Here is a 144,179-nt window from a genome sequence, read left to right on the forward strand (position 1 = left end):
GTTGGTTCTTGTAATGAAGTTTTCATTTTAATGTTCATAGTTTTGATCTTCCTTCTTCTAAACCAGACCCTTTAACATCTCATATAATAGTGATTTGGATCTAATGAATTCTTTCAGTTTCATTTTGTCCTAGAAGCACTTTCTCTGCCCTTCTATTCTGAATGACAGTTTCACTGGATAGAGTATTCATGGCTGTAGGTTTTTGATTTTCATTACTTTGAATATTTCTTACCAGTCCCTTCTTGCCTGAAGGATCTCCCTTGAGAAGTCAGCTGATAGTCTAATTGGGACCCCTTTGTTCATGATTCTTTTCTTCTCTCTTGCTGCTTTTAAGATTATCTCTTTATCTTTAATTTTTGGCAATTTGATTATAATGTGTCTTGGAGTGGTTCTCCTTGTGTCCAGTTGCTTTGGAACTCTCTGCACTTCCTGGACCTGTAAGTCTATTTCTTTCCTCAAGTTCGGGAAGTTCTGTTTCATTATTTTTTTCACATAATTTTTCAATTTCTAGTTCTGGCAATCCTATAATCCGAATGTTCGATCTCTTATAGCTGTCCCAGAGGTTTCTGATCCTCTCCTCATTTCCTTACTTTTTGTTTCCTCTCTCTGCACTGGTTGACTGTTTGTTCCTTCTCTATGTTCTGGTTTGTTGATTTGATCTCTGGATTTGATCTCCTCACCACTTGTCTTATATGTGTTTTCATTCGTTTCAGTATGAGTGGCTTTCTTTCCTTCCCTATTCTTTTCTAATTCTTTTGTTAATTCTGTAAGCCACCTTATAACTATAGCTCTGAACTGAGCCTCTAAAAGGTTTCCTATTTGTTCCTCTGTCAGGTTCTTCATCTGCTGCCTGGTGAGCTGCGTCTCTGGATTTCAATGGTTGTCTCCTTCATTTTGACAGATTTGTGTTTTGCTTTGCTTCCTGAGCAGGCTGTGGGGGGCAGAGCCCCGTGTACTCATCACTACCCAGTGACCCACAGCGATCTCGACCTTTTTCGTCACGCTGTGGCGCTTTGTGTGGGGGCGGGGGTCCAAGATGGATTCCTGACATTATTCTCTGTTGGGAGACCGGGATCTGTCCTCCCGCCCTCTGGGCCTCACGGTCCGATGCACTGGGGGGGCTGCCTTTCCCCGTGTTGGGGTCGTGAGCTGCCAGGACTCGACTGCAGCCGGGATTGCTCCCCCTGCCGCTGTCTCCGCTGCTACCGCAAACAGCACCGCCGGACCTTTCCATTCTGGTTCCAATTTCCCCTCTCCTACCCGTCCAGGTGAGCACCGCTGGTTTATAACTTCATATGTTGGGCTTTCATGTAGTTTTATTTTCTGGAATTTCTGGTTATCTTTTGTCCTATAAGTTAATATGTTAATTGAAATCCCCAGGGAAGCCACTAAAGAAAATAACTGAAAATATAGTAAAATAAGAAACAATATGGTAATTAAAAAAGTAAGCTAGAAAATTATTGACTTAAAAATAAGTCAGTAATGGAGGAATTGATGAACAAAAAAGGCATTAAATCCTATAATTTTGGTGATTATATTAAATTCAAATAGATTAAGCACTACAAAGCTAGAGATTGGAAGAGTGGATTAAAAGGCACCATCCAATTATATGCTTAGACTAAAGACATGCTTTGGATTCAAAGATACAGTTAAGTTGAAAGTAAAAAGATGTACAGTTGACCCTTGAACGACGTTGGGGGTAGGTGAGCCAACATGTCACACAGTTGAAACACCACATTTAACTTTTTATTCCCCAAAAACTTAACTACTAAGAGCCTACTGTTGGCCAGAAGCCTTACCAATAACATAAACAGTCAATTAACATATATTTTTTATGTTATATATATTATATACAATATGCATACAATAAATTAAGCTAAAGAAAAGAAAGTGTTATTAAGAAAACCATAAGAAGCCACAGCAATAAGACAAGAAAAAGAAATAAAAGACATCCAAATTGGAAAAGAGGAAATAACATTGTCATTATTAGCAGATGACATGATAGTGTACATAGAAAACCCTATAGACTCCACAAAAAAATTACTCAACCTAATAAGTAAATTTGGCAAAATAACAGGGTACAAAGTTAATATTCAGCAATTAAAGGCATTTCTGTACACCAAAAATAAAATATTAGAGATAGAAACTAGAAAAAATAAATTCCCTTTACTGTAACAACAAGAAAAATAAAGTACCTAGGAACAAACTTAACCTAGGAGGTAAAAGATCTGTACTTGGAAAACTATAGAACACTGAAGAAAGATATTAAGGAAGATACAAATAAATGGAAGCATATACCATGTTCATGGATGGGAAGAATCAATATCATTTAGATGTCCATACTACCCAAAGCAATTTATAGATTCAGTGCAATCCCTATTAAAATACCAGTGGCATATTTCACAGATCTAGAACAAATACTTCAAAATTTTAGCACTGGCTGGTGTGGCTTAGTGGATTGAGTGCCAGCCTGTGAACCAGAGGGTCTCTGTTGGATTCCTAGGCAGGGCACATGCCTGGATTGTGGGCCAGGTCCCCAGTTGGGGCACGTGAGAGGCAACCACACATTGATGTTTCTCTCCCTCTCTCTCCATCCTACTGTTCCCCTCTCTTGAAAAATAAATAAATAAATAAACAAATAAATAAATAAATAAAATTTATATGGAACCCCAAAAGACCTCGAATAGCCACAGCAATCTTGAGGAAGAAGAACACAGTAGGAGGAATCACAGTACCTGACCTCAAACTATACTACAAAGCCACTGTAATTGAAACAGTCTGGTACTGGCACAAGAACAGACATATAGATCAGTGAAACAGAATAGAGAGCCCAGAAATAAACCAAGGTCTACATGGTCAACTAATATTTGGCAAAAGGGGAAGGAACATAAAATGGAGTGAGAAGAGCCTCTTTAACAAATGGTGCTGGGAGAACTGGACATGGGATGTGCAAAGAAATGAAACCAGGCAACCAACTTACACCACACACCAGAATAAACTCAAGATAGATCAAACACTTAAATGTAAGCCATGACACCATAAAAGTCCTAGAGGAAAACATAGTCAGGAAAATCTCAGATATTCCATATGGCAATATTTTCACCAAAATATCTCCTAAGGCAAGGAAAATAAAGGAAAGAATAAACAAATGGTACTACATCAAATTAAAAGTTTCTGCTCAGCAAAAGAAAACATCAGCAAGATGAAAAGGGAACCAACCATATGGGAAAACATATTTGCCAATGATACCTCAGGCAAGGTGTTGATTTCCAAAATATATAAGGAACTTATATGACTCAACACCAAGAAGACAGGCAGTCCAATTAAAAAACAGACAAAGGACTTGACCAAACACTTATCCGAGCAGGAAATACGGAGAGCCCATAGGCATATGAAAGAATGTTCAACACCACTATCAGAGAGATGAAAATATAAACCACAATGAGATACCACTTCACACCAGTCAGAATGGCCATCATCCACAAATCAACAAACACCAAGTGCTGACGAGGATGTGGAGAAAAGGAAACCCTAGTGCACTGCTGGTGAGAATGCAGACTGGTGCAGCCACTGTGGAAAACAGTATGGAATTTCCTCAAAACACTAAAAATGGAACTGCCTTTTGACCCAGCAATTCCATTACTAGGATAATACCTGAAGAATCCTGAAACATCAATTCAAAAGAACCCATGTACCTTTATGTTCATAGCAGTGCTATTTACAATAGTTAAGTGCTGGAACAGCCTAAGTGCCAATCTGTAGCTGAGTGGGTCAAAAAACTGGTACATTTACACAATGGAATGCTATGCAGCAAAAAGAAAGAAGGATCTACCATTTGCAACAACATGGATGGAACTAGAGAGAATTATGCTTAGCGAAATAAGCCAGTCAACGAATGACAAATACCGTATGATATCACCTAATACCGGAAACTAATGAACAACACAAACGAGCAAAATTGAACCAGAGGCATGTAAACAAGGATCAGACTAACAGTGACGAGGGGGTGGGGAGGGATATGGGCGGGAGAGAAGGGGGGTAAGTAGCAGAAGGGTCTAGTCAAGGAACTAATATAAATAACCCATGGACATGTACAACAAGGTAGGGATTAACTGTGGGAGAAGGAGTGGGTTGGGTGGGGGAGGAGCAATGGGGGAAAAAGTGGGACAACTGTAATAGAAAAACAATAAATAAACAAAAAAAAACATAAAAAAGAGAAACTACATTTACAGTATTTATTGAAAAAAATCTGTGTATAAGTGGACCCATACAGTTCAAACCTGTGTTGTTCAAGGGTTAACTGTATCATAAAAACAGTAACCAAAATAGTTAGAGCGGATATATTAATATCAGAAAAAAACAAACTGTAAGACAAAAATTGTTACTAGAGATGAAGGAGGACATTTTCTAATGATAATAGGGTCAATAAGTCAGAAGAGATGTAAGCATTATAAATATATACACAACAGAAAACACATACCCCTTCCTCAGATATATAAAGCAAAAACTGACAGAATTGCAGGGAGAAATAGATAATTCAACAAGAATAGTTGGGGTCATTACAACTGACCTTACAAAAGAAAACTTTTTAAGGAATGCTATGAATATGTCAACAAATTAGATAACCTAGACACATTTCTAGAAAGACACAAGTTACCAAAACAGACTCAACGGGATATAGAAAATCCGAACAGACTTATACAAGTGATTAAGCCAGTAATTAATCAGATATTCCCACACACACAAAAAAAAGATACCCCAAGACCAGAGAGTTTCACTGGTGAATTCTACCAAATACTTAAAGAATTAACAGCAGTATTTGCCTCTGAGCCAGAAACGTACAGAAATCTTTCTTGATTTCATCATCCTTTTCCCATGTATCCCAAGTGCTTAGCACAGTGCTTGGTACATAGTGGGCATATACTCATTTAGTCAATAAGTACTAAGCTCTTATATTTCATGTATTGTTCTAAAACATTAGACCTACAATAATGAACAAAAACAGGTTCCCTGACCTTACAGAACTTATATCCTAGAGAATGAATGAATGAGTGAATGAATGAAAAAAATCTTTTAATAGTTAAATTCCCCTATTCCTCCTGCCTGGGCTAGTTAGGAACCCCATCTCAGTCCTCTGTCAGTATTTAGTTTTCTGTGCTGAATTTATCTATGTTATAAATCTCTCCCCCAAATAACTGAATCTTACTTATTTCTAGGACCTGTCATGTAGCAAGTGCTCAATAATAGTTCTATACTATTCAAGGTGTTTTCTAATTTTGAATACTATCTCTAACCTCTTTGATTCAATTCTACCTCTAGATCCTCCCCCGCACACACACAAATTAACATGACAAGGAACACTGGTTAATTTTTTGTTTTTTCTGTATTGCACATTTATTTCATACATAGGGCCGTTGGGGTGGTGCCTCAGGCAAAACCTAGGAGTCTTGAAGTACTTTCAACTGCCCACAGAGAAGAGACTGCTCAGCTATTTGAGTTTAGAGAGAATTGTTGCAGCTGTATCCATTTTGTTCCTTTTTGTCCTCAAAGGCTACCCTTTCCACTGGGACCTAAATAATTCTAAGCACTGCCCTCATCCTGGGTCATGTCCTTATGGTGATCCTGGGGTACAGTCTGGCAGGCTTAGGTGAAGTTTTCCATACTCAGGAAACAAAAATCAGCAAGAAAATCTGACTAGCTTATTCAACCTGTATCTCCACTACTAGGCAATATCTGAAAACACAGATCACGGTGAGGAAGGCCCACCATAGCTTGAATTTAAAGCACACCATATCATTTGAGTGATGATACATGGCAGTCACTTAGGTCCCTGTTGTATGTTCTACTTGTTAAGGAGTATAATGCAAATACAGAATTTCTGCAGTATAATAACCCCTGTGCTTCTGGTGGAAACATAGGCCAAAAAGGGTTCATTAGGCCAGGGGACGCCAGTCATTTTGTGAGGAGAGGCCATTTTTTATTTCCCTTAGGCCTTGAGGATACCTGTGGGGAAGAGAGGAATGTATGGAGAAAGTTGTCAGTGAAGGCCTTGAAGCTGGGGGTGGGCACTAGGAGTGATAGATCTGAGGGGACTCAGGGAATAGATAATAATAACAGGAGGGGGTCAAAGGAGCAGACAAGGAAGACCCTGAGGGTGGGAGAGAGGCTAACAGTAAAGGTCCTTTGAGTGAGGAGGAATTGACAATCTGACAGTGACCATACACAGAGCCATACAGGGGCTGCTGTTGTTTGCTGCATTTCCTTACTAGTTGTTCCAGTGTCCTAGTTGGGGCCCCCTGGGCTGCACTAATAATGTACGTGCCCCACTACAATGCCAACACATCAAACAAGCCACCATTAGAACAGGATCGTTTTCCTCCAGGCAGCTGCTTGCTGCAATCATTCTGCTGATTAAATTTCATTCTGGAAGGTACTGCACAGACATTAATCAGGTGTCACAGCCACTCCATCCTATAGAGCCAAAACCTCTCTGAACTTTAAAAATACACCAAACAGTTGCTAGAACACATCTCCTTAGGGAGAACAGGTCCTTGAGCCAGCTCACAGAAATCTATACTGTCCTTGCCCCACTCCAGCCAAACTTTTTCTTCCCTAGAGATAGAAAGAGTAACAGAGACCTTTCTGACATTTTTGCCTGGGGACTCTGGCCAGCCTTCTGTCTTGGTGGTGCCAACAACCCCATACATATGTGGATTTGAAGGTCTAGAAGGATTTCCCCATCTCAGAATAGCTTTCCCACTAGCTTGCTCCACTGCCTGACATTTTCTCTGTAATAATCGCTCCTCCCGGTTGAAACATTGTAGTCTCCAGAAATCTTGTTTAAACAAAATGAAACAGGTTTATGTGGAAAAGAGAATCCATAAATAATAATGAAACTTTACAACCACAGAGCAGTTTTCCTTGCTTTATTTTTTTCATTGCTTTGCTGCTTTGCTTTTAGAAAGAGAGGAAAGGAGGAGAGAGAGAGAGAGAGAGAGAGACATTGATCAACCCATACATCCCCCAACCAGAGATCAAAGACACAAGACACAACCTGGGTATGTACCCTGACCTGGAATCAAATCTGTGACCTTTCAGTCTATGGGACAATGCTCCAACCAAAAGAGCCACATCAGCCAGAGTTCCTTGCTTTCATTGTACTTTCCCATATGCTATTTTACTTCATTTTTACATCAACCCTGTGAAGAAGGTATTGTTATTATCTCCATTTCACAGATGGCAAAATGGAGGGTCAGAGACATTAGTTGATTTGGTCAAAGGCCTAGGGCTAGAAATTGGCCTTGAGTCTTCTGTCACACTAATACAAATGAATACTGGAAATTAAGAATTCTAAAAACAGGTTTGTTTTGATGGGAGTGCAGGCAATGGCTGAGGTCACCTCCAAGCATGGTGTCAGAGAAAGGGCCTGAAAATAGCCAGGAGGCTTGTGGAGACAATGAGCACCTCGATAAAGGGAGGAACCTGGGAAGGTGAGAGGGGCAGAAAACAGTCTGGTCTCCTTCAATTCAGATATTCATATTAGTGCTTCCCTATTATTTTCCCCAAGCCAGTAGGTGGCAAATAAAGTGCCTTATCTCTAGTTGAGCCTTCGTGCCAGAAGTGGTAGAGAGGTGCTGGATGTAAGTGGAGGCAGGAAGGTCACATATTTGTGTTCCCCTGGGTTTGGCTGCCCTTGTTATGTACCATAAGCCTCTGGTGGTCCACTCTCCTCAGGCAGTGCCCATTCAAGTCCAGGGCATTAGAATGAAGATAAGAGTGTTATAACGCTGTATCAGTAATATAAGACAGTGCCCCATCCTTAAAGCATAATGTCATTTAAAATGCAGTGTGTAGTAGACTGCAACTTAATTGGAAAGGATGCCTTGGACCATTCAGGACACTACAGAACATTTGGTATAGCCATTAAAAACTGTTCTCAAGAGCCCAGGAAACTAATTGCAAATGGTTAGGTAATGCACAGCTGATGGAAATATTTCCCCTTAAATTGATTCCATGGTATATGTACAAGGATGCTTATTGCAGTATTGCTTGTAACTCTGAAAAATGAACTACATTACATGTTCAGCCATGGGGGCATGGTTAAATAAGTCTGAAACATTTACTTGATGGAATGTTATGCAGCTGCTAAAAAAAAATGAGGTAAATTTATATATATCAACACGGAAATATGCCCATGAAATAGTAATGGGTTTTTTAAAAGGTAAGTTACAGAATAATATTTATAGTTTGGTTCCATATTTCTTTAATACCTATGTGTGTAACTCTGTGTGTATGAACATATTTGTTGTATGTGCATAAGAAAAGTAGAAAAGTTTGGGAAGATATATACCGGAATTTTAATAGAGGTTACCTCTGAGGAATGAGATTGAGGAGGAAAAGACTTTCACATTTTGATTTATATACGTCTATATTGTCTGAAATTTAAGTGCATATTTTACTTTTGTAATTGTTGGCTATTTGTTAAAGGAAAGCTGCCTTTATTGAACCCAGGATTCTGGGTTCCTGGGCAGAGCTGAGGGGCAGGCATGGAGTTAGATGCATTTCACCTTCCATAGAACTTCTTACAGGTCCGGTTGAACTGCAATGTAGGTATTTCTTTTTAAACAGCAAGACACTAAAATACAACCTTACCAAAGGAATCATCTGTAATAAACCAAGTTGCTCATTTTATTCCTTTCTATATTCTGTCTTTCCCTCAAATTTCCCCCATCCCACCCCAGGCAGGGTTCCTTTATCTTTCCAAACACTGCAGTTTCCCAGAAAGCTGAATCCACAGAGTAGAGAGCCCCCTACCGGTGTAATTCCAGGGGCATGGAAAGAGCTTGGATCAGAAAAAGTACTTGCCCATCTACCAGCGCCAACAAACTTTAATTACACAATGAAAGAGAAACTCAAATTCTCTTGAGAGAGGTGAAATATTGCCTGAAACTTACATTTAGGCAAGAAAGACAGAAAGCAGAACTGTGTGTGTGTGTGTGTGTGTGTGTGTGTGTGTGTGTGTTTGAGAGAGAGAGAGAGACAGACAAAGACAGACAAAGGAGAGAGAGAGGGAGAGATGACTCCTGAGCAATTAATGAAACACTCACTTGTTTATTTATGAAGTGGAATTGGGGGGGGGTTGCTAATTTTAATAATAATATATGCTCATCAAATATATTCGAAAGATACAGAAAAATGTAAAGAAGAATGTAGTCACCTATAATTTCACCTCCCATGATAACCATGGTAAATAATTTTATGACTTTCCTTGTAGTCATTTTTCTCTGCATATATATTCAATTTTAAACAAAACTGGGATCAAGCTATACATGCAATTTTTACCCTGATTTTTCACTCATTACTATGGATATGTCTATGTCCTTACCGCTTGAAAACACAACTGTAATAACTGCATATAATATATAGATCTTATGGCTGTGGTGTCATCTAGTTAATCATTCCCCTAATTTGGGGCATTTCGGGGGGGGGTTTCCAATTTTTATCCTTATTATAAATAACGTTGCTATGGACATCCTTGCACAGAAATCTTAGTCTAGATTTCTCTTTCCCAAGCACAGATTCCCAGAAGAGGAATTACTGGGTCACAGAGTGTAAACATTTTTACAGGCTCTGTGGAGCAGTTTGAACTGGGAGCAAATCTATTGATTCCCAGAAACTACTGAACACAGAAATCCTCTCTAGTCCAAACATGGACCAAGCAGTTGGACACACACACACACACACATTCTCTCTCTCTCTCTCTCTCTCTCTCTCTCTCTCCCTGTCTGCAACAATGCCACATCTAATTAGGTGCTTAATGAATGTTTTTTTGATGGGGATAAAGAAAAAGAATGTACGGAGGTCCAATTAATTAGAGGAAGGAAACAGGACAGTTACAGCTTAACTGATTCCTGTCGTCACCAACTGCCATTTCTGGCAGGTAAACCAGGCCATCTAAACTGTGAGACCCTCTTAGTGATCTCCCAATCCATTCCTGTGGGCTTAAGATCACTCCTCCTCATCTCTTGCCCTTTTATCTTTATTAAAAAGTAATATATATGGTGACATTTTCTGTATAGATTTTTGCTTCAATAAAGTTTACTGTATAAAATATGTTAATTATGTTTATGCATTGACTGACCTTGCTCTAACCTTAACATTTGTGATTATTTTTTAGAAGTTGTTATTTATTTATTTTTAGAGACACGGGAAGGAAGAAGTTGATGTGACAGAGAAACATTGAACTTCTGGTCAAGATGGTGGCCTAGGCAGACATGGCTCGCCTCTTCACACAACCACATCAAAATTACAACTAAAATATAGAACAACCATCACTAAGAACTGCCAGAAATCAAGTTGAATGAAAGCCTAACAACTACGAAATTAAAGAAACCATATCCATCCAGACTAGTAGGAGGGTCGTACATGCAGACTGGGCTGGTCCCACACCCCTGTGTGGTGGATAAAAATTTGGGAGGGATATCTCGAAAATGAGGAGTCCCAGCTCCAGACCAGGCCCCCCAGACCAGGACTCCAAGGCCAGGAAGGTAAGTCCCCACAACTTCTGCCTGCAAAAAACCGTGGGGATTGAGTAAGTAGAAGAAACTACTGGAGCCCCAGGAAGTTCCTCTTAAAGAACCCACACATGGACTCACCTACTCAGACTCACTCCCTCTGAGCTCCACCACCTGAGTAGCAGCTAGGAAGGCACCACTGACATGCAGGGAGAAACTGAAATGTCTGGCATTAGGTGAGCAGAGGCCATTGTTCCTTTTCTAAACCCTCCCCCAATAGAGCTGGCAAGTTAGTGCCATATCTGAGACTTCATCAAACTGGTTAACACTGTCTGACCTGCCTTGGAGATCCCCAGAGACTCAACCCCACCCAACTTACCAGCCCACCAAGCTGCTTTTCCATATGAATGACTGGTCTTGGCTCATGCTTCACAACTTCCTCAATTCTATCAAACAAGCAACAGCTGGCCTCAGTGATACCAGGCCTGGCACTAGTAGCAGCCAGCTTAGTTTCACAGTTTAGCTTCACCTGGGAATCTCCAAGCCCAGCACAAGTAGCAGCCATCTCAGATTTCTTTATAGCTCAGGAAGGGTGGCTGGGCAAAACACAGGTGAGGGCTGACCTTGGCCTGCACCATCTGGGAAACCCCAGGGCCATTGCACCCACTGGACAACTCTAGACAATGTCAGAGCACCACCACCCTGTCCCCGCACAGCTGATCCTTCACGGAGGATGGAGGTTGGTGGTAAGTGGTCACAGTCACTTCTTGCAGCTGACTGGTCAGGTAAATCCCTCCATTGACCTGCCAACAGCAACCAAGGCTCAACTACAAGAGAAGGATATACTCAGCGCACAAGAAGGGCACACTTTGAGTACCCAGCTTGGGTGATAGGGGAGGCTGTGTCACTGGACTCTATGGGACACCTATTACATTAGACCATGCTACCAGGATAAGGAGACATAGCAACTCAACCTAATACACAAAAACAAACACAGGGAGGCTTCCAGATTGAGAAGAAAAGGAAACATGGCCCAACTGAGAGCACTAATCAAAGCTCCATAAAAAGGACTAAACAAAAATGGAGATAAGCAATCTATCGGATACAGAGTTCAAAACACTAGCTATAAGGATGCTCAAGGAACTTAGTGAGGACCTCAACAGCATAAAAAAGATCCAACCAGAAACAAAGGATTCACTAATTGAAATAAAGAACAATTTACAGGGAAACAACAGTAGCGTGGATGAAACTGAGAATCAAATTAATTATTTGGAACATAAGTAAGCAAAAACAACCAATCAGCACAACAAGAACAAAAAAGAATAAAAAGAAAATGAAAATAGTATAAGCAGCCTCTGGGACAACTTCAAGAGGTCCAATATTTGCATCATAGGAGTGACAGAAGGAGAAGAGAAAGAACAAGAAATTGGAAATCTATTTGAAAAAATAGTGAAAGAAAACTTCCCTAATTTGGTGAAGGAAATGGACATGCAAGTACAGGAAGCAAAGAGTCCCAAACAAGATGGATGCAAAGAGGCCCACTCCAAGACACATCATAATTAAAATGCCAAAGTTTAAAGATAAAGAGAAAAATTTAAAAGCAGCAAGAGAAAAGAAGTTAGTTACCGACAGGGGAGTTCCCATAAGACTGTTAGCTGATTTCTCAAAAGAAACTTTGCTGGCTAGAAGGAGTTGGCAAGAAAAATTCAAAGTCATGAAATGCAGAGACCTACAGCCAAGATTGCTCTACCCGGCAAAAATATCATTTAGAATCAAAGGACAGATAAACAGCTTCCGAGACAAGAAAACACTAAAGGAGTTCAGTATCACCAAACCGTTATTATATAAAATATTAAAGGGACTTATTTAAGAAAAAGAAGAACAAAACTATGAACAATAAAATGGCAAAAATACTTATCTATCAACAATGGAATCTAAAAAACAAACTAAGCAAACAAGAAGAATAGAGATAGAACCATGAATGGTTGCCAGGTGGGCGTGTGTGGGGGGGAATGGGTGGAGAGATGAGGGGATTAAGAAGTACAAGTAGGTAGTTATAGAATAACCATGAGGATGTAAAAGGCAGTATAGGAAATAAAGTAGCTGAAGAACTTATATGCATGATTCATGGACATGAACAATAGTGGGGGGTGTTGCCTGAGGGAGTAGGGAATGCTGGGTGGAAGGGGGGCTAGGGAGAAATATCAGGACAACTGTAATAATATAATTAATAAAATATAATTGAAAACAAGAAACATTTATTGATTGCCTCTCGTATGCATCCCCCCCAACATGGACCGAACCTGAAATCCAGACATGTGCCCTGACTGGGAATTGAAGCTGTGACCTTTTGTCTTGCTGGACAATGCCCAATCAACTGAGTTACACTAGCCAAGGCAACACCTGTGATTATTAACCTGTGTTGCAGTTATTCTAAAATTCAGAAAGGAATTATCTAGCCTTTTGAATATCAAGATTTCCCTAGTGTATGCACTGCTGCATGCATTACTGTTCTCAGTTGCTGTTTTATGCCTTCAGATTAGGAAAATGTGAAATTCTGTGGAAAAAAAAAGACTTTGATCTTTAAAAGAAACTACCTTTTTCCCGTAGTAAGAAATAGATTGTTCTTCTGAACTTGCCTATCAAGAATTTACTAGAAGTAGGTTTACCTGTATCATTTTGATGTTTTTGTTAATGTTTCCAAAGAGTGCATTTTGAAATCAGAATGATTTAATTATATTTATTTTTTGTATAATTCTTCTGATTCTCTTCATCATGCATTAGCGATCATAAATGAATACAGTTTTCATCCCCTGCCCGTAATAGCTATTATGATGTAATTTGAAGAGAATTTTATTATGCAAGAATGAACTACTGTTGAGTTTCATTGATTTAAAGTGGAGTTTGATATGGTGTATTTGAAAGCTATTAAATGCAACTTAGAATGCTTAAGAAAAATATATTTTATTATTTAAAAAGTTTGCCTTTTAAAAAGGTGTATTTAACTCTCAAAACAAACAAAAGTATGGAGAAAAATTGTTATCTCTGGAGAGGAGAATTGTGGGAGAGAGGGTAACTTGCTGCATTGTATACCTCTGAAGTTTGGGGAATTTTTACAGTGTCATGTTTTATTTTGGTAAGCACAAAAAAGCAATAGATCAAAGTGTCATATACTCACCAAGTATTTTAAGTGCCTACTATGTTGTGATTATTAGAGAAATTTTGACAGCTACATAAAAAGAAAACTTTGGGTTTGATTTCTGGTTGGGGCATATATGAGAGGCAACCACTCGATGTTTCTCTCTCTCTCTCAACTCTTCTCTCTCTAAAAGTAATGAAAAAATATCCTCGGGTGAGGATTTAAAAATCATCCATGTGTACACTTAAAACACTTTGCTATACACATGTTGAAAAATGTTTTAATTAGAAAAATATATTTGGAATGTTTAAACCAATAATTCCACCATAACATTGTATCCAGTGGTAATAAAGATGCAAAGATCTAGCTCACTGTGCTATTTATAATGTTGAAAATTTTAAAAACTTAAAAAATATTCAATAATAGGGAATGGTAAAGAAATGATGCTCCATCCATTTAACATCATGTTATCAGCACTTCCAGCCAAAATAGAGGTGTAGGTAGACATGCTGCATCTCCCTCCTCAACTAAGAAGGAGTACAACTACCTCAAAACTGGAGACAACCAGAAATTTCAGAAAACTGAGCTGCATGGAAGTCCAACAAACAAAGATATAAAGAAGAAATACTCATTCAGATAGGTAGGAGGGGTGGAGCCGGGGTGGAGAGGATGTGGTGTGGAGGTGGCGGAGGTGGTGGAGGTGGCAGAGGCGGCGGTAGTGGCGGCGGGCTGGCAGAAAGTGCAGTCACACATTTAAAAAAGTAGAGAGGGAAACCTGGGAAATGATCCCAGCTCCAGATCAGACTGCAGAGCCCATGGTTCCAGTACCAGGGAAAATAATGCCACATTTCTTCTGACTGTGAAAACTAGTGGAGGTTGGGGCAGAGGAAGAAACTGCCAGTCTCTCAGCAGAGTCCATTTGTTTAGAGGGCCCTCACAATCTTTGAACATCAGCAGACCCATCCACTCTGGAAATCATGGTCAGGGAAATAGCTAGAGAGGTGCCAGTCCTATATGGAAATAGGAGAAGTGCCTAGAATAGGGGTGAGTGCTGAGCAAGCGATATTTCCCCTCTCAGTCCCCTCTCCCACATACAGTGCCACAACATGATGAAACGAGTCGCCCGGTACTGATGAATACCTAAGGCTCCGCCCCTTACAACATAACAGATGTGACAGCTCTACCTAAGACAAGAGGCAAAAACAGGAGCCCGTCAAGTTGAGGAGACAGAAAAGTATGGCCCAAAAGAGAGAACAGATCAAGGTTCCAGTGGAAGAGCTAAGTGATGAGGAAATAGCCAACCTAACAGATGCAGAGTTCAAGACACTGGTGATAAAGATGCTTACGGACTTGACAGATATGCTTGAGTATGGCAAATGCAGATGGGAAGAAGGGAAGGCTATGCTAAGTGAAGCGAAGGAAAATCTACACAAAACCAATAGTGAAAGGAATGAAACTGGGGTTCAGATCAATGATTTGGAACATAAAGCAGAAATAAACAGTCAACCAGTACAGAATGAAGAAACAAGAATTGGAAAAAAAGAAGGAGAAACTTTGGAAACTCTGGGACAACTTTAAACATGCCAACATCTGAATCACAGGAGTGCCAGATGGAGAAGAGAAATTGAAAACTTATGTGAAAAAATAATAAAGGAAAAATTCCCTAATATGATGAAGGATATAGACATACAAATCCAGGAAGCACAGAGAGTCACAAACAAGCTAGACCAAAAGAGGACCACACCAAGACACATCATAATTAAGATGCCAAAGGTTAAAGAAAAAGAGAGAATCTTAAAAGCAGCAAGAGAAAAGCAGAGTGAACTGCAAACGGGTGCCTATAAGACTATCAGCTGATTTCTCAAAAGAAACTTTGCAGGCAAGAAGGGACTGGCAAGAAATATTTAAAGTGATGGAAAGGAAGGACCTACAACCAAGACTACAGTAGTCCCTCTCTGTATCGCGGTTCACTTATCGCGGCCTCACTGTATCACGGGATTTTAAAAAATATTATATTTAATTATTTATCGTGGATTTTTCACTATATCACGGGATTTTGCGGTACTGTATATGTATGTTGTTAAAGTTATGTAGGTTTAAGAGTCTAGAATATGTTTAAGAACATAAGTAGTGTTTATAAAAGTGTGGAAAAGGTTAATAAGGGACTGGGAAAGGTTAACAAGGGACGGGGAATGGTTTATAAGTGTGTGGGAAGTGTTTATAAAGCCTTAAAATATATATATAAATACTAAAATAAGTGTAAGTTTCCTACTTCATGAATTTTCACCTATCGCAGGGGGGTCTAGAACATAATACCCATGATAAGTGAGGGAATACTGTACTGTATCCAGCAAAGCTATAATTTAGAATGGACGGGCAGATAAAATGCTTCCCAGACAAGGTAAAGTTAAAGGAGTTCATCATCACCAAGCCCTTATTATATGAAATGTTATAGGGACTTATTTAAGAAAAGAGGATCAATACTATGAATATTAAAGTGACAAAAAACACAATTATCAACAACAGACCCTAAAATAAATTAAAATGAAAACAGACTAAGCTAACAACCAGAATAGGAACAAAATCATAGCTATGGGGATTATTTGGAGGGTTATAAGCTGGAAGGGGTGGGGGAGAAATGGGGAAAGTGTACAGGGATTAAGAAGCATAATTGGTAGTTACAAAATAGACAGGGGAATGTTAAAAATAATATAGGAAAGGGTGAAGCGAAAGCACTTATATGCACGACCCATGGACATGAACTAAGGGGAGTGGGATTGCTGGAGAGAATGGGGGTACTGGTCAGAGGGGAGCAAAGGAAAAAGAAATTGGGACAACTGTAACAGCATAATCAATAAAATACACTTTAAAAAACAAAACAAAAATTAAAATGTAATCAAAACTTTCGTATTGGTATGGGAAAACACTTATAATACAGTGTTTGGTAACTGAAGCAGGTTGCAGAACAGGGAGAACACAAGAAAGCAAAGACAAGTACCAGTTTTGTTTCCTGATGCTGTGGTGATTTTCCTGGCACCCAAAGAAAATGACCAACTGACAATGAGAACCAGTCAATCTTTCTGGCTGAAATCACACCATCAACCATGGTTCTGCTCAGTGAATATTCAGCTGTTTGTGATGTGGGCACTAGATACCAGGCATTAACCTAAGGTAGTCAAATGAGCACAATCCCAACCTCAATTAGGGTGTTTTTAGACTCTTTGAGATACTCCTTTATTCTGAAGCTTCCTTTATATCCTTGGTCAATTCAAATCTGGGAGCTGCAAGGTGGGTATTGATAATTAGGGTGGAGAGAGAATGACTGGCATGTGCGTGGGCATGTGTGTGTATACTTGTGTGGCCACCATTTCAAATATGTATGTACATGTATGTATCCATGTAGACATGATCCCTCTGACCCACAGTCCAGAATTGCAAATCAGGAAGGTACTATGGTAATTTAAGTAGTCAATTGATCATCAAAATAAGGAAGTTATCGAGTGCTATGGCTATTCCCAGGGTTAATGTCTTAGCAACAGAGCACCATCTGGCATTTTTCTAGTGATTTGAAGTCTTCTGGGGAACACTCTCAGCATTGATTTGAAGAAGACAAAGAGAAGCTGGCTGCATCCTCATTGGCAAATGTTTCCTCATGCTATAAAACAGTTTGCAACCTAGAACAACATTGTAAGCTTGATTAAGCTTGCAGTGAAAGGATTTATTTTAAGCCATTTTAATCGTTTCTTTTTTATCACAAACTAACCAAGTAGTTTTATAATAGCCTTTACTGGCACATGAAAGACCTGTTCTTTCATCTAGGTGGCTTGCCTATTGTCCAATTTTGCTATGAGTCTATTAATGTATCAAATCCACATGCGTTTTCAATAAAATCTGAATGGCGCTCATGAACAATTGCTCTGCTTTTTAATTGTCCAACTCATTCTGAGTTAAAATTAACTTCTTTTGGAGGAAAGAGGGTTTTTGTGTCTGGCTTCGTTGAAATGTGAGTGTATTTCCCCGAGTTCCCATTCTAGTCCCTCCCCTTCTCTCAGCTCCTCTGACTAAACAAGCACACAATCTCTGGGTAGAAGACTGCTACTACTCTTTGAGCTGCTGCAGCTGTTGCTATTGTCACCGCTACTGGTCTCAAAGTCATTTTTAACTTGACTGAGAGCCATCTGTGTTCTAAGTACCATAAGGTACCTCAAGAGACAGTCCAAATGAAATATACAGTGTGAAGTTCTTTTGAAAACCCACCTCCTCTAGCAATTTCTAAAATAACATTTAATCTTCACGCAGGATTCAGGAATAGAGATACTGCATAAAGCAAGGCTCACCCATATTAAGGGCACCTCACTAGTTTATGGCCTTGATTATAAAGGTCAAATTACATGTGCCCTCTGTGTCAATTGATGGGTAATATGCTTCTTTCTACAATGAAAAGGCCCCATTCTCTCCGTTGAAACCAACATGGTAACAAGTTTCTATTTGGCTTCTTTAGGGATCTCTAGCTGTATGGTTGCTATAGGGAAGCCAAAACCTCTAAAGAAGGTGTAAAACAGTCTTTCCCAGCCTGTATAAAACCTTCTTTCCTCTGAGGCTACTTTCACAGGAATAAAATCAGTTACAGTAGTCCCTCTCTATATCACGGTTCACTTATCACGGCCTCATTGTATTGCGAGATTTAAAAAATATATATTTATTTATCGCCAATTTTTCACTATATCGCGGGATTTTGCAGTACTGTATATGTATATTGTTAAAGTTACGTAGGTTTAAGAGTATAGAATAAATGTAAGGTTCCTACTTCGTGGAGGGGTCTAGAACGTAATACCCGTGATAAGTGAGGGAATACTGTAATTACAAAGTACTCCTGAGAAATTAGTGCTGATTGCCAGAGATTTTTACGTTAAATATATGAGATATTTAGAGTTGGGGGAAGAAGTGATAAGTAAACAGACCTGAAAGAAAACATGGCAAGAGTGTGAATACGGGATTTCTCTCTGCCTTTGTGGAGCGCATGGAGACTGACACAGGAGCCAAGCATTGCTTAAGACACACACTTTTACAACAGTGGCATCTTGTCTTTATCTATGACATGTACCACAGATTTCTAAACCACACCTATTGTGTAGGGCTGCTAATAATACCTGACACAGCATTCAGCCTGGTCCCTTGGGTGTGCCCAAGTTCTTCACAAAGGGATTCCTTTTTAACCTTCAGGGAGCATCTTTTCTTTCCTTGGAAGATGGGAACAGGAAAGGGATCTTGGTTTCATTTCTTGCAAAAGGAAACAAAACCTCACAGTAGACTAACAAACCAGAGCTAGGAAAAACCAAGTATTCTTTTTCATCAACTCTCAGAAAAGTTTTATATTTGGTTCTGAGGTGGATTTTTCTTTTTCTCTTTACAGGGTGGGGGTGGTGGTCATGGAGAAAGGTCTGCGGCAATCATCAGGGGAAGGTGATTGGAAGGACTCTGGCAATTGGAACCTGGGAGCTGTCACTAGGACAGAAGGAGGGGATGCCCTCAAACAGGTCAATTCCCTGGGGTGCACAGGGTTGAGTGTTCAGAAGGAGCTGGTGCCCACTGTTATCCCCTTGCTCACCTTCTACCTCCCTTGGCCACCAGGCAGACACTTGGGCACTCCAACGAGGCCTCATCCTGTTCTGTGGCTCTTTTGGATATATCAGAACCATCTTTCTGGGCCAACAACATAGTGCTTCCAGGCCAATATCCTAATGGGGTCTGGAAGGATGGTCTGGGGAAGAACTTGACTGTCCTCCAAGATCAAGGACGTTCCCAACTCATCCCAGTTTCCCTTAGCAATCCACAGTGGATCTCTCAGCCATGACTTTTTCACTCTTTCCAAAGCTACTTTGTTTTCATTCTCTTGCAGCTTTTGGGACTAATGAATTCCTTAGGTTTTTAGTATGGCATACAGAATATTTCTTTTCAGCTGCCCTAGTGGGAAGAGCACTGATCTGAGAGTCCAACAGATCTGGGTTCAAATCCCACCTCTGCTACTTACTAGCCAAGTGACTACAAGACATTTTCATCCCTTCTCTGAGACTCAGATTTCTACATCTGTAAAATGGGGTTCTTGATACCTCCTCTCTCTGCCTTGCATGGCTGCTAAGATGTGAAAATGAGATCTTTGACACAAAAGCTCCTTCAATAAAAGCACAAAGTGGGGTGCTGATGCAGAGTCTGATTTGTTTTAGCTGAATCTCCTTCTAGCTCTTAGGGTGCTGTTGGTTCTAGAATTCTCAGATCTGGTGAATAAGGCTGTGTTCCCTCTCTCCACCTCTGCATAATTTTATACTCTAGTCACATCCCTTCCCAGCCTTCATCTTTCTAGACTAAAGAGTCTGCGTTTGTTTAATCTATCTTCGTATGGCAGTCCCCTCCACCTTCCCCCATCCCCTTGATTACAGAGTGGCCCTTGTCTGGATAAACTCCAGCTTCATTATGTCATTCTGGAAGCACTAAGACCAAACCTGTACAAATGTGTGTGGGGTGTGTGTGTGTGTGTGTGTGTGTGTGTGTGTGACTCAGCTCTGAACCTCTGACTCTGCCCACTCCCCAAGTATAAATCCTAGAAGAGGATGCTTGCCTAAGACCCTCTGTCCAAACTGCACAGGACAGTTGCCCCCAGGTTGTAGCCTCCCCCTCTTCCTCTTCGCATCCCTGGCCTCAAGGGGCTAAAACGGCTCCCTGTCTGGATTGGGAGGCTGGGAAGTGGATAACTAGGGTGGGGGGGCGGGGGAGGGAGGGGGGTCTTGCGCAAGCGCATGTCGCTGCTCGACCGCCAGTGCTGCTGCCTCTCAAAGCAGAGGGAGGCAGAAGAGGAGGGAGGGGGAAGAGGGGAAGGGAGGAGGAGGAAGCACTTGGACTGTAGCTTGCAAACAGAGGCAGTCTCTCTCAGCCCTGGGAGAGACGCGAGCTGCTGCTGAGGAGTAAGATGCTCTGCAGGGCGCCCTGAGCCGTGGGGCGCTTGAAGCAGCTTCGTTGGCCGGGGCAACAGGGCAGCATTCACCATGCATCAGTCCCTGACTCAGCAGCGGTCCAGCGACATGTCCCTGCCCGATTCTATGGGTAAGTCTCGTCGCCCTTACTAGGGGCGGCGACAGCAATGGGTGAGTGCGCCTTGACCACCCAGAGAGCGGGAAGCGGAGCTAAGGTAGGGGTCAGAGAGTCCCAGCTTCTCGGTCCTGGACCAGAGCTCCAAGGAAGCAGCCCAGCGGGGGGCGGGGGCAATGCGCTGAGATTGGAACGCCCAGCTTGCATTCCCTGCAGAGTGCGGGACTGAGCGTGTTTGTGTGCATGTGTCCACAGTCTTGCAGCCAGTGGTAAATCCCAGCTGTCTGGGAATCAAAACACTTCCCTGCAACCTGCGCCTTCGCTTTCCATTCGGACTCTTTGCAAAGTCCCCGTCACTTCTAAGACCTTAAGACTAACGATAACTAGAAGAAGCAGGATCCTCGCCCCCTCCCAACTCTGTCGAAACTTCCCTGAAATTCAGAGCTGAGGTGTGTGTGTGGGGGGGGTTGACTTGCACCTCGTTGATTTGGGGGTTTGCGCAACACTGGGGGATGGGCAGGTGGGGAAAGAAAGAGGACTGGTGGAAGAGGAATTCCTGAAGAATCACTCAAGACAACCCAGTCCTGTCATCCGAAGTGGAAGATCGACATTCCTTGAATATGATTCTTATTCTGTTTCAAATACAAGAAATGTGATGTGCGTGAGTGTGGAAAGGTTGGGGGCGGGGGGAGGACAAGTGAGAGCGAGAGCCCGCGCATCTTCTCAAGTAGCGCTTTCCCTCTTTGAGTGGAACAGAGGGGGAGGGGAACACACTAGCCTGATTTGGTTCAACACCTTTCCTCATCAAAACTGGAGGACAGCTACTTCCAGGCACCAACTTGGCTGCCCCTCGAAGCTATTTTGGTAGTTACAAAATACAAACCCAGTCCTCCTCAACTGTTAGGCACCTTCCCAAGCTCTGATTTCACTGGGCGGAGAAATTAATTTGCACCCCAGGAGAGCGGGAGGGGATTGTCAAACCATGATCCCACCTAATATTAAAATTCGCCTCGGATACACTTTAACGAAATCGAATTCTCACTTTTCAACATACTTTGCATTCTTCAAAATCCCTCTGTCCTCACTCCCTGCCATCCAGTCTACTCGGGTCTTCTCCGAAGAATTTGCGGGAACATCTCGAGGGGAGGGGCGAGGAGAGGGTTGCATCCGCTCTGTGAGCTCCCTATTGCTGGCAAAGACTTGGTTTCAACAGAATTCATTCACCGGAGGGGCCCCATAAAGTATAGTCTCTTAGATGGTAGAGAGGAGAAATCCGTATTTATATTGGTTTTGCATATTCAGTATAAGGATTTGCTCTTTTTTTTTTTAAAGGCATAGTTATTTGCAACAATGTACAAATGAGGCCAAGGACTCGAGTCCAAATCAGAACCCAGCAGTACCAGACTCCTCCCAGGTCTCTCTCCCTAACACGCACACGCACATACACGCACATACACGCACACACAATGCACTCCTTGCCTCGGCCAGCTGTGGCGCTAACGCAGCCCTGGCGCCCAGACGCCAGGCAGCCGCGCGGGAGGGCTGAGGGGGGATGAGTGAGAGGGTTCTGCAGCACGGTACCTGCAGCCACCCAACCGCCTGCAAAGCAGGACCTCCGCGCCGGGCCATTGTCTTCGGGGGAGTGGGCAGGTTAGTAGTCCAGAGCGCAAAACGTTGCTACTTGTTACATTGCTCTGTGGGTTGGGGAAAAAAATGAAGAGATTCTTTCCTGGGCTCCCAGGGGCCCTCAGCCAATCTTGCTTTTCCTGAAAGGTCTTCGCAACAAGAAACCGAGTGGGCTTCGTCCAGACACTGAGGGGAAAGAATCATGAATCTCTTAAGGACTCAGGAGTCAGCTCTTTGGAAAGTCCGCAGACCCAGGGCGAGAGCAAATTCCTGAGTGGAGTGGTAACCCTGGGTTTCCATATTTTGGACAAGGGAGTCTCCCAGGAGTTCCCTGGCGCTGGTCCCATGCAGCCCAGGTCTGAATCAGCCTCTAGGCTACTTAGGAGCTACTCCCACTTAACTCAGCTCTGGCAACACCACCTCCCTTTGCATGGGGGAATAGAAGGGGGCGTGGGTGGGTTAGTGTTTTAGCTTCCAAGGCAGCATTTCTGAGGGGATTTCCCCTACAAGCGAGACACAACCACAGCCAAAATAATAGAAGTTAAAACACACAGATGCACTGAACCAAGGTGCCTGTGCTCTATGGTTATTGGCTGCCTGGGGATGAATGGTTAGTCCAAAGCTTGGATCAGAGCAGGCGCCTGGTAATAGAAAGATGCTAATTTGACTCTAGCATCCCTTCCATCTTCTGCTGGTACCCCCTTCTCCCTTTTAGCAACACCGCCCCCAGGCGCTAAGGTACCTCTACTACAGCAGAGCACTCCTTTCCTTCCAAGTAACACATTTGTAATTTACTGGTGGTCAAAGATTTGCCAAACTGAGGGGAATTTCAGTGCCTTTAAGGAAATGTTTGGGAGATTGGCAGAGCCTTGAGGCTCTTCTGTGGTCAGCTATTTGTTTCCATTGATGCTCAAGGCTGGGACTTCCTGGGACCCTCCCTGTGTGGCAAAGCTGACTAAGGTAAGCAAATCTTAATCAGTTCAAAAGATCAGCCTCAAGAATTAGTTGGTCATCAACAACAGAGGGCACAAGTCAGGATGCTGGGAGCCCATCTTCGCTGTACTCAGATTACACACCCTATATTCAAAAGAGTAATCAAGAACATGTACAAAATAAAACACAAGTGAGCAGAGACAATCATCCTACCTGCTAATAACCCACATCTTGGTTCCCATCAGATACATAATCCTAAAGCTGGTGGACATCAGATAGATTGTGGGTCAGATCTACAATTACAATTATGATTGTAGCAGTTATAATTAATATACTTATTGACTAAAGTACCTAGGAACATAGAGGCATGAAATAATGAGTGATTCCAGTATAATGAGCTTGGTCAAGAAAAATTTGGAAGAGGAAGTGAGTTTTGAGCAGGTTTCAAAGGAAGGGAAGGACCAAGATTCAGAGAGAGTAGTGCAGGAGTGTGGGGTGGGGGACTGGACTATGACAGGCTTGGGGTGGAGAAACCCAGAGGAAGGAGAAGCTGGCTGTCTTTGGAAGGGTGGAGACAGCACTTCTAAAGCTGAGCATCCTGGTCTTCATGAAACTCGGGTGAAGGAGGGGCACTGGAGAGAGGAAGGGCTGCAGTAGTTCTGCAAGGAGGCTGCTGGGGGCAGGCAATGCCAGTGACAGGATTTCGGACTCTCCCACTGCTGTTGGTTGCAGGGGTAGTTGTTGAAACAGAAATATGCTGGGCACTTAGTAGACAGGCTAGTGAGAGACAATGGGGTTGTGACACTAGTTGGTGAGAAAACTCAGTTCTGGGGAGCCCTCAGGTGTACTCTATTATAAAAAATCAATTCCATGAACGTAGTTCATATTTATTCGCACAATACCCCCTCATGGCCTTTTTTTTCTTTTTATTAGAAAGGAAGCAGTTATGAGATGTTGTCTCTTGTTTGTTCGACAAGTGTTGACTGCTCACTAGGTATCAAACATTGTAATAGGCACTGTTTTCAAGTAATTGCTGCTGTGTTTAAATGTCTGAGGTTTTTGGTATGTTCACTTACTAAACAAAATTGGAATCAGATACTTCTGTGTTTACGGGAACATCTAAGGCAGATCCCAAATTGTACCCTAATAAGAACAGGACTCTACTTCTTTCCAAAATAAAATAACCACCAGGAAAACGTCCTAAGCAGACACAGAGTTGCCTTTTAGGAGCCTGGGCCACACCTTTAGAGAATAAATGTGTCTTGCTCTAAGTAGATGTGACTTTTATGTCAAATTGACATTAAAGATATATGAAGGGTGATTGTTCACTTTTCAAAAGGATTCCCCTGCAGCATTCCTTAAAATGATCTACTTCCCAAGTGCAACTAGAAATAATTTTATTTTACACAAGTATGGTCTTTATAGTGTAAAATAAGGGGTGACATAAGGGAGAAGGAGGGGACAGAAAATAGATATTCAACCTAGTGATAGAAGAGTTTTCTTGGGAACTTTACCCAAAGCAAATCTATCTAGAGGCAAGGCCCTGGTGGAGCTTTAGGATCTTTGCCTGGATTTCTCAGCTGACTGGATTTTCAATTCAGGTTCTAAAGCAGGGGGGAAAATAGATTTTCAAATGACACCATGTGGTTTGCTGAGTCACTTTTCTGACCTGGCTCCTGTGCTTTTAAGAATTAGGGTGATATTTGCAAAGGAGACCCAAGAGCTGTGAATAGGATCAAAAGCCAGTTGGTGGGAAAGGAACAGGCTAATGATACCAAAAAATCAGAAAGACTATGCTCACATACACTCCCCCAATTAAGTCTCTAAAGTTACATGTGAGGTATTGAGACACTTTCACATGTCACAAAGATACCCTTGGTGTATCCAGATGTTCCCTTACTCTATTTTGCCAATTTAGGGCAGAGATGGTATGAGTGACAATGGAGAAAGGCAGACAGGAATGGGAGGTGATGTTGGTAAGTTTCGGTTAAAACCCCACTGTGGAACCAACTCACAGGTTCACTGAGACATATCTATTATAAAATAGACTTGGGGACCGTGATTTAAAGATTAATTTAGGGCCCCTCTAAATCAAGACGAAGGATAACAAACCGTTAAGGTGAACAGATGAAATAAATCATGCTTTCCTCATCCCCACCACTTGCAGTCCCACTTCTCCCAGGCTGGCAGGCTCACTCATCCTGTTTACCACCTGTCGGCTTGTCATCTGCATCCCAAATAGCCCTGTCACACGAAGAGCCTTGATGTCACAGATGTCTCTAGTGGTCCTTCCTGTTTTCCTGTGTAGGTCCCACTGGAGGGGAGCCTCATTTCACAACTCCCTTTACCTCCTCCCCAGGTGTGATAGGGCGCTTTAGCATGTGGGTGCCTATAACACTCATGTCACTTCTACATTTCAATGTAAAATATCCTATTAGAAATGACCCTGATGAGTCACGTCCCTCACTTTCCAGGCTGATGTCAGGGGAGACTGCCAGCTCCTCCCATCTCCCTTGGAGGGACTGCTCTGGAGAAGACAAGATAGATAATGGGGCTAACCAGATCAGCACAGTTGATGATTTTCTCTCCTATGGGAGGGTATGTCTGCTGAGGGCTTCGGGTTCAGCAACCACCCCTCCCTCTCACCACCACCAGGCATCCAGAGTCCTGCTGATTTTTCCCCTCCCTCCTTCCCTCTTCCACTTTTTTCAGCCCCTCCCTCCCTCCCAGTGGTGCAGTCTGGGCAGCTTCAATCGGCAGCTGCTTCCTGAGGCTGCAGTGAGGCCTCCATAAATGACCGGGTCCAATGAACAGACCCAAGTGGCCTTCTTAGGCCCATAAATGATAGTCAAGCCACTAGGTGGGTGACCTCACCAGAAGGCTTCCCACTGCTTCATCCTCCTCACTAAAGAACTAGACTTTCATAGGGTAACTCATCCCTGGTAGTTCCTGTTAAGAGCCCCCTCCCCACTCCAGAGAAATGCATGCAGATTAGGGAGCACTGTTTGATTCCTTTAAAAAAATTAAACTGAAAAGCGAGTCTAGATATCATTTTTCTATCTCACTTAAGCCTGTTATCAAAAAAATATTGGTTTGCGCTATCATGTCTGATAAGCACTGAGTGGGAGAATGGGTTCCTCATCATTTATATTTATGTCACCCTCACATAAGCTTATATGTGTATCAGTTATAATCGTCCCCATCTACCTCCCCCGATACATATCTCTGTGGACTAATGGCCTCCAAACACTTACTTTATTACACACATTTGTTATATAACAAATCTTGTCAACACACCATTTTAAAGTTTATACATGAGGTGGCAAATGTCAGAAATAAATGAAAAAAAAAATCCCAGTTCCTAGCTAGGTTCTGATATTTACACTGAAAATGAAATTTTATATCTCCAGCTTCTGAAAAAACTTTCCTTAGTTACACATTGGCTTTAAAATATTTTCATTTAATACTTCCACATGTACATTTCCCATTTATCATATGTCTTATAATTTAGCCTAAAAAACACTCTACTAAGTGGGTGTGACACATCTTTTACAGAATGTTGAAAGCCCAAAAAATTGTTGTTTTGTTTTTATGTAACTGGTAAGATTCCTTCTGTTGTTCATTTTCAAACTGGAAGTATATAATTTTATAGTGAATGTAGCTCTTGACTACTGCCAAAAAAATCAAAGTGCCATTTCTTCCCCATAATTCCACTCCCCAGAGATAAACCCAGTTACCAGTCAAATAGAAAAAGAAAACCTTCCTAGTGATTTGTTTTTTCTTTTAGTCCATCCCTTCCCCAGCTGAAATGAGCAATTTCAGTTTCTCTGTATACTTTCAGGAGCCTTCAATCGGAGGAAACGAAACTCCATCTATGTCACCGTGACTTTGCTTATTGTGTCCGTGTTAATTCTCACAGTGGGCCTTGCTGCAACCACCAGGACCCAGAATGTGACCGTTGGAGGTTATTACCCGGGAGTTATTGTAAGTATAAAAGGCATAGGTGGGTCTCAGTAGGTTGCTGACTACAGACATTTGGATTCTATTCTGATGGTTTTCTATTCGATTTGGGTTTCTACTGTTTGCTTAGTTTTCCTTCTTTATATATCTTTATATTTATATACAAGGACAATTCTGGGCCCATTAAGAAGAGCACTGAACTAAGAATCTCCATTCCTTACTAATAGTGTGATCCTGAGCAAGTCATCTCCCTCTTTAGCACCTAGGTTTGGAGATGTTATTAAGTAGCACTGTTAACCTTAGGATAATGTCCTTTCCTCCCTGGCCTTCTGCTTTCCAATATATAGTAGAAGTCTCCTGACATTGCCTTAAATCTGAGGACCCTGGCATCTTGACACTCTGTGACCAATAGCACTGATCTCCAAAGTGATCCTTCACTCCTATCAGGAAACATGTGGAATATTTACTCCTAAAATATCTATATTTATTCATTTATAAATTATGTACATGTTTATAAAACATACAAGTTGGAAATTTAAAAATTAGATAAAAGTGAAATCAACAATTATTTTAATTCTTCATATTAACACTATCTAAATTTCAAAGAATGATATGCACATCACATGAAGTCTGTCATTAAAGATAGTGACTATAAATCCTTATTTCAAAAAGCCCATTAAGTAATTTTGAATATTTTTGGCTAACTTCTTATCAGATCTAATTAGATTGCCATTAGTATCTTTGTTTTTTAATGTCAATCTTACCATGTGGCTGTCAAAAAGCTTACCCTGAGAGTTAGAAATATCATCTTGACCATTTTCTTGTTGCTGGTTTGTGCTTAATCATTAGGATCATCTTCAATTTGTGGTTTCTCAGCAGGAGTCTTTCCAAATTACTTGTCCATTTTGTTGGGACTAACTTAGTTAAAATTAGATAAGACAATCTGGGCACACATACAATGCCCCACCATCGACCCTTTGCTGCTTGGAACTTGCTCTCCTCCAACAGGATAGCTCACCTTGTGGTCTGACATTCACACCGAGGGAGGGTGCCAGTGACAGTCAGTTTATCGAATATTTGTAATGCTTAATTCCTTTCTTATTATTTTAGATAAACATAAATAGGAAATGAGAGTTCAAATAGTTTCTTCCCTTACTTCAGTGGATTGTCTTACTCAACCCCAGAGTGCATGCAATCCACTTTGAAAACCTCATTTTATATCAAATCATTACATTGGACAATTCAAGTATACACCATTTTATTTATCAGTTATACCTCAGTAAAGCCAGGGGGAAAGAAGACAATAGAAAAGAAAAGGAATGGAAAGGAAAGAAAAGAAAAACAAACAAAAACCTCATTTGGATCTACACACACTGCTGTTAAACCCCAAAACCTAACTCTAGAAGTTGGATCATATTTTTAATATCAAATGACTTCCTAATTGTAATTGCTAGTGAACAGGAAGGAATTTTAGGATGATTCATTAAAAAATATATTTTAGGATAGCAAAAAGGTTGAGCATCTTTTTGTTATTGTTTTGTTTTCTTTCTTTCTTTTTTTCTCTTCTTTTTTTCTTTTGAGAGGTGGGGATGAGAGAGAGAAGAACCAGAGGAAAAGGGATTAAAGACGGATGCCTTTGGCAAGCCAGCAGTGGCCAAACCTGACGCCTGTTGCCTAGGTCACCAATTCCATAGTCAGTCCCCTCAAGAGCCCTGGCAAAGCTGGGGTCTGACATGGGCTGGACTCCCGTGAGCTGAAGGCTGCCTGGGGATGTGCCTTTGCAGCTCTCAAGACTGCAGGGCTCCCCTTAGCCAAGGTCAGATGTCCCACAGACACAGTTTGGTGTCTTCTGTTAAACATGTGATGTGAAAACTCACCCAGTCCACTTCCTGTGGTGAGGCAAGAAAACCAGGCATCAGCAAAATTGGACTTTATTTTTAGACACAGGCAAGGGGGATGGGGAGCAGAAGTGGGGGTAAGGTTGAATTTTGGTGGCTGGGAAAAGCAATATATAGGGTCTGTGTGACCTCGTGTGCTTCAGGTAAGCTGCATTTAGTGAAATATTTCTGACTCATGAGCTAATAATGCTCAAGCCAAGAGTCAGACTCTCCATGGATGAGGGGAAGATACATTCCCTGTCATTTGAGAGTATGAACTCATTTACAAAGGGTGGCTATGAACCTTATTTGTAGAATATCTGATTGTGTGTGGCTAGGTGGGAATACATTAACAAGCAAAGGAGGGTACATAATTGTTGTTATTTGAGTATCTGATGTTCAGCTAGAGCTGCAAGTTGAAACAGTGGGGGGGGTCTGTGTGTGTGCTTTTCACTAAAAGCTAATCTGGAAATGTTAATAGGAGAGCCATCCTTAACAGACAGTGTGCCCCATGGTTTAACTTTTAAAAACTTGTTCTTATAGTTCTTGTTATCTTAGGTGGGATTTAACTAAAGGAAGCGTAAGGGGAAGATTACAGATTGAAAAGCAGAAGAATCCATTTGAGCTTATAGGTCAAATCATGTTATAACAAATATAATTACAACTCATACCTCTGAAACAGTAAATGCCTGAGAATCAAGATTTGTCCAGGAATGGGACACTTTCACTAATTTAATAGTTTGTGTATTAGAGAGGTACTATATAAACTACAAACCAGTAGTTTCCCCACCTTGGCATGCATAAGAATGACCCGGTAAACATGTAGAAAATACAGAGCTCTGTTCCTTACCCCCAAAGATCCTGATTTAGTAAGTCTGGGTGGGACCCAAAAAGCTAAGTGTTCTTTTTTTGAGATAACTTTTGATTGAAAAAGTAAGCCATGCTGAATCTGCATTTCAATGAACACCCCAGGGGAGTCTAATTCAGGTGGACCAGCAACTACCTAGAGAACTAAAACACAATAAATAAAGTATACTTAGCAATAAAACCAGAATGAGAATAATGTGGCATTTTAAGATTCCACACTGTCAAACTGGTCACTTTGAATGTAAAATACTATTGTACAGAACTGTGAAATAGTTTCAGATTATTTGGAACCCTGTTGTTTTGGACTGTGGTTAAGTGTGTTAACAATATATGAGATATTAAATTTCAAAATAGATTAGAGAGCAGTTATTAGGTTAAAAGAAGACTTACTGTACAATTCATGTAAACATTGAGATCTCAGACATTTAAAAATATAATTGCATTCACATAACCCTAAGTTATGTGAAACTTCTGGAGCATATTTATTTTGCCAGAAGAGATGCCCTTGTATAGTGAGATGCATTATAATAGTGTCAGCTACTCTACCTGAGCTGGAACATGCTTTCATCATCCTAAGACACACATGTACACATGCATCTTTAAAAACACACTCATCTATACAGGATGAATTGTAAAATTTAAAAAAAAAGTTAAGTTACTCAGAAAATAAACCAAAGACCTTGTAAAAAAATTAAAACCCACAAAGAAGACACCAACTTAGGATTTTTACTGTCCTAAAATATTCAAGACATATTCATTCCAAAAGAGTTACAGTGAGCTTTCTATTCTGGAGGCCTAAGAAAACAAGAGCCTCGGTTGTATAAAGCCGAAAAAGGCAGGGGAGAGAAACTCCTCCATCGCTATAATCCTCCAACTTCAGATCCAGAAGAAAGAGGCCTCTTAATGTGCTTCCCAAGCAATCCACAAGATAGAGTTGGCCACCTGATCAGTACGGAAAGCCTTTCATTCTCAAACCCTCTCCCCAGCTGTTATACTGATAGGGCTCACAGCAGTTTGGGCTGTCTTTCAGGAAATAAGCTAGTAGTGTTTGTCCCATTTCCCAGGGTATGTGGGGTCAGTTAACTGAAAATTATATCAGAGTTACTAGAGTTACTTTATATCAGGTAATAATTATATCAGTTATACCGGAGTTACCTGAAAATTATATCAGGAGTCAGGGACAACAAGGATAATTCAAAACAATCAATAACCCAGAAATCTTCTTTAGTCTAGTGTGACTTGAGCTTCACAGGTAAAGATTCTTGATAAGTCCAACCAAGTTTTGACTAACTCGAATGCTCAGGAAATACGAGGAGCTCAGGATAGTGGTGGTTTATTATGAATTCAGCAGAAATTTTGTCCACTTCTTGAAAACATTTTAAAAATATTAAATCATTCTAAAACAAAGTTCCTATTTTAGTAAGTACATTTCAAAGATGAGACTTGCATCTTGATTTGCTAGATGAGACTTATAATGCCAGAGGGTTCTAACTTTCATTGGATCCCTGTTGCCTCTTTAGTGCTGTCGTTCAAAGCTCTCCAAAAATGCCCTCAGCCTGGTCTCCCATTACCTCTCTTCTGCCCAGATTGTCAATTCACATGCCCCTGAACATGGCTTGGGCTTCTCTACCTTGCTGTCACTCTCATCGTTTCCTCTGGCCTGGACCATCCACCCTGTTTTCTCTTTCTGTTTATCTAAATGCTCTGTCCTATCCCAACTTAAAAGCACAGCAGGGACATTTCTCAACTTCTAGGGTTCACAGTGGTGTCTACTATCTTTGAACTTCCTACCATAGATTCCTCCTACTCATGATTCCTAGAAAATTCTCACATCCTGCTTTGTGGGATGTTGGGCTATATTCTCATTTAGCTTTGTTTATACAGGTCTGGAATCCCTTATCTGAACCCTTGGTTTGGGCCAAATGTGTTTGAGAATTTAGACCTCTTTTATTTTAGGAAATAATATAATGCATATATCATATGCTATCTTACATCCCATTGGGTCTTCAGAAACACATCATAATTGAGTACCTTATATTTCTACAATAAACTGAATTTTTACACTAAGTGAATAAAGATGATATGTTGAAAAACCTCACATCAGTTTAAGGTCTGGTTTTGCCACCAAGTTAGTTATAAAAAACCCTTTTGGTTTTAAGAGCTTTTTGGATTTCAGGATTATAGAAAGAATTGTGGATCTGTTTACCTAATTATAGCTCTTGAGTCAGAGTCTTATTAGTCTTGGCAATCATACATATCTCACACACCTTCTGGTCTCCAAATCACAGATTCAACACAGTGCCTGCCACAGAGTAGATGTCCAATTGATATGTACTGAATGACTATTATTCTGAGCCTCAGCACTGGGTGTCTGGGACAGCGGATGGACATAGGCATAGGTTATAGGGCCCAGCCCCTAAAAAGAGCCCTTGACTCTGACTTTGATTTCTAAAGATTTGTCTTTTTTCTTCTACAAGTGGAGGGCAGCTAAAATAAAACAAACTGGTTATTTGTCCAGGTAATAGGGAATCAAGATGGAGGTCCAAAGGTCTGAATGTTCCATGAATCCATGCAGTTCTCGAGGATGTCCACAGAGATTATCCTTTTTAAGGCCTTAGGAGAGCAACCAGTTGATTAGAAGCAGCTGCCTATTTTCAGGAAATTCTGTTGGTTTTTTCTTCTTTATTTTTGGCCCCTCAGCTCTTCCTCAAGCAGGACTTCTCACTCCATCCCTACAGAGAATTTCTTCCTTGAAGCGCAGCTATGAAGGTCACTATTCTTACAAACACTGGCCACAAAAATGCAGCAAAGCATGGTTAAAAGCACCCCTGCTGTTAGTCGCGAGACCTGAGGGCTAGTCCTGGCCCTGCCAGTAACTTGCTGTAGGAGGGGACGTGTCCATACAATTCTCTAGGCCTCCATTTTCCTTCCTGTCAAATGGAAATGATAGGAGCTCCACCAAACTCCATAACATTACTGTGACCAAAATGGAGGGCCAGTGCTTCTCTCAATTAAAATACTTTTCAAATGTAAGGTAGTTTATTTTTTAAAAAAAATAATTGATTATTTGTTTGTTTATTTATTTATTTTTTGAGAGAGGGGAAAGGAGAAAGAGAGGGAGAGAAATATCACTGTGCGGTTGCCTCTCACTCGCACCCCTAACTGGGGACCTGACATGCAACCTAGTCATGTGCCCTGACTGGGAATCGAACCAGCGACACTTGGTTCGCAGGCCGACACTCAATCCACTGAGCCACACCAGCCAGGGTGTAAGGTAGTTTAACGATACTGGTGAGTTCATTAGCCTGTCATACAGGTGAGTGAATTCTTCCAGCCAGGACTCAATAGATATTAGTTCCCTGCCTAGTGAACTCTACGTATCCTTTGAGCTCATGTTAAAATGTCTCCTCCTCTGTGAAATCTTAGATCTACCATATATTTATCAGCTTCCCTTATGCAAGTCACACTACATACCGGCATACCTCATTTTATGGCACTTTGCTTTATTGTGCTTCACAGATGTTGCACTTTTTACCAAATGAAGACAACACCCTCCACCAGCAAATATATTACCATTCATTTTACAGCAATACTTGTTTCTTGTGGTGGTCTGGAACCGAATCCCCAATATCTCTGAGGTATGCCTGTACCTTACTTAATCCTCATAGCAGCCATGTGTGAGTCCCATTTTTTAGATGAGAAACCAAAGTGCAGAGTAGTTAATGGACTAGCCCAAGGTCACACAGTTTATAAGTAACAGAGTCAAGGATATCATTAAAAATGTATTACTCTCTGTTCCTATGGCACTTTGTTTATACCTGTAGTCCTTAACTCACAGTCTGTCTCTTCACTAGATTATGAGTTCCTGGACGGCAGGGGCCAGATCTTATTATCTGACAAAAGTACTCAGTGAGTGTTAGAAAATTCAATTAGTTGAATAGAATGGAATGGAAGGAAAGGGGAGGGAACTGAATGGAGTAACTGGCTGGCCTGGGATTTCCAGTTCCAGAGCGCCTTGTCTTTCCAGTCATTTCCATAAGGCTTCAGTCCACCTCTTCTGGTCATTGCCATTAAATAGCCATTTGAGAGTATAGAAATAGCTAGTGACTTTGCTTTTGTCTTAAGGTAGATTGCTGTTGGAGTTTAGGAGACATTCAATGAATATCTGTGGGAACTTATGAACTCTTTAATAAAAGAATTTAGTTTCTATGTAAAAAGCTGCCTCCAACTTTCTCTCAATCTCCACGAGTGGCCCAGAGTGCCATATCACAGACTATATTCACAGAGTTCTTCCTAAAAAATAAAAGCTGATAGAACACAAAAGTCTATTTTGAAACAGAGCAAATAATGATAGGATTTTCTGGCTCAAATCAGATTAGAGCTGCTCAAAAGTTAAGTGTCTTTTAAAGTGGTAATAATAATCACCAGAAGAGTAATTAATATTTACTGAGTACTTACCTTGTGCTGGGCACTGTGCAAAGGTCTTTCAATGTATCATCCTGGCTAATCCTTATTAAAGCCCTATAACATGGCCACTACTATAGTTTCTGTTTTCCAGATATGGAAACAGGTTTAGAGAGGTCAATCAGCTTGTTCAAGATCTCACAAATATAAGTGGAACATGAGCTGGGGTTAGAAGTCAAGCTAGTACGATAACCAGGTTTTTTGTTTTGTTTTGTTTAATCTTTATTTGATAACCAGGTTTTAATCAGTATTCTTTATGATAACACAGTTTTTACATTTAAAATAAGACCAGGTGTGAGACAAGTATAGTTTAACTGTCGAGCGTGGATGTTCTCGATAGAGTCTTGGGTGGCATGGGATGTGTATACCCTTACGCACTTCAGTTTTTATTTCCCAAGAGGGTTTGTTGGCTAAATGGCCCTGCAGAATGAGTCTTTGTAAATTTATATTCATTCCTTCCCTTCACTCTCTTTCATTCTTGGATTTCTGAGACAACCATCCAGTCCCCCTACACTGCGCCAACCAAACTTCTGCCCAGCCACAGGTCCATTTGATTTCCAAGTCTAGGTGTAAAGTTCGGCACCTCAGACTGAAATAGGTGCCCCTGTGAGCCAAGCTGAGGTTGCAGGTGGAAACCTGGACCATTAGTGAGTCTAAAGAAATATGTAACTACATTGCTGAACTTTGTTAAGATTTATTGGTCCATTCTCACCACTTTTTACTTCTTTCATTTTCATCCCCATCAACAGCCATCAGTTAGTGATCATTTTCAGCTGACACTGGCAGAACTGAGAGGAAAGTGGAATCTGCTACACTGAGCCATCATCCCAGCCACTTAGGGAAATTGTTTTCCAGGGTTTTGTGCTGCCATTTCTATTTGCCCTTTAATGAATGCTTTCTGTCCATAAATGAATCAGAGATGGAAGAGGTGAATAAGTACTAACATAAATTGCAGTGGGTCAACCACAAATACAGCTTTCAAAAAATAGTTCTTTTTTTAAGTTTAGGTTAAGGTGCTTGCTGATTTCTAAAGTACTTCCTGGGTTTTACTAGTGTGTCAGATGCATCAAAAAAATTACTATTTCAAACCTTTATTTTGTAATCCATATATCAGACTGGAAGGTCACTTTTTTTAAAAAAAAAGGATAAAGATCAGAATATAATGTACACTTTTTACCATTATATGTCTTTTACTGATTCACCAGTCACATGCTAGGTAATGAATATTGAAATTGATATAAGCAGGCTCTGAAAAGCTATGGTTGACTTTGACTTTTAGTTTTTGTGCACATGCATTTCTTTTTTGGTGTGATTCATATCTACAAGGGAAGACTGGCAAATGGTGGGAGAAATACTTTTCTTGCACATACTTTATTTGTGTTAAGTAATGACTGCATGTGGCTTTAGCATCTATACCCCAGTTACTTTCCATTATCCTGAATTATATCCAGGAGCTGAATGATTGTGTGGTCAGGATGACCATCTCCCCACATGCTATGTGTGCCATGTTGCTTTGCAGCTCGGCTTTGGATCATTCCTTGGAATCATCGGATCCAACCTTATTGAGAACAAACGGCAGATGGTAAGTTTTCATTGCGATAGAATCAAATTCTTCATTTGAAAACAACACATTTCTTAAGGTTGCCCAAATTAGGCCACAAAAGAAACTGGTACTTTGTCTTTTCTCTTTAGCCTCCAGGACACTTTGTTTTTCAGTGACCCTGCAGTACGGGACTTTTTCTCATCTTGTCTGATGCTCCCTCAGTGGCCTAGCTAGTCTTGCCCTTAGCTTTCCTCTTCACTCCCAAAGAAGTGCCCCAGCCTATCCAGTCAGGTGTCTGTCCTTGCCTAGAATGCCTTTGCTTCTGTGATTTTCATTGCTGTAGCCCTGGATTATTGGTAATTCTCACAACTTTCCTCTGATGCATAATCTTTTGAGGAAGTTTCTGCAGAGCATTCCCACTTTTGAGGAGATTATAATCTAGGGTACTTTGATCAAGAGAACAAATATACTTGAGGCACATAGAACACAGAATAAAATTATGAAGCCCTAAAGTAGTTCCATTACCCGTAGATGAAAGCTAAATATGTTCTAAGTTTGAAGGGGAGGATGAGCATATATAACAGGAGGTAAAATTTAGAAACTATGTCCTAATGGGGGCGCACAAGGGCAAGCTATTGTATTTTCCTGGTTCAATCTGAGAAAACTTCCTAGAGGGCAGGATAAAGAAGGTATAGACTGAATTACAAGCATACTACAGTTTATAGGGCTTGTAAATCAAGGTGCCTGGTAGGTGGTCAGAGGTAGATTGACTAGGCTCCTCCAGTATAAGTCTCTGTGGCATCTTGACTTTGATAATGGGGTCTATTTAACAACAAGTTTAATCAGATAATATAATAGCTCCAGGGACAGAGAACTCTAACCATATGTTCTCCCCCAGCAATATGGGAATTGCCCTCAGGGGAGTTCTAATAGTTCTCTTCTTCCATTTCACCTGGACTCTCCATCCACCACCCCACTGCGCTCCTCCCCACCCCCTGCCAGTAGTGTTTGCACTTTGGACCTAAATTATTCAAAATAATAGGGGAGTTTTAGTTGTAGAGCTTATCATAGCATAGCTAATAATGCCAATTTCATGACATTGTTCATCCATTATTTACCAATTCTCTAGTGCTGTGAAATGAGATTTATGGAAAGAGGTTTCTGAACAACTCCCGAAGGAGATAATAAGCATTTCCTCATAGCCTGTTGAGGTGAGAAAAACTTAGGGCAGCCTTGACTTTCATTTCTTCTTCTCCCTGGAAAGCTGCTTAGTGCCATGCTATTTCCTTTCTTATCCCCCTAACACCTCAGGGAAGAAAAACACTGAATCCATCTAGTTCTGAAGGACTACAGGGTCAGATGGTGGCCTCAGGCAGCACCTGTCCATGCCCCAAGAAATACCTTCAACACCGACACCCACATTGGGTTATAATATCACCCTTGTAATGGGAGACAAATTATTAGGAACACTTCTGTTATGTAACATGGTTAGAGAATAGGGCAGTCTGGTTCAAGCAAACCTTTTCACTTACTTGAAAATTTTCACATGCACTGCACAGAGTTGATCAATTTCAGAGACTTCGACCCTTGTAAAATGTCTTTGACATTTAAGTGTTAAGTTGCAGAAGTCTGTGTAAGTTTTTGTGGGGCCTCAGAATCATCCTTATATTCATCAGAGCCCACTATGAGGGGCTGGGAAAACGTTGGACTAGGAGTTGGTGGGCATCAGATTCTTCCTGGGATTAGATGGTGGTCCTGGGCATACACATCACTTCCTTTTTCTGAGCCTTCAGTTTCACAATAAATAAAATAGAAGGTTGAACTACATAATGTCAGGTGGGCATCAGATTCTTCCTGGGATTAGATGGTGGTCCTGGGCATACACATCACTTCCTTTTTCTGAGCCTTCAGTTTCACAATAAATAAAATAGAAGGTTGAACTACATAATGTCAGGTCCAACATTTTTCTGAGTCTGAGAATGGAAAAGTCATACAGTCAAATTCTGCCATGGACAGAATGCTGGATACCAGCAAACCTCTTCATTTGGTGCTCACAGACTCAGAGTGAATGCCTTAGTTTGCCCTGAAAATGTAAAAACTGCTTCATTGTTCCTTTCTCTGCCTCCCCTCTTCCTCAGCTCCTACTCATCCTGCATGATTGCAAAGGACATCCTCATGGGGTGGCAAGCCAGAGTTCTTCTTTGGCTGGCAGTCTCTTGGGGATTGCCTAGTCTCCAGAAGCAGTAAGAGTAGAAAGCTAACAGACACTTCTGTTTTGTTCCCTCCACAGCTGGTGGCTTCTATCGTCTTTATCAGCTTTGGTGTGATTGCAGCCTTTTGTTGTGCCATAGTTGATGGGGTCTTTGCTGCCAGACACATTGTGAGTATTTTTAGTCCTGGGTTAAAGTAAGTGCACTACAGCAAGGCTTCATCGAGTCTGTGCTGGATGTGTGCTGAGTGTTGTGAGGGAATCAGAAGAGGGAGAAGACAGGATATCTGCCTCAAGGAGCTGACAGTCAAGATGAGGATACCCACAGATACACAAGCCTCTAGAGAACTGGGTCTAAGCTGAGGGTATAGACTCTAAGTGCCAGAGTGGTTTATCTTGAACTCCAGAGGTAAGAGCAGACTTCCCAGTGGTGGTGGGGCTGGAGCTAAGCCTTTGGCATGTGGGTGAGATTTGGAAAGGCAAAGACAAAGGCAGTGGGACCAGGGGAATGGCTTGGAAATGATGTTGGTAGTGAGAAGGAAGGGAGAGAAGAGCAGGAAGCTACATGACTTCCTGAGAGACTTAGTTTTCAATAAATGACCTCTCTCCTTCAACAGCAACAAGAGCATACCATAAGGACACAGCAATCTTTTATCAGATGCCTGAACTTTGCTGTCCCTACAGCAGTGGTTGGAGAGTAGAGATGTGGTTGAGGTCTGAAGAAAGCTCCCGAACTAGAAGCCTCCACTCAGATCCCAGTCCTGGTGTTAAGGTGCCAAATGCTTCCTACTCTAGAGAATCTGTGCCTCGAGAAAGGCCATTTCACTCTTGATACCAATCCTGTGCTTGTTCTCTGGGGAAGCCTAGGATTTAGGGCATTTCCATGTGGCTCTGTACAGGAGCTGTCGCCCCTTTTTCAGCACTTTTCATTTCATACTATTCTAGACATCTGGCCCACAGCTGACTTCTCCACAATAGGCACAATGCCTATGACCCACAGTACTTTCAGGGTCCCATAAAAATATTATAATTTCTTTTGGAGTCAGAATAAAATAATGCACTTTTAGGTCAAAAGAAAGTTTCCACATATAATATAAATATATATGCCAATGCATATAATTAGAAATAAATACAATATCATTTTCAATATTTCTTTATTTTTTGCTTTGTTTGATTTTGTGTTGTTTTTCTTCTCTTTAAAAATTTTATTGTTGTTCAATTACAGTTGTCCCAATTTTCCCCCATTGCTCTCCCCTGCCCCACCTACCCTTCCACTCTCACAGTCAATCCCTACCCTGTTGTCCATGTCCATGGTTTCTTTATACTTGTTCCTTGACTAGCCCTGTCCCTTTCTTTTCCCCGTTATGCCCCTCCCCCCTCCCTTCTGGTCACTGTCAGTTTGTTCCTTATTTCCATGTCTCTGGTTCTGTTTTGCTCATTTGTTTGTTTTGTTCATTAGGTTCCTGTTACTGGTGAGATCGTATGGTATTTATCTTTTGCTACCTGGCTTATTTCACTTAGCATAGTATTCTCCAGTTCCATCCATGCTGTTGCAAATGGTAGGAGTTCCTTCTTTCTTTCTGCTGTATAGTATTCCATTGTGTAAATGTATCACAGTTTTTTGATCCACTCATCTACAGATGGACACTTAGGTTGTTTCTAGCATTTGGCTATTATAAATAAAGCTACTATGAACATAGGGGTGCATAGGTTTTTTGGAATTGGTGTTTGAGGATTCTTTGGGTATAATATTAGCAATGGAATTGCTGGATCAAAAGGCATTTCCATTTTTAGTTTTTTGAGGAAATTCCATACTATTTTCCATAGTGGCTGCACCAGTCTGCATTCCCACTAACAGTGCATTAAGTTTCCCTTTTCTGTACATCCTCACCAGCACTTGTTGTTTGTTAATTTGTTGATGATGGGCATTCCGACTGGTGTGAGGTGATATCTCATTGTGGTTTTAATCTGCATCTCTCTGATGGCTAGTGATGTTGAGCATTCTTTTATATGCCTATGGGCCCTCTGTATGTCCTCCTTGGAGAAGTGTTTGTTCAGATCCTTTGCCCATTTTTAAATTGGATTGTTTGTCTTCATGATGTTGACTTGTATGAATTCTTTATATATTTTGGAGATCAAATCCTTGTTCAAGGTATCATTGGCAAATATGTTTTCCCATATGGTTGGTTCCCTTTTCATTTTGCTGATGTTTTCTTTAGCCATGCAGAAGCTTTTTAATTCGATGTAGTCCCATTTGTTTATTTTTTCCTTTATATTCCTTTCCCTAGCAGATGTATTTATGAAAATATTGCTGCATGGATTATCTGAAGTTTTTGTGCCTATATTTTCCTCTAGGACTTTTATGGTGTCGTGATTTATATTTAAGTCTTTTATCCATCTTGAGTTTTTACTTGTGTATAGTGTAAGTTGGTGGTCTAGTTTCAGTTTTTTGCATGGAGGAGGAGCCCACAAAGGCAAAAATGTCTTAAGTCCCAAGGAAGTCATAACAAAAATCAAGCCACAGTAAATTACTGAGCCTCCACAACAAACTCAAATACTCATTTGATTCCAACTGAACCAACATTGAAAATGAAAACATCTTACAAACTAGTTGGAAATTTTCTTCTAAAACAAATGAATTGGAGCAAAATTGTGTTATCAGAATCTTCTGTGGATCAATTATATTTTATTCCATTTCAGTCATTGCCTAATAGTGCAGGTCATCCTAAAAGATAAAAGAGTGTCATAGGTATGGTTGGATCAGGGAAAGGATGATTTGCAACATTAATATTTTAATTTTTACTTGTTTTTGGACCCTTCACCTAGACATGAATCAGGCCCTTTTTGCCAAGATTAAAGGAACTCATATGATCAGTGCTGTCACCCAAGCAGTCTCTGAAAGGGCATCACAAATGTTAACTTCTGGGAAGGGGTAAAAGAAAAAGGCAGGAGGGAGGGGCCTTTTTCCCAATTTTCTTTTAGGGCCAGGAATATAAACGTAGGCCCTTATATTAGACACATCACTTCTGATTTTAGCTGAGAGCAGCTATCTTGCTCATCTTTTTCTTCTTAAAATGGCACTTATAACATCTATAACCCTACCACTGTAATATATGAATTCTTATCATTTTTGCATATCACCTTCACAGCACATACCTATTTTTGTAACATGGCTGCAGTCAATCATAGCATGCATGCTATTTTGTATTCAACAGGAGCCATCTTGATAACAGTAATCCCTTGTTTTTGTGTAGTGCATTTAACTTTTCATTGTGCCTTCCCATCTATTATCTCATTTGAGACCCACAGCAATCCTGTGAGGTATGTAGGGCAGGTATTATTATCCACATTTGACAAGCAATATTCACTCTGAGGTAGTGTCCATGGCAACATATGTCTTGTGGCCAAGAAGCCTGCAGTAGATTTTGATGGCATCATGAGCTAAAATGACTTCCTCCATTTTTTCCTCCTCTCCTAATTTTTAAAACATCTTTATTGAGATGTGATTCACATCCCATATAATTCACTCATTTAAAGTATACAATTCAGTGGCATTTATATCTTCACAGTTATGTGCAAACTGTCACCACATCAATTTAAGAAGGTTTTCACCATCCCCAAAATAAATTTTATAACCTTTAGGTATTGCCTCCCCATCTCACTATTTCTCTCAGTTCTATGCATCAGTGCTTCATTTCTTCTTATGGCTTAATAATATTCCATTGTATGGATATACCACATTTATTTGTGCACCTGATGGACATTTAGGTTGTTCCTATCTTTTGGTTATTCTGAATAATGCTGCTATAAACATTCATATATAATTTCTGTATGTACATGTTTACCTTGGCTATATATACCTAAGAATGGATTTGTTGAGTCATGTGGTAACTATGTTTAATCTTTTGAGGAACTACCAGACAGTTTTCCAAAGTGGCTGTATCATTTTACATTCCCACTGGAGGTGTATGAGTGTTTCAGTTTTTCCACATCCTTGTCAACTCTTATTATCTGACTTTTTAATTCCAGCCGTCCTAGTGGGTTAGTGGGTATGAAGTGGTATCTGAATGTGAGTTTAATTTGCATTTTCCTGAAACTCTTAATGTTTTTGATTACTGGCCTCAGTCAAAGGCAATGGGGGAAAATCCAAATTATATTTACTAGAAGTTTCCTCTAAATACCCCTCCCTACCTGCCTCTGACTTCAGGCCCTGTGTACCTCCTGAAGTGAGTGGCCTGAAGTAGCGCATCTGACTCAGGGGTTTGGGGTAAGGCTAGATGAATCTTCAAGAGAAATTTTGTGCTTCCACTGTACCTGTCCTAAGACATGTGCCAGTCCTCACTGACACCCAGAAAGTTTTGAGGAAGGGGGCTTTATTAAACTATGGTGATATCTATTGGCCAGTTTAAATTAAAGGCACATTTTGACTTTAGCACCACTTGTGTGGGTTAGAGACAGCTTTTTCTGTTTTCAAGGCCTTTTAATATCATCTTGCCCTGTCTTAGCTTGGGAGCATATATGAACTTCTCAAAACCCACCTTCCTACACACCCCTCTAAGTGTCTTTTTTTTTCTCTTCCTCGTCTCTTATTTCCCTCCTTGTCCCTCCTCATAATATAGTCATTAACTAGGTGAGAAAGCCACTTTACCTTTTTGTGCCACAGTTTCTCCTCCTTCAAATGGATATAACAGTAAACTGTCTCTCAGGTTAAGTATGAGGACAATATAAAGTCATGAGTATGAACATGTCCTAAGATTGTTTGGCACAGAGTAGACACTATAAAGCAATTTCTGTTTACATCCCTTGACTTCAGAGTTGTTGGCCCTTCAGATTTAAAAAGTTGCTGAGCCCTGGCTAAGTGACTTTTTCTTACCTCTTAATTGCATGAAATTGTTCCTCCTCTTGGGTCTCAATGCAGAATAACAACCAGAAGCACCACATGAGCAACCATCACACATGTCTATTTTCATTTAAGGCAGTTGATGACTGAATGCTTTTTGCAGAACCAGGAGATCAGGAGGGCTGTGACCAGCACATCAAGTCTCCCCTTCTGTAGGACAATAATGACTTCTGCCATTACCCAAACATGGAAAATAAACCCTGCCAGGTGTCAACATGAAAACCCTCATTCCTTTCCAGCCTGAACCCAGGCTAAGGCAACAGGACAATGTACTTTTAGAACAGTAAACAGCCAGGAGGTTCATGTAGAAACATCTGATGGACAGTCTTAGGTCCTTGATGGGACGACAAGCAGGAGGCCGGAGGCACTTGGGTGCCAGGAACAGGAGATGCTAAATCACATGTGTGGGAAATGGTGAGAGCAATGGGGGAAGGGCAGGGAGCAATTGGTAAACTCCCTCTGCCACTGTACTACAGCTTACCCTTAAGGTCAGTTTGCACAAACTAATTGTCCAGTCCCAAACTACTTTTGGCCTAAGCCACCTATCACTCAGGAGACGTTTAGCATCACCCTGAAAGTGAACAACATCCTTGGCCTGCAAGCTTCCAGGCAGCATTGGATTGTGTCTGTTGGCTTTTTTTTTTTTTAATTTACTTCTTTTTAGAGAGAGAGAAAGAGAGGGAGAGAAAGAGTAATTGGTTGCATCTCTCATGCCCCCAACTGGGGACCTGGCCTGCAACCTAGGTATGTGCCCTGACTGGGAATCAAACCAGCAAATGTTTGGTCCACAAGCCAGTGCTCAATCCACTGAGCTACACCAGCCAAGGCAGATTGTGTCTGTCTTTTCTATGCCAACCCCCACCCCTCAGCATCCCATGCCTGGGAGCTCCTTTACCAGGAAGCAGGACAAACCAGTGGAGTAAATGAACTGTCCTTGAGTCCCTTGTTAGTTTTCTGGGATTTAGCAGTATTTTTGGAGTTCACTGTCTATCTAGTTTCATGTAGTTGAGTGAAAATGGCTCATAGTTCAGTTGAGTTAAAATCTCAGTAGCTGCCCATTCCCCTGGGGGCTTACGTCCTGAGCTCTTCCTTCTGGAAAAGCTGTGGCCATGACAGCAGAGAGTACATGTCATCCAACCCTAGTCCTACCCTCAGGTGATAATGAGACTTCATTGTTAGAGCTGCCCCTACCCCCTTTTGGGAGTGTGATGTTGCAATAATCTGGGAAGGTTTTTTTTTAAGTGTATTTTATTTTATTTTTAAAAGATTTTACTTATTTACTTTTAGAGAGAGGTGAAAAGAGGGAGAAAGAGAGGGAGAGAAATATGATGTGCTAGAGATCAGTAATCAGTTGCCTCTCTCACGCCCCCAACTGGGGACCTGACCCATAACCCAGCATGTGCCCTGACTGAATCAAACAGGCAAACTTTCAGCGTAGGCTGCCACTCAATCCACTGAGCCACACTAGCCAGGGCTAAGTTTATTTTATTGATTATGCAGTTAGAGTTGTCCCAGTTTTTCTCCCTTTGACCCCCTCTGCCTAGTACTCCCTTCCCTCCAGCAATCCCCCCCTTAGTTCATGTCCATGATTCATGCATGCATGGCTTCACCCTTTCTCATACTATTCTTAACACCCCACTGTCTATTTTGTATCTACAAATTATACTTCTTAATCCCTGCACCTGCTCTCCATTTCTCCTCCTTCCCCCTCACAGTTGATAACCCTCCAAATGATCCCCATACATATCATTGTGTTCCTGTTTTGGTTGTTTGCTTAGTTTTTGTTTTTTAGATTCAATTGTTGATAATGGTGAGTTTGTTGTAATTTTAATGATCATATTTTTGATCTCCTTTTTCTTAAATAAGTCCCTTTAACATTTCATGTAATAATGGCTTGGTGATGATGAATTCCTTTAGCTTTACTTTGTCTGGGAAGTGTTTCTCTTCCCTTCCATTCTAAATGATAGCTTTGCTGGATAGAGTAATCTTGGTTGTAGGTCCTTGCTTTTCATCACCTTAAATACTTCTTGCCAGTCCCTTCTTCCTGCAAAATTCCTTTTGAGAGATCTTATGGGAACTCCTTTGTAGGTAACTCTCTGCTTTTCTCTTGCTGCTTTTAAGATTCTCTCTTTGTCTTTATCCTTTGGCATTTTATTTTTTTATTTATTTTTTTAAAGTATATTTTATTGGTTATGTTATTACAGTAGTATCATTTTTTTCCCTTTGCTCCCCTCTGCCCAGTACCTTACTTCCCTCCAGCAATCCCACCCCCCTTAGTTCATGTCCATGGGTCATGCATATAACTTCTTTAGCTTCACCCTTTCCTATATTATTCTTAACGTCCCCCTGTCTATTTTGTACCAACCAATTATACTTCTTTTTTTTTAATGTGTTTTATTGATTATAATGTTACATTTGTCCCAATTTCCCTTCCCTCTTCTCCCCTCCACCCGGTGGCCCCCTCCCTCCAGTTTTCCTCCCCTTTTAGACCATGTCCATTGGTTGTGCATATAGTTCTTCTCAACCTCTCTCTGTCTATTCCATTCCCTCCTACCATGCTCCTTAATTCCTATATCATCTCCCTCCCTCTCCCCTTCCCCCTCCCTGCTGACCTCCCCCCAGTATGTTCCCCATACCTATAGTTCTTTTTCCACTCTCGTTGCCTGTTTAGTTTGCCTTTGTTTCAATTCCCTAGCTTCTGTTGTTGGTTTTTGTGATGCAGTTTTCATTTTAGTGTTCATAGTTTTGATCCTCCTTTTTCTAAACCAATCCCTTTAACATCTCATATAACAGTGGTTTGGATCTAATGAACTCTTTCAGTTTTATTTTGTCCTGGAAACACTTTCTCTGCCCTTCTATTCTGAATGACAATTTCGCTGGATAGAGTATTCGTGGTTGTGGGTTTTGGATTTTCATTACTTCGAATATTTCTTGCCAGTCCCTTCTTGCCTGCAGGGTCTCCCTTGAGAAGTCAGCTGATAGTCTAATTGGGACCCCTTTGTACATGATTCTTTTCTTCTCTCTTGCTGCTTTTAAGATTCTCTCTTTATCTTTAACTTTTGACATTTTGATTATAATGTGTCTTGGAGTGGTTCTCCCTGGGTCCAGTTTTTTTGGAATTCTCTGTGCTTCCTGGACCTGTAAGTCTATTTCCTTCCCCAAGTTTGGGAAGTTCTGCTTTATTATAGTTTCACTTAATTTTTCAATTTCTAGTTCATCTTCTTCGCCCTCTGGCAAACCAATGATTCTTATGTTGGGCCTTTTATAGCTGTCCCAGAGGTTTCTGATCCTCTCATCATTTTCCTTGCTTCCCGTTTTTTCTCTCTACACTGGTTGACTGTTTGTTCCTTCTTTGTGTTCTGGTTTGTTGATTTGAACTCTGGATTTTATTTCCTCACCATCTGTCTCGTATGTGGTTTTGTTCCTTTCAGTATGAGTGTTTTTCGATTCTTTCTCATCTTTTTCCAGATCTTTTGTTAATTCTGTAAGCCACCTGATAACAATGGCCCTGAACTAAGCCTCTGACAGGTTTCTTATTTGTTCATCTGTCAGATTCTTCATCTGTTGCCTGGTGAGCTGCGCCACCAGGATTTCTATAGTTGTCTGCCTCATTTTGACAGATGCGTTTTGTTTTCTTGGGCCAGCTATAGGGGGCGGTGCCTGTGTACTCGTCACAACCCAGCGACCGGCGCTGATCCGCAACCTATTTTGCAGCGCTGTGGCGGTTTGTGTGGGGGCGGGGGTCCAAGATGGATTCACACAGTTATTCCGCTAGGAGACCGGGATCCGTCCTCCCGCCCCCCGGGCCTCACTGTTCGAGGTGATGTGGTGGCTGCTTCTCCCAGCGTTGGGGTCGCGAGCCGCCAGGGTTTGACTGTAGCCGGGATTGTCCTCCCTGCCGCTGGGATTGTTCTCCCTGCCGCTGTCCTTGGTGTGACCGCAAACAGCACCGCCCACTTTCGCTCTTACCTGCCCAAAGAGCGCCGCTGGTTTATAACTTCATACGTTGGGCTTCCGTGTAGTTTTATTTTCTGGAATTTCTAGTTATCTTTTGTTTTGAAGTAGTTGTATTCCTCTCTAGTTGTAGAGGGAGACCGAGCGTGTCCGTCTAAGCCTCCATCTTGGCCGGAAGCCTCCCGATTATCACCTTTGGCATTTTAATTGTGATATGTCTTGGTGTGGCCCTCTTTAGGTCCAACTCGTTTGGGACTCTCTGCTTCCTGGACTTGTATGTCTATTTCCTTTGCCAAATTAGGGAAGTTTTCTTTCGTTATTTTTTCACATAATTTTTCAATTTCTTGCTCTTCCTCTTCTCCTTCTGGCACCCTTATGATTCAAATGTTGGTATATTTAAAGTTGTCCCAGAAGTTCCTAAACCTCTTGTTTTTTATTTTCCTTCATTCTGTTTTGGTTGACTGTTTATTTCTTCCTTTTGTTCTAAATCACTGATGTGAATCTTGGCTTCCTTCCGTTCACTGTTGGTTTCCTGTATATTTTTCTTTATTTCATTTTGTGTAACTTTCATTTCTTCCTTTATTTTTTTGCCATACTCTGTGAGTTCTCTGAGCATCCTTATCACCAGTGTTTTGAACTCTGCATCTGTTATTGGCTATCTCTGTTTCATTTAGTTCCTTTTCTGGGGGTTTGTTCTGTTCTTTCATTTGGGCCATATTTCTTTGCCTCCTCAATTTGGAAGTCTCCCTGTGCTTGTTCCTGTATATTAGGTAGAGCTGCTTTTACTCCCTTAGTAGCATGGCTTATGTAGCAAAGGTACCTGTAAATTATGTGGAGCAGAGCCTTACATAATTTCCAGGGTGGAACAGCCTGCTTCACCACTTTGTGACTCTGTTTGTAGTGAGGGGCTTGGCAGGGGGACAATGCCCCTGCCTAGCTCCTGGCAATTTGCCTTCCATTTCCAGTCACTTCACCTACTACCTGTATACAATTGGCACCCTTCCAGTTGCTGCTCTGGGATTTGCATACATTCTAAGACCATGCAGACCATTTAAGTGGCAAAAACCCAGCCCTTTCTTCTGTTTCCCCAACCCCCACTGGTTTTTACAACCAGAGGTAATGAGGACTTATCTTCCTGGTGCTGGAACCTTGGGCTGTGTGGTCTGGCCTGGGGCTGGAATCGCTCGCTCCCAGAATATCCCTCCCAATTTTTATCCACCACACGTGAATGTGAGACTGTTGGTTCCACCGCCGCCACCACCACACTTGTCCAAGTCACACTGCCTCTCTGCCCCATCTCCATGACTCCTCCCCTCCTACCCATCTGGATGAATGTGACTTCTTTAAATCCTTGGTCATTGGATTTCCATGACCCTGGCTGGTTTGGCTCAGTGGATTGAGCGTCGGCCTGTGAGCTAAGTGTCGCTGGTTCGATCTTCCAGTCAGGGCACATCAGAGAAGGAAAACTCTGACTCCAAAAAACCTCCGCTGCCTTGCGGCATACCTCTTCAGGGGAAAGGCTAAGGGAGTAAACCCTGACAGAAAATCCGGAGCCGGAGTCCCTAAGGCGGTTTGACGTTGTAGTCAACACCGGCAACTCCTGCGGCGCACCTGAAGCCAAGCTGTATTGACTCCGTCTTTCCCTTGGGTCCCTCAGCTGCGAAGAGAGGGGGGGTCTGCTGCATGGGCAACAGCAGACCCTCCATATCACCCTGCCCAGGCTCTGTAGCTTCAGCTTCACTGGAGAGGACACTCCAGCGTCATCGCAAGACGTCGATTCAACACAGGAGGAGACAGATACCGTGTCACTCCCGAGTTGGACTGCACAGCCATTCTCGGCGGTGCAGATAGACTCTTAAGAAGCTACACCATCGTCTCTCGAGGCTCTGTAGCTTCAGCTTCACTGGAGAGGACACTCCAGCGTCATCGTAAGATGTCGATTCAACACGGGAGGAGACAGATACCGTGTCACTCCCGAGTCGGACTGCACAGCCATTCTCAGCGGTGCACATAGACACTTAAGAAGCTACACCATTGTCTCTCGAGACGGACGGCTGCCGACGGATTTCCATATAGCTTGATTTTCTGATGGTTCTGTTTGTTATTTGGTTTTGAGATCTGGTTGTAATTATTTCTATGGTTGCATGAAGAGGTGAAGCGTATCTATCTACGCTTCCATCTTGACCAGAAGTCAATAATCTGGAGTTTTGAATCTCATTCCCTGGGGACTCTTTTCAAGAAGACAAAGACTAGAAATAAAATAATACCAGAGAGGAAACTTTTAGAAACTCATTTCTCAATCAATCTCCTAATTTGCCATTAATCAGGTTTTCCAATGGAATGCAGTTATTAGAACATTTTTATCTGATCCTCACATTTCCAGGCTTCCTAGATGGTTTCAGAAATTAACCCAACCCACTGCCTACTCTGGTGAGTGTGTGTGTGGTGTGTGTGTGTGTGTGTGTACAAATTTTTTTATTAGTAATCAGTACACTTACTCCTTTATTTTCCAAAGCCAAAACACCTTTGGTTTGCTGTTTTTCTTTTCAGGATCTGAAACCACTCTACGCTAACCGGTGCCACTATGTTCCTAAGACATCCCAGAAGGAAGCTGAGGAGGTGAGCCAGAATGAGGCTACATGTCTTGCCTTTCGGGAAAGTCCCCTGTTTTGCCTAAAACCTCTGTCTTCTACTCCTTTCCAGGGGCCTAAGGCTGGCTGCCAGGTATCTGTAGTTGATTTGTTCAGTTTATCAGAGGACAGTGCTAATGAGGTCATGGTCATAGGTTGGAGCCTCTTGAGGCCTAATCAGATTTACTTTATTCTCTGGCCATAGACTGTCCCTCTGACCCCACAGGCAGCCTCTTAGTGTGTGGCTTTGATCCCAAGAGGGACAGATGAGAGTAGAGAGGCCACAGGGCAGGGTCCTCCCCAATCTCTGTGGATAATGGTTCAATTGCCTGTGGTGCAAGTGCCCAAGCTGGAAGATAAGCAGTAACCCCACCAAGGCACTAGGCCTAGACAGGGGGACAGTGTCTTGAGTCCCATACACATGAGGGATCAGGAAACCAAATGAGGTTGGTTGAGGGCCCTGATTCCCTTGGAGGCTCTGGGAGGGCTGGACTGTTAGCCTGCCACCTCTCATGACACTCCAAAAATCCAGTCAGATAATGCTTGAGTGGATACATGAGAGTATCTCTCTCTTGCTCAATACAGCTCTCCTTGTGTTCCATGTCCCTTCATGCAGAACTGGAGGTATTGGGCAGTGAGGTGAAGCATGACTCTAGGTGATTTTCATAGAGCTTTCATTTCAGTGCACAATAGTACCAATAGTATCCCCCAACCCAGAGATCACTTTCATAGGAAATTCTACTATGTGCTTCTAGGATCCTTGATGAGTTGGTTCTCTGTTAACCTCAACTTGAAAGTCAGCGTCCCAAAAATAGTTAGAAAATTTTTAAATTTGTGATTGCGAAAAAGAGGGGCAAATGGATATAAAATGACCACTGCTTTGCACAACGTCAAGGGAAGCCATTCCACATAAAATATAACATGAATGATGCAATAGCCTGGTTCCCAAGGTATCAGGGAAAATAGTTTTTTAATAGCCCCACCATCCACTTGCCACCTTTTCTTTCCCCAAACATAAAATTATCATTTTGCTAAATATTCTCAGGTTATAAAGGAGTAGTAGAAATGTATATGCTTATCAGAAAGGCAGTGAGCATTTAGATGAAAGACCCAATATAGAAAAGAATGCTCACTCACAACCAATATTCTCTATAACACAACAAAATAAACTTACAAGCACTTCATTACATCCATACGGGGGAAAGGGCCTGGAAAATTTCTTACCAATAAGATATAAGTCGAAATTAAGCTTTAAAACTTTTTGCCAGCTCAAGATGTGTAAAATGTCATTGCTCTTCTCTTGATTTCTTTGTAATCACTTCCTTGTGTTAACTTAGTGACTGTAAAAATATTAATAATGACTTCCATAGGTTCACTGGTAACCCTGGTCCCCCTAACCCTATTTTTCCTATATAAGGTCATAAGTTCCTCAACCAAAAATTCTCCTTCTGCGAGGGTTATGAGGAACCTTACCCAGGCAGCTAGAGAGGTACCATTGTACTACAGAGTGCATGTGACAGCCCCTGCCTTCCTTCCCATCTGGTCCCCTTTCCTTCTCTATCTTGATTTGCCTTCCCTACCCTGATTTGCCTTCCCTTTGTATCCTCATTTTCTACCGTTCATTTGTTCTTCTGTCTGTCCTTCCATCCATCCATCCTTCCTCCTCCCCATCTCCACCCTTCAGGGATGGGGCACTGAGTGCTGTGGCTGAGGCTGGATGCTAGCCCAGCTATACAGTGACTTGCTTCATGCACAATTCAGCCAGCTCCTTGTCCAGCCCCATCCCTCCCATGAGTTGGTGTGTTCATCTCACAACCATCTTTACCATCTCCATCTGTCACTAACTCACATTTCCAATCCCAGAGGGTCTTGTCTCCCATGCAATGCCAGCTCATCTCCTCACTGTTGTGTGCCCTCAGGTGAACTGCCCTCAACTCAGCCGTGGATTCTGCACGCCTCGCATCCGGGGCAACACCTGCTTCTGCTGTGACCTCTACAACTGTGGCAAGTAAGAGTGCAGCCCCCAGGCACAGCAGTAATAATGATTTGATCACAATGGATGATAGAAGGGCTAGAATGGGGAAGGGCACATTATAGGGAATCAGAGAAGTAAAAAGACACTGGTCAACAGATTTTGTTACAGAACCCCTGGGCTGCTCCAATTGAAAACAAACCCACGGGCTCTTTAGTTAGGGGCCCGATTGCCCGCCCCCAAAATTATAACTCTCAATACCAGAGTTTAGTGAAAAGAAAAACAATTGTTTATTTAACAGTTATATAGATTTAGTTATTTGCGGATTTCTGTTGTTAAGTCTTATGTTCTCTAACACACCCATAAACACATATCCTTGCCTTACCTACCAAACCAGGCTAGTTTTAGAAAAGTTAGAGAAACCGTTTCCCTACTTTCCAAACACAGTTCAGCTTTACCAGTAGCTGCCAATCATTCAATCCTGATTGGGGAGACCTCATCTGTGTTATGGGGTCCACCAGCTTTTAATCCAGAACCTCATGGATTCTCAGCCTCCTTATAAACTGCATAGTTAGTCCTTTTGTAATCCACATGGTCAGTCTGTTCCTTTTCAAAGCAGCAAGGTATGTCCCTTCCTTAAAACTGCATCGTCGGTCCCAGTTAAATTCACACAGTCAGCCTGGCTAAAATGTCTGCCGCTTATTTTTCAATCCCTGACTACGTCCTCTGATGCAGTGGGTGCGGTAACCAGTTCTGACCATTCACAGAACCTCACACAGGCTCTGTGTGCTTTCTCCATAGCATCCCCTGGTCCAAGTCCCCTCCCATCTACCTGAGGCTTTGGATGCATTAAAGCCATTTTGCATAAAAAAGACAGTAGCCACCAGCCTCAGGCATGTGGAGGCATTCTAAATGCTGCTTCCTTCTCCCCATCCCCCAGCCACAAACTCTGGGGTTTTTTGGACTCCTCTGTTTCTGTAACAATTTCAGCTCACACACGTTACCTGCCTTCTCTGTGCCTGGCAGCACTCCATGTGCTTTTAAATATTTGATCTTATTTAATTCTTGTCTATGTTATCTGTAGAATTATTATTCCCGTTTTACAGATAATGAGAGTGAGGCTCAGAGGAAACAGATAATGAGCTCAAGGTCACACAGAACTTGAAAATGGTAGAGATAGGGTTCAAATACTGTTCTGTGTAAGTCCAAGTTCAATAGTACTGAACAAGTCACTATTAGGCACTTTCTCTGTGCCTGGCTCTATTCTGACACTGGCGATTCAACAGCAAATAAAACAAAAATCTTTGCCTTCTTGGAGATTATATTTTATTAGGGAAGACAGTCAATAAACATATGAATATACAGGGTTGGGCAAAAGTAAGTTTACAGTTGTTTGAATGGAAAATAATACAATAATTAATGAATAACAATAGAAGAATAAACTATGTGCTTCATGTCCTCACAACTGTAAATGTACTTTTGCCTCACCCTGTATAACCTGCCAAGTGTCGATCGTCGTCGTCGGCAGCCGTCCGTCTCGAGAGACGATGGTGTAGCTTCTTAAGAGTCCATCTGCACCGCCGAGAATGGCTGTGCAGTCCGACTCGGGAGTGACATGGTATCTGTCTCCTCCCGTGTTGAATCGACATCTTGCGATGACGCTGAAGCTACAGAGCCTGGGCAGGGTGATATGGAGGGTCTGCTGTTGCCCATGCAGCAGACCCCCCCTCTCTTCGCAGCTGAAGGGTCCAAGGGAAAGACGGAGTCCATACAGCTTGGCTTCAGGTGCGCCGCAGGAGTTGCCGGTGTTGACTACAACGTCAAACCGCCTTAGGGACTCCGGCTCCGGATTTTCTGTCGGGGTTTACTCCCTTAGCCTTTCCCCTGAAGAGGTATGCCGCAAGGCAGCGGAGGTTTTTTGGAGTCAGAGTTTTCCTTCTCTGATGTACCCTGACTGGAAGATCGAACCAGCGACACTTAGCTCGCAGGCCGACGCTCAATCCACTGAGCTAAACCAGCCAGGGCTCAAGTGTCGATCAAAGCTCTGAAAAAAAGAAGAGAAGCAAATAGATTAGTGACAGGAGGGGAATGTATGTGCTGGGTCAGATGGAGTACCCAGGGAAGGCCTCTTTGAGTAGGTGGCATTTGTACAGAGACCTGAATAATGTGAGAGGGCAACCCAAGTAGATACCTGAGGGGAAAGAGTGTTTCAAGCAGAGGGAACAGCAATTGCAAATGCCCTGAGGCAAGAGCAGGCTTGGTGCTAGTTTTACTACAGGCATTCTGGCTCTCTGCCCTCTAGTTGTGAAAACATCGTTTATTATTTCCTTCAAAACATATTTAGGAGCTAAGAATACAGAGACTACTGCTGAGGAGCTCACAGAATAGAGGGGAGACAGGTATGTGAACAATTGATTGCAATATAGTGTGATAAGTGTGGTGGGGAATCAGTGGATATACTGGAGACACTGGCAATCCAAATAACTGAAAGTCAGAGTTGCTGGGGTGTGGTCAGTATCAAAGAGGAGTTGATATGAGAGCTGAGACTTAAAGGCTAATTAGAGAGTTAGGAAACAAACCAAAAGGGGGTGGAAGTGGTGAGGTTATTCCCAGGAGTTGTGAGGGTGGGGTAGTTATACAAGGGGGTAGGAGGTAAGAGCAGAGTTGTGGTCACAGGTCAAATTATAGAGGGCTCCTTGGCCATAGAAATGCCTTTGGACTTGACCCTGTAAGCAAATGGGAACCATTGAAGGGTATAGCATGGAAGATGGATTTGAATGCTTAAAGAGGAGGCAGCTAGGGGGTCACTGCAAAAGTTTAGGCCAAATAGAATGGAGCCTGGATTACGTTGGTTTGGAGAAAATAGAAAGCAAGGAATACTTTCAAGAACACTTTAGAAAGCAGAATCGACAGGAATGCATGAGCAAAAGACATAGAGCATAAGTGAATAGCCCTGCCTGTGGGTGTGTCAGCCATTGCCTGCCCATGCACATTTCTCTAGACTCTCAGTGCAGGAGTTCTGAGGGCTAGGAGAGGGAGAGAAAAAGGGAGGAATTGGCAGAAGGGCCCTGAATGGAGCTAGATCCAGAGCGGCAGATGGATGCACTCCCCTTCTCACTCACATTCCCTACTCTCTGTATTGGTGGGGGCAGTTTCTCTGGGTTGAGAATTAATACTGGAGAGATGGATGGACTGGAGGCAGGGAGGAGAAAGGGGAAACTCACACTAGCCCTTTACCTTCTTCACTAGCACCAGTCTCATTTTGTTAAAAGGTTTGGCAGAGGAAAGGAAACTTAAAGACTCAAATGAGGTTTGGGGGTTATCTGGGAGGTTCAATTATTCATGTTATAATAATAACTAACATTTGTAAAGGACTTCCTTCCTAGCAGCGGCGATAGAAAGCTGGCTATAATTGTACTTCCTGGGCCCATCTTTCCAAAAAATGATCAAAGAAATTTAAAATAGGTCCCAGGGGAATTTGGGTTCTTTTGCTTTCTTTCCTCTTGCCTCTCCTTATTCCTCCCTCCCCTGCTCTGTCCTTCCCTCTCTGTTTCCCCTGCCTCCCTCCTCTTGACAACCTCTTCCCTTCTCCTTCTTGCTCTCCTCTCCTTTCTGGATCCATAGCCTCCTGAGGTGGGGGCTGGGTGATGGCCAGAATGGGGCCTGAGATCTGAGAAGGAGACAGAAGGCCCACTGAGGAGGCTGAGAAGTAATTCCTTGTAGACACACCTTTCTCTTTGCAATTAGGTGTGTTTCTGATGAAGGTTTGAATAAACTAAATCCCACTTTAAATTCCATTTAGCTGAGCTCTTGGGAAAATTTTTTTGAAAGTGGATACTCAAGCCCAGTTTATCTTTCTGTCAACCTGAACTTCATAATAACCAACTTTCTAACTTTCTTAAAGCAAGTTATGCCAGGATTATCTTCCAGAATTTAAAGGAATTTTATGAGGAGCTGAGCTAAACTCTGGGCTCCCTAAAGGCAGTGAACATGACTTCATTTTATCTGTATTCCTAGGTCCCAGCACAGGACCAGGAATGAGTAAAGATGTGATGAAAAGAGAGTGACACTTTTTCAAAAGGAACAAAAAGAGGAACATCCTTTTCACCAGGAAAATAAATTATAGGACTAGGTGACAAGAGGGGTCATGGGGGCATTGCTCTTAAAGATCTTCAAACCTGGAAATGGTTTTCACCTACCCGATGCCTGGTGACCAGGCCTGGGCCGTAGTCAAGGTCGTTTCCAAAGTCTGTTGTGCTAAGATTTCAAGGGCAAGGCTACCAGAAAAGCACTTACTAAGCTTTTCATCAGGAAACCATCTGACTAGGTCATAAACCAAGGCCACGAGACTTAAGAGGTGATGATTTTACAATAGAGGAAAAAGTTTTATCTTGACCTGAGGATTTTTCCAGCCAGCAGTGAAGAGACCTAAACTCCAGGCCTAAATATAGCTAGCCACAAGCACTCTGAGGCTCAGAGACTTTAGTTTTGCCGAATGTGTATTTGTTTTCCTCACATAAAGCCTATTTTTAATCAATTGGCAGCTCCTCCAGTCCATTTCCTGGAAAGGAGGCCAAGAAAAAAAAAAGTGGGAACAAACACATCAGGCAGTCATTTGTACAGTGCTGTGAAAACACAGTTTCTACTGTCCCCTCAAACCCACAGACTTTCTCTGATGTCAGGGGCAGTGAGGTTTTAATACCAAACATAGATTTTTTCATTTAGCCTGTGCAGGAAGGTGGCTTTCTCTAGGACACAGCTCCTCAGCAGCAGCCTTTCAGAGTACTTTACTCAGAGTCGGAGAGGTCAAGTCAATATCACTGGTTTTCAGTATATAACCTAAAGGAAATGAAAGGAAATGGAGGTGCTTTGTGAACTGCTTAAGCTGGTAATAAAATATGATAGGTTATTTTCATTTATTTTTTCCTTTGACAAACTTTTATTGCACTCCTACTATGTATGTGTCTGGGACTCTCTAAAGGAATGCCTATCAGTAAAACACAATTTTGTCCTTAAGGAACTCAGTTTACCAAGAAGATTATGGGAAGGGAGGTGGTTAGACAGAAATGCACAGAGCACTGTCTGTCCATTGAGAGTTGGCAAATGGTTCCAGCACACCCTTCTGCCTTATCCAGGATCGGTTGCCTCCTACTTTGTTAAATGGGGTCTGAAACACAGAAAGGTTATCCATTTCGCTAGGCACAACCAGCAAGTTGAGAGCAAGGGGATGGGAGCCCATATTAGGTAATCAATCTCATGATCAATGCAATGATCAGTCTTTGAACTTGGTTATTCATTCACCAAGTATCTATTGATGACCTATAACATTTCTACCGCTGTAGGCAGTAAGGGAGACACAAATGTAGGTAAGAGATGACCCATGCCCTCCAGGTTACAATTTAGACAGATACATCATATCCACCTTGGCCTTGGTTGCAGCTTCAATACCCAGCACAGTACTCAGTACTGAGTAGGTTCTCAATAAACATTGGATTAAATTAATATCTGAATTACTGACATATGCAAAGTGCCTAACTAAGAAAAACAGACTCTCTGGGGTTATGGGAGTCCAGGGAAAAAGCTAATGAGTAGTCACTGGAGTACTTGAAAAAGGCACTACTGAGGTGAGTATTGAAGCTTTCAGCAGTGGGAGAGATTAGGATAGGAAGAGAACAGAAGGAAGTACCTTACATGCAGGGGGAGATATCTGAGCACAGGCTTGAAATAAACATCCAGTATGGCCAGTTTGGGGATTCTGAGGACTCAAGCCTGGCTAAAGTGTGAACTCCATTTTGGAGTCAAATTATAGCAGGCTGAAGAATTTGGACCCATTTTCCTGAAGGTCATGGGGAGGTGTGGAAGGGTTTTGATTAAATGAATGACTTAGTTTTTAAAAATGTTTAGAAAGCTTAATCAGGCAGTTGGTAGAGTCTGGCAGGAGAGCCCTGCAGTCATGGAACTTGAGGGTAGGAGTGCTGAGAATGCAAAAGATGGAATTTCAGAGGAATCTCTGCCCAGAGACTAAACCAAATGGAATCATGAATCTCAGACAGAAACAAACCACATTAATTTGCTGAATCCTGAACCAGATATAAGTATTAACATTCTTTTGCTTTGTAGTTCAGTAAAAAAAAAAAAATATTTCAGTAGCTACTGAACCCACTCAAACTGAAACCAAACATATATTCTCTACAATTATTAAATATTTTTAAACAAACTACTGATCTATCCTCATGTTGTGGCCTGTGCCTTTAAAGTGTTAATGCCTTTTAAGAACAAGATTCAAAGGCTTGAACCATGTTGCCAGAGGCTGGGTCTTAGAAAGGAAAAAGTATAGCTGCATGTTTTGGTGGGGACTCTTATTATGTGCTGGAGTACTTCTTTCATGCATTTTCTAATTAAATCCCCGAGACCCAGAAGGGTTAAGAAACTTGCTCAGGGTCAGACTGCAAATAAGTGACAAAGCCAGGGTTCAAATGCAGTCCTACTCCAGAGCCTGCTATGCCATACTGCCTATCTCTATGTATTGCCAGACTGCCCTCAGTGTCTTAGGAGATAGGCAGAGATAATTTGGGGGCAGTCAAAAGTTGACTCTCAAGCTTCTCATGGTTCCCTATAAGCCCACCCTTTTCCTCACACATAGGCCCAGGATAGTCATTGTCCAACTGTGCCTTTTTGAGCGTAAGTAATCTGTGTGTCCTCCCTGCCTCATTCCCCAGGACTGAGTACAGTGCAAACTAACAGTAGACACTCATTGTATGATTATGAGTGGTCTCTTCAGCTATGTTCTGGAAAATAGTGACATACAATTAAAATTCTGATTAATTGAAACACCTTTAAAATTCCACTATGGAAGCTTACTATGTAAGACAGTGGTTCCCTAATATCAGTGAGCCTCAACCCCAAAATTCTGCCAGATTCAGTAGGACTGGGGCTGGGCCTAAGAATCCGAGTGTTAAGCAGCTTTTTCTCAAAGACACATACATATACAGTAGTCCTTCTCTATATCATGTTCACTTATCGTGGCCTCACTGTATCGTGGGATTTTTAAAAAATATTTAATTATTTATTGCAGATTTTTTGCTATAAAGTTAATAAGGGACTGGGAATGGTTTATAAGTCTGTGGGAAGGGTTTATAAAGCCTTAAAATATATATAAATACTAAAATAAATGTAAAGTTCCTACTTCGCAGATTTTTACCTATCACGCGGAGTCTAGAATGTAATACCCGTGATAAGTGAGGGAATATTGTACACTCAGACACCTTTTGGCACATACAGATAAACACACTGACACACAGAGAGGCACACATAACACAGAAACAGATGATTCTGAACACAGGCTATCCTGTAACCACATTGATTTCAATTTCTTAGAGAAGCACTGAATTTAAAGAATCCTAATATAAATTCGTCTGTCAAGTTTATTTTATTTTATTATTTTTTAATTAATTTGTTTGTTTATTTATTTATTTTTAGAGAGAGGGGAAAGGAGAAAGAGGGGGAGAGAAACATCACTGTGTGGTTGCCTCTCACTCGCGCCCCCAACTGGGGACCTGACATGCAACCGAGTCATGTGCCCTGACTGGGAATCGAACCAGCGACACTTGGCTCACTGAGCCACAGCAGCCAGGGCTTTCATCTGTCAAGTTTAAAAGTCTTTATTTTTATTTTTTTAGAATTGTGATTTATTTATTGTTTTTCTATTACAGTTGTCTCACTTTTCTCCCAATAGCTCCCCCCACAAGCCCACCCCTTTACCCACAGTCAATCCCCACCTCGTTGTCCATGTCCATGGGTTATTTATACTAGTTCCTTTAGTAAACCCTTCCCCTATTTACCCCCCTACTCTCCTGCCACCTCCCCCTTGGTCACTGTTAGTCTGTTTCTTGTTTACATGCCTCTGGTTCAATTTTGCTTGTTTGTTTGTGTTGTTCATTAGTTTCCTGTATTAGGTGATATCATATGGTATTTTTCTTTCGTTGCCTGGGTTATTTCGCTGAGCATAATTCTCTCTAGGTCCATCCATGTTATCGCAAATGGCAGGAGTTCCTCTTTTCTTTCTGCTGCATAGTATTCCATTGTGTAAATGTACCAGTTTTTGGTCCACTCATCTACTGATGGGCACTTAGGCTGTTTCCAGCACTTAGCTATTGTAAACAGTGCTGCTATGAACATAGGGGTGCAAAAGTTATTTTGAATTGGGGTTTCAGGATTCTTTGTGTATAATCCTAGCAATGGAATAGTTGGTTTCATTTTTAGTGTTTTGAGGAAATTCCATACTGTTTTCCACAGTGGCTGCACCAGTCTGCATTCCCACCAACAGTGCAGCAGGGTTCCTGTTTCTCCACATCCTCGCCAGCACTTGTTGTTTGTTGATTTGTTGATGATGGCCATTCTGACTGGTGTAAAGTGGTGTCTCATTGTGGAAAAGCCTTTTCTTATATGACTAATGCCTCCCTGATTCATTCTGGAGCTTAACTTTTAATTTTTTCCTTTTTCATTTTCAGTGTTCTTATTCATGTGTAATAACCATCTTGATGTCAAGGCATTTGGTTGTGACTTTCATTTTAAGAATCACAGTTTTAAATTCAGTGTTGTTTCTAGTGGTCAAGTTGTAAATTAGTTCACAACATCCAGGATGACAGGAACTTTCATTTAATTCACTCACCAGGCATTTATGTAGCACCAACTACATCTCAGGCACAGCAGTGAACAAAATGAACCAAGTCTCTGTCCTTATGGAGCTCACATTTTAGTTGGGGAGACAGACATAAGAAGCAGACACATTAGTAAGGAATGAGTGCTACAGATGAATTAGAGAAGGGAAAGGTCTTAGCTTGGGCTGCCATAACAAAATACCATAGACTGTGTGGCTTCAGCAACAGATATTTACTTTCTCACAATTCTGGAGACTGAAAGTCTGAGATCAGGGCTCCAGCATGCTCGTGTTCCAGTAAATGCTTTCTTCCTGGCTTGAAGATGGCAGCCTTTTCACTGTCTTTCACATGGCCTTTCCTCAGTGACTGACTATGGAGAGAGATTTCTCTCTCCCCCTCTCTCTTACACTTTTTATAAAGTCAACCACCAATCCTGGTGGATTAGGACCCCACTCTTATGACCTCATTTAACTTTAATTACCTCCTACAAGCTCTTCTTCAAATAGTCACATTGAGAGTTAAGGCTTCAATATATGAATTTTGGAGGGCTCACAACTCAGTCCATAGCAAGTAATGTGATAGAGAATGCCTGGGCTGGAGGGCAGGGTATCTTTAAACAGAGTGGTCAGGGAAGCCCCCCCCAAGGAGATGATAGGTTTTTTCTCAGCAACGTAGCTTTAGTTCTTTATTGGGACATTGTTTTTTGTTTGTTGGTGTTTTATTTTGTTTTGTTTTGTCTTGAGAAAAGAAACACTGAAATCTATGAAGCCTGAATTCAGATCCTAGCCCTATCTTTTTATAACTTGAGCAAGTTCCTAACCTCTCTGTGCTTCAGTTTCTTCTTTGGTAAAAAGAGAATGGTGGTAGTACCTTCCTTGCAGAATACTGTAAGGATTTACAGTGCTGTCTAATAGAACTTTATGCAGCGATGGAAATGTTCTGTAATCTGCTCCATCCAGTACAGTAACCAACCACCAGTGTGTCCCTTACAAGTGTGGCTATTGAACATGCAACATATGGCTGATGAGACTGAAGAACTGAATTGTTAAAATTTTAATTAATGTTAATTAATTTAAATTTATTTGGCCGCATGTGACTAGTAACTGCCATATTGACATGGGTTTAATGAAGTCACATATATAAAATCCTTAGCGCTGTGCCTGGCCCATTGCAAATGTCAATAAATGTCATTTAGGGTTAGTGTTAGTGATGGTAGTGACAAGTGTTTCTCTGGCAGGTAGTAGGGTTTTTTTTTTTTTTTTTTAATATATAAACAGCCATTAATCACACTTGCATTTATTATAGTGTCTTGCTCCCCATGTGCATTCATGGCTATGATGTCCCTTATGATATCTGTGTGGTAGCCAAATCCCTAAGGACTAGCTTGTGCCTGGGGACTGACCAAAGTGTGCTTTTCCCTGTCCAGCCGGGTGGAGATCACTGGCGGGTACTATGAATACATTGATGTCAGCAGTTGCCAGGACATCATCCACCTCTACCACCTGCTCTGGTCTGCCACCATCCTCAACATTGTCGGCTTGTTCCTGGGTATCATCACTGCTGCTGTCCTTGGAGGCTTTAAGGACATGGTAAGGAAGGGTCTTCCCATTCCACAGAGGTCCCTCTTGGGGACTAGGGCCAGGCTGGGCAGTTAGTAGCGATGGGACCCACGATTTGAAGGGAGGAATTTGATGCAATTGCTTCAAGAATGTAACTGCCTTCAAACATTTCAAGTTGAAGGAGCCAGGTAACGTTATCCAGTCTGCAAATATTTCTTGTTAACATCAGTTTCCTGTGTTCTTGAGGCACATTCTGGGAGCAGGTGGGGGAGGGGAGGTGTTCTCAGCTCTCTGGTTCATGCTGGTTATGTAAACATAGCCTTTTCAAACTCTGCCTCTGAGGCAGTCTGCCTTCAATGCCCTGGCTCGGTGGAAACGCCCTGTCCAGCAGAGGTTTCAGAATCACGGATGAGAGGACAAATTTTCCCAGGACACTGTCTTTTGTCTTGAAGGAGGAGAGGTGGTAAATCTCTCTAGCGGAGAAGAGCCCAAATCATGCTTTCCAAGTTCCTTTTATTGAGGAGCGAATTCAAGAGCTAGAGAGTCAGGATACACAAATCATCAATCGATTTCAAATGCTTGGATTACTGTTAACAATCACTGATTACTGATAACAATGCAAGAAACATAGAGAACATTCTGGGTCACCGTCCGTTAGACAATCTGGCACTATGTGGACATCAGGTGCAAAGCTTTATACACCTTCTGAGTATCTGATGTTATACAGGGTCTATAGCTAACTTAAGAGATGAGAAAAACAGAGCAAGCTTTAAAGCAGAATATGCATTCTTTAAATCCAATTTCCACGGGAACCCCCTGAATGGGCTTTTGGGTCATGTCCATCTCCAGCCTTCCCGGTCTTCTGGTCAAGACTTATAGGCCTCCCAGGAGGGCCTAGCTTGTGGCCGGGCTACAATTCCCAACACCATGCAGGGCGGTTCCCTACATGCCCCCCCCCGCTTTTAGCAGAAACCTTTTTGGATAGTTTTCCCCTAACTGACTTGGGGAGAGATGGAAGGAAAGAGGTTTTTAGCTACAGGTAAGAGTAATGCTAGTTTCTTCCTCATAGGAATTTCATCCTGGAGTTTCTCCAGAAAGAGCATCTGGACTCTTTTTTTTCTCCCCTGCATTTCGAGAGCCAACCCTAGCCTAAGCTGCTTTCCAGGTCTTGTCCTCAACCTCAACCTCAACCTCAACCTCAATCTCAGCCTCTCCACATTCCCTATCCTCCCTTTCAACTCTTTTCTATCTTTGTGTGTGTGTCTGCAAAAGTACACCAGGACTCAGTATCCAGTAGGTATTTCATAATAGTGGGCTCCTTTCTTCTTTTGTTTTTAAAGCATTTCTAAGCATTTATTTGCTTATTTAACAAACCTTGATCTCTGCCCTGGCCAGGAGGCTCAGTTGGTTACAGTGTCATCACAATACACCAAGGCTGTGGGTTTGATCCCCTGTCAGAACACATATAAGAATTAACCAATGAGTGTGTAAATAAGTGGAACAATACATCTCTCTCTCTCTGTCTCTCTAATCAATAAAATAATTGAAGAATAAACAATAAACCTTGATCTTAAGTTATAAAGATAATAGCTTTAGAGCTACGGTTATCCTCCTGGCTTCCTATGAGAATATAATCACTTGGGCCTGTCCTCCAGATATTCTGATTTAAGTGGTCTAAATTGAAGGTCAGGAGATTCTGATCTGCAACCAGGGTTGCAGACCACTGCTTTAAAGGAATATCCCTCATGTGTTTAGGGAATTATTTTGTCCCTAAAAGGGGATTTCCTTTGACCCCAGACATGAAGCAGATAGCCCCTAGGCTCTTGGTTATTTCTGTCTCATTTTGGGGTCCCTGAAGAACAGGAACCTGAAAGGCACTTGGTAATTTGACTCTGGACTGTCAAAAGGATGGGTAAAGGAAAATGAAAGGTGCACTAAAGAAAAATTGTAGTTTTGGGCAGCAAGTCTCTGGTAGAACCAGGATGACTGAAAGTATTGAGTGTTCCTGCTGGCGATCGTAAGTCAAGGGAAATCCTTCCCTGCTCATGCCCAGCCTGTCTGTCTATCTGTCTGTCTCTCTTTGTCTCTTTTCCCTCCTGCTTTTTATATGCGCACTTCTTATTCCCACACCCTTCCTGCCCCTGGGGGAAGCCCAGGCACAGAGAAGTAGGCCAAGCATCAACAAGGTGGGGCCCTCATGGAGAAGGAGGAGGAAGGCGGATTTCCTGTTTGGGCTTGAGGGAGCTTTTGGTGAGAGTGGAAAAGCTGTTTCTGGGCTGGGGCTTTTTTGGAGAAAAGAATGCCCTTTGTTCCTGGAGACTTCCCCCAGGGTGCAAGTCAAAGCTGAATTTGAGACAGGCCGGCTGGCAAGCTCCTGGGTTGGGCGTTCAGGAGATGGGACATCAGGACAGGTATGAAGAGTTCACTGAATCATTCCTAGAGCTTTCAGACTTGGGTAGAAGAGCTATCCTGAGGCACAAATGGAATGGGTGATAGCTACTTGGTAGGTTTAGTGGGGTTCTGGCAAGGACCCTTGTCAAGAGTCAGTGGATCATTCATGTCTAGGCTTATTTCTGGACTCATAATTTCACTGTGACCTTTGCTCTCTATGGGAAATACGGGGTTTGTTGACAGTCTGTCCTCATAAGTGGCAGTAATGGCCCTTGACTCTACAAAGTGCTTTTGCACAATTACTTTCTCTGCTCCTCGCCACTGCTACTAGCTTGTAAGGTAAATAATTATTACTGCCCCCATTTCACAGATAAGGAAACAAGCCAATAGAGGTCAAGTGACTTGCCCAGAGCTAAACAGCAGAGATGAGACTGAAGCCCAGGTTTCTCAGATGCCAGAGCCTTTGCTCTTTCTACTCCATCCTAGCTTCACCTAACTAGCATTTGGACAGCCCTTTCTGGTTCTACAAGTGTTTTCATAGATATTACCTCCTTTGTTTAGCTGCTTTAATTAAAAAAAAATTAAAGCGAGTTGTTTCCAACTGTTAGGAGCTTAACAGTAAAGGAGGAGAGCAAGGAAAGTTCTGATCATCATCAAATGCCAACCAAGCCTGGGAACTCGAGCAAGGACCAGTGGAGAAAATAAAAGATGAAAGCAAAGGTCAGGGGGGCAAGATACCTGATTCATGAGGTGAGAGAATACTAATGGGAATATACAATGGGGGCACATGGAGAAACAACTTAGCATACTTTATTAAAATGAGACATGGTATAGAAAATCCTAGAATATCACCCAAATGAACCTAAACAAAATTCTCAGCCTAGGTTCAAATGTGGTTGGTGACTTGTGGTGTACCTCCCTCCAAGTAGAATGCCCTGGGGTCTGCAGAGAGACTCAGGGGTGCTGGCTGATGAAAGCAGTTCCCTAGGGAGTGAGGACAGGAGCCAAGGGCTGTGAGCTGGCAGCCCTCAATAGGATCAGCTAGGAGCCCCCATTTCCAGAGTTGTGGGACCCTGAAAGGAAAAAGGATGTCTTCATTCCCTGACCAGAGGTGTTAGAAACAAGGTCATAGTGACTCCCAAACCAGTAGCAAAGTCATTGGTAACAAAGGGCAAATGTAATTAAAGGGTCTTAAGGGCAAATGTAATTAAAGGATCTCTGAGAAGGGAGTGGACAGCATTAGCATATTCACAAATCACAATAGGGGCATTTAGATGAACTCGTTAGATTGTACCTCCAGAGTATCCGGTCATGGAGAAACAGGGAAGAAGGAGAGGGGAGGGGAAACTAGTTACATTAGGGCGGGGAAGCTAATCGCTCTCACTTTAGAATGGCAATTTTAGGGTGGAGAAAATCACTTTAGGGTGGCAATTTCAGGGTGGGGAAGCTAAGACTATAAAACCAGGTTCCTTTGTCTATTTGGGGCGCACATTCTCCTGGCTATGAGGGTGCGCCCGGCTCTGCAGACTCGTGAATAAAGGCCTCGCTTTACTGCTCAAGTCCTGTGTCCCAGTTTTTATTGTGTTTCTCACAGAGGCGCTTGGTAAAAAGCATCTTAAAGAAATGTTTGATGAAGTATTTGTTGACCAAAGCTATAAGGATTAGAGATAAATCTTTCAAAAGTGATTATATCTTGTCATTTTCTCCTAATTGGTTTCTCTGTTTTGGAGTAAAGTGGAGGGAAATAAAAGTGGCATTTTTTCCAAAGTCCACAATCTTTGTCTCAGAACAGACTCAGTTTTGTCCAGACAAGATTGCTTTCACTGTATCCTGTGCTACCTAGTAACCTTTGTTTCACTGGAGCTCAGAATGCTACTGATAAGTAATGGGGGGGGTGTCTCATAATTTAAACCCGAGAATGTTAACAGAAATACACACACACTCCTGTATGTACACACAAATAGGCACAGTCGCCAAATTTATTGTAAAATCAGAATTACTGATTTAAAACATAACCAGACCATTATTTGAGGCCATCTCTTTTGCTCCTTCCCTGCCCAACTTTTCACTTCACCTCCCTTTGATCCTTTATCTTGTTGTCTATTTTCACTATATCCTCTACTCTTGACTCTCTTCTCTCTGTGGCTTTTTGGGGCTTATTCAATCTTCCTCTAATGTTTCTTCTCTGTTTCTTTCTCTATAATAGTCAACTTCCTTTCAAAGATTATCCTGGCCCCCTGGCCTTGCTGAACACACACACACACACACACACACACACACACAAACTTTTATAGATAGAGTTTACATTGCGTGATTGTTTCTCTATAGTTAGGTTTAATTTATTTGCATAGAAGAACTGGTTTCATTTTGCAAGAGCTTGAAGGTGTGTATTTATTTATTTATTTAGTTAGTTATTTTACATTCTTAAAAAATATTTTATTATTTTTTGACTTTATAATTTCTTTTTTTATTGTTGTTCTAGTACAGTTATCCCATTTTTATGTTGTTCTTCCCTGTCCCGCCCACTTCACCCCAGCCTGTCTCCCACAGTCAATCCCCACCCTGTTGTCCATGTATGTGGGTCATTTATACTAGTTCCTTGGCTAAACCCTTCTTCTTATTTTTTGATAGATATTATTGAGATTTTATTGGTGAACTTTCACTTTTAGGAAAATAAATCTATGAAAACAAAGTAATGAGAATGATAAAGCACTGAACCTAGAAATACCTTAATTGGCTAACAAGTTATAGAAATACCATTTATCTCCTTACGTCTTTAACTCCATACAAATAATTCATGCATTATTTGTTTAGTTAATTACTTACTATACCAGGATTCAAAATTGGCCATATGTTAGCTAGTCAACTGGGAAAGAGATTTGGAAGTAATTTGTTCTTGTTCTGAGAAAGTACAGAATGAACCACTGATCAATTATGATGTATTAGATAACCATGCTATTGCACCCAAAGTATTAACAATCAAATTTAAGAATGTATTCTCATAAACAGAATGGTCTTTTTATTATGGAAGGTGTGTTTTTAATTGACAGAAGGCCTAGACAACATGATTTCTGGAACTTCCTCAGGGATGAAATTTCTTCTTAGAATTCTGGTGGAGAGGTAAGGGCGTTTCTGAGCACTCTTCCTCTGTAACGTGAGCCAACCCTTGGAATGGCCAATATCTCCACTCTCTCCCACACAAGAGAGAGGCTGACAAACATTTCTCTTGTTGTCTATGAGGTTCATCATAATAACTGAGATTCGTAGTCCTTCACACCTCCTAGAAATGTAAACAGTAACCCAATCCAAGGAGGAGAGCAACAGAGCTGTGTTGAAACTTGCTGTAAGGGAGTTTCCCCTGCCAACACCCTGACATGGTTGCCTGTGCCACTGCCAAAGCCTGCCCACACATTTTTATCACTTGAAAGGAAGCTTCTGCTCTCTGTTAATGTAGAGTAGATGTGTACCAGAAATAAGACACACTGATTTTCTAAACAGCTTTTAATTATCCACATGAGTGGAGGAGGTGTCAGTGACATGGAAAATGGAAAAAATATTTGCCCACACCTTGACCCATATGGCACTCAAAAGATACAAATCACAATCTTCTTTGGAAACTAATGAGCAGTGGTGAATTTCTTTAATAATGCTTTGGCCCTGTTGGGAGCAGGACTCCCGTCCTGGACAAGATTAGCTTTAACCCTTGAAGGGCTACACATACCACTATGTTATAAAAATGGTATTCAATCCTTTCTGCATTGTTTGTTTGCAAAAAAGAATCAGTATATTCTGCTTGGTCTTTCATGACTTTCGTTCAGTGCTAGGGTTTTGCTGCCAGCCTGCAGGGCTGATAAGAAATAAATACACTTCGAGTCTACATGAGAGCTCCTTCACAAGGTTGGAATCTGCCAGAATCTTCACAACTTTTCCAAGTCTTTGTGATTCATCACATTTTTGTCACAGCAAAAGCAGTAGCCTGTTCAGCCTTGTCTATTTGACATTGTGTATTCTGGGTCTTCTTTTTTTTGTTTTGTTTTAAAAGAGCACATAAATAATTTTAACTTTTCTATAGGTTTGAAGTTTTAAAAAATAGGTTGGGGGAAATGACACAAGTAATACATATTAGTTGTAAAAATTTTGGCTGTATAATAGAAAGTAAAGAGTCTCAATTTACCTCCTAATACTACTCCCCTCCACAGACATAACCACAGTTAACAGTTTGTTATGAATCTTTCCAGGTTAATTTCTTTACATTTAAAAATGTACATACATATATAATTGTTTAGGTCTTTATTTTTACATAAATTAAGATCATGCTCTGTTAATATAACACGGTAGCTTCCTTTTTATTTTTTAATATTTTTGATTTTGGAAAGAATTTATTCTGAGTCAATCCATTGTGTATCACCCAGATTTTTTCATGTAGTGATTTGTTAGATGTGGTGACTTCCTTTTTGAACATTTATATTTTAGAGTACTTTTAGGTTCACGATAAAAATTGAGAGGGAGATACAGAGATTTCCCACACATGCATTGCGTCCCCCATTATCAACATCCTATACCACAGTGGTACATTTGTTACCAAGGATGAACCTACATTGACCCATAATAATCACTCAAAGTTCATGGTTTACCATATGGTTTACTCTTGGTGTTGTACATTCTAGGATTTGGACAAATGTGCAATGACATATCCATCATTATAACATCATACTGAGTATTTTTACTCTCCTAAAAATCCTCTATGCTCCACCTACTAAGCCCTTCCTCCAACCTCAATCCTGAGCAACCAATGATCTTTGTCTCCATAGTTTTGCTGGTGGCTTGTTTTTGTTTGCTATTTAACAAAATATCCTGGACAACTTTTTCTGTCACTAAATTGTTTATCAATAGCTGCAAGATATTCTGTAGTATGGATGTACCTCAGTTTATTTAACCATTTTCCTAATGAGGAACATTAATGCTGTTTTTAATGTTTGGTTTTCTACAGAATCCAACTCTCCCAGTGCTAAACTGTTCTGTTGAGAATGCCCATCCAACTGTTTCATACTATGCTCGTCCTCAAGTGGCATCCTACAATACCTACTACCATAGCCCTCCTCACCTGCCACCATATTCTGCTTATGACTTTCAGGTATGTTTTGAGAAAAAGAACTCTCCATTACTCTTGCTCTCACTCATGCTCTCTTGTTCTCTCTTTAATCATGGAACTTCCCTAATATGTATAAGGTAGCCAGGCTCTCTATCCCTGATGACTTTTAGCAGCCTGTGGGTACCAGTGACTGGTATAAGGACTATGTAGGCATGCAAAGATAGGATAGATGGGAAGGGTGAGAATGACTTAAGAGAAGAAACAGAGAGATGGAAGAATAGGGGAGAGAAAAACTAGAATCAAGGTGTCTCAAATTGCCTGGACCTACACCAAGGAGAAAATGGTATCGTTAGTACCTCACCATGGACACCTGTCCAACAGTGGCTTTTTCCATTTCTTTGCCACAGGGTGAGGCCTAGTCCTGCTCATTTGCACAAGGACATTCTGAGCCACACAGGGTTTTTAATCAAATCTGTAACTATGCTTTCTTTTTCTCCAGACTTCCTAACTAGGACTACACAGAGAAAATATTTTTTATAACACCCCCTTCCTCCTTGTTGTCCTATTACCAAATAGGTCAGGAATAGTGTTACCAAATTTTCACTTTCCCCAGACTAAGCATAGAAAAACAGAACCAAAAAAGGCACTTAATTAAAATGGATTCATTGTGTGCAGAGCACTTAACTAGACACTTCGGGAAAACAAATGAAATGGTTCTTTAGGCATTTTCAGTGATGGTAAGCCCTTGACCACAGAAAACTGGAATTACACTAAAATCTGGTTAATTCAAAATTTGGGAACCAAGGGCAATGCCTTTGAAGGAAGGGAGGCTCATAATGAATTCACTTCTATTGACTAAGAGCCCATAAAAGCTCCAAGGGGACATAAAACCATGAGTGTTTGGAGGTACTTTGAGTTAAACAGCCAGTTCAGAAATTCAAAGCCCTTGGGCTACCTAATTTCAGCTTCAGATTAACAAAATAATTGAAACTGGAAAACCCCGTTTAGTTGAACAAAGCATATTTTTGTTTGGTTTAGGTACTGTTTGGGGAGGTCCAGGACTCTGCAATAGTAATACAGTTGACCCTTGAACAACAGAGGTTTGAACTGTGCAGGTCCACTTATATGTGGATTTTTTTCAATACACAGTTGGCCCTCTGTATCCCAGGATTTTGCATCTGCAGATTCAACCAACTGCAGCTGGAGAACAGTATTTTCCAACTGCCATTGGGAATCTGTGGATGTGAAGGGACAACTGTCTGCATTGTCTTATGCCATTTTATATAAGCGTTTGAGCATCCAAGGATTTTGGTATTTGTGAGGGGTCCTGGAACCAATCCCCCATGGATATCAAGGGTCACCTGTACATACAGTGTAAACATGGACTTGCTTACTATTATAGAATATAATACTAGAACAAGAAGGTGTCCATTAAAGTTTGGAACATATAATGTTAATACTTGTTTTAAAGCCTACTTATTCATAGGTAAACAATTTAGGGAACTTGTTACCCAAATAGATGATATAAACTGGAAAACAGAAATATGTTCAAAAAGTACATAGATAGTTTCAGTGGTAACAGAGGTAAAAGAAGGACCCTTTGATAGAATGCAAGGATGTTGAAGCTAACACAAGGAGGGTCACCATCCCCTTGGGGCCCCTATAAAGGTAAGTCATCCTGAGACAGAGGGGCAACACACAGGTTCAGCCGAAGAGGCTGCCTCCATTTGTTTTATATCAAAGTATACTATATTGATTGCATTGATTTTAAGAATGTCCACTTTATAATGAGCCCCTTAAGTAGGAAAAATAATCTCCTTAGTAATGGTTGCTGCAAACTCTTAAGATAGGAAGCCCCACCTTAGCATATGGAGCTCTCTCTCTCTCTCTCTCCATTATTCCTCATCCAAACACTACCCCAGGGATGAAAGCAAGATTGACAATGCCAGTGGTTACTCAGGCTGTTGGTTTCAGTTCAGTTAATGTTTCTTCTGTGTTGCTGTGTGCCAGGAGCTGTGGATAAAGAAATTGAATGAAGCCCTGGCTGCTGTGGCTCAGTGGATTGAGCGTCGGCCTGCGAGCCAAGTGTCGCTGGTTCCATTCCCAGTCAGGGCACATGACTAGGTTGCACGTCAGGTCCCCAGCTGGGGGCACAAATGAGAGGCAACCACATAGTGATGTTTCTTTCTCTATCTTTCTCCTTTTGCCTCTCTCTAAAAATAAATAAATAAACAAACAAATAAATTATTTAAAAAAAAAGAAATTGAATGAGGCATAGACCCTGTGTTATGAATGAGACATAGTCCCTAAGCTTGAGGGGGTGGTGGGGGACAAAAAGTAAATAGACTGTCACCAAGAGTGTTATGGAAACCCAGAAGCAAGGTACCTAACCCAGCAAAGGGATCCAAATATAACCATCTTACCAAAACCTACACTATGGGCTCATAGCAGGGCCTCCAAGGATTTGAGGAGGCCTCTACTTTTTTTAAAAAAAAAGATTTTATTTATTCATTTTTTAGAGAGAGGGGAAGGGAGGGAGAGAGGGAAAGAAACCAATGTGTGGTTGCCTCTCACGTGCCCCCAATTGGGGACCTGGTCCGCAACCCAGGCACGTGCCAGCAACCCTTTGGTTCGCAGGCCAGCACTCAATCCACTGAGCCACACCAGCGAGGGACTTCTACTTTTTAATAATGTCTGTCATACATTGAGCACTTACTATGTACCAAGTATTGTGATAAGAAGTGCTTTACATATATCATCTCACTTAGTCCTTTGAGGGAAAAATCCCATGTCATTAGTGTTTTTAAGATGAGATGACTAAGTCATAGAGAAAGTAAGTGACTACCCCCACAGAGATGGTAAGTGGAAGATCAAGGATCTGAATCCAGGTGTGACTCCAGAGGTTGGCTTGAGAGTTCTTTAGAAAAACTGTAAATTTGAGCACTGCGCAGATCTTTCCCCTAGTTAATTTTAAGATATTTATACTTTCTACTGGTTTAAATTATGGGCTTCCTAATCATGAGTCAGAAAGGGTCTCTTATTGCATTATTAAATTGCTCAACACTGCAGGAGCTGCTGGGACACATATGTCTCCAGGTTCTTTCCTTCGGTTCAAGCTGTCTTTTGTATTTATCTTTCCAGAGATTTTTGTAGTTGTATGGTTGGGATTTGAGGGGTATAATAAGTGACTTGTTTCCTTATAGAACTTAAATGGTGTTTTGTTCCAGTGTTTGAGTTGAGCTTTTTTTGTTCACTAAATTCCATTCCCTTATAGTTTCATAGGAGGAAATACCAGTCTTTACCCAAGAAAGCCAAGAGGATAGGGGAACATCTGCTTATGTTCTCAGATAAGTAGAAAACATTCTGCAAAATGTACACCAACTCTGACAATAAAACCACCAGAATCACCCTTGCCAAAAAAAAAAAAAAAAAAAAAAATCCAGAGCTCTCTTTGCTCTTCTTCGATTGTGAAAGTGCCCAAAGTATAGCAGGAAAACTGACCTTTCTAGATTCTCTTCTAGATGGGTTCCCCATTCTGGTTTTTTCCAAATAGGACTATTTATGTGACTTAAAGTTTGAAGACTTCTGCTTCATTTTTACCCCAAGGCTGATAGAAGGAAGAGAAGAAAGTGTTTTGTTTGAACCCCTCAGAGTCAATTAGGAAGCTTGGGAAACATTTCTTTGTGTCAGACATGAGCAAGCATTTGGGTCTGGTCAACTGGCCATGAGCATGCTGTGAGTGCTGTGCTTGGAGAAACAAGACTCTTTCAAACTTTGAGCTCCAAGGTGTCCTTGCTTCTAATGAACTCTCCATCTCCCAAGGCAGGAAGGAGATAAACTGAGATTACCTTTGCCTCCCTGCTCAATTCCCCGACACTCACTTCTCTTGCCCCTCACATTCATTTCCCCATTACCTGTCCTTTAGCTTCAGCCAAGTAGTCCAAAGTCTTTCAGGTCAAAAGCATCAGTTTCTACCTCTGCTGGGAAAGTCAACCCAGTGTAGCTTTATGTAAACCCCTTTAGGATTCCAGCCATACTTCCCAGTCTGGCCTGCTGGGCCAGTCACCCTACTTTAGTCTAATCATGCACTGATTCCTTTCCTGTCCATTTGGTTAATTGCCAAGTTTAGCTTAAAACCAAAGTCTAACCCTATGAAAAATGCAAGCACTTCTGTTTATGCTCTTTATTCAATCACATGAGGGTATACACTAGATTTCATCTTAGCTGTGAAAAATGACGCATTATAAATTGGACCCATTTAATGAAAGGCTTTCTTTGGTCCTGGGGGAGGTGGTATCTAGTACAGGTTGCTGAGAGCCTTAGAAGATGTTGCTGCTGCCACTCATCATTTTCCCTTTATTTCCCCTCTCCTGCCAAGATTTTCCTTTATTCTCCTTCTTTCTCTGGTTTCTGACCCCCATTTTCCTTCCTTTTCCTTTTAGCCACTCTTGTACCCATATCCCTTGGCTTTGCTTTCTGGGTCAGAAACCAAGGGGGAATGGAAAGACCAGGAGATCCTGGATTTTCCCCTGGGGACACAGCATCTCTTGCTGGTAACTTGTATCACCTGGTCAGTGCTAGGGCTATTTTCTGAGTCACTGCCTTCCAATGCTCCTGAAGAGGGAAGCCCACTGTGACAGAAATGCAGATTGGTGTTTTAGAGTATGGGTCAGCCATCCTGCAGAGAGGAGACAGGCTAAGATGGAAGAGGAGAACTGTGTGTCCTGAAAAGATGCTGCTGCTTTTCTAGTGCCACCAGCCTGTAGGCAGCTCAGGAAGTTCAAGCTGACTAGACTAGCAGTAGGCTCTTTAGATGTTTTTTATGCTTTGTGGTGTGCAAGGAGTCAAAGCTCTGTTCTTCTGAGCTGCCTGTCCCATTAGTAAAGTCAACTTTTAGGCAGGAACCAAAATGCACCAGGCCAGCTTCCCAGCTGTGACAAAGCCAAATCTTTCCCAAGGTGCCTGCCTGTTGCTAGGAAACTATGCACTGGTACTGTGTGCCTTCTCCCTACCCCACCCCTAACAACTCAAACCCCAAGTCTGTGGACTGCAGCCAATGAACTCAGTAGCTCTGCCAGGAGCCCTTCAATTTTATCCTTAAGACTCCCAGCATCCTCAAAGGAAATGATAATCTTCCCATCCCTTCCCCCCTAATACTTTCTAACATGAAACGGAGAAGTGAAAACCAAAGGCCATTATATCATCCCCTTTTATTATCAAAGTGTACAACTGCCACCCACAGTAGTTGCTGCCACAAAAGCCTTTAAATGCCTCTTATGACAGAACTGCCTTTAGCTCCACTGTAGGAAACTTGCCCCTCCCTTCTGTGGCTGGGAACACATAAAAAATGGCCCCCAACTCTCATCATCCCGGAGCAGGATTTAGAAAAGCAGAGGACCACACACCCAGCCTACAGATCTGGTCCTCTTTGGTTAAGTGGGCAGTGTTCCTAGTTGAAGAAACAGCAGCCCTGGCTGGTGTGGCTGGATTGAGTGCCAACTTTTGAAACAAAAAGGTCACCAGTTTGATTCCCAGTCAGGGCACATGCCTGGGTTGTGGGCCAGGCCCCAAGTTGGGGGCACACGAGAGGCAACCCATCGGTCAGTGTACCTCTTGCACGTGGATGTTTCTCTCCCTCTCTTTCTCTCTCCCTCCCCCCTCTCTCTAAAAGTAAATAAATAAAATATTTTAAAAAAGAAAGCAGCTAAAGAGGGAGAGAAGGAGAAAGAGTTCTGGAGTGTGGAGTAGAAAACTAGGAAATCGGGATACTGATGTCTTAAGAACACACTTTCTTGGAGGGAGGAGAAAAATTAAGATTTTAGAAAAGGATCTGACTTGAGTCCACTGCCTAAAGTTGTTTTGCCTTGAACGGCTCTGCAGGTTGTATAACCCTATCATTCCTTCATTCAAGATGAAACAATGGGTGGGGTAGGGCAGGAGGGGGGACAATTGTAGCTACAGTCTCTTTTCAGAAAGGCTTAGAAACCTGGGCAGTGGTCAGAACTGCGGATGACGAGGATCAGCCAACTGATCTCAGGCTCCAGAAACCTCATGTCAAGGCTGACTCTGGATTGCTCCAGACCTGGGAAAAGGATATGATCTACTCAGACTCTGGCCAGCAGAATAAAGTAAAGATGTGGCCTCCCCAAACAGTGCTCAACTCTTGAGAAATTTTGGTGTTTGTCTTTTTTTTAAATATACGAGTTCCTCCTAGAGTTGAGACACAAGAGAAAATTATCATTCTCCAACCTTGTTTGTTGGCTTCTGTTTGCTCTTACAGGCAGCCTAAAACTGGTCTCTTGCCTCTTGCCACCCCTATGAGCCCCTTCCAGCTTTCAGGCCTCAGCCACACTCCAACATTGCAGCAAGGCAACAGTCTCCATGAGGTGTGATCATATTCTTTGAAAATAGACATCAGTTTTAAAAAATATGCCAAGTTCATCTTATATACTCCTGAACTTATGTCACTCATTCAGCATTTATTGAACACCTCCTACTTGCCAAGCTCTGTTCTGAGCTCTGGGGAATACAGCAATGAACAAAACAGGCCAACTCTCCTTGAGCAGGAAAATCATTTGTTGCAGACTCTGGCCAGCAGTGTCTGCGGCATTGTGGATGAAGGCAAACAAATTCACACGAACTCTATGAATCCTGTGGAGAAAAGGGGCAGAGTGGCCACTCTCTAGGTGAGAGAGCACCTCGACCCTTGCCTAGACAGGCTTTTATTGCTTTTTGGGTGGGTTACATTAAACAAAGCCATAAATCATTATGCTACAGTTGCTTTAGATGAGTATTCTTTACAGATAACAAAGAAAAGAATGTTGTGCATGCAAGGGAATGATAAGGATGGGTGAGCTGGCCACATCCTGTCCTTGAAACAGCCCAGAATAGACCTTAAGAAGTTACTTCAAGGTTATACACTAAACATCTGTTGTTTTTAACTCAGGGTGAGGGAGTTTTAGCAAAAGCAAGCTTCAAAGCAGCCTAGATACAATGCAGGCCTGATTCCCATGGGAAAGCCAATCTTCGGGCCTGGCTCCTGTGTGCCGCCTTGCGCCTGTCGGTTTTCCAAACCGAGGCTGAGCTACCAAGGTCACCATTGCCACGAGAACCAGTTTCCTATAATCATTACGGTCCAGGGTATATGGGAGCCAGGCAAAGAGAAGTGGCAAATGACTCCTAACAGGCCAATTCCCTGGATATTTTTTTTTTTAAAGATTTTATTTATTTATTTTTAGAGAGGGGAAGGGAGGGAGAGAAACATCAATGTGTGGTTGCCTCCTACATGCCCCCCAACTGTGGATCCAGCCTGTAACCCAGGCATGTTCCCTGACTGGGAATTGAACTGACGACCCTTTGATTCACAGGCCAGCGCTCAATCCACTAAGCCACACAAATCAGGGCTCTTTTTTTTTTTTAAGTATATTTTATTGATTATGCTGTTACAGTTGTCCCATTTTTTTCCCCCTCCTCCCTCCAGCAATTCCCCTGCCTTCGTTCATGTCCATGGGTTGTGCATATAAGTTCTTTGGCTTCTCCATTTCCTTTACAATTCTTAACATACTCCTGTCTATTTTGTACCCACCAATTAAGCTTCTTAATCCTTGTACCTTTTTCCCCATTCTCCCCCTCCCCCCTCCCACTTATAACCCTCTATATGGTCTCCTTATCTATGATTCTGTTCCTGTTCTAGTTGTTTGCTTAGTTTGTTTTTGTTTTTTAGATTCAGTTGTGGATAGTTGTGAGTCTGTTGTCATTTTAATGTTCATAGTTTTGATCTTTTCTTAAAAAAGTAAGTCCCTTTAACAATTAATATAATAATGGCTTGGTGATGATGAACTCCCTCAGCTTCACCTTGTCTGGGAAGCACTTTATCTGTGCTGCCATTCTAAATGATAGCTTTGCTGGATAGAGTAATCTTGGTCGTAGGTCCTTGCTTTTCATCACTCCGAATACTTCCTGCCAGTCCCTTCTTGCCTGAAAAGTTTCTTTTGAGAAATCAGCTCTTAGTCTTATGGTAACTTCTTTGTAGGTAACTCTTTTCTCTTGCTGCTTTTAAAAGTCTCTCTTTATCTTTAACCCTTGGCATTTTAACTATGATGTGTCTTGGTGTGGCCCTCTTTGGGTCCAACTTATTTGGGACTCTCTGTGCTTCCTGGACTTGTATGTCTATTTCCTTTGCCAAATTAGGGAAGTTGTCCTTCATTATTTTTTCAAATATTTTTTTCAATTTCTTGCTCTTCCTACTCTCCTTCTGGCATCCTTGTGATTCGATGTCCCAGAGTCTTCTCATTCTCTCCTCATTTTTGAAAAAGATTTTATTTATTTTGAGAGAGAGGGGAAGGAAGGAATAAAGAGAAGGAGAGAAACATCAATGTGTGGTTGTTTCTCACATACCCCCAGCTGGGGGTCTAGCCTGCAACCCAGGCATGTGGCCTGACTAGGAATCAAACTGGTGACCCTTTGGTTCACAGGCTGACACTCAATCCAATGAGCCATACCAGCCAGGGCTCTCCTCATTTTGTTTTGTTTTTTAAATTCTTGTTTCTTCATTCTGCACTGGTTGACTGTTTATTCCTTCCTTACATTCCAATTCATTGATTTGAACCCTGGCTTCCTTCCCTTCACTATTGGTTCGCTATGGATTTTTCTTTATTTCACTTAGTGTCTTCATTTCTTCCCTGTGTTTGCCATACTCACCGAGTTCTCTGAGCATCCTTATCACCAGTGTTTTGAATTCTTCATCTGATAGGTTGGTTATCTCCATTTTGCATAGTTCTTTTTCTGGAGTTTTGATCTATTCTTTTATTTGGACCATATTTCTTTGTCTCCTCAATTTGGCAGCCTCCCTATGTTTGTATCTGTGTATTAGACAGAGCTGCTTTGACTCCCTATCTGGGCGCACCTGTTACATTGTTAAGGGATGGAGCCTTAGGCATCCATCAGTGCAGGGCAACCCATTTCAGTGCTTTGTGGCATTGTCTGGTTGAATATTTCTTCTTTAAACCCTTTGTTGTCAGACTTCTATAGTTCGATTTTTTGGCAGTTCTGGTTGTTTTTTGCTTTGAGATTACTTGTGGCCCTTCTTATGGTTGTTCGAGGAGGCGAAGGTGTTTACCTATGCCTCCTCTTGGTCGCAAGTCCTCCCTGGGTATTTCTTACATCTAAATCCCCTCCCTTCTCAAAGACCACCAAAGGTAGACAACACAAAGTAAAAGTAAAATGGAATCCTCAGTGTCTCCGCAACCTGAAAGATTGCTCCTCCCTCTTATCCATGCCTGTGTTCTTCTTTGGTCTCCAACCTACCCTGCCCTTGCTAAGAAGAAGTCAAAATTGTTGGACTTAGGTTAAGACTCCAGATCTAAGAAAGCCACTTAACCTGACCCTAGTTTTTGTTTTGTTTTATTTATGAGATGTGCTCTGTACTATAGTCTTATAGCAAAGACTTTTCCAGGTATTAATGACTTAACCTCAAATGTTAAGGCCCAAACTACCTTTTGAAGACTAGTTAGGATGCTATTTCCATAGCTCAGGGAGAGGTATTGATACTTGGGTTATAAACGTGGAAAAGGGATTCATATGTAGGGGTAGGAAGAGTCCAAGATATCTCTGCATGGGCTTTACAGCCTGAATGACTGAAAGTGGAGCCAGCCAAGTTTCATGCCCTGTTTCATGCCCCTCATTAACTCTGTGAGGTCTCAGAAGCTTTTTTCCTGTTCCAAACAGAAATAAACTTGATCTATATTCACTTTTAAATAACTTACTTTGGGGAATGCAACCTCACTGCCCAAACTGATGTTGTTTTATTTTCATTACACAGCATTCTGGTGTCTTTCCATCCTCCCCTCCTTCTGGACTTTCCGATGAGCCCCAGTCTGCCTCTCCTTCACCCAGCTTCATGTGGTCCTCCAGCGCACCACCCCGTTACTCTCCACCCTACTACCCACCTTTTGAAAAGCCACCACCTTACAGTCCCTAAAGAGGAATGCCTGCTGGCTACTGGAATTATTGTGGCTTTTGTATTTCTGCTTTAGTGGAAGTATTTAGGATACACAATTTAAAGTGTGATTTTTATGCATAGTTTCAAGTTTTACAATGGTCTGCCAGGCTAGGGAAAGATAGGAATGAAGCTTATTTATTATCAGTGCCAAGCAGGGGTGGCTAAGCTGAACCCAGGACTTCCAAGAGGAACAGTGCACATGCTCTAAGTAAGGCTGGGAAGCCAGCCCAGCAACAAGCTTATCATGTTTGGACCTGCATTGCCTTATGGTTCTGCCTCTGTATTCAGCAGAAGTGTGGTTGCCATCTGTTTCATTCAACGTAAATGGAGTTTTGTCCTCAGGCCCTTGGCAGATTGCTACCCTGGTACCTTGGTTGAAGTACCTGGCTTATAAACCCTATCTTTCCCTACCACTAAAGTCAGTCAGTTCCTAAGGAAAGTTTACCAGATGATGGGGCTGCATAGTAGTTCCAATGCGGAAAGCTCTGACTAGGATTTTCTTTGCTTGTGTCTGCATATTGAAAACAGCTGTCCACAACTCTCACTCCTTTATTTTCTATGAGTATTGTAAAAGTGGCTGCCGTGGTCATTCAGCTCAGCTTTTGTTATTGGTACCTCCCAAAGGGAAAAGTGCAATATTCCCTTGAGTAGTGGAAAACAGGGTTGATTGTTCTGAAAGCATTGGAATACACAGAGAGCAACATATGAGATGTTTTAAGTAGATCTGTTATACATCTGATAACTTATGAGACAGTGGTTCTACTACATGTTGCAGTATTACAAAATACATTTGCTACAGACATAAATCTTACAGTTAAAATTCAGAGTTTAAAATGCTAGATTAGGTTCTTGGGTCGTGACATGAATTGTTACTAATCTTTGTGACTAATTAATCTTCAAATATTGTGCTTCAACCCCAGCAAACCGCACGTATCCTGCACCCTACCCCAAAATAATCATGTGTTTTAATGCCACTGTTCTTATTGGTCCCTTTTTCTGTTGAGACCAATCATGACAGTGTTCAAGATTATGAAAGTGTTACAATGCTGCTTTAAATCTGCAAAACCTCAAATGCAACAGCTTGACAGATTCTTAAGTGTTATTGTAGATTTAAAATCCATCTGGCACATTGTGGTACATATTTGTACAGTTCTTTTAATTAGAGATGGCTTTAAACCATCATCCTGATGGATTTAACATTTTGGCACTCATGCCTTCATTTCAAAATGAACACTTTCATTGCAATCTTTTGTTACCCCAAGGATTGACTTAAAGGAAAATTGATAACCCTATACTCGTATCATATAAAAATACAGGGGCTACACGAGGGTACCTAATTAGACAGTTCTGCTAACAGAACACATACTGGAAAATTTTCCAGCCCATTTTGCTACCTCCCGACGTGAATTAGAGGTAGCAGGCAAATGCTGGTGCTCCCATCTACCTTGTAGACACCCAACCATCAAGAATTATCAAGGCACAAGTACACTCACTGTTCACAGTAAATGTTTGCAATACATTCAGTTTAACTTTCAGCATCATGAATGATGTCTCATCCAGATTTCAAATCTGAAAAACTATAATCCTTTGTTATGTAAAATTACTATTATTTTCTACAGTTCTGAGCATATTAAAATTCTATTGGATTTCAAAAAAGGTCTAATAACCAATTGACTTATAATTCAAATATCAACTTGTAATATTCAATGAAATGTTTTGCTGTTTACACTTTACTTTTTGCTTTAGTGACTGTATGGCTATTTAATTTTTTAAAAGGCACCATTACACAGTATATCCTACATTTATCACATTTCTTAAAGTATTAAGATTCTATGACTCATTTCTATGTATTTTTCTTACTTTACAAAATAACTTGAAACAGTACAGATTTTGTAACTTAATTTGAGCAGCTTCTTTTATTACATTGAATTATATGAAGTGTATGTTACCTTAGAAAAGATATTTGCTGCTTTACTCTTTTGCAAAACATTTGCTGTAATGAAGGAATTTGTATTTCCAATATGTACCTTGACTGCATTTTGTAATATTTACTGCTTTATTCTTAATTCTGCTTTTAAGTACTGAACTGGGCATGAAACATTAAAATATTAATCCAGAACCTATATAAACTGGATGTTGCTTAGAATCTTTATCACTGCCAAGTTGGAAACCCAGACTGCTTTTGTGATGTTTCAGATTAATAAAACTATCCTCCTCCTTATCTACTTACATATCTCTTCATGGAATCTACAAAAGTGTTACAAACACTCTAAAGCAGCTATTTCCAACTGGTGTTCTGCAAGAATTTTTAAAATACACTCTTTTCCCTTAGATTGTCAAATTAAAAATGACAACAGCCAATACAAGAGCCGTCCGGTGTGAATGAATCAAAATTATTCCTTTTTTTGGTCAGATTAGCAAAAAGATTTTTTTTTTGGTGTGCTATAGAATTTTAGTAATTAGTTTATATGTGCCCTGAGATGAAAAAGGTTGAAACCATTGCTCTAAAGTAACTGACAGCAGCTGACTTACTTTTTGACTATTAGGGTTCAAGATGCATTGGGCATGGATATAACCAACATATAAAACTTAATGGAAAATTTTGTCATGCTGTCATCATAAATATAGCTCCATTCTCCTACTATGCACACTGAAAAACAACAGAATATAAAGGTCTATATAATCTCTGAAAGATAATCTTGTAAAAAGTGCACTCAAAAATCAGTATTGAAACATTTTATTTTTGCTGTATGAAGCTCTACGAACTAATATCAGGTAACAGTTAATGAAAAGTGGAAATTAAAGTCATGATAGGGAAGACTGTACAAATGTGAATATTACAGTGTTAGGTGGATATGAACATGGTTCCATGATTGACAGGTGGAGGAAGCCAGTGCTGTTGAATTAGCAATTAATTCTTAGAATATGCATGCCTTGACCATACAAAATACATTGGGTTATTTTTACCATTAAAAAAAATCTTTTTGGTACAATATGAAAAAATGCAGCATCAATTCCTTATAGTAGTGGGGATTCATTACCACCAATATTCAAAGAATATTTTAAAGTGAATCTTGCAATATTGCTGGGGCATTTAGAAATCCTTGCTTAGTTTGAGCAATTTAACTTTGTCATCTCTTTTAACAAATTGCCATTTCAAACAGTTCTTATTAGAATACTTACAGGTAATTTATCATATGAGCAAATTTGAAGCCAACTTGAAAGAAAAAGTGAGGTTCAATAACCAGGAAACTAAATATAAGATAGGAAAACCCCACGATAAACTATAAGCACTGTCTTGCTGCAGATTTTCAACCTGATAAATACTGGGAGGAAAGGGTGTTAGCCCCAAAGGAATATTCCACATGAATTCCAAACTTTGAATATAGAAACTTCTAGAAAAACTTAGAACCCTGACACACATGCAATTAAGAGTCTTCTGGTAAAAATACAATTTAATTTTCCAGTTTTCCTTCTCCCCCCAAACTCCAGAAGATACCTTTAGTAGGCACAGTTTAAATTTCATACTCAGGATTTGCATAAAGCACAGCAGCAGCAAAAAATTATATCCATGTTACTGAGACTGGATAGTTTTCCATTATAGAATTCCTGGTTTGTCATACTAGCCTTGTAGAAACTATCAAGATTTCTGATGACAAACTAACTTACCTAGAAGATAAGTCTGAAAGGTCTGGAAGGTCTTCTGGCACCAGTATCATTCACACTTGTGGAATTATGTTTAACTGGTGAAGTAGCATTAATGAAACTCAAATTCCCACTGAAAATATTTCAGAATGCACCTTATAGCCAAAGTGTAATGGTATCAATATCTACACAGAAAGGAAACACATTGTGAGTCCAGAGATCACTGAGTCTTAAGTTATAAGGTAATTAAAAAATTTCCAAGGATTAGTTTATAAAATGGTTTATGAAGGTCTAGACTCACAGAACAGAAAACAGATGTACATCATTCTAGTCCTTGATAAGCAAAGGATTATTTTTTTATTTCTTCTTGTATTACTGAAATACTGATGCATGATACCCTCAGCTACCAACTTAAGAAACACTGAAGCCATTATGTTCAAACCTAGCTTAACCATCAGAAGAATGATGTATACATGAGAAATTACAATTAAAGCTTTATTTAAGTTCAAAGTCAAGAAATAGACTATTTTTTAAAATACATGGTTAAGGAGAAAGAAAATACCTATGTTGAATTAAGAAATACTTAAGCAAAGTTACACATGACTAATAACTATGCACGACAATTTTTTCAGTATCTATTAAAATTTTTCCTTTGCAAAGTCATTTACAGAAGGAGTTCAACAAGTTAATCCTGTTATAAATGCTAGGCTATATTTTCCAACCTGTTTCCTTTTAGTTCTAGCACATCAATAAGTTTTTACTTTATTTTCTAAGTGTTTAAATATGTGTCATTTTAAAAGGAAGAAAGGTGGTTATTTACTGTTCTCAAGATAAATGGGAATCAACAAGCCTATATTACATTCCATATATAGTCTCTGATTGCTATAATATTGCAACAATTTGCAGATGGAACTTATTTTAGAAGGTCCTACTGAAAGGAAAATACTAGATCACTGATTCAACTATTTCAAATGAAAACTTCCTGTTATAGATTCTAAGTAATATGAATATTGAAAAATATATGCCAGTAGCCTCCCACTCAAAATATGTAGGAGTCTCATTTCTGAAATCTATCATGTATAAAGAGTTATATAGAATTAAAGATTTATTTTGGTGGCTTACAGATTCAAACTTTGAAAATTTTCACAGGACTATTTTTAACCATAATGAGCAAAAAGGCAATCTCCATTCATTTACACTCTCTGTCTCTATCTACATAAGAGCAAAAATTCAAAAAAACTGCAACAAATTTTCATCTCCTCTTGTCTGCATTACAGAGATTAGTATTTTTGCCCACAGACCACATAGCAAAGGTATATATACACTAGTCCCAGCCACATTCTTTTCCATACTATGACAATAAAAGCAAGATTGAATTCTAATTAGCTAAAACTAATTTCTTTAGATGAGACTTGTCTGCATGGCCATTTTCATGGGGGGAGGCAGGAGGTTGCTATCCATTTGGACTAGCAGAATACACAACCACAGAGACTTATTTTGACATTTTCCAGAACAACTTTAGAAGTTCTGGTTTACATTTTATGCCATATACAAGACATGACACATTTATAGTCTCAATATTAAGAAAATTGAGAATTCAGCAGTAAAGTGCTAACACAGAAGGGGAAACTTTAAGATATACTAGGGTATGCTAATAACTCCAGTTATTTTCAAAGAACATTCAGACTGCTTCAAATCCTATTCAGGAAACTATCTTTCCAAGCCTTTTTTTGCCTCTTTTAAATGAGCTGAAAGCTAACTATATAGACAGATACCTGGGGGTGGGACTTTTCAATCTCTACTTATAAACTTTCAGAATAATTTGCCTCTAAAAATTATTAACAAATAATCCAGCTAAACTACCTTCAGATGATGTGACAGATCAAATTCCTTAATTTGCTTTATAGGTCTTCTGAAAGCCCTGCCCCTTAATCCAAACCAAAACTTTGATATTTCAAGAGTTCAATAAGATTCTGGTATTACAAATTCAAATTCAGTACTGCCATCTGTTACATTCTGTTTAAAAATTGAATCATTTTCCTGCTGAATAAAAATATCTTCCCAGGTCATTGGTTTGTTCTGAGGAGTGGATGTGGTCCCTACTGGAGGTTCTTTCCCAGCATCAACCTTATACCCAATACCATCATCCTTCATTACAGGCACAGTGCCTGACCTATCAGAGAGGTATGCATATTGTCTGATCTGTAAAGACCTGCATGGATGTAAACGATAAAGCTTTGAGTCTCCAGAAGGATCTTGACTATGAACTGACTTTATATGTGAAGACATAAACTGATAGTTGATGAAAGTTTTGCCACAGGCCAAACATTGATACCTTCGCTCGCCTGTGTGATGAATTTCATGCTTTGTGCGGTATTCTGCAAGAGGAAATACCTTCTCACAGTAACGGCAAGGATACTTCTTTTCCCAGGAATGAATGTTAAAATGTCTCCGCAAGCTTGTCAGACAGACATACGACCTTTTGCATACAATACAGATATAATAGACCCTTCCGTCTACTATTAACTCATAGTGATCATCATGTTTTACTTTCATACGTTTGTTTGCTGTCCCACTGCTAGATGTTTTTGGTATCTCATTCTCAAGTCTGGCCTCCCTTTCATCAGGGTCATCTTTGACAGGGATCACTATGTCATAAGTATCTTCACCGATATTTGCATAAACCTTGCAACCAGTCGACAAGCCTTCAATTTCAGTAGCTGTATCTAAAGTAATGATCTTCTGACCTTCCATTAGATGTTTTGATTGTATACCTGGATCATTAGTGTTTCTAGTAATTATATCTGAAATTTTTAAAGAATTGGAAAGTGGCTCTTGCAGAAGTGTAGGGATCTGCATCTTCTGTATCAGTGATCCATCAAAAGTGGTATTTTGGGGGATATCAGCTTGTGGGACCAAAGATGTATTACTGACAGCAGAATCTGGACTGGAGCTAATAGTGTCATCATCATCATCTATAATTTCCTCTTCTTCCTCTTCATTGGCCTTGCTTCCTGTTAAAACAGCACTGTTTGGTGTCTGCTGATTCTGCACAAGTAAATTGATTGAAGGAGACATATGATTTGGAAGTGAAGAACTGACATTTGGTGGTGTAGTAAGTGGTGTCTGATTTAACAAAATAATGTTAGGAGTCAGATGTGTCGGGGCTGAAGATACCAGCAATTTTTCACTTCCTTGTGTTTGGCTCAGAGTTGCCTGGTTCACAGGAGTAGGAAGTTTCTGAGTAGGTGTGATATTTGTTAAAGGGGGAGAGTTATTGCTAGCACAAGGTGCGACATCTGAAATAGCAACAGAGCCTGGGTTAGGCTGGACCTGTGCCACTGCACTGGTACTTGGTAAAGTCTCCTTTGCAGGCAGAATCTCAGAGCAGAAAATGACGTCGTCATCATCATCATCTGAATCAGTAACAATTATCTTTTTTGTCTCATAATCTTCAGCAGATAAGGAAAAAGACTCTGTTATAATAGGCATTGTAGTGGCCCCATTATCTTGGGCTTCGTCTTTTGATTTTTGTATTTCAAGGTTCTTGTCACTGGAACCAGTAGGTAAGGTTTCTGCATTACCATCCTGAGCTGTACCTGAGATGCTTTTAACCTGTGACAATGGGACACCAAGCTCTGCTATAAATTTAACTCCTAACAACTGCCCTGATTTAATTAATTCATCAAGTAAATCTGATCTAACACGAACAATTTTCGAACTATAAATATAATTGAGAATTTCTGCAAAGATCTCTGCTCTAATAAAGCTCAGTTCAACAACTTGCCCAGCAACTGAGAAGAGCTGATGGAAGTAAGTACTAGAAGCAGAAAGAATATTCCTGTGGGCCCGGAATTTTCGGTCTTCCACAATAACGGTAACATCACAGAAGAGTCCATGGCCACGTTGTTCATTCAAGGAGTTCAGTAGACTGCCAGAGTACTGAATGTCTGTAGCAGAAATCAGTTTTCTACTCTCCATGCCTTTAAGAGAAAGGGAGGAGGGGATGAAAGATTAGGAAAGAAAAACAAAAGTACTTCATCATTCACAGTTTTAGCTACAGCATCATTAAATAGTTTGTTCAAGTTTTTTAAAGGGTTATTTTTAAAGAGAAAGAAAAGGAGGGAGAAAGAGAGGGAGAGAAACACTGATGCCCTGGAGAAACATCAATTGGTTGCCTCTTGCATGTCCTCAGCCAGGGACCTTGCCTGCAACCCAGGCATGTGCCCTGAATGGGAATCAAACCAGGGACCTTTTGGTTTGTGGGATGATACTCAACCCACTGAGCTACATCAGTCAGGTCAGTTTGTTCAAGTTTTAACTGAAGTTTGGCATAACTTTTTGGCTTTTATATAAATTGTCCATATGGATTGGGTTTTGGACTATGTGTCAAGTTTCATGACTTCCCCCTGAGAAGAAACAAGCAAGTTTTAAATTGATCTACAGAAGTGAACAGTAATCTCTTCCCTTCAATCTCAAACATATGCGTCACCACTAAGTACTTTGAAGATTAGAATTAATTTCCTTAGTTCCAATTTTGTTTTTTCCTCAAGAAGAGTTAATTTTTAGCTGTCTTAAAACTTTTTAAAGAAAAATCATCATGAACACTTAAGTTATTTCACCTATAAATTAATGATTTCAATGTCAGAAAAGCTTAGTGCTTGAAATATATACTCTTCCTAAAATTTAACTTATCTTCAAGAACATATTCAGAAGCTACTGGCTGCAGTCAGTGACTGAATCAGCACTTATAAGCACTGAAAAGTATTACCTCTAAACTTCCCATTATGCTTCTGTTCTTATTTAAATTGCAGTGCCTCATCACCATTAAACACCTTTCTTACCCTCCCCTTTCTTCTTCCCCCCTTTTTTTCCCCTCACCTCTCTACTCTTACAATCTCCAGAGGTGGAATGTTAAAGAGTGCCAAGTGAAGTCAACAGATGCTACTTAAAAAAATACAACAAAGGAAAAGGAAAAATTAACCTTAATGCTTATTTTCATGAATAAATTTTGCTGGTAAAGAATTATGTGCATTGGTATAAGAACTTTTTTCACATCAAATGGGTTAGTGAAAATGAAAACAAACTTATTGGAACAGAGCAGACAGTACTCTAGAAAAATGGGGGGACGTCAGTAAATAGCATTGCTGTGTACCTCCCCAAAAACGTTTTTTGCACTTCTCAACAGATATTCCCAGTTGATACTAATGATACTCATTTGTTTACACACACACACACACACACACACACACGCTGATAAGTACTTTTGGTAAGAAAACACTGCTAATATTCTTTCCTTTTAGAGTTACCAAAATAGTGTCACTGTTACAGAGCTTAAGTTATATACACATGGAAGGCAGGGCATCTCAAATATCTTCTCAATATTTCAAAATTACAGCTTAAAAACAAAAAGTAGGTGAAAAGTCTAGAAATCAAGGATTCAAATAATCATTAGTAATAAGGCATTGCCCATTAACAGCACGAAGGAATTCCAGGTTACTATAACGGCATTCATCAGAAAGGGTGACCTTTGGACAGCGAACCAGTAACCAGGTCTTCAGAAATATGGGAATTTTGAAAGAAGTCACTTTTCAGTGGATAGATGGGTTTTCTGAATACGATCCCACAATTTTGTCATTTGCGAATGAGTTTTTCCGATGGAGAAATGAGTTAAATGGATGTGTCCCGGTGACACTGGGACTTGGTTTCATTTTGTTTAGGTTTCCTCCTCCTCCCGGTTAGGGTGGGCCCAGGAACAGCACAAATCGGTCTGAACCCACCCTAAGATTTGCGACCTGACTGGAAAAGCCATTCTGCAACATTGGCAGAGAACTCCTTGACTAGGGGCAGGCGATGGTGGAAAAGCGAAAACGGCATCCGGGAGGGGGTGAAACAAACCGACACGCGGCTCCCTGCGGCAGCTGAACCCCATCTTCCTTCCTCCACTCCCTCTTCCCCATTTGCACCCAGCCGGCTGCAACCTTGGTTTTTAACCCCAATTCACGCAAAAAGGCAGCTTCTTGCAAACACAAACGGAGGCAGGAGCAGCACAGTGAGGGAGGGAGTAATAAGGCGAGCTGGTGAAAGTAGAAGGTGGCGAAGAGGAGGGTGGGGGTGCTGGGAGGGGATGAGGCCGAGCAAGCGGCATTGTTATGCCCCGGGAAGGGGACGGAAGGGGAGGATGGGCCCGGCAGAAAGGCTCTAAATCAAAGTAGGGGCGAGGAGAAGAAAAAAGCAGCACAAAAAGGCAGGCAGAGGGGCAAGGAAAAAGCCAAGTGGGTCTCTGTGGTGGGGTCCCCACGCTCCGGGCCTACCCAGGGCACCGGCACCCCCAGGGCCCCTGACGGCAAAAGGGACCGCGCCGCGGCCTTCCCGGTTCGCCCCCTCCTTCACTCCCGGGCCCACACAAAGAAAGGGCTGGAGAAGCGAAGCCTCCGACTTGGCCGCTTCCTGGTTCAAGCGAGGAAAATGCAGACGCAGGCACGGCCCAGGGACGGAGGAAGCAGCGCGCCCCTGGCCCCTCCTGGGTCGGGGCCGGGTCCTCACCTGCTTCCCCGTACCGCCGCTTCTCCTCGTCAGGCCGAGCCGCTGGGTGGGAGTCCTGCAACACCAAGAGGCCGGACTCCGCGGCGATTCGGCTCCTTCTTTAAACGTCGCTCCAGTGTTGGGCGACGTCGACGCGGCTGCCGTCTCCTGCTGCCACCGCTGCAACCGCTGCCCCACGCCGCCGACAGAGGGCACAGCGCGGGGGCGAAGCGCTGAAGTCGAAGGCGCCCTACACTTCCGAGCACACTTCGGGTCTTTCCGGAAGGGCCGCAGCTCCAGGCGCGCCGGCTTCAGCGCCTCACTAGGTATTTGGCTCCTTCCATAAGGGGGCGGAGGAAAACTGGGAGCCCGTGCAACGTTCGGCCCTTTCCTGAGGGCAAAAAGGTGGAAAAAAGGAAAGGGAAAGGTAAGAATAATGCAGTCACAGCGAAGGGGAGACAAAGGGACGCTGGGCACTTTCATCTAAATTCAGTGTAAGCGTCTAGGGCGTAAAAACTTTGAGACTGTTTAGGTTTCATTTCTTCTGCAAGTTTGAAACTGCTGTATTAGCCTGTTTCTTATATGATAAACCACCTTGAAATATAATCTGAGTAAGTAAAAAAATAGATTTTATCAACTTACGATAATTCAAGTTCTGCGATAACAAGATAACAAATACATTACAGTAACTATTTTTAGGAAATAAATCTAGAGTCTGGACAAGTACTATCTTCTTGACTACTAAATGATGCAGTACTATGTTAATTCCTTAATTTCAGCTGTCATTTACTGACCGCTTTGTTTGATCTGTACCAAATTTTATGCTAAGTCCTGTAGAATACAAAAATGAATAAGCCAAAATCTCTACCTTTTCTAAGAGCTCAGTAGATAGACACCCAAACATGGACAAAAGTGTTTGTACAAGGTATAGAACATAGAGTAGGGAATAGCAAACTCTTAACGTTTGAGCTGTATCTTGAATGATGATTGATGTTAACACTTTCATTGTTGATTTATTGTTATTCTAAAATTTTATTTATTTATTTTTAGAGAGAGAGGAAAGGAGGGAGAAAGAGAGGGAGAGAAGCATCGATTGGTTGCCTTTCTCTGGTGCCCCACCTGGGGACCAGGCCCATAACCCATGTACCCTAGCGGAGAATTGAATCATCGACCTTTTGATTTCCCAGACAAGGCTTAACCAACTGAGCCTTGCTGGTCAGGGTATTAATTTATTATCTTTATTTACATAGTATTTCCTCCTCAGAGGGCTTTAGTGTCAGACACGTAGTAGGTATTCAATAATTGTTTAAAGAATGAATAAATGAGTTGTGGTGATTTTTAAAAAATCCTCTGGTAATACACTTCCGAGTACCAAGATGAATGAAGCAAGGGTTTTGGTGTTTGGAGATAAAAATATTTCCCTTTAGGTTTGTTAATGATCATATTCGACTAAGAAACCAAAATAGTAGCTTTTTTCTTTGACAATGAAAGGACTCATTGGTATCATTTTCTTTTTAAGAAATATGTATGGGATAATATTGCATCAGTTTCCAAAAACTTAAATTTGCATCTGTTTACCTTTCAGTCAGAATTCCTGTGCTTCTTTCCTACAAAAACCTTACTGAAAATGTCCATCAGGATAAAAACAGATCTAACTATATCCTACTTTCATTAGCATAAAATCAGACAAGGATATCATCATCTAGCTATCCCCAGTCTATTCTACATTCTTCTCAATAAAGTAAAGCCAGATAGTACAACATCAAAGTAGTGTAATACAGTTTTATTTTCACACAGAAATAAGAAATTCACATGATAGTCTTTAATTTCTTCTCCAAAATTTTATATTTTGGGAAAACAAGTTATGTGGGAATTATTGTATCATTGGTTTTTTATTAGGACTTAAAATTATGAAAGTTTTCATTGTTTAATATAAACACATTTCATGGGAAATAGGGGTGTATTGGTATTAAGGAAACTAAAGCAGATGTAGTATTTTCCTGACAACCTGAGTACTTAATAAAACTGCTTAGCAGATTAATGACCATTCTTTAGTCATCTTCCCCCAAAATTTCATAGCAAAATAAAAAAAGGAAATAGGACAAAGTACATCTTTTTAATAGAACCTTAAAATTATATTTTTCAATCACAGTTTACTTTCAATATTATTTTGTATTAGTTTCAGATGTGCAGCATAGTGGTTAGACAATTATATACTTTACAAAGTGTTCCCTTTGATATTTCCAGTACCCACCTGGCTCCATACATAGTTATTAAAGTATTATTGACTATATTCCCTGTGCTGTTCTTTTCATCCATGTGGCTATTTTGTAACTTCGAGTTTGCACTTCTTAATCCCTTAACCTCTTTCACCCAGTTCTCCAGCCCCCTCTACTCTGCAACCATCAGTCTGCTCTCTGTGTCTATGAGTGTTTCAATTTTGTTTGTTTGGTTATTTTCTTTAAATACCACATATAAGTGAAATCATATGGTATTAGGACCAAGTACATCTTGAAAGTTTAGTATCTATTTATCTTTAAGCTGCTAAGTTGGTTGCCTAAAACTAAAATATGATTTAACTTTGAAATACAGATCACAATGGCAGTAGCTGCCATGCTTGGTATCAAATGTTTGTTGGTTACCTCTCAGTAAATTCGAGGACATATTAGAACTTCCTTTGCTGACCAGCATGAAGAGTACCAAGGCCACCAACAGGATTGCCTTGCCTTTTTGGCCCTTTCCTGAATGGGCTTTAAAAGTGTGGACCTCAACTGAGAAATGATGAAAACCTGTTAATACAAAGTGCAGGAAACCTTCTCTTCCCTTCTGTCCATGTCCTTCACCCATAATTAACAAAAACTAAACTAAAATTTAAAAGCTACTTATAATGAAAGGGGATCCAATGGGTAGGAAATGATTTTTTTTGTAAGAAAGCAGAGCAGTCCAAGAAACTTGAGTGGCCTTAATATTTGCCTTTGGGACAAGGTCATTGGAAAGGTTCATTAATTTTCTGTTTCTCTACAAGTTATTTCACCTTTCACTTCCTTTTTACCGGCAGGCTTAACCCCACTTCAAAGTCAGTAGGTTTTAAAGAGAAGAACCTATATCAAATGGATTTGGAAGTATTAATTGTTTCACATTCTAGAAAGGTTTTTGATTGGCTAATAATGGAATCTGTTTGGTTTTATAACTACATGTCAGTGTTTGCTTGGCTTGTTTGAACTTATGAATTCTATGAAGGTGGAAACTGTCCTCTCCTATGTTAAAATGTCAAGAATCTTGTGGGTGCTTAAGATATATTAATTGATGATGATAGAGGAAAAAATGACATTCAGTCCTAGAGCCTTTCCTCTGAGTTATGCTTACCTTCACAGATTTAGTAAGGTCACTACACAAGTATAAGAAGAAACCAGGATCCTTTCATAGTTCATAAGTGTGATGATTACGTGTGCATGCCCTTGTGTGAGACATGCCTCCCTCAAACCTTGTTATGACATTGGCATATTACCAGTCTGGTGTGAAAGGGGGAAAAAAGAAAGAAGGAAATGAACCACAGTAGGGTATGTTGGAAAAAAAACAAAGACTTGAGGAATAGATATTAGTGGGCTGGGATTCTGGTACGGCCACTTAATAGCAGTATAACCTTGGGCCTAATTCTTCTTCTATAAAACAAGGATAATAATACTTTATTATAGAGTTGTTTTGAGGATTAAATGAATTAACCACATATAGTGTCAGACTGCTTATGGTTTCCAAAATATGATATGCTGTTTAGTGCTTCCGTGTCTATACCTGGAAGCCTGAGCCTGGAATAACCATTTCTTTTGTATCCACACTTTACCTTTCCTGTTATTTGGCAAATGCCTGATCTTTTGGAAAGACACAACTCAAGCACTAACTTATTTGTGAAGCTTATCCTGACCCAATAAATGGTAGACAGATATGGTTACCTAATGTTGAATGAATGAGTGTCTGGAACCCAATAAGTGTTTTTGTTCTTTCATCACTATCCCCTTTTCTGCTTATTCCCAACAACTCTCTCTTTAAGTGACTTGTTTAATATTATTAATTCTCCTTTTCTTCTTAAAACATCCCAAAGTCAATTGGACAGGGATATATAATTCTTCTGGTAAAGAAGGAGTTGATAATTGCTAACAATAATGCAATCTACCTAAAAAAGCAACAGGTTTCATATTTCAAATATAGAAAAAATTGAGGGACTATAATACCCATGAGTCCTTTGTGAAGAATTACTTGACAATATGATATCAAATAATAAATGAGTCAAAATAAAGCATTGAGAACAGACATTTTACAGTGAGCCAATATATTTAAATAAAGGACTAAGGCTAAACAACAAGATTGGTTACAAATATGTGACAGAATGAAGCTACTATAAAACCTGACACAATAAAAACCCATTCATTTGTTCATTAAATACATATCATTTAGTACCTACTCTGTGCCAGGCAATGTCCTAGGCACTTGATAGTCATCATCAAAATGAAGTCTTAGTCTTCATGAAACTTAGAGAGACATACAATAAACATATGTGTATATGTTACCTAAATATAGATAGTAATGAGTGCTATGAAGGAAAATAAACAGTGTAAATGGATACAAAATGATGAGGGTGCTGTTGCAAATAGTGTGGTCAGGGAGTGCCTCTCTGAAATGATGTATGAGCAGAGAACAGAATGAACTAAGGGAAAGAGCCAATGCAAATATTATGTTGCATTATTATTGTATGGGAACACTTATACTAAAACACTTTGTTGTGTATATGAAATTCAAATGTAAGTGGGCCTACTGTATTATTTCTTTTTGCTAAATTTGACACTAAAACACACTGTCAGCTGCTTAGGAAATAGTTTGAATGCTTTGTGCCTCTTCTCATCCCATTTAGATTTGTCTTTTCATTCAAGATAGACTTAAAAAATATATACAGTTGATCCTTGAACAACGTGTGGAGGATTTAGGGGTACTAACCTCCCAGGCAGTTTAAAATCCGTGTATAACTAACTAATTTGATTTGAACCATTCCTATATAAAGGGTGGGGCAAAAGTAGGTTTATAGCTGTGAGTAGGTGAAACACAGAGTTTATTCTTGTATTATTATTTATTAATTATTGTATTATTTTCCACACGAACAACTGTAAACCTACTTTTGTCCCACCCTGTATTCTATATGTATATATGTATGCAATACTTTATACATATCATCATGTTATTTACACACCTATTATTTATACATACATGTATAGACATACACATATGAGAGACACAGTAAGCAGTCAATAGTATAGAACATGTAACACATATGCACTCACAGAAAGCACCTGAAACATAAGCAGAATTTACTGTATTATTGATAGGCCACTCTGTGAAACATATTCTGTGGTCTGTCATCCTTCCCTTCAGTTATTTCAAGTACAAGGCTGAGAAAGACATGGTCTCCGGTCCAATTTGGAGCTGGCGGGCCCTATACGGAACGGAAAGGATGCCTGGAACTGATTGTAAAGGCGGCTTGTTTACACTAATACCCACACTCCTTTCATGTTGGGTGCAGGCCACGTAGGCGTGGGGAAGGGTTTTGCCGACGTACCCAGAAGATTTCCACCGTTTCCTTAGCTTTGGGAGGTTGCGCAGCTGCAGGTTCTGAGAATCAGGCAGGTTCCCAGGCTTGGCGCACACCGCCCAGTGGGAGAGCGGGAGGGAGGCCTTCAGCTCCGGGGAAAGCGTCACAGTTCGTCCAAGAGCCTGGAGCGCAGCAGGTCCACCCGTTCCCTGCGGGGCCACCACTCTTGCTCTCATTCAGGGGATCCGAATGGCCCAGGGCATTAGCTGGGTAGCCTCTGACATGGTTCCGGAAACCCGCCCTACTGCTCCGGCTCAAGGTACTGTTCGCGATAGCTAGTCTCGGTGCCATGTCACCTCCTTCGCTTTTGCCTCCTTGTCTGCCGGTTACGGTCCCTGCAGGAGCCGCAAGCCTTGGCCTAGCCTCCTGGACTAGGACAGGGAGGAGGTGGGTGAGAAAGACGTGCCTTTGTTCTGAGGAGCGCAGCTGCCCTCTTGAGTTTGCTTCATCTTTCGCCACGCTTCGGACCATTTGCATTTCCATTCTTTCTTCCTTCCTTGTGCCCATTTTCATTTTTTTCTTCCGTTTGTCCACGGCAGCCCCTTGTTCGCATTTTTTGATCTTTAATTATCACTCACCCATGGACCCGTTTACGCAGTGCCCTGTTCTCCCTTCACTGCCTTCCACCTCTGGCCTTATAGCAGACATGGACAAGGCTTTCAGACCTATGTATAGCATTTATTTGCTTTGTGTTATTATGTGTAAACAAATTTTTACTTTCCACTACACTTAGTGGAAAGGAGGAGTTCTGTGAATTATTCATCATAAAATTCGCTGTACTTATCATTTAGTAAGAGCTCAACCATTGCTTGTTGAAAGAACATCGATTGGTTGGAAATGATAACAGGATGCATAAGTGGAAATTCTTTCTAGGGAGTTGGGAAGGCTTGAAGTTAAAGGTCTACATTGAAAAGTAGAAAAACCTTCCTCCAAGACATGATTGGATGAATGTTGGGAAAATGATGTGGTAAAATGCAGAGGAGGCCACCTTGAGAAACATCTTGTTAAAAGTGGTCTCTACCTTGAACTTGAGGAAAGAGGGGAGGGTGAGATCAGCTTTCCTCTAATGAAAGTGAGTATTAGAAAAATAGTTTAAGAAGGAGAAGGAAGAGTTATAATTATTGCTGTGTAAGTATTCATATGTAATGTTTATTAAATGTGTCAGGTAGCATACTAAGAACCTTGAATGTATTAAAAAATGAGAAATTTAAAAACATTCCAGGTATTGAGGGGTAGGTTGAAATTACAACAGTTGGGACATGTCCTGATGGTTCTTTTTCTTTCCGGCAGTGAGAGGTAATAAAGCATAGTGAGGAGAATAGTTGCAGGTTTATAACTGCCTGAGTTTAACGCCCTGCCACTTAATACCTGTGTGACCTTGGGTGTGGAGAGTTTAGCTAAGCTACTCCATGGTAATGCTGCCTCTGCATCCATTTTGCTTGGCCAAGTGACTTGCAGGGACCGTAAATTGACATTATCCCCCTCATGCAAGCACATGCCCTAGATAGCAGCCTGCAGAGTCACAAGCAAATGTAATTCCTGATAGGACTTCCCCAGCAGCCCTTGTGATCAACTGTCTCCCCTGCCTCCCAGCACCTGTATGCTGTATGAGCCCCTTAAATAAGACCCCCTGGGGTTTAGCAAAACCTCACTCTTTTGGTTTAAATGGACTGATCTGGTCCTAGCCTGGGAAACCTAAAGCGCTCCGCCCACAGACTCTAATAAAGGCATGTGCTCAGGTCCAGTCTCTATCTACACTCTGTCTTGACCTTCCCATGTGCACCCTCCAGGCATGCTGTGTACTTACTTCCTCCCAGTCCTGTGAGTAATAAACTCTTTCAGTTACTCTTGTGGTCTGTTGTTGAACTTTGGCTCACTATTCACTTAACAAATATTAACAAAGTCAAAATATTGGTTAAGTTCCTTAACCTCTCTAAGCTTCATTTCTTCATCTGTAAAAAGGAGATAAAAATAGTGCTGACATTTTTAGTGTTGTAACGATTTAGTACCTGGAATGTAATACACATTCTATGTTAGCTATTTGGGTTTTATGCCTGGGAACAGAAATAGTGAAAACAGTCCTGAATTACAGTGGAGACCTACCTCTCCAAGTTAAATGTTTCAGAAAGTTGCCCCCAGCCTGTCAATCAAAAATAAAACAGTTTCTTATTTTAGAATCTTAACAAAAATATGTAAGAACAGCTTGCATGAGATTTGCATTTGTGCATATGGAAGATAAATAATATATCTTAAGAGTACAGATGAAACCAGTTAGCAGCAGGGACTGTTTTAATGGTGTCCTATTCACCCTGTTGGTGAGGAAGGGATGTCTTCCTTAGGGTTATGGGAGGCTGAACACAGGACACCTGACATTGGACAAATGAGATCCACAGGCTGGCAGGGCACTAAAACTCACTACCCAGGGATAATCTGGAACTGCACCTGGTCCCTTTGATAAAGAGGGTTGTTTGGCTAGGGGCCCACATCTGCAGGAGCAGAGTGGGGAGGGGAATTTGCAGTTAGGTCATTGGGGGCCCTAACTGCAAATATCTAGGCAGCACATAATATTGGGTCTTAATTTTAAGCTTTACACCTGAAGGACTGTGTGTCATTACAATCTGGCAGGCTCTGTTGGCCCCTATACTCATATATTAAAAATACTGTTATTTGCGTGTTTACTTTTAGATTGCCTGCTTCTTCTTTTTTTCTTTGCTGGCTGACTGTCATATTATATTCCATTTGGTGTGAGTCACATGGTTACAGGGTGTCAGGAAGGCTCACATGTAGCTTGGATAGCAAGGAGCAGGGCTCTCTCTACTCCTTTTTGATGTTTCACTGTTTTAATATAAAAGAACCCAACTGTTTCCTCTGGCTGCAGCCTGCCTAGTCTATGCCGTGGGGTAGGGAGGGGACAAAGGGGGAGAAGGGGTGGGGTCTAGTGCCTCTGGAAGTTTGGTGGCTGGGATAGCTACTGAGCATGGGGCCCCGGCTTTGGTTTTGCCAAGCTGGCTGTCAGGCTGCTACCTTATGGCTTCCCGACCCAAGTCACAGGTGATCATGCTGCTAGAGGCCTGGGGAGATTCCGAGGGCTCTTGGGACTCCAGGACTGTGGTCATGAACTCGATAGTGAACATCCCCCAAAAGAAGCTTGTCCACCAGTGACCTGGCTCATCCTTGGGAGACCAGGGTGGTGGAGGTTGGTTTCCCCAGGGGACTCGCACCTCCACAGGAGCTATTACTGGAAGGGGAAACCTATGCAGTGCCAGTAGTAGCCATGGGTGGCCATGAGTAAGCCACTGGAGGGGATGGCTGCCTGGCTCTTGCTTGTGGGCTGGTGCAAATATCAGCTGCTGCGATCCCTTGTGGACGTGGTCACAGTGGCAGGAACTGGGACCTAGATCTAGGAGCTCATTACCAGAGCAGACTGTGGAAGGCCGCCACTCCAGGACTTAGACTCCAGGGAGGATATGCCCCCAGAGGAGACTGCCTGCTTCTTGAGTTGGGAATTGCTCTGGGTCCCAACTGCGCATAGATGTACCTTTCTCCCTGAATAAAGTAGTAAAAAATAATTTATTCAAACAATGAAACCAAATGTATTTATTGTTTTGTATATTTTATTGATTATGCTGTTACAGTTGTCCCAATTTCTTTTCCCTTTGCTCTCCTCCTCCCAGCACCCCCCTCCCTCCAGCAGTCCCATCCCCCTTAGTTCAGGTCCATGGGTCATGCATATAAGTTCTTTGACTTTACCCTTTCCTGTACTATTCTTAACATCCCCCTGTCTATTCTGCACCCTCCTACTATGCTTCTTAATTCCTGCCCCATTTCCCTCCTCCTCCCCCTTCCCCCTCCAAGCTGACCCTCTTTCCCATGCTCCCCATACCTATGATTCTGTTCCCACTCTGGTTGTCTGCTTAGTTTGTTTTTCTTTTTTTTTTCTTTTTAAATTAATTAATTAATTTGTTTGTTTGTTTATTTATATATTTTTAAAGAGAGGGGAAAGGAGAAAGAGAGGGAGAGAAACATCACTGTGTGGTTGCCTCTCACTTGCGCCCCCAACTGGGGACCTGATGTGCAACCTAGTCATGTGCCCTGACTGGGAATCGAACCAGCGACATTGGCTCGCAGGCCGATGCTCAATCCACTGAGCCACAGCAGCCAGGGCTGTTTTTCTTTTTCTTTTTTAGATTTTGTTGTTGATAATTATGATTTCGTTGTCATTTTAATGTTTATAGTTTTGATCTTCTTTTTCTTAAATAAGGCCCTTTAACATTTTGTATAATAATGGCTTTGTGATGATGAACTCCTTTAGTTTTACCTTGTCTGAGAAGCACTTTACCTGCCCTTCCATTCTAAATGATAGCTTTGCTGGATAGAATAGTCTTGGTTGTAGGTCCTTGCTTTTCATCACTTTGAGAATTTCCTGCCAGTCCCTTCTTGCCTGCAAAGTTTCTTTTGAGATATCAGCTGATAATCTTATAGGCACCCCTTTGTAGGTAACTCTCTGCTTTTCTCTTGCCACTCTTAAGATTCTCTAACTTGAACTTTGGCATTTTAATTACGATGTGTTTTGGTGTGGTCCTCCCTGGGTCTAGTTTGTTTGGTACTCTCTGTGCTTCCTGGACCTGTATGTCCATTTCCTTCCCCAAGTTAGGGAAGTTTTCCTTCATTATGTTTTCACATAAGCTTTCAATTTCTTGCTCTTTCTCCTCTCCTTCTGGCACTCCTATGATTTGGATGTTGGCATGTTTACAGTTGTCCCAGAAGTTTCTAAGCCTCTCCTCATTTGTTTCAATTCTTGTTTCCTCCTTCTGTACTAGTTGACTGTTTATTTCTTCCTTATGTTCCAATTTGTTGATGTGAACCCTGGTTTTCCTTTCCTTCACCACTAGTTTCATCTGGATTTTCCTTCATTTCACTTAGTATAGCCTTCATTTCTTCCCTGTCATATTTAATCTTATCTGTCAAGTCTGTAAGCATCCTTATCACCAGTGTTTTGAACTGTGCATCTGTTAGGTTGGCTATCTCCTTGTCACTCAGTTCTCCCACTAGAGCCTTGATCTGTTCCCCCTTTTGGGCCATACTTCTCTGTCTCCCCATCTTGACAGGCTCCTGTGTTTGCCTCTGTGTCTTAGAGCTGTTATAGCTGTTACGTTGTAAGCAGCAGAACCTTAGGTATTCATCAGTGCGGGCAACCCGTTTCGCCATGTTTTGGTGTTGTATGTGAGGGAGGAACTGAGAGGAAACAGTGCCGCTTGCCCTGCACTTTTAAAGCCACTTCTCCCGCTTCATGTATTAAACTGCCTCTGATGAGAGACTGACAGTTTCTTTCTCTGCCCCAACCCCCACTGGTTTTCACAGTCAGAAGCAATGTGGCTCTGTTTTCCCCAGCACTGGAACTGTAAGCTGCAAGGTCTGGTATGGGGCTGGGATCGCTTCCTAGGTTTAAAATGTATGATTGCTTTCCATGGTGGCTATAGCCCCTGTGCCACTGCCGCCACCCCCGCAGCTGCTGCCACAGTGCCACACCTCATTCTCTCTACCCCGGCTCTGCCCTCCTACCTGTCTGGCTGAATATTTCTTCTTTATTTCTTTGTTGAACTTCCATGTAGTTCGATTTTCTGAATCTTCTATGTTTTTTTTTTGTTTTGTTTTGTTTTTTTTAGTTTTGAAGTTGTTGTAAATTCTTTCTTAGTTGTGAGGGAGACTGAGTGTGTCTACCCTACGCGTCCATCTTGGCCAGAAGTCCAAATGTATTTATTTTGTAAAGATTTTTTTAAAATGAGACCTAAACAGCTAAACACTGGGGAATTGAGTCCCTGTTAGTTGTTGTTTTGTTTTCAGTTTATGAATAACTGTAAAAATTTAAACAAACAAAAAAAGACAAATATAAAGGAAATAAAGGAGAAACATGAAAGAAACCCTGAATCTCACAGAATTCAGTTTTCATCACATGGGACATTTTTTTCAGAGCTCCATCTACTACTTCTAGTGTGTCATTTTTTAAAAACTGTCTTTACTAATTCCTGAGTTTCTGAAAACTAAAGTTTTAACCAAACTGAAATAGATTCCTTTTTAAAAAATAAATGTATATAAACAAATGAAGTTATTTCCTAATATAAAACTGTCTCTGTCACACATTGGAGAGGGTGACATGAGCAGCTGGGAGCTATGTCATGGATGTGGCAGAAAGGATGCACTTGACAGCCTACCGGGCTACATTTCTGGCCTAGCCGCTCAGGCTGTCAGGCATCCCATATATGCCATGACTGGAGATTGGACCCACAACCCAAGTATGTGCCCTGACCAGGAATTGAACTCGCAACCTTTTTGGTGTATGGGACAATGCTCCAACCAACTGAACCAACCTGGCTAGGGCTGCAAAGGGATTTTAAAAATGAATGCACCAGTATGGTTTTCTTTAGTTAATTTTCCTATATCTAACATTATCTGAAGGCTTAATACTTTTTTTTACTTCTTTTTGGTGCTATTCATAAGCTGCTGTGTCTTCTTTAGGTTGACTTGAGACAATGTGCTTCACAGGTAAACTTTGTAATTTGTGACAGGGTGATAAAGCATTCTTTTCAGAAACTTGTTCTTATAGATGTCCTCATAATGACCTTAAATAGAATTAGATTTGGAAGTAACCCTAAAAATAATTTTCTAGGTGATACCTAAATTACTCCAAATGTGATCTCTAGAGGAAAAGATTGTATAATATGAAAATTCTATTTTTTGACTACTATAGAATTTTAATAACTAATTTTCATAATTCTCTACAACAGAATGAAATGTGTTTATACTGTAGTTTGTGAGGTTCTTCTTGCTCTGGGGAGACAGAACAGTTGCTGCTCTGCCATATCTCCTTTACACACGTAGAATAAAACTATGGCATCTTCCCTCACTTTCTTATCTTCACTTTCTCTCATCTTTCCTTATGGCTACATACATTTGCTCTGAGGCTTCTTCTGAAAATATAAATCTTACACAATGCTTTCAGTTTGACGAGCACTTTGTAAACGCTAAAGTACTATGCAAGTGTAAATGATTATTATGTTATTATGAAGGTGGTAGACTATTGAACTATACTCTTACAGAGTTATTCCAGTGTTTGCTTTTGATGGTTCTTGGACAATCAGTGTCATTACTGAAAAATTTTAATTCTACATTTTTATATTCCATGGTTCATATTTCTGATTTTTATAACTATCTTCTTTAAATTCAGCTCTGATGAACATACACCAGTAGAGGATGAAGATTCAAAGAAAAGCACCCCTTCAGCTCCTACTTCAGAAGGTATTTTTAAAATACAGAGCTTTTTATATTAGAAAGTTAAAATAAGTTCATAAATAATTGAACATTAAACTTGGCTTTTACTCATTTTACCCATCATCTTTACCTTGTTAGTATTTAGAATATAATAAAATTGATACAGAGAAATACTCCTTTATTTTTTTATTTTTATTTTTTAAATTATTTGTTTGTGTATTTATTTTTAGAGAGAGGAGAAAGGAGGAAGAGAGGGAAAGAAACATCACTGTGTGGTTGCCTCTCATTTGCGCCCCCAACTGGGGACCTGATGTGCAACCTAGTCATGTGCCCTGACTGGGAATCGAACCGGCGACACTTGGCTCGCAGGCCGACGCTCAATCCACTGAGCCACAGCAGCCAGGGCAAGAAATACTCCTTTAGAAGTTACTTTTTTATGTGTATTTTATGTAGAAGTAAAAAAGAAATCCAGTCATTGAAAAGAAAGGTCCAACAAAAGGAGCAAGAAAAAAAATAATCTAAAAGAAAACACAAGAAATATTCTATTTTTAAAATATGTTTTATTGATTATACTGTTACAGTTGTCCCAATTTCCCTTCCCTCTGCTCCCCTCCACCTGGTGGCCCGCCTCCCTCCAGTTGTCCCCCCTTTTAGTCCATGTCCATTGCTTGTGCATATAGTTCTTTTCAACCTCTCTCTGTCTATTCCATTCCCTCCTACTATGCTTCTTAATTCCTGTACCCTCTCCCTCCCTCTCCCCTGTCCCCTTCCCTGATGACCTCCCCCCAGTATGTTCCCCGTACCTACAGTTCTTTTCCCACTCTCGCTGCCTATTTAGTTTGCCTTTGTTTCGATTCCCTAGCTTCTGTTCTTGGTTCTTGTGATGCAGTTTTCATTTTAATGTTCATAGTTTTGATCCTCCTTCTTCTAAACCGGTCCCTTTAACATCTCATATAATAGTGGTTTGGATCTAATGAACTCCTTCAATTTTACTTTGTCCCGGAATCACTTTCTCTGCCCTTCTATTCTGAATGACAGTTTCACTGGATAGAGTATTCGTGGTTGTAGGTTTTGGATTTTCATTACTTTGAAGATTTCTTGCCAGTCTGTTCTTGCCTGCAGGGTCTCCCTTGAGAAATCAGCTGATAGTCTAATTGGAACCCCTTTGTATATGGTTCTTTTCTTCTCTCTTGCTGCTTTTAAGATTCTCTCTTTATCTTTAATTTTTGACAATTTGATTATAATGTGTCTTGGAGTGATTCTCTCTGGGTACAGTTTTTCTGGAACTCTCTGTGCTTCCTGGACCTGTAAGTCTATTTCCTTCCTCAAGTTCGGGAAGTTCTGCTTCATTATTTTTTCACATAATTTTTCAATTTCTAGTTCTCCTTCGCCCTCTGACAATCCTATAATCCGAATATTAGATCTCTTAAAGCTGTCCCAGAGGTTTCTGATCCTCTCCTCACTTTCCTTACTTTTTGTTTCCTCTTTCTGCACTGGTTGACTGTTTGTTCCTTCCCTATGTTCTGGTTTGTTGATTTGATCTCTGGATTTTATTTCCTCACCACTTGCCTTGTATGTGTTTTTGTTCGTTTCAGTATGAGTGGCTTTCATTCCTTCCCTGTCTTGTAAGCCACCTTATAACTATAGCTCTGAACTGAGCCTCTGAAAGGTTTCCTATTTGTTCGTCTGTCAGGTTCCTCATCTGCTGCCTGGTGAGCTGCGTCACCGGGATTTTAATCGTTGTCTGCTTCATTTTGACAGATTTGTGTTTTGCTTTGCTTCCTGGGCAGGCTATAGAGGGCAGAGCCCTGTGTACTCATCACTACCCGGCGACCGGAGGCGGTCCACAACCTTTTTCGCTGTGCTTTGGCGTTTTGTGTGGGGGCGGGGGTCCAAGATGGATTCCTGCCCTTATTCTCAACTGGGAGACCGGGATCCGTCTCCCCGCCCTCTGAGCCTCTCCGTCTGAGGCAATGGGGAGGTTGCCTTTCCCAGCGTTGGGGTTAGGAGCTGCCGGGACTCGACTGCAGCCAGGATTGCTCCCCCTGCCGCTGTCTCCGCTGCTACCTCAAACAGCGCCGCCTGACCTTTCTGTTGCGGTTCCGATTTCGCCCCTCCTACCCATCCCACGAGCACCGCTGGTTTATAACTTCATACGTTGGGCTTCCATGTAGTTTTATTTTCTGGAATTTCTGGTTATCTTTTGTTTTGAGGTAGTTTTATTCCTTTCTAGTTGTAGAGGGAGACCGAGCGTGTCTGTCTAAGCCTCCATCTTGACCAGAAGTCCCAGAAATATTCTTATGATAGTGACAGTGACTGATTCTGAAACAGACTGCACTGGTAAGAAAGTCACCATCATTCTGCAAGCCCCACTCCAAAACTACCGTTACTTTTTAAAGCTTATTTCAGAAGAGGGTTCTTAAAAACAATAATAATAGTCAAAGCTTTTTGGACACGTACTAACTTTGTGATGGGCACCCTGCTAAGCAATTGCTATTTAATTCACACAGTAACTGTAGACTAGTTCTTAGGAATGGGGAAAAGGAGGCATGGAGCAGCTAAAAGACACCCTCAAGATCACACATTTGGGATTCAAACTTAAGCAGTGTGACTCTGGTTGTGTGTAGGTGTACAAGGCATGTGGCACTGAACCGAGTTGGGGTTGGGCTGCAAGATGTGTGGTGCCAAACCAGCCATTCAGGGCTGCATCAGCCCAGTGGAGCAACTCTTTTGTGTAATTCTCACACTCAGGGGCACCTTCGTGCAACTTTCAAAAAGGTACACCATTAAGGACCCCCTTCAGGCTGGCAGCTGATTTAAGGAAGCCACCCCCATGGGGTGGTGTGTCACAAAAGCCAACTTTTTTTTTTTCTCAGTCCTGTTCGATGACTGACAAAGGTGCCCCTTCATCTGATGTCACCTGGGTTTCCTGGCCCCCATTGTCACTTTTCTTCCTCATTGCTGGAAGACTTAACTTTCTTAAAGCACAAATCTGAGCATGTTAGTCCCCTACTTAAAGTCCTTCAGTAGCTCTCCATAGCCTTCAAAGTAAAGCAGATCCTGATTGATCCACTCTAATCACATATATGCTGTCACTTTCTCTCGTGGCGTCCTCTGTAGCCTGAGAACTACTTTCTGTGCCCAATATTCCATGTTCTTTCTCTTGATTTTGATACTTGATACAGAGGGTTCATCTGCCTGCAATGCCAGTCTCTCCCTGCATGCGGCTTGGCTTACTTGTTTCAACAATGGGCATGCATGACTTTTGTAATAAACTGATTTTAAAAAGAACTAGCTTAAGAGTCACCTTTGCCTGGTCAACCATTCCTCAGCCACCCTCCCCAAATCAGCCTGACTGTGAGGCTCCTTTGTAGGCTTAGAGCATCCCAGTCTTTCTCTGTCACTCGGGATTCTATTTATCTCTTTAGCTCTGTCTCCTGCATTAGAATGCGCTCCTGGAAAGCATCCCCCCAAACACACACAAAGTTTTTCTCTTTCCATCATGAAAATACCCAAACATGCAGGAAGTAAAGAGAATAGTATAATACTATACACATATCACCTAGATTTTAACAATTGTTAGTAGTTTGACATATTTGCTTCAAGTATGGACTTTTTGCTGAGGTATTGAAGGTAAAATATAATACTTCGATGCTAAATATTTCTGTAAGTAACTTTTTTAAAAAAGGACATTTGCCTATTAAAACCACAATACCATTATCTCACCCAATCAATTAATGGTAATTTCCTATATCACCTAATACCTAGTGTGATTTTTTTAAAAGTTTTGATTATTTTGAATTTATTGGGGTGGCATTGGTTAATAAAATTATATAGCTTTCAGGTGTACAATTATATACTACATTATCTCGATATTATATTGTGTGTTCACCACCCCAAATCCAATCTCTATTCATCACCATTTATCCCCCCTTTCCCTGTGGTAATCACCATGCTGTTGTCTGTGTTTATGAGATTCCTTTTTCTTAATCTCTTCACCTTTTTCACCCAGCCCCCCAACCTCCCCTCTAAAAGCTGTCAATCTCTTCTCTATCTATGACTCTGTTTCTGTTTTGTTTGTTAGTATATTTTGCTCATTACATTCCACATATGAGTGAAGTCATATGTTACTTGTCTTTCTCTGACTGGCTTATTTCACTTAACATAATGCTCTCCAGGTCCATCCATTTTGTTGTTAAGGGTAAGATTTCCTTCTTTTTTACAGCTGAGTAGTAATTGCATTGTGTAACATATCACAGCTTTTTTTACCCACTCATCTACTGATGGGCATTTGGATTGCTTCCAAATCTTAGCTATTATAAATAGCACTGCAATGAACATAGGGGTGCGTATATTCTCTTGAATTAGTCTTTTGGGTTTCCTCGGATATATTTCCAGAAGTGAAATCACTGGGTCATAAGGCTGTTCCATTTTTTATTTTTTGAGGTAACTCCACACTGCTTTCCACAGCAGCTGTATCAATCTGAATTCCCACAAACAATGCATGAGGGTTCCCTTTTCTTGACATCTTCACCAACACTTGTTGTTTGTTGATTTATTGATGATAACCATTCTGGCAGGTGTAAGGTGACATCTCATTGTGGTTTTAATTTGAATTTCTCTGATTAGTGACATTGACCATCTTTTTATATGTCTGTTGGCCATCTGTATATCCTCTTTGAAGAGTGTCTATTCAGATCATTTTAAATTGGATTGTTTGTTCTTTTGATGTTGAGTTTTTATAAGTTTTTTAAGTTCTGTATAAATTTTGGATATTAACCTCTCATGTATCATTGGTGAATATTTCCTCTTATTCAGTGAATTCTCTCCCCATTTTGTTGATGGTTTCCTTTGTTACGCAAAAACTTTTTAGTTTGATGTAGTCCCATTTGTTTATTTTTCTTTTGTTTCCCTTGCCTAAGGCAATATATCAGAAAAAGTATTGCTATGAGAAGTGTCCTAAAAAAAAGATTTTACTGTCTATGTTTTATTCTAAGATTTTTATGGTTTCAAGTCTAACATTAAAGTCTAATCCATTTTGAGCTTATTCTTGTGTATGGTATAAGAAGATGGTCTAGTTTCATTTTTTTTTGCATATATCTGTCCAGTTTTCCCAATGTTATTTATTGAATAGACCATCTTTACCTCATTGTATGTTTTTGCCCCCTTTGTCAAATATTAATTGACCATAAAGTCATAGGTTTATTTCTGGGCTTTCTATTATGTTCCATTGATCTATGTGTCTGTTTCTAATACCAGTACCACGCTGTTTTGATTACTGTGGCCTTGTAGTATAGTTTGATATCAGTTAGCATGATTCTTCCTACTTTGTTCTTTGCGTGGTCTTTTGTGGTTTCATATAAAATTTTGGAATATTTGTTCTAGTTCTGTGAAATATGCCATTGCTATCTCAATAGGAATTACGTTGAATCTGTAGATTACTTTGGGTAGTGTAGATATTTTAATGATGTTAATTCCTCCTATCCATGAACACGGTATATGCTTCCACTTATTTGTATCTTCTTCAGTTTCTTTTTTCAGTGTCTTATAATTTTCTGACTACAGGTCTTTTACATCCTTGATTAAATTTATTCCTAGATATTTTATTTTTTGAAGCAATTGTGAATGGGATTTTTTTTTCATTCTTCTTTCTGATAGTTCATTATTGGTATATGAAAATGCAACTGATTTCTGGATATCTATTTTGTTTCCTACTACTTTGTTCATTTCATTTATCAGTTCTAGTGGTTTTTTTTTTTTTTTTAATTTTTTTATTTTGGTGTCTAGTGGTTTTTTGGTGTAATATTTAGGGTTCTCTATATACAGTATCATGCCATCTATGAATAATGACAGTTTTACTTCTTTCCAATTTGGATGCCTTTTATTTCTTCTCCTCGTCTGATTGCTGTGGCTAGGACTTCCAGTACTATGTTGAATAAGAGTGGTGAAAGTAGACATCCCTGTCTTGTTCCTGATATTAAGGGTAACATTGTAGTTTTTGCCCATTGACTACAATGTTGGCTGTGGGTTTGTCATATATGACCTTTATTATGTTGACATGCTCCTTTTATCCAACTTTGCTGAGAGTTTTTATCAGAAATGGGTCCTGGATTTTATCAGATCTGTTGATATGATCATGAGGTTTTTATCCTTCATTTTGTTTATGTAGTATATCATGTTTATTGATTTGTAGATATTGTACCAACTTTGATTCCTCAGAATAAATCCCACTTGAGCATGGGACATGATTTTTTAAAATGTATTGCTGGATCCAGTTTGCTACTATGTTGTTGAGGATTTTAGCATCTATGTTCATCAGGGATATTGGCCTATAATTTTATTTCTTTGTGGTGTCTTTATCTGGTTTTGGAATTTGGATAATGCTGGTTTCATAAAATGAACTTGAGAATTTTCCCTTAACTTGAATTTTCTTAAATAGTTCGAGAAAGATAGGTGTGAGTTCTTCTTTGAATGTTTTACCTAGTGTGACTTTAAGTTATTTGTTCCTAGTGCCTGGCATGGTTCCTGACATAAGTGTTTGAACAAATGAATTTCTCTGTAACAACAAATGGGACAACAAAAGCATTAATATTTTAGCCTTTATTTATTTATCTGCTCAAAGGTATTAAGGTTTAGAGATATGTTTTTTGGTTTGGTTTTGTTGTTGTTGTTGTTGTTGTTTTATCCTCACCCAAGGACATTTTTTCATTGCTTTTAGAGAGAGAGGAAGGGCAAGAGAGGAACACTGATGGGAGAGAAAAGCATTGACTGGTTGCCTCTCATCCACCCGTAGACTGGGGATCACACCCACAACCTATGTATGTGCCTTGACTGAGAATCAAACCTGCAACCTTTCCGTTGTGGGACAACACTCCAGCCAACTGAACCACACTGACAATGGCTAGAGGTAATTTATTTTCAATTATATTATGTTTAAATTTGCATATCAAAATACAAAAAGGAAATTTTAAAGAAGCCAAGGACAAGGAAAGGAAGAATGACAGATGGCCAGGTTTTTCTTCTTTATTATTATGGGAAAGTCCAAATATATAAAAAAGTACAGAGAATAGTGTAATGATCTCCTATGTACATACACAGCACCCTACTTGAAAAAACATCAACTTGTAGGAAATTACCACAACCCCCCAATTAATTTTCAAAGAATTCTCAGCTACCATTTCATTTAAAATAATGTTTTAAATAAATGTTTTAAAGAAAGCATGTTTCTCTAAAAGGTAGATATACTTTCTTTTTGAAACAAAACTATAATACCATTACAGTACCTTACAAATTTAACAGTAATCCCTAAATTCTTATCCCACTCTGTTTTTATTTTTGTTGTTTTCTAGCTTGGCAGTTTCACTTGATAAAGACAACATGAAGAAAACCAAGGTCCAACTGCTTCTTTTCAATGATCCATTACTTTGGAATATTAATCAAGGGACCATCTCCTTCCTCTTGCTTCCAGCAACAATAAATCAGAGGTTCCCTTTTAGTGTAATCATCAAGAACCAGGGTCCTCTGACACATGTTGAACGAAACAAATATACATTTGAAGATGTCATTGTCACTTCTGAACTGGGGAAGGCACAATATGGCTCCTGTGGTAGGGAGGGGAGAAAAAGGAGAAGAGCTTCTTTCTGGCCTTAATGGAGTCTCCTCTGAAGAAGCAGGACCTTTGGGCCAAAATGGTTTCTGTTCCCCTATGTTCTTTACAAAAATGGAGGGCAATGAACAGAATTTGGAGCATACTAGATGAATGACTGGATGCCACTTTTTCATAAAGATCTGTGAGTAGCTTCTTAGGAAAACTCATTTAGAGTCCAGGACTGTGTCTGAGCTCCTTAGCATGAGTGGAGCTCTGCCCCTACTTAAAACACAGTGTTCTTACCTTGTAAGATCTTGCACATGTATGTATCCAAGAAGTGTAGGGCCTATTGGTAGCGACTTAAGGATGTCACCTCATGAAAAGAGGCCCCCTGCCATCCCTCAGCAATTCCTATTTATGCACTACTGACCCCACTTGGCACACAAAGTCAGGTACACAGAGAATTCACATCTTTTCTGAAAATACAAAAAGAAAAACATGCCCTACAAAACACAATACACTGACTTTTTCATTTATTCAATTAATTTAATGGACAATTGGTAAACTTCTCTTGATGATATGCTATGAAAAATTTGAATCTGGTAGAAAAACACTTTATAAAACTGTCATAGAACACACATAGCTTGGAAGAAAAGGGACTACAAAATGAATGCCGATTACAGGAACTCATAGCAGGTCAAAGCCAAGCCAAAGGAAAGCATAGGTGGAGGAGGCAAGGGCAGACAAAGCAAGGACATGTGTGGTATGGGTATTCTGGGCTGCAATGGCACCAGAGGATTCAACTCCAATTGGGCTCCAGAACAAAAATGTAAATGTAGGGTCTATCCAAGATTATGATGACAGGGTGACCCATGGCAACAAGGGACATATTTTTGAGAATTAAAACCCCCTGATGTCTCCAACACTTGGCCCTTCTAGTCTTAAAGTGAATTTTCAATCAGAGGGAAAAAGAGATTGGTTTAGTACATCGAATAGTTAATGTCATAATAGAAAAACACAACATGCAGATCTATATGCTGAGATTTTTAAATTTTATTTTTATTGTATTTTTCATTACCATTTATCCTCCTTACAACCTCTTCCACATCTACCTACTCCTCTCCCTCCCACACTCACCACATTGTTGTCTATGTCCATGAGTCCTTTTCCATTTTTGTCCGATAGCCCCCCACCAGAGTGAGATTTTAAATCATAATGGGAGAAGCTATTTCCTTATTGCTAAAATATCTTAGAAAAAATAAAATAGAATAAACTATCTTAGGAAAGTTAATACTGTGCTCCCTATCTTCAGTTCACCCTTAGTGAGTGTGGACTGTGTGCCAAGCTTTGGATTAAGCTTATTGTTTTTTTTCTATCTTCCCACCTTTAATAGTCTTTAATTATTTTCCAGGTCTTGGATGCAAGAATAACTAGTGAATTGTACTGTGTCTTTGTTGTTAATGCTTTGCCTGGTAGTACCCTGAAAACTGTCCAGCTGCTCTACTCCCTCCTCACTAGAGATAGTGTCACCCTGGTGGTGGGGGGAGGGGCTGAGCATGGTAAAAACTCATCCCCTTTCAAAGTCATACTGAGGGAACCAGCTCCCTATTTGAAAAGCCCATCTTCATCCTGAAGTAAGTAATCAAGAGGAGCACATAGGATTTTTAGACAGGTTTCCTTCAAGGATGACTATGAGAAAATATTCATCTTAGGAAACTCCTTGGGAGTTAAAACAGTGGTCTAGCAATGGAGCCAAGTGGGTTTGTCATTTGTCTTGCTAGGAAATGAGAGTTGCTGAAGCTCTGAATACTGCTTTGATATTTTAGCTTTTTATTTATTTATTTATTTATATAGGAAAAAAGAATGAAACATTGATTAGTTACCTCCTATATATACCTTGACTGGGGATCAAACCCAAAACCTAGGTACGTGCCTTGACCAGGAATTGAACCCACAACCTTTTGGTATACAGGACAATGCTCTGACCAACTGAGCCACACTGTCCAGGGAGATATTTTAGTCTTTAATGCTAAGGAAAGTTTACTCAAATCAGGTTCAGATTTATTAAAACTCAATTTCTGCCCAGTCAATAATTTGGAGGGAAAGAGGCAAACCATTGTCAATTCCTCATGTGTCAACCTGTCTCCACCCTCCAACTATCCTGGATTCAGGGCAAAGTCAGCTGACTCTGATCTAGCTACAGGTTCAGGGTTCTGGATGGAAGGTGATGTTGCCTGGGGTGTAAATGCACTCTAGGTCCCTACCAGCCTAACTCCTCAGCTAGGAGACCCCAATTCTATCACCAGTTCCTAAGGCAGGGGAGTGTGACTGCATTTTAAAACAAGGTTAACAAGTGGCACCCCCATGTTTACTGCAGCATTATTTGCAATAGCCAAGGTATGGAAACAACCAAAGTGTCTATCAATGGGTGAGTGGATAAAGGAAAAAATATACCATATATATATTTATAGCATATATAATGTATAGCACATATATAAAACAATATTATTCAGCCATAAAAAGAATGAAATCCTAACATTTGTGACAACATGGATGGACCCTGAGGGCATTATTCTATGTAAATAACTCTGAGAAAGACAAATACTGTATGATCTGATATGTGGAATTTAAAAAACAAAACCAAAATAACCAAGTTCATACATAGAGAAAACAGATCTGTGGTTGCCAGAAGTGGTGGCTTGAGGGTAGGAGAAATGGGTGAAGGAAATCAAAACATACAAACTTTAAGTTATAAAATAAATGTCATGGGGATGTAATATACAGCATGGTGACTATAGTTAATTATACTGTACTGTATTGCATATTTGAAAGTTGCTAAGAGGTTAAATTTTATTTTTTAGCTTCATTTAAAAAATTTAAATCATTAAAAATTTTTTCAGTTAGAGTTGACATACACTATTATATTAGTTTCAGGTATATATCCCAATGATTAAGCACTATGTAACTTGCTAAGTGATCATCCTGATAAATCTTATACTCATCTGACACCAAACATAATTATTAGAATATTATTGACTATATTCACTATGCTATACTTTGTATCCCTGTGACTATTCTGTAACTACCAATTTATACTTCTTAATCCCTTCACCCTTTTCACCCATCTCAAATTCTCTCCCATCTGGCAACCATAAAAATTTTCTCTGTATCTATGAGTCTCTTTCTGTTCTGCTTCTTTGTTTATTTTGTTTTTCAGATTCAATTGTTGAGACATATGCAAAGCTATCATTGAGAATGGAAGGGCAGATAAAGTGCTTCCCAGACAAGGTAAAGTTAAATTAAAGGGTTCATCATCACCAAGCTGTTATATAAAATGTCAAAGGGACTTACTTAAGAAAAAGAAGATCAAAATGGGACAACCGTAATTGAAAAATAAATAAATAAAAATAAAAAATAAAATAAATTTAAAAAACAATAAAATAGTTAAAGTCTAAAAACAAGAAAAAGAAGATCAAAATTATGAACATTAAAATGACAACAAACTCACAACTATCAACAATGGAATCTAAAAATAAAAACAAGATCTAACTAAGCAAACCATAATAGGAACAGAATCATAGGTATGGGGATCATTTGGAAGGTTATTAGCTGGGAGAGGGAAGGGGGAGAAATGGGGAAATGGTGCAGGGATTAAGAAGTATAGTTGGTTGGTACAAAATAGGGGGAAGTTAAGAGTAACATAGGAAAGGGTGAATCCAAAGAACGTATATGCATGACCCATGGACATGAACTAAGGTGGGCAGGATTGCTGGAGGGAAGGGGGTACTGGGCAGAGGGAAGCAAAGGGAAAAAAACTGGGACTACTATAACAACATAATCAATAAAATATACTTTTAAAAAAGAGAAAAATTACAGCTTGCCTCTAAAGGAATAGTGATTAGACTGAAAGCTGATTTCTCCACAGAGCACTGGAAGCTAGATTATCTTTAAAATAGTGAAAGAAAATAACTTGATATAAGATTTATTTTTTCAGTGAAGTCTTCAAGAATGAAGATGGAATAAAGATATTTTCAGGCAATCAAATACTGGTTTTATCACCTTCAGACCTGCACTAGAGGAATAAATAACGGTCTTTCAGGAAGAATCAAAATTATCCCAGATGAAAGGAAAATTGCAATTTAATTTCACTCATTAACATAGATGCAAAAGGTCATCGATAAAATATTAGCAACTGAATCCAGCAATGTATATGACCAATCTGGGTTTTTCTAGGAATGAAAAGTTATTTTAATGTTAAAAAAACGTCAGTGTATATCACCATTTTAATACACTAGAGGATAAAAATTATCAGTTTAATAGGCACAGAAAAAAGTGGTGAAATTCAATCTCCTTTTATGATTTAAAAAAATGTCAATTAAACTTCATAGTCCATTCAATATCCTAGTCATGGGATTTACATTTTATTTAGTCCTTTAGGAAACTTCCAATCTACAAACTGACACTGTAAGAGTCCTCTCCCTGTTTGACTACTCACTTCTGCTCAACAATTCTAGGATTTAGAATCCTCTATAAGTATATACAAGGTGGAGAAAAATAGTATTACAGTTATTTTGTGCCTTTTTTGAGTTAATAAAGCTATTATAATAATCATAACCTGCATGTCTTTCATACAAACAACTGTAAACCTTCTTTTCCTTACCCTGTAGTCTGAAGAAGGCCAGTGTAATAGAGCTCATCTGGGGGGGATTCAAATGTACCAGTGGTCAAATCCCCCTAAACAGCCAGAACTCACAGTGGGTTGTCATATGGGCCAGTATTAGATCCCTATTCCCCATTCTGGTTATATAAGACAGGTCTAATATATTGGCAAAAGAGAGGGAGGAAAGCATATATTAAAAGTTTGTTGGTGCAATTCACGCTGTAGAATTTGGAAGCCGACGAGAACAATTTGTTTCTGTGGCTCCTTTTTCCTTTTAGAACCTAACTGAGACAGCAGTATACAAACCCTTGGAGGGGGAAGCAAGTCACCAGAACGGAATTGGTTCTTTTCCTTTGAGCTGGCTTTGCCTGAAGTTAGAAAGCAGAGTCCTGGTCCTCCCAAGCCCTGGTCAGCCCTGACTGTGACCCTGCCCTTGGCACTCAGTGGCCCTCCTGGTTGGGCTGCTTTTCAGGCAGCTCGCGTGTGGACCTGCAGCCAGATTCCATCAGTGCACTCACACACGACTGTCTGCAGCAGCGCTAATAAGCCCATCCTGATTTTTCTCTCTTACTTTTCTTCTCCATTTTACCCCAAATTATGCCTTGGTAAAATTTAGGTTCATCTGTGGTCTCAGAAAATCACCTCTTGATCCACTGACCCATAAGTCAGTCATCACTGACTGAGAAAATGGAAACGTATTTAAGATTACCCCAGGTGAGCATCCAGCCTAAGAGCCACGTCCCACTACCAGCAAGCACCACACATCCTGTCTCTTCACAAAAGGGAAGAAAAAAATCTCTTGGGTATTAGAAATTTCTCAAGAGAATATTCATTAATATATTTGCCAGTTCCTAAAATTTCACTGTGTGTACTATCCCCAGGGCACACGATGGATTCTTTATTAATATTGCCAAACACTTATGCCTTTCTTAGGCTGGTAGAACTGTGAAATTGTTTTAGTTTATTTACTTTTGTAGACATATTTCCAAAGTTGCCACTCTCCGTTGCATCCCCACCATAATGCACAATGTTTGCAGGCTGACATATCTGAGTATTTTAGAAAATTAAAATTTAGGGTTCAGAGAACCTCACCATTTTTCCCTGCCTGGATTAACTTGGGTGCCAACCAGACAGCTCCACCCATCAGCCCACAGCTGTCTCCTGCATAATGTTCCTTACAAGATTGGGAGGTAGAGGGTGGTAAGGAAGAACCCAGAGTGGGTGTTGGAGGAGTGTCACAGGTGCCAGGCAAGGAAGTCAGACCTGACAGTACACATGCCACAAGCACAAGTCTGGCTAGTCTGACTTCTAAGCAGTGAGCTCCATCCAATGGGACAGCTTGGTGTCCACACAATGTAAGTTGTGCCATCTGGCCAGGGCACTTGCCTCTGGAAAGTTTTCTAAATTGATGTGGCTTCTTGCTTAGCTGATAAAATAGTGTTTTAGAAAATTTCTAAAGTTCTCAGCCCTAACTTCCCTATCTCCGGTGATAAGAATGACTTCCTGGTGCAGGGATGGTACCTTGCATATAGGAAATTTATTTCCTGCTTTCAGGTGTCAGAGGAGGGTCAGAGTGTCATTCTTGTACTGGCTGTTTCTCAACTAACTTAAATTTAAAATAGTCAATATGCCAAAGTAGCAAATTTTGCTTCCCTTCAGTTAAAAAATCCACCATCCCTCCCATTAGTTCTGACAGGCATGACAAACATGCTTCAGAGAACAGTGCTGCACTCTTTTAGTGACTCCAGAAGCTCCACTGCACCCTAGTATGCCTCCATCTAGAAGTCTTTGAGTTGGTAACATCATCAAATGTTTACAGCTGAACAAATGTGGGATTTGGAATACATCAGAGAACATATTTTTTTAAATTATTAAACCTGTATTTCATCCTGCCTGTGACTAACAATCCATACACCTTGGTTCATTGCTCTAACGACTCCTTAGCAGAACCCTGTTTCCATATCATTGCAATAATGAGGATAATGCCCAGATCTTTCCTCTTTGGGTGAATAAGGAAACCACAAAAATGAATTAAGATCCTTATTTCCACCCCATTCCACCCTTCCTAAACAACACTACACCACTATCACCAAAAGAATCAACAGAACTCTAATTCAGTAATTTTCAATTATTTTCAGCAGAAATGAAAATAGTTCTGTCTGTCCACCCAAACACATCACATGACTTCAATTTCTCAAGAATAGATTTTAAAGGGTGCCCAGACATTTTGAATTCATTGTTTATATGCTTTCTTCATACTCATTTGCATCAACATTCATATAATAGTTACCCAATTCTTGAGAAACCAGATTATGAAACTTCCCCCTGTGTACCACCAGCTATTGAGCTAAGTGGTGGGGATAGTTACTATGAAATTTTGGTGTCCTAGAAATTAAACTTCCACCTGTAAATGCCAAGAGCATTTAGCATTAGTTCAAATTATACAAAGAACAAGCTTCTGCATAATATCTACAGTGCTTATCTCTCCCATAGCATCTGAAAAACCACTGGCTTCCCAAAGTCACAACATCCAGTCAAAATTATCCTTTGTGCCCAACACTTGATCCTTCACATATTCTTCTCAGTAAGTGGTGTCACCTTCTGTCTTAAGCCAGAAACCCTGAAATCATCCTTGACACTTCTCCCTTCATTAATTCTCATATTCACTCCATCACAAGCTATTTATAGTTGTCACAATGGGGTATCCCACTATAATATAGTGAGTAGAGGCCAAGAGTGCTAAAAAACATCCTACAATGCACAGTCCTCCACAACAACAAATGATCCCTTCCAAAGTGTCATCAGTGCCAAGGTTGAGAAACTCTAAGCTAACAATATTGTACCAATGCCAAAGTTTTCTGGTTTTGACAATATACTGGTTACATATGATGTTACCACTGGGGAATACATGAATGGCATGCAGGATCCCTATGTACTACTTATCAGCTACTTGAAAGTAATAAGCTACAGTCATACCTTGGTCCTTGCTGGCTTCAGAACTTGTCAAACCCTGTACTCGTCGTGTTTTGACAAGAAAAAAATGTTTCAGCATTTGGTGCTTGTTTGGGACTTGTCACACTTGCTAGAACTTGTATGAGTCACAACACCAGCCTGCAAGAGAAAATGCCTCATCGTTCAGTACTCATTGGTTTCAGCACTCATCACGAGTTCTGGAAGAAATTAACAATGAGTAGTGAGGTACCACTGTATTTCTAAGTTAAAAGTTGTAACAACAACAATAATAATAATGAATTAAATTTTCTAATTAATCTCCATTGTGTTCAATATAACCCCCCAAATTTAAGCACATTGTTCAAACCCAGTTCCATAATCATTTACTGACTGTGTGGACTTGGTCAACTCAAACTTTGTGATTCAGAATATTCTCAATTGTAAAGTGGAGATTGTGCCATTGTAAAAATTATATAACACGGAAATCATGAAGGCACTACATCAATTGTTAACTGATGTACAAATTTGGGGAATTATTATAACTTTTAGCTCTGGTTCTCACTTATCCCCTACCTCATCTCTCGCCAAACTGATGTATTTGCTGTTCCACATTTTTGATCCTTCTGTGTAATCTTCATTTTAAGTGATTTGCCTAAACTGTCTCTCCCACTTTCAACTCCATCCAATGAAATTCCTTCTATCAAAGATTTATGCACAAAGGCAAACTGGTTATACAAATAGGGAAAAATACTAAATGCTCAGCATTGGAGAAAATGGCCAATTAAATTATGGTACCTGACTATCAATGTTACCCATCAATTAATTCATTCAACAAATATTTATTGAGTACTAATACATGCCAGGCACTGTGATTGACCCTGAAATACAATGATGGTTATGGTTGGCAATAAATGTTGTTTGAATGGTTGAAATGAGGGAAAGATTGAAGGAATAACAATTGTGGCATAATAAAAAATAAATTTGGTCTTTGTCTCTGGTTCTCGGCACAAATCTCCACAAACCCTTACAATTTCCTAGGTGATACGAGTGCGTTTTGTCATTCATTAGGAGCCTTTTTGAGTTTATGCTAGGAGGCAACTTGGGGTGGTACCCCTAGGTAGCCTAAGGATTAGGCTGGTCACCAGAAAGACAAACAGATTAGAGGGTTGGAACTTTCAGGCTCCATGAGAAGGGGAAGTGAGGACGCTGCAGATGAAGCTCTAAAACAACCTTTCAGAAGGTAAGATGGCGGAGGAGTGAGGAGAGGTTGCGGTTTTAGGCTCCGGAGACCCGTCTGCAGTTTGGTCTAATTGCAGACAGAACATCTCAGTGAGCAGCTGGACATTGGCGGGAGTTGAGCCAAGGCACTGCTGGATTAGAGAAAACCATCTGGGAACAACCTGTTTAGTGAGGATAGCGGAGAAAAAGGGGACTAAACGGGATTCCTGACTGGGGCGGCTGCCCGAGCTGCGGCGGGAAGCACACAAAGGATTTTTGGCGACCACAGGCTACCCCAGAGAGGAGTCAGGCGGAGAGCGGATCTCTGCCCGCTGGCAGAGACGGGACTCGACCAAGTGGCATTGGCGCTGAAGGACAGGAGACAGCGTGCTGCCGGGCAAGTGAAAACATAATTCTCCTTTATATTTTTCTCTAGTGGACGGTGGAGACGGGAGGAAAGTTTGGGGGTGGTAGGCCGTTCTGGAGGAGCCCAGGCGCAGAGGCCCGCTCATCCACTCCTCAACCCTACCATTGGGTCGCGGGGGCGCACATAGGAAAGTGCTCTCATTCACTGGCCCAGGTGCGCGGGGCCGTGAGTCCAGGCGTCCCTCGGACACTCCCCAACGGACATAAGATCAGTGCCCCAACGGGCACAGGGAGGGCCCACTGAACACGCAGAGGACTGTGCACAGACACCCCTAGACAGCTCCCGTGGGCGCAGGGCCCCAGGCCGGAAAGCAGACCACTAGTGCAGGCTCTGTTTGTGCCCGCCCAGACGGGTGAGGGAAGGTGGGCAGCTGCAGCACGGGAACAGCGGGAGGCGGCGACCCACGGACGCACGATTCCACTGAGCACAAGTGTCCGCAGCGCCGCCCTAAGAGGTGAGAGACCAACTCCCGGAGCTCGGCTCAGCGGGACTGAGGGCACGGGGCGGCGCGCGAGCGCAAAAGCACCTCAGCCCGGGGTCAGTGGGCGCCAATCCCGGGGAAAGCGCTCGGGCCGCCCGTGCGGGCAGGGACACCTCGGCGCGAACGGGGAGCCGCCGCGGCCCAGCGAAAGCAGGAGCCAATCCCGGGGAAAGCGCTCGGGCCGCCCGCGCGGGCAGGGACACCTCGGCGTGAACGGGGAACCGCCGCGGCCCAGCGAAAGCAGGAGCCAATCCCGGGGAAAGAGCTCGGGCCGCCCGCGCGGGCAGGGACACCTCGGCGCGAACTGGGAACCGCCGCGGCCCGGCAGCAGTGGGCTCCAACCACGGGGCAAACTCTCGGGCCGCCCGAGAGCGCAGGGGCTTGCGCGCAAGGGCACCTCAACTGGCTCCAGCAAGCAGCAAGGGAGCGCGCCGTGCCGGCAACCGCGGGCGCGCACCATAGCGGCAACCGGGGGCGCACACCAGTCCTGCAAAAAACAAGAACCTCTGACCTGCCACACTAGACCAGCTGCGGACCCAGAAAAAGAAGGCAACACACCAAGGCTAAAACGGAGTAAAAACATCGATTTTTTTTTCCAAATTTTTTCTCCCAAATTTTTTCTCCCAAATTTTTTCTCCCTTGTTCTTTCTTTCTTCTTAATTATTTCTTTTCTTTCCTTCTTTCTTTATTCTTTTCCTGGGGTTTTTTTGGGGGGTTTTTTGGGTGTATATATATATATATTTTTTAAATTTTTTTTCTCTCTTTTTTCTTTCTTTCTTCTTTATTCTTTCTTTTCTATCTTTCTTTGTTCCTTTCTTTCTTCCCTTTTGGGGTTTTTTTTAGGGGGGGTTTTGTGGTAAATTTTTTATTTTCTTCTCTTTCTCTCTTCTTTTCTTTCTTCTATTTTCTTGGGGATTTTTTGGGGGGGTGTTTCTCCTTCACCTCTTCCAATAATAACAAACTTTATCTCTAACATGTTGCATATAACCTCTCCTTCTCATCCTTTCTCTTTAATCGTGGTTTATTCGTTTGTGTGTCTAGCTTAGCCCCCCTATCACTCTAAATAATATAATATAATTACTATATAAACCCAAATACAATACAATCCCACTTTCTTACTATACTATGTATTTTTCTATCCTTTTCTTCTATTTTTATTAACATACAATGTAAATATTACTAACTGGCTTGCACAGTCTCAACTATTATTAATCTATCAACCCCTCTATCAAAAATTATATTTTTCCTCCCCCAAAACAACTCTTATCTATTCTTCTTATAGTATAAAAGCTCAAATCTCTTTACATTTATATTAATACGGGCTAGTTGGCTAACGATAGCAGGATAGAGTGGGGGATACTTTCTGAGGGTGTGGGTCTCCTGCCTGGGCTGTGTGTTTATGTCTTTAACAGCATATCCACAAAAGAACTCAAGACAAAGCGGATAGAGTGACTCTCAACCAAGTAGCCAGAAGGAAGATCCTATCAAAGAACATCTGAAATATAACCGAACAGCATAAACAAACGACATAAAGGGTAACTCAAGACCATCAGGCTCAGGATATCAAAGAGACTGCACCACTGAAACTCCCAGACCTTCGATAAAGAATATTACACCACAAAGGAGGGAAGTCAAAGCAGACTACCCCCCCAAAATAAATAAATAAATAAATAAATAAATAAATAAATAAATAAATAAAAACAAAAAGAATCCAACATGGTAAGACGCAGAAATAACCCCTCAATGAAAAAAAAAGAGGAATCCTCAGAAAGAGAGATAGACGAAATAGACATAGCCCAAATGTCAGACATGGAATTCAAAACAATGGTGGTAAAGAAGCTCAATATACTCGACATCCTTAAAATCAACTATGACAACCTTCAAGGAAGTTACCAGCAGCTCCAAGAAAATTACAGGGAACTGGCAGAGAACTACACCAGCATAAAAAAAGACATAGAAATTGTTAACAGGAACCAGGAAGAACTTAAGAATACAATCTCTGAACTGAAAAACACAGTAGAATCAGTCAAAAGCAGACTTAACGAAGCAGAGGATCGGATTAGTGAGTTAGAAGATAATGTAGAGAAAAACTCCCAGACAATACAGCAAAATGAAAAACGATTGAAAAAATATGAACAAGATGTAAGGGAATTACAGGATAGCATTAGGAAAAATAATTTAAGGATCATCGGAATACGAGAGGGAGAAGAAAAGGAACATGGAATTGAAAATCTGATAGGAGAAATAGTGACAGAAAATTTTCCGAACCTGATGAGAGGAAAAGCTATGCAAGTCCAAGAAGCACTGAGAGTTCCAATCAAGGGGAACCCCCAAAAACCCACTCCAAGGCACATCATAGTTAAAATGGCAACATTCCAAGACAAAGAGAGAATCCTAAAAGCAGCAAGAGAAAAGCAGCAAATAGCATACAAGGGAACTCCGATAAGGCTATCAACTGATTTCTCAACAGAAACATTACAAGCCAGAAGGGAATGGTCAAAAATATTTCAAGCAATGAAAAACAAAGGCCTACAACCAAGAATACTCTACCCAGCAAGGCTCTCATTCAAAATAGAAGGTGAAATAAGGAGTTTCTCAAAGGAAGACTGAAAGAATACATCTCCACCAAACCAGCATTGCAAGAGATGCTAAAGGGACTGTTCTAAGAAAAAAAGAAGAAAAAAACAAGAGAGGAGAGGAACAGAGGTACAAAGGGAAATGAATAAAAACACGTCAATAATAACCTTAAATGTAAATGGATTAAATGCTCCAATTAAAAGACATAGGGTAACGGAATGGATAAGAAAACAGGACCCACGTATTTGCTGTCTACAAGAAACACACCTCAAAACAAAAGATTTACACAGACTGAAAGTAAAGGGATATAAAAAAATATTCCAAGCAAACGGACCGGAAAAAAAAGCCGGGGTAGCAGTTCTCATATCAGACAAAATGGATTTCAAAGCAAGGACAATAAAAAGAGACAAAGAAGGACACTTCATAATACTTAAAGGAACAATCCATCAAGAAGATATGACTTTGATAAACATATATGCACCCAACATAGGAGCACCCAAATACATAAAGCAAATACTAGAAGACCACAAAAAGGATATCAACAACAACACACTCATAGTAGGGGACTTCAACACTCCATTATCAACAATAGACAGATCATCAAAGCAAAGAAACACCAAGGATATACAGGCATTGAACAACACATTAAACCACATGGATCTAACTGATATATATAGAACTTTTCACCCCAAAGAAGCAAAATATACATTTTTTTCAAGTGCACATGGGACATTTTCAAAGATAGACCACATGATAGGTCACAAAACAAGCCTCAACAAATTCAAGAAAATTGAAATCATATCAAGCATCTTTTCAGATCACAATGCCCTGAAACTAGAAATCAACCTCAGAGAAAAAAATCAAAGACACCCAAACTCATGGAGATTGAATAACATGCTATTAAATAATGAATGGGTTAACAATAACATCAAAGAAGAAATCAAGAAATTTCTAGAAACTAATGATAATGAGCACACAACAACCCAAAACCTGTGGGACACAGCAAAAGCAGTCCTGAGAGGGAAGTTTATAGCAATACAGGCATATCTGAAAAGGCTAGAAGAATCTCAAATAAAAAACCTAACCACAATGCTACAAGAACTAGAACAACAACAACAAACAAAGCCTAGGGCAAGAAGAAGGAATGAAATCATCAAGATCAGAGCAGAACTAAATGACATAGAGACTAAACAAACAATCCAAAAGATCAACAAAACTAGGAGCTGGTTCTTCGAAAAAATCAACAAAATCGACAAGCCTCTAGCCAGTCTAATCAAGAAAAAAAGAGAGAAGACACAAATAAACAAAATCAGAAATGAAAGAGGAGAAATCACGACTGATACCTCAGAAATACAAATGATAGTTAGAAATTACTTCAGACAACTGTATGACAAGAAATTTGACAATCTAGAAGAAATGGACAAATTTCTAGAAACATACAACCTTCCAAAACTAAATCAAGAAGAAGTGGAAAGTCTCAACAAACCAATAACAAAAAAGGAAATTGAAACAGTAATCCAAAATCTCCCGGCACACAAAAGCCCTTGACCGGATGGCTTCACAGGCGAATTCTACAAAACATTCAGGGAAGAACTAACTCCTATCCTCCTCAAACTGTTCCAAAAAATCCAAGAAGAGGGGAAAATCCCAAACTCTTTCTATGAAGCCAGTATTATCCTAATCCCCAAACCAGGTCAAGACACAACAAAGAAAGAAAACTACAGGCCAATATCACTGATGAACATCGATGCTAAAATCCTCAATAAAATATTGGCAAACAGGATCCAGCAATACATCAAAAAGATCATACATCATGATCAAGTGGGCTTCATTCCAGGGATGCAAGGATGGTTTAATATTCGCAAATCAATAAATATAATACATCACCTGAACAGAATGAAAGACAAAAATCACATGATCATATCAATAGATGCAGAAAAAGCATTTGATAAAGTACAACACCCATTTATGATGAAAACACTCAGCAAAATGGGAATAAAGGGAGCATATCTTAACATAATTAAGGCTATATATGAGAAGCCTGAGGCCAACATCATACTCAATGGACAAAAACTGAAAGCATTCCCCCTGAACTCAGGAACTAGACAAGGTTGTCCACTCTCTCCACTCCTTTTCAACATAGTGTTGGAAGTCCTAGCCACAGCAATCAGACAAGAAAAAGAAATAAAAGGCATCCAAATTGGGAAAGAGGAAGTGAAACTTTCATTATATGCAGATGACATGATAGTATACCTAGAAAATCCTATAAACTCCACTAAAAGACTACTCAATATAATAAGTGAATTTGGCAAAATCGCAGGGTACAAAATAAATATACAGAAATCTAAGGCATTTCTGTACACCAACAATAAAATAGCAGAGACAGAGACAAAAAAGAAAATACCATTTACTATAGCAACAAGAAAAATAAAGTACCTAGGAGTAAACTTAACCAAAGAGATAAAAGACCTGTACTCTGAAAATTACATAACATTGAAGAAAGAAATTAAGGAAGAAACAAATAAATGGAAGCAAATACCATGTTCTTGGATGGGAAGAATCAACATCATCAAAATGGCCATACTACCCAAAGCAATTTACAGATTCAATGCAATCCCTATTAAAATACCAATGACATATTTCACAGACCTAGAACAAATACTCCATAAATTCATATGGAACCAAAAAAGACCCCGAATAGCAAAAGCAATCTTGAGACAGAAGAACACAGCAGGAGGAATCACAACACCAGATATCAAACAATACTACAAAGCCACTGTAATCAAAACAGTATGGTACTGGCATAAGAACAGACATATAGATCAGTGGAACAGAATAGAGAGTCCAGAAATAAACCCAGGCCTCTATGGTCAACTAATCTTTGATAAAGGAGGAAGGAACATAAAATGGAGTGAGAAGAGCCTCTTTAACAAATGGTGCTGGGAGAACTGGATAGGGACCTGCAAAAAAATGAAACTAGACCACCAGCTTACACCACACACGAGAATAAACTCAAGATGGATCAAAGACTTAAATGTAAGCCGTGACACCATAAAAGTCCTAGAGGAAAACATAGGCAAGAAAATATCAGATATCTCACGTAACAATCTCTTCACGGATACATCTCCTAAAGCAAGAGAAATAAAGGAAAAAATAAATAAATGGGATTACATCAAACTGAAGAGTTTCTGCTCAGCAAAAGAAAACATCAGCAAGATGAAAAGGAAACCAACCATATGGGAAAACATATTTGCCAATGACATCACAGACAGGGGACTGATTTCCAAAATATATAAAGAGCTGATACGACTCAACATCAAGAAAACAAACAACCCAATTAAAAAATGGGCAAAGGACCTGAACAAACACTTCTCCGAAGAGGACATACAGAAGGTCCATAGACACATGAAAAAATGCTCAACATCATTAGCCATCAGGGAGATGCAAATAAAAACCACAATGAGATACCATTTTACACCAGTCAGAATGGCCATCATCAACAAATCAACAAGCAACAAGTGCTGGCGAGGATGTGGAGAAACGGGAACCCTACTGCACTGTTGGTGGGAATGCAGACTGGTGCAGCCACTATGGAGAACAGTATGGAATTACCTCAAAAGATTAAAAATGGAACTGCCTTTTGAACCAATGACTCCACTACTAGGATTATACCCGAAGAATCTTGAAACCCCAATTCAAAAGAACTTATGCACCCCTATGTTCATTGCAGCACTGTTTACAATAGCTAAGTGCTGGAAACAACCTAAGTGCCCATCTGTAGATGAGTGGATCAAAAAACTGTGGTACATTTACACAATGGAATACTATGTAGCAGAAAGAAAGAAGGAACTCCTGCCATTTGCAACAACATGGATGGAACTAGAGAGAATTATGCTTAGTGAAATAAGCCAGGCAAAGAAAGAAAAATACCATATGATATCACCTAATACAGGAAACTAAAGAACAACACAAACAAAGGAACTAAATAGAACAAAGAGCAGAATAGCAGTCAATAGGGGGGAGGGGAGAGGGAGAGAAGGGGGATAAGTAAGGGAAGGGTTTAATTAAAGAGCCTGTATGAAAGACTCATGGACATGGACAACGGGGAGGGATATGATTGTGGGAGAGGGGGTGGGTTGGGTGGGAGAGAGAAATTGGGGGAAAAGGGGACAACTGTAATTGAAAAACCAAAATAAAAAAATTAAAAAAAAATAATAATAATAAAACAACCTTTCAGTGGATGAATGATTAAAGAAGACATGAAACATATATAGTGAAATATTAGCCATAAAAAGCTGAAATATAGCCATTTACAATAACATGGATAAATCTTGAGGTATTATGCTGTGTGAAAGAAGTCAGATGGAACAGGACAAAAACGGTATAATTTCACTCATATGTGGAATATAAAATAAAAAAGTTACAAATAAGCTAACAAACCAAAAACAAACTCATAGACAAGAGAATGGGGTTGCCAGAGGAGAAGGGGATGGGGAGGGTGAAATGGGTAAAGAAGGTCAAATATATGGTAACAGATGGAAACTAGACTTTTGGTGGTGAGCACACAATGGAGTGTACAGATATCAAATTATGGTATACATAAATTTATATAATGTTATTAACCAATGTTACTGCAATAAAAATTAATTAATCAATTTAAAAAACCTCTTGAACAAGATTTGTTGAGCTTCCTGGTTGGCAAACACATGGAGGTGTGGGGATATTTGCATACCTAGAGGGAGCATAAAAATTTACCCCTTTCCACATAATTTACGCTATGCACCTATTGATTTGGTTATCTGTAGCCTTTATAGTGTCCTTCAAAATAAATGGGTAAAAGTAAGTAAATGTTTCTCTGAGTTCTACCATGCACTGGACGAAGCGTTATCCAAGATTCCCAGAAGTAACGCTCTCTATCTCCTTGGAGACTTCAACGCAAGAGTAGGAGCCGACCACATGGCCTGGCCCACCAGCCTTGGAAACTTTGGGAGAGGAAAGATCAATGAGAATGGTCAGCGACTGCTTGAGCTTTTGTGTCACCACGGCCTGTGCGTGACAAACACATTCTTCAAGTGCAAAGAGATCCACCAGGTGTCATGGAGGCACCCCCGCTCCCGTCATTGGCACCAGCTTGACCTCGTCATCACCAGAAGAACGGATATTGGCAGCACCCTCCTCACCCGCAGCTACCACAGTGCAGACTGCGACACGGACCATGCCCTCGTGGTAAGCAAGGTGCGCATAATGCCGAAGAGGTTGCACCACTCCAAGATGAAGGGTCGCCCACGCATCAACACCAGTTGTGCCAGCAACCCAGTTAAGACCCAGCAATTCATCAACAAGATGGAAGATGCACTCGGCAAGGGAGTGGCGGCAGATGACATTATCGAATCCAATTGGCCATGTCTCCGCGACGCCATATGCAACTCCGCCATTATTGCTTACGGGAAGAAAGAGCGGAAGAACGCTGACTGGTACGAGGCTCACTGGGAAGAAATGGAACCCGTGATCGAGGCTAAGAGGAAGGCCCTACTGGCTTACAAGGTCACGCCCACTCCCAGTACACTTCAAGCTCTACGGGCTGCCAGGAACAAAGTCCAGAAGACCGCCCGCCACTGTGCCAACACCTATTGGCTAAACCTGTGCAGAAGCATTCAGGAAGCCGCCGATATAGGCAACGCACGAGGAATGTATGAGGGTATCAAGAAGGCAACAGGCCCAATCCCCTCCAAGATCGCCCCCCTTAAGTCCAAGACAGGTGAGGTCATCACTGACCAGGAACAGCAAATGCGGCGGTGGACCGAGCACTACCTCGAGCTGTACGCGACGAAGAACACCGTAACAGACACTGCTCTTAACGCCATCCCAGACCTACCAGTCATGGAGGAGCTAGACACCCCACCTACTGCGGCAGAGCTCGGCAAAGCCATCGACCGCCTTGCTTGCGGGAAAGCACCAGGAAGCGACGGAATCCCTCCAGAAATCCTAAAGAGCGGGAAACCAGTCCTGCTACAGCCGCTCCACCATCTACTCTGTCTCTGCTGGAAGGAGGGTTACATCCCCCAGGATATGAGAGACGCCAACATTATCACCATGTACAAGAACAAAGGAGACCGCAGCGTCTGCAACAACTACCGGGGCATCTCTCTCCTCAGCGTCGTCGGCAAAGTATTCGCCCGGGTCGCTCTTGCCCGCCTGCAGACCCTTGCTTCCCGCGTCTACCCAGAGTCCCAGTGTGGCTTCAGAGCTGGCCGATCAACAGTGGACATGATCTTCTCCCTACGCCAGCTGCAGGAGAAGTGTCACGAGCAGCATAAACCACTCTACCTCGCCTTTATCGACCTTACGAAGGTGTTTGATCTGGTCAGTCGAAGCGGTCTCTTCAGCTTGCTACGGAAGATTGGCTGTCCACCACATCTGCTTGCTGTGGTCATGTCCTTTCACGATAACATGCACAGCACGGTGTCCTACAACGGCGCAACCTCTGAGGCCTTCCCAGTCAGCAGCGGAGTAAAGCAGGGCTGCGTCCTCGCGCCTACGCTGTTCGGAATCTTCTTCTCCATGCTCCTCCAATACGCCTTTAAGGACTGCAGCGAGGGTGTCTTCATTCACACCAGATCCGATGGCAAGCTCTACAACCTGGCCCGTCTACGAGCCAAGACCAAAGTCAAAGAGGTGCTCATCCGTGAGATGCTCTTCGCCGACGACGCAGCTTTGACATCACACTCCGAAGAGGGACTCCAGCAGCTAGTCACTTGCCTTTCCCACGCATGCAAGGAGTTCGGACTAGCCATCAGCCTGACGAAGACGAATGTTATGGCTCAAGGCACGGGGACTCCCCCATGCATCACCATCGACGGATACACCCTGGAGGTTGTCAACGACTTCACTTACCTCGGGTCCACCATCTCGAGCTCTCTGTCAGTCGACTTGGAGGTCAACCGGAGAATCGCCAGGGCAGCCACAGTTATGGCCAGACTGAACCGGCGAGCGTGGAACAATTCCAGCCTCACTGAGAAAACCAGACTGCGCATCTACCAAGCCTGCGTACTCAGCACTCTCCTCTATGGCAGCGAGACGTGGACCACCTACGCAAGGCACGAAAGGAAACTCAACAGCTTCCACATGAGGTGCCTGCGACGCGTCCTGCAGGTCGCCTGGCAGGATAAGGTCCCCAACACCGAGGTGCTGAAGCGAGCCAATATGAGCAGTTTGCATGCAGTTCTTAGCGAGAGACGCCTCAGGTGGCTCGGCCATGTCAAAAGAATGGATGCAGGCCGTATCCCCAAAGACCTCCTCTACGGCGAGCTAGCAGAAGGCAAGAGGATGACAGGGCGCCCAAAACTGCGGTTCAAAGACATCTGCAAAAAGGACATGACACAATGCTCCATCAATCTCAACACATGGGAAGTTCAAGCAGACGACCGCCTAGCCTGGAGGCTCGCGGTCAGGCAAGGTACGTCACGCGCGGAGGCTGCACGCAACGAAGAGGCGGTCCAGAAAAGATCGAGGCGGAAGCAGCGTCAGCAGCAGCAACAACAGCCATCTGCCTTCACCTGTACCAAGTGCGGCAGGGATTGTCACTCCCGAATCGGACTGCACAGCCATTCTCGGCGGTGCAGATAGACTCTCAAGAAGCTACGCCATCGTCTCTCGAGACGGACGGCTGCCGACGACGACGAGTCTCTGAGTTCTGTGAGCCCCTCTAGCAAATTAATCAAATCTGAAGAAGGTGTTGTGAGAACTTCCACTTATAGCCAGTTAGTCAGAAGGGCAGGTAATAATCTGGGCTTGTGATACACATCTGAAGTGAGGAGGACAATCATGTGAAACTGATGCTCTAACTTGTGGGATCTGACATTTGATAATGCCAGAATTGCATTAAATTTTGGGACACTCAGTCAGCATGTTATCATAGACAGTCAGGTGGTAGCAAGATAATTGGATAGAAAAAAAGTCCTCCCCTCCCTATCCCTACAAGAACTGCAAGCTTGAGCAGGAAGGAGGGATCGTATTTGAGACGTGAGTCCACCATTCTTCTAGGTCTCATGGCACCTGTATAAAACCTCTTTCCTTTTGCACCAGCACCTACCTCATGAGATGGGCTTTTGTTGCAGCAGGCAGCCAAAGCTTCATTTGTTCCATTACAAGCAACCACTAAGAATTGGAGAATTGCTTGGTGGCATAGAACAAAACCTCATGCATTGGTACAGTATTATGCAACCATTCAATCAAGCTTAAAAAACATTTTTTTAAATGTAGGAAATGTTTGTGGTGAAATGTTATATCATATAGTTATAGAATATCAGATAGTATGTGGAATACAGTACTTTAAAAGAAATTGCAGGATAACAAACAAAAAATAGTTTTCATTATCACCTTTGGATGTTAGTTAGACAAGGTTATAGTTGGGTATAATATATTTTATTTTTGACTTTTTAATACTTTCTATAGAAGTCATAATGATAATGTTTTACTTTTGTTATTAAGGGGGAAGTATTTATTTGGGGAAGGCCAATAAGAACTCCCACCCCTACTTCAAGATTCCTCTTAACGTCCACTTCTTCCATGTATGTTTCCAGATTTGTATTGAATGTAATTTCTACCTTCTTTGAACTTTCATAGTATCGCTTTGTTACTCATGTATATGGTATTTGCCTTGTTTCAGAATATACTCATATGTCATTTTAATTTCTGTGTTTTGTTTATCCACATGACTTGCTTATACTTTGGCCCTTGTTTGCAGTACATGAACACTGAGTTATACAATTTCACACACATGAACACACACATAAATGATGGGGAGAAAAAGGATAACTGTGAAAGAGAAAGAAACAAGAGAGAAGAATGTTTGCAGCTCAGAGAAGATTTCCGGAGAAACTCTACAGACAGCATTTCAGACAGAAAGGAGAGCATGTTGCTGATCTGATTCTCAACCCATGTCTAAGACCGCCAAGTAAATGCCAGACCCTTTCTTGGAAGATGTTTGTTACTCCAGAGTTCATCACTCATGACTGCTAGATGGGCTGGGATGAAAATAAGAGAATGGAGCCAACATTGAACATGTTCAGCTAGTTAAAGTCCCCAGGCACATTGGCCTTGGTCACAGCCACCCACCTTTCATCTATATTTGCTAAGCAATCAAGATGTCCTTATTGGATGCCTATTGTGTGTACTACATTGCTTTGGGAGATAAGAAACATATAAACTGCAAGGAGTTTTCAATCTAATTGAGAAACCACAAAATACTCATACATATTGAGAGAAACCAGAATTTGCCCCTCCAATATATGCTTTTTGGAATATTGATAATTTTAAGCTGTTTTTTTTTTTTTTTTTTTTTTAAAGAAACAAGACTCAGATAGAAAGTCCTGCTTCATTCCTGGCCGGTCAAGGCACACGCCCAGGTGGAGGGTTTGATCCCCGCTTGGGGCCCATACAAGAATGCAACCAATTGATGTTTCTCTCTGTCTCTCTGCCTCTGTCTCTGTCTCTGTCTCTGTCTCTCTCTCAAGACAATGAGTGAGGATTTAAAAAAAAAAAGAAAGAAAGAAAACCCTGCTTCAGGAAGGAGTCTTAGCATATTCACATTAGCATGAATGAGTTAAGTGTGGCAGACAGGGAAGATCTGAGCAACTGAGCAAGCCTCTTTATATTAGACTCCCTCGCTGTCCCAAGGATTTATTTTTGACCTCAACAATATATATACATACTACATTCACCCATACACAAGCATACACCTATACACTTGTGCTTCCATACATTTAAAAGTGACTCACAACAATGTAATGTGATAAAAATTCAATTAATCATTGCTAACAATAGATAAGGCTTGAACTAGACCATGGAAAATCTGAAAATCAATGGTAATTAGCACATTGCATTTTCTTTTACAATCAAGTAGACTTAAAAGCAAGGAACTTTTCCCAGTCCTAGTGAGGATAAAGAATGAAAGTGAGGTTTTCCTCTGAAAGATTCTTTCCCAGAGAATTTGGCTGCCAAGAACAGCCCTTAAAGGTTTAAGCCCAGGGTTCCTTAAGTAAAGACATCATTAGGGGTGGAATCCAGTTTATGCTTCACAATGTGGGGCCAGGAACAACAGTGATTCAACAAGTTTCCTAGACATAATGGTCTAATAGATCACGATTAAAAGAAAAAATATGCAATTTTACCCTTGTGGGGACAATAATATTAGTACTTTTCATTCCAGCTTCTAAGTTCTTCTAGGGTGGGCCAGTACTCAAATAAAATAAATTAACAGGAGAAAATCAAAGTTTTAATGAATGTGCATGGACTAAGGCAATATCGGATATATACGACATTTTGGACAAAGGAGAAAAGGGGAAAAGTGGGGTCTTAGATTTCAGCTTAGATCGGTGGCTTAAAACTTTGGATTCAAACCTACAGAAAGTCAACGTTATTTATGCTCTGCTCTTACCTTGCTTTTTAAAGTGCAAGACTTCCAGATTCTAATTATATTGTGTTTACAGACTACTTACCATTCACCCAGGGAAAAGATTACTTTCTCTTTAAAAAGGACAGCTTAATCCACAGTTAACTTCTTTTATTGCACTGTATGCATCTTACATATTATATATGGCCTTAAAATCTAACACAGAATAAACGGATGCATGAGTGAATCAAATAAAAAAGGACACAATGCAGAGAAAAGAGAATCCATTTAAATGGTACAGGTAAAAAAACCACAAAAATCACTCATCAGTATCCAATAGGTTAATCTGTTTAATTTTATCCAGAAATATTGCAAGAGCTAAAGTGAATCATTAATTAAATAGAATATTCAGGAACTAATTTAGCACCTTGCAGTATTTCTGTTTGAATACCTGTTGGAGTAGAAGTTTTGATGGTACTGGGTGGGTCTATGAAACTCATGTGATATCCTTGCAAATTACTTCTGGTTAGAATGATGAGATAAAACTTGGATATTTCTTGGGCTGTTGGGCTAAGGACTGGACCAGAAACAATCACATTTTGAGACCCACTGCCTGTCTTAACATTCCCTCCTTCCTTGTGAGTATTTCAATCCCGGTGAGAACCCTTGAAGTAACCATCTGAGTTAAAAGGAAGGTAGGCCAGTGTAAAAGACAGCTCTTTTGCTTGACCTTGTGATGGGACCTGTGGAAGACGTTAAGGACTCCTCTGCATATGAACCTGAGTTGTTCCTTTCCCTGTATCTTGTTTTATAAATCCCACCTCCCACTGTCTACCTCCCAATCCAGCTTACCACCCATATCCCTACACCTAACCCTGCAGAAAAGCTGTGCACACAGCCATTGACGTGGATTTCTTTCTTCTCCTAGGTCTCCACAAGTTCTTTTTCCACTTCAGATTTCAAAATATTTTTTGATTCACTTCGTTTTCTACAATGTTCAACCAGAATGGGGCACAGACTCTTCCTTGGACTCTACTTGCCTCACCCCCAACCCATCCCAAACCAAGATTCTTGGGCCTGAAAGAGAAAATCATATTCCAGCTCTGCAGTTCTCATACAAGACCCAGTTTTGTCTGGGGGCTGAGGTTTGGAGGGAGCCAGTTCTACCACCGTGCTACCTGTACCTGAACACCACCTTTTAAATCACTTGTGCCCCCTTGTTTGTGAGAAGGGGAAAAAAAAGAATGTGCTTCCAGTTAGTGGCTTGCATTCTTATTGGCACAATGAAAGTTCCCAAGCGATCAGCCTGCTTTCCTACAAAAGTTAATTCATCACATGGCAGAGCAGGCTGCTGTTCCTGAGCTGTGCTGCCAGGTGGCAGGCTTGGCTTTGCAAGTAGATGAGAGGAGATGTAGTGAACTCACACTCATCGTTTTCTGAGATGTGTACAAACTGCATCATTCTGCCAAGGCTCTGATGTTTGTGAGGAAGAGTGAACACCAGGCTACTGAATGCCTAGGGGTTGGGATGGGGCAGTGGCTTAGTGATGAGGCTGAGGGAGAAAACTTGAGTTAACAGCTTTTTGAAAGAAAGAGTTCTGTGCAGGATGGAGGTGGTAAGTGTTGCAGAGCTGAACCTGGGTGTGCAGTGCCCATACCCAGGTGACTCTGGGCCAGGGATAAGCATGGATGCCTAGAGGCTGGTCTTCTCTGGAATGAAGTCTGCATGCTTACTTCGTAGGCCAACCCACTGCCCTGGGCTTATGTCCACTTATCTGTGATATGAAGGGAATGAACTGGATTCCCACAAAAGTCCCTGCAGGGCAGAGAGGCTATAGTGGTTTCTTCCTGTAATCAGAGTGTTCTCCAGAAGAAAAAGAGAAACTTTGTTTGGAAGAGCAGCATAAAATAATGACACTGGTTCTCTGTGATTTTCACCCTTGTGCTGCTAGGTCACTCAACATTTGTCTCACTTGACAAAAGAAGGTGATCTTCCACAAAAGAAAATAAACATGTGTCTGCTAGGAGGAGGTGGTTGAGGCAAAGATTCACTCTCACTAGAACACCACTGTGTTGGCTAAATAAGAGGAGGGAGCATAAGGCAAGACATAAATGGGAAATTAATGGCATGCAGCATGCTTAGGTTGAAGGCTATGTTATCACACCCACTGACTGCAGACGTGTCCACTCATGTTTCTGAGAACCCCAGTCTATGCCCTGGGCTACAGGAAGTGAAATGAGACCAAGATGAACTTCTCAATCAGGAAGTCCAGGGACGGGCTCAAAATTTTATCTCCAATATTTCACTCGCGGGATGCCAACATTTCCTGGAGGCGTCTCACCAGCACCACATGAGTGCGTGGTAAAACGGCGTTCCATATGTGTGCTCAGAGCATGTCCAATGGTCAGCACAACATCCCCCAATTTCTGTTTCTTTTTAAAACAATTCAAGACCTCATTCCCCTGTTTTGAATACATTCATAGGAATTCTTCTCTTTATTAAAAAGTTGATTTTCACGTCTATTTGCAGGCACCACACTGTTTATAGAGCAATAGCTCAATAAAGCATTATTTCTAGTTTCTTCTGTCCACTGTCCTTTGTTATAAATATTTGTAGATAAAATAGCTGCTTAGAATTTTGGTTGTCAGGCATTTCCAAGTCAGATCTCCAATATCATAATTATATTATATTTGTCTCAATTAAGACACTGCTTACTTAAATCTAGTATTTTTAAAAGGTGCTCCCCAAACACGAGGTCCATACCTCCTTCTTTTAAAAAGATATTATTTATTTATTTTGAGAGGAGAAGGGAGAAAGAAATAGAGGAAGAGAAACGTCAATGTGTGCTTGCCTCTAGCACATCCCCACCGGGGGACTTGGCCTGCAACCCAGGCATGGGGCCCAACAAGCAATGACCCGGCGACCCTTTGTTCACAGGCCAGCGTTCAATTCACTAAACCACATCAGCAAGGGCCTACCTTCTTTCTACTTAATTGGATCTTCAAACTACTAATTTACAATCCCCTCAAAGTGCAAGAGAGTCCCCTATTCTCTATATCCTTGACAACACCTACTTTTTGTTGATTTTTTTATGTGAGCCATTCTGACAGGTGTGAAGTGATATCTCCTTGTGGTTTTGAATTGTGTTTCCCTAAAGACTGGTGATGTTGAGCATCTTTTCACATGCCTGTTGGCAATCTGTAGGAGAAATGGCTATTCATGTCCTCTGCATGTTTGTTAATTGGATTGTTGGATTATTGGTGCCAGTTTGAATGTGTTCCTCACATATTTTGTACATCGACCCCTTATTGAATGTATCATTTGAGAATGTTTTTTCCCATTCGTTCTGTTGATGGTTTCCTTTGCTGTGCAAAAACTTTACACCTTGGTGTTGACAGCTCCACTGTTAAACAGTGCCATGAGATGGCAATCCCATAGCCTCTCTCTGACTTTAAACATGGCTTTTTGAGATTATGCAGGCTTCCACACCTGGTGAGGTCCTCAGTGATGAATTTTCAGACTTGGGTCAGTTCCTGAGTGTGAAACACACAAGGGTCTTCCTCTTGCTCAGCATCAGAGTAGTTAGGACATCTGTGACAGCCGGGCAGTGTGCTCCACTGTTATCTAACAACCAGTCACTCATGCAATCTGGCTGCGGGTTGCCTTGCCTTCATAACAGCCATGTTAGTATTCCTTTAAACTTCTAAAGGTACATTGAAATTTCATTTTTTAATTCAAATGCAGCCCCATTGTAAGCAAAAGTATCCAGTAATCATGGTTGATGTGATGGATTTATGAGGCAAGAACCCGGGAGCCAGACTGCCAGCAATCAAACCCTCCACTTGTTAGCTGTGTCATCTGGCCAGCTGCTTCTTCTCACTGCTTTGCTTTAATCACTGTTAAACGGGGAAAACTGTTGTAAATACCAATGTAACAGACGGTTGTGAGGATGAATTGAGGTGATGGCAAAACATCACACTGATCATACACCATGCAGCCTCAAGTTCAGTCCTTCAGTCACAATTCATACATACTTTTTTATTCATAAAGTGCTCATATCTTTTTGTACTACTATGTGCTTCAGTCTCTAAGCCTGTGTTGGATTCTTTGTGAATGAACTCTGTGCCAGGAAGTGTGTCAAAGCCAGAAGTGGGGTTTTCTGAAGGATGTTAAAGGTGACAAAATACACCTGAAGATGTGACTGTCAAGCCTGAGCTGGGGAAGGAGCCTTACTGACACTGGGTCTGGGGTTGGAAGTGCGGATGGGGCAGGGGACAGTGCCTGGAGCTGGCCTAGATGGAGCCTCTTCTGGTGTTATCTTTGGAAAGGCAGGACCATCCCTCTAGAAAGGTTTGGGTCTCCTCATCCCCTCCACATGAGGGAAGGAGTGAAGGGAAGTTGGAGAGTGCCGGATGGATACTCGTCTTCCACTTCTCCCTAAAGCCCTGTGAGTAGTCTTTTACAAAGATGCCCTTGGAGTCCTCTGTTGTGCCTGAGCTGTCCCCATGAATGGGCCTCAGTCCTTCCTTGAAACACACTGTTCTCTCCTTAGGGACTCACCCTATCTTTTTTTGTATATGTATGTGGCCCTAGTGGACAGGGCACCGGGGTAGGGGATGGCGAGATGGCTGAGGACGCTGAGGTGTTGGGGGATATGTTGGGTGTGTTCCATTTTGATGAGTTTTCTTAGCAATTTCTGTCGAATTAACCACCCCATGACAGATAATGCAAATGTACAGAGAATTCACAACTTCATTGAAACTACAAAGAACATGCCCTCAAGGAGTGGGTCAGTGACTTACTACTTTTATTTAATACACGAAGCAGATATTTGAAGAACTGTTAGAAACTCGAAGCTATAAAAGTACCATTCATGGGTAAAAGACACGTGAATACCTGCCCCGGTCCAGTGGGAATGGGCCGCCGGGAGGTAAATGTGGAAAAACAAGGGTGGACGAAGAGGCGAGAACAGAAGAGGAAAGGGCAGCATAGGTGGCTGAAAGCCCCAGCAGCTGTGGATGAGGACACCACATCCGAGTGGCTGCTGCTAGCATATCCAAGCAAGCTGCGGATTAGGGATGGCATTGTGGGGTCCACCCAAATTGATGCCGACGGGGTGACCCAGGGCCTTGGGGTATGCATTTCTCTGCCTTGCTGAACCCTGTGTCTCCTCCTGTTGTGAAACCAAATCTTCAATCAGAGAGAAAAAGGGATTTGTTTAGTACATTGAGCATTGAGTGTCATACCTGAAGAAAACACAGTAAGCAACCCTCTATGCCCTTAAGATTGTAAACTGCTTCAGAGGAAGCTACTTCCTGCTAGGTCAAGCACCTCAGGAACGCTCCCACCCACAGTGAGCACTAACTGTGTGCCAGGCTATGGTTTGGCTTACTGCTTTCTCTGTCATCCCACCTATACTTTTATTTGTCCCCACCCTTAGATACAGGTGGAACGGAGGACTGACCCTCTGTCCCTGCTGTCAATTGCTTTGCCTTTTATGCCTGTGACCTGTGGGGAAGCACACCACTGTGAAAACTGGGTGCCTTTTAAAATCCTGCTGAGAGAACAGCCCCCATTTTAAAGACCCTACTTCAGTGTACAGTGACAATCGATAAGGGTGCACTGGAATTTAAATAAAAGTTTCATTCAAGGACGCTCAAAGCGACACTCATCCTCTGAAAACTCTAATGGCTAAACAGATGGTATTGTGAGGGAGGCTTGGTCATGCGGGTCCAGGGCATTTGTGGCTTGTCCTGCTGGGACATGAGTAAAACAGAGGCCCTAGACACCGCCTTGATATTTTATAATGTTGTGGTAATGAAAGCTTAGACAGACTCAGCCCTAATTTCTTAACACTCGAAAAATCATTGTAGAGCCATGAGTTTGGGGAGAAAGGGCCAAACCACTGGCACTTGTGTCAATTCCACACATTCCACCTGGCCCCACCCTCCATCATAATTAAAATACCAAAGGTTAAAGATAAAGAGAGACCCTTAAAAGCACAGGTGTTCCCAGAAGACTGTCAGCTGATTTCTCAAAAGAAACTCTGCAAGGAAGAAGGGATTGGCAAGAAATATTCATTGTCATGATAAGCAGGAATCTATAGCCAAGATTGTTCTACCCAGCAAAGGTATCATTTAGAATTGAAAGGCAGATAAAGAGCTTCCCAGACAAGAAACAGCAAAAGTATTTCATCATCACTAAGCTATTATAGTAAATGTTAAAGGGACTTCTTTAAGAAAAATAAAAACATCAAAACTATGAACAATAAAATGGCAATGAACACATACCTATCAATGACTGAATCTAAAGAGAAAGTAATCAAACAAGAAGAGAGACAGAATCATGGATACAGAGAGCTTTTTGATGGTTGCCGATGGGAGTGGGTGTGGGAGAATGGGTGAAGAGGTGAGGGGATTAAGAAGTACCAACAGGCAGTCACAGAATAGCCATGAGGATGTTAAGTACAGTAAAGAAAATGGAGTAGCCAAAGAACTTACACGCATGACCCATGGACATGAACAATGGTGTGGGGATTGCCTGAGGGAGAGGGGTGTAGGGTGGGGAGGGCCGAAGTGGGAAGAATTGGGACGGCTGCAACAGCATAATCAAAAATATATAATTTAAAAAGAAAATAAAATCTAAAATGCATAAAATCAAAAAATAAATTTGCTTTGGACAAATACTGTGTGACCTCACTTTTATGTGGAGTCTATAAAACAAAAAAACCAACACACAAAAAAAGGTTCGATTTGTGGTTACTAGAGTGTGTGGCTAGGGGAGAAGAGTTGGAGAAAGGTGGTCCAAACGTGCAAAGTTCCATTTATAAGATAAATTAGTCCTGGGGATGTTGACACTGGTCTGCAGAATAATATGAAAGTTGTTAAGAGAACAAATTCTAAAAGTTCTTATCACAGGAAAAACACAAGTTAGACTTCATTTTGTTTGTATCCATGTGACATTATGCATGCTAACTAATCTTGTCAGTCGTTTCTCAATATATGCAAGCCCAATAACCATACTGCACACCTTAAACTTATAAACTGCTATGTGCCAATTTTATCTTAACAAATCTGGGAAAATTTTATTGGTGCAATTCATGTTGTAGGATTTGGAAGCCGATGAGAACATTTTATTTGTTTCTGTGGCTCCTTTTTCCCTTTAGAGCTCAAATGAGACAGCAGTATACAAACCCTTGGAGGGGGAAGCAAGTCACCAGAATGGAATTGGTTCTTTTCCTCTGAGCTGGCTTTGCCTGAAGTTAGAAAGCAGAGTCCTGGTCCTCCCAAGCCCTGGTCAGCCCTGACTGTGACCCTGCCCTTGGCACTCAGTGGCCCTCCTGGTTGGGCTGCTTTTCAGACAGATCGCCTGTGGACCTGCAGCCAGATTCCGTCAGCGTACTCACACACAATGTCTGCAGCAGCTCTAATAAGCCCATCCTGACTTTTCTTCTCCATTTTACCCAAAATTATGCCTTGGTACAACTTAAGTTTATCTGTGGTCTCAGAAAATCACCTATTGATCCACTGACCCATAATCCAGTTGTCACTGATTGAGAAAATGGAAATGTATTTCAAATTACCCAAGGCGAGCATCCAGCCTGACTAAGAGCCACCTCCCACTACCGGCAAGTTCCACACAGTATGAAAGAAAGATCTCTTAGGTATTAGAAATTCCTCAAGAGAATATACATTAATGCATTTGGCAGTTCCTAAAATTTCACTGTGTATGCTATCCCCAGGGCACACGATGGATTCTTTATTATTCTTGCCTAACATTTATGCCTTTCTTAGGCTGGTAGAACTGTGAAATTGTTTTAGTTCATTTCATTTGTAGACATATTTACAAAGCTGCAGCTTTCAGTTGCAAATTATTCAGTTGCATAATTGGGAACCAATTATGTTCCCAATGTTGCAGGCTGATATATCTGAGTATTTCAGAAAATTAAAATTTAGATCTGTCACTCTATTCAGCGTTTTACCAGACACTCAGGAAGAACCATAGGAGAAACAGGAGCTGGGACTTGAGGACTACCCGCCAACATTAGTTTCACAAAACTAAACAGACAGTAGTTGCTCATCTGTTGTGTTCTAATGTGTGAATTATCCTCCCCCAGTCCCTAAATAGTTATAAATTTACCCCTTATGCAATGAGGTTATGCTTGTTTTAAATACTCTAGTATGGCCCTTTTTGCTCTAGACCCAAGGGGCTGCATTCAAAATGGGCAAGTTTATGATACTGGGGTCCTGGCCGGAAGGTACTACAGGTGGAAAGTGGTCGTCGTGAGGAACATTGATGGTGACACCTCAGATATCCCCACAGCTATGCTCTGGTGGCTAGAATTTGACCCCTATGCCACAACGTGACAGCTGCCGTGGGCAAGAAGAAAACTCCCAAGAGGTCAAAGGTCAAGTCTTTTGTGGACGTTTAAAGCTGCCCTCACCTCATGCCCACAAGGTACTCTGTGGATATCCCTTGGACTAAACTGTCTTGAACAGGGACATTTTCACAGGCCCTGCTCTGAAATACAAGGCCCGACAGGAGGCCAAGTCAAGTTCGAATAGAGGGGCAAGACCAGTAAGAAGAAATGGTCCTACCAGAAACTGCAATTTTAGATTTTTTATGTTTCAGTCACTAAAAGCCCCCCAAAAGAAAAGAACCCAAATGTTTCTATAATTCACTTCTTTGTTCGTTAACATCAGCAATTTCCACTTCACCCTTAACCCCAAAGTGATCTTACATGGAAGTTTAATCTCATGCACACCAGTGTTAGGAGTTTAACCGTTGTGTGTGTGTGTGTGTGTGTGTGTGTGGGTGTAATACACATACAATTTATAAGTATACATACATAGCTTATAGTAATTCCTTTTCCATACAGAAACCTTGTTCGCTCTGATAATGGGCAATACCTGAAAGCTAGAGTTTGTTTATCTTATTAACTCAGACAGCAAACTTGTTTTCCAATGATGGAAAAGACTAGGAAAAGTCACAAACTGCAGACCATCGTGGACAAAGATGTGTGAGCCCCCACACAGGTTTTACAATGGCTGCCCTGCTCAATGGCATTTTTTCAAGTTTACTGACCTGCACTCTGGCTTCAGGCATGATCATGTGTGTCGCAATGGCCCATCTGAGAGGAGAAAATTACAGATGTTCAGTATCCAGACATGTTGATGAACATTGAATATGAAATGTTATTTCATTCTTATTTAAATTGTTTTCAGGAAAATCTGAGGGATTTCTTCTATATATCAATTACTATAGTAGGAAAACTGACACCATTTAAGGGTTTACTGGGAAATTAATTTTAAGTTCACAAAGCATTTTTAAAAAGCTGAGTTTAATGGGGGCACAGCTCTCAAGAACACATGAAATTCTAACTCCCTGTGGCTTTTAGTGTTACCAACTGCAAAGTGACTGATTCTCTGACTAAGGACTGATCTCCACCAACTTTCAACCATGGTTCTTAACCATTTTATGGATCAAATTACATCCTTAAATGGCTTGGCCTATCTCTCTGTCTATACTGATGATATCCAAGTTTTATCTCATCATTCTAACCAGAAGTAATTTGCAAGGATATCACATGAGTTTCATAGACCCGCCCAGTACCATCAAAACTTCTACTCCAGACTTCCAGCCAAGATGGAGGCCTAGACAGACAGGCTGGGTCTCCCTCCACCACTAAGAAGGAAGACAACTATCTCAAAACTAGAGAGAACCAGAAGTTCCAGAAAATCAAGCTGCATGGAAGTCCAACAAACAAAGATATAAAGAAGAAATACTCATCCAGACAGGTAGCAGGGACGGAGCTTGGGCGGAGAGGATGTGGTGTGGTGGCGGCAGCAGTGGCGGCAGCAGTGGCAGGCCAGCAGAAACCGCAGTTTCGTGTTTTCAAAAGTCAGGAGGGATACTTGGGAAGCATTCCCAGCTCCTGACCATACTCCGCAAATCATGGTCCCAGCGCCAGGGAAAATCAAGCCTCATTGCTTCTGACTGTGCAAAGCAGTGGGGGTTGGGGTAGAGAAAGAAACTGCCGGTCTCTCATGGTCCACATGGCCCGACATGGTTGGGTTCTTCTGTACCTCACCCACCCCATCTCCTACCAACATCATCCCCCACCCAACCCCCTCATGCTGCTCTAGTACTTCCCAACCCCACCTGCTTGCCCCTACATCATATCAAACATGTTCCTACACCAGGGCCTTTGCACCTGTCATTCCCGCTGCCTCGTGTGACCCTTCCTCATTCATTAGCAAAGGCCTGCTCCCTCATTTGATTCAGTTTGCTCAAATGTCACTTGGTCAGGCAGGCCTCTGGCCAGCTTTGTCTAAAACTGCCCTCCACTCCCTCTCTGTTATTATAGCCTCCTTTACTTGTATCCCTTTGCTCTGTGTGGAGCTCTCCAACTAGAATGTATGCTCCATGAGCTAAGGGACTTGGTTTCTTCACTGCTGTCACCCCCAACCCCTAGTGTAGTGCATAGCACATGTATGTTGAGTCAACTAATGAATTAATCTGATTACGTTGCTCTTCCGGCTACAAATTCTACAATGCTCCCTCATATCTCTGTGCCTTTGCCCATGCTCTTCCCTCTGCTTAGAAGGCTCTTCCTCCACCTAGTCTGCCTGGAAAACTCTTACTCATCCTTCAAGACCTGACCGTTGGTGACCCTGCAGCATCCTATACATGCCTCAATGAATGCTTGATCTCTCGTGTGATTTTTCTGTCTTCTCCAGTAAATTATGATCTTCCTGAGAATAGATACCATGTCATCTCATCCTGTTTCCCTAAGGCCCAGTCCAGTTCCTGCACAGCCTTAAGTAAATATTTGGTAAAGGATTGCTGACAAATGAATAAATGAACTGTGGACAAAAAAGGGGTCACTTTCTACACCTGAAAGTCTAATGGGAGATCTATGTGGTGGCCTCATAAACTCCGAGACCAAATTAACCACACAGGATGGTCTGAAATAAAAAGTTTCTAATAACTAAAAGTGGTTCATAGAGGGTAGTCATGTCCTAGGGCAGTATTTTCCCTAAGAAAGGTCAAACTTCACCTTAACTGAGCCTGTCATCTTTTTGCATCTAAGATAACACACCTTTGGAATTCAAAGTAATTTCCCCTCACCACACTCCTCAAAGTACAACCACAAACCCCCTCATTGTTATTATGCTAATAGTTGGCTGTACCTAAAAGTGTGAAAAAATATGTCTCTATGTAACTGAACAAAAAATGGAGGTCGGCTGCCTTTCACCACAAAAGCCAAATCATGAGGCAGATGCCGATGTAAAACTAACGAGCTTTTATTCAGGCGTGGTGTGATCTGGAGAATTGCTGGACTCCTGTCTCAAAGCTCATCTCCTCTGCAAGACCAAGACAAAAGCCAGTGTCCAGAGTTCCTGCTCCAATTTAAAGTGCACTACTTTGCCC

General features: G+C 41.2%; 2 protein-coding genes, 1 long non-coding RNA gene and 1 other non-coding gene across 6 annotated transcripts; 3 read left to right on the top strand and 1 right to left on the bottom strand.

Moving 5' to 3' along the window:
• Positions 1 to 20,693: 20,693 nt before the first annotated feature.
• Positions 20,694 to 81,622, top strand: TMEM255A (transmembrane protein 255A). Its single transcript, XM_090264827.1, has 9 exons — positions 20,694 to 20,751; positions 27,137 to 27,279; positions 35,983 to 36,045; positions 38,297 to 38,386; positions 49,620 to 49,688; positions 51,619 to 51,707; positions 61,758 to 61,920; positions 69,272 to 69,415; positions 79,194 to 81,622. Exons 1-9 carry the CDS (start codon positions 20,694 to 20,696, stop codon positions 79,350 to 79,352), a joined length of 978 nt encoding a protein of 325 aa, XP_090120953.1. The 3' UTR covers positions 79,353 to 81,622.
• A 472-nt stretch (positions 81,623 to 82,094) lies between these two features.
• Positions 82,095 to 89,757, bottom strand: ZBTB33 (zinc finger and BTB domain containing 33). The gene is made up of 2 exons (XM_090265063.1): positions 89,565 to 89,757; positions 82,095 to 87,001 (listed from the first exon to the last, which is right to left on the bottom strand). Exon 2 carries the CDS (start codon positions 86,997 to 86,999, stop codon positions 84,981 to 84,983), a length of 2,019 nt encoding a protein of 672 aa, XP_090121189.1. The 5' UTR covers positions 87,000 to 87,001; positions 89,565 to 89,757; the 3' UTR covers positions 82,095 to 84,980.
• An 83-nt stretch (positions 89,758 to 89,840) lies between these two features.
• On the top strand, positions 89,841 to 113,207 carry LOC149990845 (uncharacterized). 3 transcript variants are annotated; one of them, XR_016508648.1, is made up of 5 exons: positions 89,841 to 89,970; positions 102,407 to 102,477; positions 104,684 to 104,790; positions 109,169 to 109,357; positions 109,800 to 113,207. It is a non-coding gene; the product is annotated as an uncharacterized LOC149990845 (long non-coding RNA). The 3 variants fall into 3 exon arrangements; XR_016508646.1 differs by lacking the exon at positions 104,684 to 104,790; XR_016508647.1 differs by lacking the exons at positions 89,841 to 89,970; positions 104,684 to 104,790 and adding an exon at positions 95,182 to 95,440.
• Positions 92,958 to 93,061, top strand: LOC149990846 (small nucleolar RNA U13). The gene has a single exon (XR_016508823.1). It is a non-coding gene; the product is annotated as a small nucleolar RNA U13 (small nucleolar RNA).
• Positions 113,208 to 144,179: the final 30,972 nt, after the last annotated feature.

The sequence above is a fragment of the Furipterus horrens genome, unplaced genomic scaffold (genome assembly GCF_987537825.1).
Source record: "Furipterus horrens unplaced genomic scaffold, mFurHor1.1.pri manual_scaffold_17, whole genome shotgun sequence".
In the NCBI taxonomy this organism is placed as follows: Eukaryota; Metazoa; Chordata; class Mammalia; order Chiroptera; family Furipteridae; genus Furipterus; species Furipterus horrens.

Excerpts from the sequence above, each read along its gene's own strand:
- TMEM255A (XM_090264827.1), top strand. The coding sequence starts at position 20,694 with ATGCATCAGTCCCTGACTCAGCAGCGGTCCAGCGACATGTCCCTGCCC. Across the intron at positions 27,280-35,982 it reads GTTATTACCCGGGAGTTATT|CTCGGCTTTGGATCATTCCT; the intron begins GTAAGTATAAAA and ends GTTGCTTTGCAG. Across the intron at positions 49,689-51,618 it reads CCCAGAAGGAAGCTGAGGAG|GTGAACTGCCCTCAACTCAG; the intron begins GTGAGCCAGAAT and ends GTGTGCCCTCAG.
- ZBTB33 (XM_090265063.1), bottom strand. The coding sequence starts at position 86,999 with ATGGAGAGTAGAAAACTGATTTCTGCTACAGACATTCAGTACTCTGGC.